The sequence below is a fragment of the Alnus glutinosa genome, chromosome 2, assembly GCF_958979055.1.
Source record: "Alnus glutinosa chromosome 2, dhAlnGlut1.1, whole genome shotgun sequence".
Lineage (NCBI taxonomy): Eukaryota > Viridiplantae > Streptophyta > Magnoliopsida > Fagales > Betulaceae > Alnus > Alnus glutinosa.
In genome coordinates this window covers 35,890,558-36,034,736 of record NC_084887.1, presented here as the reverse complement: position 1 = coordinate 36,034,736, position 144,179 = coordinate 35,890,558, and the positions used below count along the sequence as shown (strand labels likewise).

The 144,179-nt window shown below is 35.8% G+C and overlaps 10 protein-coding genes across 12 annotated transcripts; 7 read left to right on the top strand and 3 right to left on the bottom strand.

Moving 5' to 3' along the window:
• The first annotated feature begins 3,590 nt into the window (after positions 1–3,590).
• On the top strand, positions 3,591–10,077 carry LOC133859824 (serine/threonine-protein kinase STY13). The gene is made up of 6 exons (XM_062295371.1): positions 3,591–4,214; positions 5,555–5,676; positions 7,969–8,165; positions 8,309–8,483; positions 9,017–9,151; positions 9,663–10,077. The coding sequence occupies exons 1-6, from the start codon at positions 3,947–3,949 to the stop codon at positions 9,867–9,869; spliced, it is 1,104 nt and encodes a 367-aa protein (XP_062151355.1). The 5' UTR covers positions 3,591–3,946; the 3' UTR covers positions 9,870–10,077.
• A 3,110-nt stretch (positions 10,078–13,187) lies between these two features.
• Positions 13,188–17,258, bottom strand: LOC133859823 (peptidyl-prolyl cis-trans isomerase, chloroplastic). Its single transcript, XM_062295370.1, has 7 exons — positions 16,919–17,258; positions 16,358–16,651; positions 16,038–16,237; positions 15,210–15,445; positions 14,624–14,766; positions 13,689–13,760; positions 13,188–13,582 (listed from the first exon to the last, which is right to left on the bottom strand). Exons 1-7 carry the CDS (start codon positions 17,060–17,062, stop codon positions 13,355–13,357), a joined length of 1,317 nt encoding a protein of 438 aa, XP_062151354.1. The 5' UTR covers positions 17,063–17,258; the 3' UTR covers positions 13,188–13,354.
• A 7,776-nt stretch (positions 17,259–25,034) lies between these two features.
• LOC133860582 (bidirectional sugar transporter SWEET6b-like) lies at positions 25,035–26,888 on the bottom strand. The gene is made up of 6 exons (XM_062296161.1): positions 26,846–26,888; positions 26,383–26,419; positions 25,830–26,052; positions 25,505–25,666; positions 25,289–25,408; positions 25,035–25,193 (listed from the first exon to the last, which is right to left on the bottom strand). The coding sequence occupies exons 1-6, from the start codon at positions 26,886–26,888 to the stop codon at positions 25,035–25,037; spliced, it is 744 nt and encodes a 247-aa protein (XP_062152145.1).
• A 10,476-nt stretch (positions 26,889–37,364) lies between these two features.
• On the top strand, positions 37,365–40,781 carry LOC133859822 (homeobox-leucine zipper protein HAT5). The gene is made up of 4 exons (XM_062295369.1): positions 37,365–37,920; positions 38,455–38,588; positions 39,291–39,530; positions 40,152–40,781. The coding sequence occupies exons 1-4, from the start codon at positions 37,833–37,835 to the stop codon at positions 40,524–40,526; spliced, it is 837 nt and encodes a 278-aa protein (XP_062151353.1). The 5' UTR covers positions 37,365–37,832; the 3' UTR covers positions 40,527–40,781.
• Positions 40,782–42,613: 1,832 nt separating this feature from the next.
• On the bottom strand, positions 42,614–62,651 carry LOC133859821 (methyl-CpG-binding domain-containing protein 9). Its single transcript, XM_062295368.1, has 10 exons — positions 61,922–62,651; positions 59,280–60,000; positions 58,000–59,130; positions 57,189–57,881; positions 54,994–55,305; positions 53,213–53,548; positions 52,757–52,855; positions 51,425–51,859; positions 43,763–46,072; positions 42,614–43,512 (listed from the first exon to the last, which is right to left on the bottom strand). The coding sequence occupies exons 1-10, from the start codon at positions 62,422–62,424 to the stop codon at positions 43,213–43,215; spliced, it is 6,840 nt and encodes a 2,279-aa protein (XP_062151352.1). The 5' UTR covers positions 62,425–62,651; the 3' UTR covers positions 42,614–43,212.
• An 8,847-nt stretch (positions 62,652–71,498) lies between these two features.
• Positions 71,499–76,690, top strand: LOC133859820 (uncharacterized). 3 transcript variants are annotated; one of them, XM_062295365.1, is made up of 6 exons: positions 71,499–71,899; positions 73,382–73,672; positions 73,857–73,963; positions 74,109–74,241; positions 74,366–74,560; positions 76,175–76,690. In XM_062295365.1, exons 2-6 carry the CDS (start codon positions 73,400–73,402, stop codon positions 76,457–76,459), a joined length of 993 nt encoding a protein of 330 aa, XP_062151349.1. In that variant the 5' UTR covers positions 71,499–71,899; positions 73,382–73,399; the 3' UTR covers positions 76,460–76,690. The 3 variants fall into 3 exon arrangements, with proteins under 3 accessions (XP_062151349.1, XP_062151351.1, XP_062151350.1); XM_062295367.1 differs by lacking the exon at positions 71,499–71,899 and adding an exon at positions 72,237–72,273; XM_062295366.1 differs by lacking the exon at positions 71,499–71,899 and adding an exon at positions 72,272–72,292.
• Positions 76,691–79,296: 2,606 nt separating this feature from the next.
• LOC133861155 (RING-H2 finger protein ATL56-like) lies at positions 79,297–80,561 on the top strand. The gene has a single exon (XM_062296874.1). The coding sequence runs from the start codon at positions 79,552–79,554 to the stop codon at positions 80,263–80,265; it is 714 nt and encodes a 237-aa protein (XP_062152858.1). The 5' UTR covers positions 79,297–79,551; the 3' UTR covers positions 80,266–80,561.
• A 7,391-nt stretch (positions 80,562–87,952) lies between these two features.
• LOC133861546 (UDP-glycosyltransferase 90A1-like) lies at positions 87,953–89,503 on the top strand. Its single transcript, XM_062297330.1, has one exon. The coding sequence runs from the start codon at positions 87,964–87,966 to the stop codon at positions 89,365–89,367; it is 1,404 nt and encodes a 467-aa protein (XP_062153314.1). The 5' UTR covers positions 87,953–87,963; the 3' UTR covers positions 89,368–89,503.
• Positions 89,504–98,265: 8,762 nt separating this feature from the next.
• On the top strand, positions 98,266–99,970 carry LOC133860162 (UDP-glycosyltransferase 90A1-like). Its single transcript, XM_062295824.1, has one exon. The coding sequence runs from the start codon at positions 98,338–98,340 to the stop codon at positions 99,739–99,741; it is 1,404 nt and encodes a 467-aa protein (XP_062151808.1). The 5' UTR covers positions 98,266–98,337; the 3' UTR covers positions 99,742–99,970.
• Positions 99,971–135,841: 35,871 nt separating this feature from the next.
• On the top strand, positions 135,842–137,487 carry LOC133860581 (UDP-glycosyltransferase 90A1-like). Its single transcript, XM_062296160.1, has 3 exons — positions 135,842–136,016; positions 136,921–137,041; positions 137,127–137,487. The coding sequence occupies exons 1-3, from the start codon at positions 135,842–135,844 to the stop codon at positions 137,485–137,487; spliced, it is 657 nt and encodes a 218-aa protein (XP_062152144.1).
• Positions 137,488–144,179: the final 6,692 nt, after the last annotated feature.

Genomic DNA, 144,179 nt, shown 5'->3' with positions numbered 1-144,179 from the left:
TTATACACAACTTTTTAAACTTCCAATCATTTCTTACTATTAAAATATAATATTTTTCAATCTCAAAATTCAACACCCAAACACAATTTTTTACCTCAATATTTGTAAATAGAATTAGAATTCAATTTTAATTCTAAAAATTCAATACCCAAACGCACCAAAACATTCTCAATATAGAGTTCATGATGGTATTTTTTTTTCTTCTTCTTCTTCTTCTAAGCATTAGAGAGAATTTGACCCCATGAATGAAGTATCTTAATTATTATAGTTTTGCCAAGTGAAAAAAAAGAAAAGAAAAAAAAGAGAAAGGGAAAATACGAAGGAAGCCACATGGAATGGTGGAAAGCATCAAAGATCAGAATCTGTCTTCTGCTTTATTTTGAGGGGTTTCTTGTCTTCCTCAACAATGACATCAAAACTATAAATTAGTCTCCAAGACTTGAGAGGTCGCATGTCGCCTTTATTGCTGATGGAAAATCATTTGGAGCATAAGAAAAGAAAGTGGCAAAAAAGTTTCTTATTTGATTACTTACTTGAAGTACCTGTACATCTGATCCAACCTTCCCCATATCAACAAGTTTGCCTAAAGCTTAGAAAAAAAAAAAAAAAAGGTTTATCTAAGGAGTGTTTTCAGAGCTACTTGCCATTATATATATATATATATATATAAGCTATGATTTTCTTTATTAGGTGGGAGGAACACTCATTTGGAGCCATGGAAGTGGCTAAAGTTGTTAATTGCTTTGTTGGGGGTTCATTAATAATCATTTGAAGCATAAGAGAGTGGCACAATTTCTTATTTAATTCCTTATTTGAAGTATCTTTGCCTCCAATCCAACCGGCTGCATATCAACAAGTTTCATTAAATAGTGTTTCAGGGCTAAATGTCATTCATTTAGGGACGGAACCATATATAGACCATAGGGTCATCTCCCCTAGTTTTCAAATTTCTTTATTAAGTTAAATATATGTGTATTTTTAGGCTTTAAAATTAGGCTTGATTTCTCATTCATACTTTAGCCTCCTCAAATAAAAAATTTTGATTCCGTCCCTACATTCAGCGCTTCAAAAGCTATGGTTTTCATAGCCCTAAAAGTAGGCTAAAGACCTAGTTTGCACTTTGCATTGCTTATTAGTTGGTTTAAAGCATCTCAAAAATCCAACCTTCCCCAAATCAACCGCCTGCTTCCCTTTATCGTAGAGATCTCCTTTAGTGCCTGCCTGTATATCTTTGTATTATAGCATGCAATCATGGAGCTGAACTCCTCCACTCCAGTATGAAGACATGGAGAATCCTTGACCACACACTCCAACTTCTCTTTCTTTCTTCCCAGCCAGTCAGCTGCCACAAATTACTTTTTTTCCACAAATCTTGGCCACCCATTTGCCATGTGTGAAGTATTGTCTTTGTATTAATGTGTGATTCCAAACTTAGCATTTATTCACTCAAGGAACAAAAAGAAAGAAGAAGAAAAAAATAACAATTATATGCAATGATATGATTAGCAAATAGGAAATCGCCGGTGGATTAGTCAATTTGAAATCTCCCTATAATCATTTATAAAGTCCAATCTTGTAATTCACTTACTCTATGTGAACTATTCATTTTCTCAATATGAAACGTAAGTAAATCATATTAAATAAGGGACCAACCATGGTTCCAAGCATGAACTAAGCTAAGTGCTGTCCGGTGTGTCATGGCTTCGGCCCCTTTGTTTTCAAAAATTTCCTTAAATATTATTTTATCATTCAAGTTTATATATATTATTAAGCTTAAAAATTAGATTTGACCCTTATTAAAATTAGGCTTGGCCCATCATTCATACTTTGCCCCCCACCAAATAAAAACTCTCGATTCTGTCCATGACGCCAAGTTTGCAATTGACCCAATCATGATGCAAAACTTGCCATCCATATATATCCCATGGAGTCACGGTATGTTTTTTGATTGGATCAGTGGACAAGTTTGAAAGAAATAATGGCAACAAGCATATCAGCAAACAGCAAAGGCAATTGTTTTTATATATATATATATATAAATATTTAAGGATATACTTGGAGTAGGTTATGAAGGGAGATTTTTGGAGTTAGTAGGAAAATGTTGAACATAAATTGAATTGAAAAGAAATGGTACACATTGATTGTTTTTGTCGAAGAGGTGCTTTTAATTGACCAATACTTGTATTATTAATTTTGGTATAATTACAAATTGAATTCCATCCCAACCCACCCTCTTGAGTGCCTCCTACTTTCAAAACTCACCGGCTGTATGTGTTTCTTGCTCTCTCTATTCTCTTCTCTTCTGATAAAAAGACAAGAAATGTTATTTGGTCAAATGGGTAATCGACTGCCAGTTTTTCTTTTAAAAGAATTCAAATTATGATTTTAATTTATATTTTGAAATGATAGTGTAAATATGGCTAGTGTTTTCCCAAATCGTGACAAATAATATCAAAAAAATCAACTTAATAACACCAAAAAAGAGCACATCCAGCTCTTCTTGGGTTTGTGACATAACCCACACATTCTAATTCATTTTAATTATTCACTTTCACTATTCTATTTAAATATTATTTCTCAATGATTTCCTTGTTTTTGTTTTATGAGAAGCGAAAATGTTAGAAATTAAAAAATGCTTTGTTTTTACATTTGTGAGTGAATTGTGCTCACCAAATTTTTGGTAAGCAGTGTAGCAACTCACCAAATGTTTCTTTAAATTGTGAAGTAGCAGGGGCGGAGCCAGACATTTGGTTGGGAGGGGGCCAAACAAAAAATAAATTAAAATATGTGATCAAAGTATAAATATAAAATATACTAGGTGGGTTTGATATCTCATCATCTTCAAGTTTTCAATGCCTTCTTGAGTCTCTTATGTGCTTGGAAAAAAAAAAAAAAACACATCTTTTCTACAATACAATTTTTATTTACTCTTTTGCTTTCGGCCTGCACCCATACTTTAATTCATTTATATTTCTCAACAAATTATAGATCGTTTCACAAAGAACCAATCGACACAGATAGGCTCTAAAATGTTTATTTCTCCACACTTTAACAGCAAAAATGGGCCAAAATTTATAACGGGTAGGGCCAAAAAATTTAATGAGTAGGGACCAAATAGACTGATAATCAAACTATTCTTGTTAAATTTTATTTTTCAAATAAACTGGGGGTCATGGCTCCTACCGGCCACCCCAGCTCCGTCCCAGCAAAGTCGGATCCGGGTCATTTTGCTCCAATTTGCATGTTGAAAAGAGTGGTGTAATGAGTTAGGTAATTTAGCTTTGTTGCCAAATTTGAATTTATGTTTAGAAATTATATAGAAGGCTTGAAACTATCAAATATGTGAACCAATAGATTTTGCGTGGATTTTCATACTAAATGATGTTGAAGAATAGTAAGATAACGCTGTTTGTTGACCATCTGAGATTCTGAAATTGGAATTACCCAATCCAAGTAACGAACCTCTACCCCTCTTTGCAACTTCCATTTCCCCTGTTCCAAGTACCAACTGCTCTAGAGTGAAGATAATAGCTATTTGGGGCTGTGGCAGTCTTTATAGAAAAGGTACATTGACCGTGAATGCCATGAATAACAACAACAGAGAGAGAGAGAGAGGTGGGTCAGAAACACACGTCGTGATCAGGCAAAATCCATGTGCCCACATGGACGATTGGGGGGGAGAGAGAGAGAGAGAGATACTATAATAACTCTCATAGTGATACTAGTTCTACTAATGGACAGACATCATTATAATCCACAGCAGTCAGCACCACAACAAAGAAGAAGAAGCAGCAGTAGTTAAGTGAAACACCCAGGAGCCAAACCATCAATCAGAACAGCCCGTTGTTGGTGTCTGCCTCAACGGTTGCGCTTTGACACAATCAACAGAGTCTGGGAATCTGGGAAAGAAAGAGAGAGAGAGAGAGAGAGAGAGAGAGAGAGGGAGATGAAAGAGAAGAGTGAAAGTGGTGGTGGGTATGTGAGGGCGGATCAGATAGATCTGAAGAGCTTGGACGAGCAGCTTCAGAGGCATCTGAGCAGGGCATGGACTATGGAGAAGAACAAGAACAGAGAACAAGAACAAGAAGCAACGCCCACTGTCACCAGGCACGAGTGGGAGATTGACCCCTCCAAGCTCATCATCAAGGGCGTCATAGCCCGTGGCACTTTCGGCACCGTTCACCGTGGCATTTATGATGGCCAAGACGTTGCTGGTATTGGATTTTTTTTCTTGTTTTTGTTTTTGTTTTGTTCTGTAAATTTCCATTTGGGAAAATAAACAAACCCATTTCTCAACAATTTTCTTTCTTGAGAATACCAATTCATTTCTATGTGTACTTTCGTCTCTTTTGTTCACTTTAAGCTGCTCATTTTGGTTGATATTGTGGCACATCATTTAGGGATTTTCTGTATTCAGCCAAATTTTATGTGGATTTATACTTTTGTTTTGTTAGAAAGTATGATTTTGGGTCTTTTTGACTGAAAGGGCTTGGTTTTTTAAGTGATTTCGTACATATCGTTTAATTAACTTGGTTGAAATTACTTCTCTTGCTTTTAGAGCCAAGCAAATATCGCATATTCCTACAAGTGGCAAGCAAACAGTAGCTCAAAATGTTGGTCATTAGGGAACTCTTTTCTCCTCTTCATTTGGAAGTGGCCGAGGCTGAGTGTTATTTGCGGGGTTTTACTTTAAAGTTTGGCCTTTGTCTGGCTTAGCTGGCGAGGGTATCTACTGGATTTGCTGTTGCTAGTTCCTTCATTGTTGATTTATTGATGAGGAAATGCAGGAAAATGTATTCAACTTTATACTTTGGGAGGAAACAACAATTTTCACTTTACTATGCCTTCTGTTGGTATGCTTAGTTAAGCTTCATTCTTGAAGGCAAGCAGCATGAAACATAAGATTGCAACTAACTTTCTTTCCTATCCCCGAGTTTTCTCAGCAACTAACTAGAGGGATAGTGTAGTGCTTTTTTCATTAAATGGCTACCTGGTTTATTTTATTTTATTATTTTATTATTTATTTTTGGATAGATAATCATGAGTGGTTTGTGATTGACCCTTGTAGAGCTAGACTTACAAAATCCGTGATTCACGGGGCTGAGTTGAGTTTGCAGTTACCTGCATTAAATTCAAAAAAGTTGCTCTTTTCTTGAACTTTCATGTGTCCTTATTTATTACCGATCTGCAATCATTTCTTAACTCTGTTTGTGGAGGTATAGAGCTGGGAATTAAAAGTGATTAACTTGATATTGGTGACTTGTGTTTACTGGCAAGATGCGATGCTGCCTGATGGATGCTCATCTTTTCAACTCACAAAAGTCTCATACCGACAATTTTGGGTTGGCTGGACAAATCAAACCAAATCTTTATTTTAATCCATAACTAATCTGGATATGCTATGTAGTTTTTATTTGATCATCATCACATAATGTTTGATAAGACTTATCTTTCATTGATAATTGCTGTTGTTTTAGTTATTAATTTAAGAGTTCTTCTAGAATTATATTGTGAGTCAAATTCAAAGTGGAATCATTCCTTTTCTCATTCTCAGTTAAACTTCTTGATTGGGGGGAGGAGGGCCACAGGTCAGAGGCTGAAGTAGCTTCTCTTAGAGCAGCTTTTACACAAGAGGTTGCTGTTTGGCACAAGCTTGACCATCCCAATGTAACAAAGGTAATATTTCATGTCTTCAGTATTCTCTTTTCTTTCCATTTTTTCCTCACTTCCACAGAGTTGTACAAGAACTTAAGTAGCATTATGATGATAATGGATACTTCTTAATACATGCTATCAGATTATTGTTTTGAAGCAAAGTTTAATATAAATAGGTAAAAAATTACAAATGTGGCCAATCAATAGAAATTTTTGGAAACAGGCCTTGCCTGAACCTAAGGCTATCTTATTCTCAAGATGATTCTGTTAAAGTATTGATTAAATAATTAATACTCTTTCATATCCTCTTAACCTTTTGGGATAAAGGTTATTTAAGATGGTATCAGAGCAAAGGTCATGAGTTTGAACTTTGTCTTCGTCATTCAGCTCCCATTTCAATTAAATATTCAACGTGTTGGGTCTCACTAATTAAGGGGGAGTTTAAACCCATGCGTAAGGGGAATTGTTAGAATATAAATAAAGATTAAATTAACCATTTCTTATCAAGTTAAGCTTTTGGGATAAGTGGTGTTTAATATGGTATTAGAGCCAGATGTCATGAGTTTGAACCATGACTCCACAATTCACTCCCAATTTCAGTTAAATATTCCACGTGTTGGACTTCACTTATTAAGATGGAGTTTGAATCCACACATGAGGGAGAGTGTTAAAATATAAATTTAATGATTAAATCCATCCCCTCCTATCAGCTTAAGCTTTTGGGATAAATGGTAATTTAACATGGTATCAGAGCTAGAGGTCCTGAGTTTGAATAATAACTCATAGTTTACCTATTATTTCAATTAAATATTTTACGTGTGGGGAGTTTGAACTCAAACATGATGGGAGTATTAAAGTATTGATTAAATAATTAAATTTACTCTTTTTTATCGGCTTAAGCCTTTGGGTTAAGTGGTGATTTAACAGATTCATGTTATCTCTCATCCCTCTTCGTTGCAATTGAAATTGGTAAAATCTTTCTATTTAACCAAACTGGTAGGATGGGGGGGGGGGGGGGGGGGGGGGGGGTGAGTTTTTGGAACTTTTTCCATATTTAGTTCTGAAAAATAAATCTCATATCTAGCTAAACAACTAAAAATTTCAAGCTTTTTAATGCTCCCCCTGTTTAGATATCTACCTAGTTTCTGCTAAGAGCTTCAAATTCTTAGATGCAGATCACCTTAAGTTCTGCTTTTAGTTGTCCTTTTGCATTGTCTTGCATAACTATGAAAAGTTTTTCATTTTTAGTTGTGAAAATTAAATCTTTTATCTAGCTAAACAACTATAACTTATCGTTCTTTTTAATCTTCAGCTGTTTAGATTTCTAGTTCTAAGATGCTTTGGCATGTTCAAAATATCTTTTTTGAGTAATTCTATGTAGTAGACTTTTGTACAACTACCATACAACTGAATGATGTAGCAGTAAAAATCAGCATTTTTTTACAAGTACTTATCAAAAGGCTGATTTTTATTACCATATCATTCAGTTGTATGACAGTTGTACATGAGTCTACTAAATAGTATTACTCATCTCTTTTTTATTAAATTATTGAAATACTTGGTGAAGTACTTTCAGTTTCCTTCAGTTTATTTTATTTTTTTAAAAAAAAGTTTTAGTTTCCTTCATTTTGAGGGTGAAACAGTAAAGTTCAAATAAGGCATGGGACTGTGTTGTCAATGGTCATGTAAGATTTCCATAAAACAAAAATGGTTCATGTAGCATATATATATATATATATATATATATCATGTATTTCTTTTGCGTTCTCAGTTTCTTAAATAGTGAGTAGTTTATTTTAGTTTTTAAGCGGAATGTTCATTATGATGATAAGTAGGCGCGGCACACAAAGGAGGTAAGATTGAGTGCGCATAATGGTACAATATTTCCTCATGTATTCACTTATAATATATATACATATATATATATATATATATATATATATATATATATATATATATATATATATATATATATATATATATATCTCGTGTATTTCTTTTGCATTCTCAGTTTCTTAAATGTGCTTGTTTTAGTTTTATACAACAAGTACATCTATTACCTCACCAGTCAAAAATGGATAGGATATGTCTGATACTGCATTAAGACAAGATGGACTCTAACGTGAGTGTGAGCACAGAAATGGTGTCTTATTCTAGGGCTTGCATGACATGCTGTTAAGCATCCCCAGTATATGCTAAAATAGAGGGTTGTACCTACATTTTTTTTCTTTTGTCCAAGTCCTTAAATAGGTCTAGACATTTCCATGAAAATTATCTTTACTGATTCATGCAAAATCCAAATCCTGTTTGCAGTTTATAGGGGCGACAATGGGTACTTCGGAGCTAAACCTACAAACAGATAATGGACACATTGGCATGCCGAGTAATGTTTGTTGTGTTGTTGTGGAATATTGCCCTGGGGGTGCACTAAAAACTCACCTCATAAAAAACCGAAGAAGGAAGCTGGCTTTCAAAGTAGTTGTCCAACTTGCCCTGGATCTTGCAAGAGGGTCAAACTCTACACTCCTTTATTTTGCTTGTATTCTCCAAATCTGTTGAATGTATTGAAGGTTTCACATTTCAAGATTAAATTCAAGTCGTTATATATCGAAAGTTCTAATGTCAGGTTCATTATTATCCTCCATTTTTATAGGATGAGCTATCTTCATTCGCAGAAGATCGTCCACAGAGATGTTAAAACAGAGAATATGCTCCTGGACAAGACACGTACTGTTAAAATAGCTGATTTTGGAGTTGCTCGTGTTGAGGCTTCAAATCCTAATGACATGACTGGTGAGACTGGAACCCTTGGTTACATGGCACCAGAGGTATACACTTTTATTTGCTTTAAATTGAACTCTGTGACAAACCACAATCTCTCTCTGTCTCTCTCTCTTGTGTGCATGCTTGCTATACCATTGGGGTGTGTTTCATCAATTAAATCATCATAGTGGCCTCTGCTTCTGTGGATCCTTGAAGCTGAGGTGACCTGTTAATTAAGCCCTAGAAGGGTGTAAATGCTGCTTACCTTGCTAGGTTTCTATTACTATTCTAATTGGTTCCACAAAGCATGGACCATCTTCTGTTATTTAGCAGCTGCTACCTATGAAATTCTTGGCTGCTCATAAGAGCCTAGTTTATGAGTTTTAGCATTTTTTGCTGTATTGCAAGGAAACAAAAGGCGAATAGATTCTACTTGCACTTTTGGGTGGGTCTGGACATGATGCTTAGCTTTGGTATCGATTAGTGTTTCCCTTTTTCAGTTCTTTGTTTGGCTTTGCTTAGGAAATGGTTCAGATATCATTTCAGATCTTAAGCATTGAGCATCTAAACTTATCACTAATTTCTTTGCATGGGGCAGGTTCTCAATGGCAACCCATATAATAGGAAATGTGATGTGTACAGTTTTGGTATCTGCTTGTGGGAGATATACTGTTGTGACATGCCGTACCCGGACCTCAGTTTCTCAGAAGTAACATCAGCTGTTGTTCGCCAGGTAGACAAAATATGTCAGATGTTTCTGCTTGCATATAACTAACATTAACAGAGATTAGAAAAAAAAAAAATTATAAAGAGATGTGCTATACATCCTTCTCCTGTCCTTCTCTTATCCTCCCACTTTTGAAAATCACCATTAGATTTGTAAGGCCCATATAAGGGACCCACATGGACTCCACAAATTGAATGGTGATTTTCACAAATGGGAGGAAGGGAAAAGGACAGGAAGAAGGAATGAATCATTTCTCTTTTTTATAAACAAAAAAAAAAAAAATTAAAAATTAAAAAAAAAATGTATTGCATACAAAATATGCCAATGTATTAGAGGAAAAGAAAAGAAATTGTATTATATCTCAACAATAGCAACGGATAAATAGCTGTTACTTATATTGTTCTGTATTTCTTTAAACTAATGGCTGTGATGAAAACAACAATTTTGTCGGCCATCATTAGAGTTGTAAGCTAAAAAAGGAAGTTAAACTTCCATATGCTTCTATATCAAACTGCAGAATCTGAGGCCAGAGATTCCCCGGTGTTGCCCAAGCTCTCTTGCAAATGTAATGAAGCGATGCTGGGATGCTAACCCTGACAAGCGGCCGGAGATGGATGAGGTAGTGGCCATGTTGGAGGCCATTGACACGTCAAAGGGTGGAGGTATGATCCCTCATGATCAGCCTCAGGGTTGTTTGTGTTTCCGCAGGTATCGAGGGCCTTGAAATATTTAAACTCCTCCAAGCAAAAAGGGATTCTGCTGATATGCAACACAGTTCTGGAAATTCAATTTGTATCTTATTCAATTTAAACAGATTGAAACTAGAGGGAAAACGAAACTGTGGAGGCTATAGGCTAAAGGCTAAGAGAGGCTCTCCAATATCTGTTACCTTATTGGACTATAGATTTTGTAAAGCAGTTCTTTCTTTCTCATTCTTTGGCCTCTACTTGGAGAAAACCCTAGTAGTAGTAGTAGTTCATATATAATGGTAGTTCAGTGGATATAATCATGGAGATGTTCTGTTCTAACAAGTGGGCGTGTGCCCATGCACACACACACAATCTTGAGAACTTTATGGTGACTATACTCAGGTGGAGGCTGGGAACTGCTATGTTTTATCATATTTGTTTCCTATGTCCTTTTTTAAGTCATCTATATGTTAAGGATTATACCTTGTCCTAGGGTTATTTTTGCTCGGATCGCCTTCTCTTCCACTTTCTCCTGCCCTCGTTTAGTAACGACTCTGAAAACATTTTTCTGTTCTTAAAATAAATAAATAAATAATATAATTTTCTAAAATTCTTTGACGAACACTTTTAAGTAAGACACAAAAACACTTTTTAAACGTCAATTTCACTAAAAAAAAACACTTTTCGTTTTTACGTCGCATCAAAATATTTTTTTCAAATCAAAACCCAAAAACACTTTCCTAAAAAAAAAGGGGGGGTTAACATGAAACGTAATGTTGGCCGGTGTGAAATGTGTGTGAAGAGTGACATTATTCTTATTATATATAACTTATGCGGAGATAGTTTGTTGTCATTTTCTTACAATGGGTCACCTTGAGGTCATTATCAATGGTTCCAGCTGTTGCTGGCCTTTTAATCTTTTTTTTTTTTTTTTTTTTTTTTTTTTTTTTTTTGTGTCCAATCACCTGCCACTCGATTTTGTTTTCAACAACTCATATAGCATATTGAGACTCTATACAATATCTAGGGTATCATGGTGCAATAGCTTTAATCTGAATCGTCATTTGATCCAAAATCAATCATGTCATCTATTATTGAAGAAAAAGCTTTGCATCTCATTTTCAAGAACCTCTTTGTCCATCACCATTCACCACCCCTCTCGTTGCTCTTTCGCCACCTCCCACCACTGTCGAGCTCTTATCCCGTTACCTCTTTTATTGTGATCCTGTTACACAGGGTAGCCGAGCCACCCCTTTGGCCATTGAGAGTGGTTTGGCCACCCCCCAACTAGCATTCCCTTGTCAAAAAGGGGTAGTTGAACCATCCTTGTGGTTAAAAGCTAAAACTTTTCAACCATTACCTTGTTGAAAGTGTCTATGTTGGTGGAAAGAGAAAGACAACCAATAAAGACGATGTAATAAAGGTCTTTAATGACCTTGGGATCTTCAAGAGGTTTATTTGCATAAGGAGATTTCATAATCCTTTGGTGAGAAGTTAAGAGAGAGATGGGTTAGCGAAGGAGCACAGTTGGACTTAATAAACTGTGTTGTTTTGAAAGGGAGGGGAGAGAACCACCTCCTTGGGCTAGTCTGGGGTGGTCGAACGACTCCTAAAGTAGCCAAAGGAGTGGCCGGTCATCCCCAGTAGTAGTGAAAGTGAGAGACTGGTAGTGGTGGTGCAATAGGGAGGGTGGCGATAGCTATTGGAAAGAGAGAAATTTTTTGGTTTTTAACATGCAATATGACATGCCAAAATTTGGTCTGTTCATTTAAAATAAGCGTCTCAAATTAGAATTTTTTTTTTTTTTTAAAAAATTTTATTTATGTGCAATATCCTATGTATCATACGTGATCTCAATTAACTATCAGCCATTTAAGCTTATGACAACTAACAACCAGTAATTTTTTTTTATTTTTTATTTTTTAAGTAAACATTTCCACCTAGCAATCAATGCGATATTTAGATTAAATAAATTATACGGAATAAAATATTTATCAAATAAAATTTTACTAATTATGGTTCTTTAAAAAAAAGAATAAGAATAGTAACATAATTAAGAACAGTATTCTAATTCCTCATGTATCTTGATTATGCGACCAAATGCACCTTAATCGTTACAAATAATATTGTGTAATATTTGCAACGAAACATATTAGCAGGAGCACTAGCCATATCGACCACTTTTTTTTCAATCTTTTTTCTTCCCTCTTATGAAAAAGGTATTATAAATATTGTTAACATCAAAGTTGCAGGCAAGGCATGATGATCAATGGAGGATACGAAAAGCAATCAGATGATAGAGATCAAGGAATCAGATGATATCAATATTCCCATTTCCCATCATAGAAAAAGCAATTTGAATTCTATGCCCTATTGACAAAAGGTGGTATAAAGCTGGCCAAACCCACAAAACTATTCCCGTCATAAGAAGCTCCCCCACTAGTGAACTTTGTGTGCCTCCATATTGGAATCAATTCCCAAGTGCATAAAAAGTAAATATAGAGTTCTTGTTGAATGTATGGTCTAATTGTGTCACTGCAACAACATGGCCATAAGTACTAGTCCAACAGAGCCCTCTTCAGTGGGACACAAGCTGCTTCATAGATTAATGAATCCAATTGCCAATCCAACGGGAGATACAGATTAAGAAATAAGAAACAACTTGAGAATCACCCTCAGCAATAATTAACCTTGTAAAATACTTGAGCATCGCGTGCGCCAGCTACGTATATTGCACTAATAGAGCTAGCCAAACCAAGTTCAACAATGCCCCAGATAGCTCCCTCATTTCATCAAATTTATCAAGGTACATTTTTCTAGAATACATGACCTTTCATCTATCACTTATTTTGGAAAATTAGTGTGTCACAAGGTACCATTATCATTTTCTAGCACTGCAGTCATGCAGAGTCGATTATAGAACCACCTACCACCTAGAGTTTTCTTAAGTAGAAAATTGTATGACTAATGTTATTGAGGTATCTTTTTTTTTTTTTTTTTTTTTTCTTTTCTCCTAAAAAAAGGGGGAAAGGGGAAAGGAGTTTTTGAGGTATCTTTGATGATATTACATCCCATCAATAAACAAGTGAATATAAGAATGCGAGTAATATGAAATGAATCTGATCTTGGCATCAGTAGTCTTACATGAACGGAAAATGATTTTTGGAGGACGAAAAACCGTCTCCCAACAGGCTCTTTTTAATAAAAAAAAGCAAATATAATAAAAAAGTGTCATTTGATGTAATATCAAATGACACTTTATGATTATATTTGCTTTTTTTATAAAAAAGGGCTTGCAAGAGAACAGTTTCCTATCCCCTGCATATCACCTCTCTACATGAACACCTTGTCAATTTAGATGCTAAAAATTCTCCCAAACTATCCATTACCGAATCCTCGAAGGAAAAATACAAACTTAAAAATGGAACCCCACAAATTATTAACTCCACCAACAAATTTAGTGGGAGTGAGCAATAAAGTCTCATATGCAGTATTTAACACTAATAATATGGAAAGGTAACTACCCAGCAATCTTGTAGCTTGGATTGACTAGATTATCCAAGCCAGCGACAACTTGAATGGACTCTATGACATCACCAACCTTGAGATCTGCCAAATAATCCTCATTTTCTGTCACATAACCAAACACTGCATACCGACCATCCAATATGTTTGCATTACTGGGAGTTAATTCACTTTCTTTCAGTAGCCAAAATACCTGGCTGGACCCAGAATTGTTCTCAAACTCCTGTAATGAAAACATAAATAAACATAATCTGGTTAGCCTTCGTGTCAGATAACCAAAAGCACTGCATCTCTGTAGAGAACAGCAATGTTGAAGTTCAAATGCTCACATCTCTGGCCATGGCCATCGTTCCAAACGCATTAAATGGAAGCTTTGTTTGAGCCTTGTATAGACCAATATCCTGTCCAAACACACAAATGTTACAACAGGGACCAACAAACAGTAGCAAACACAGATTTTAACAGTGATTAGAAAAACTTTTAACATCTGGTAGATATAAACATGATTTTAGATAACTGATCACAAGGAGGGAATGACTAAGAATAAGATTCCAATTTGATATTGTTTATTTATATAGCCACCCAGCCATGGTGGATGAGATGCCGCTTTTACCCAAGGATGGCAGTCATGCTGTCAAGGTGGACAAACCAACAGCCGCCGCATTCAACCTGAGTTAATCACCACTTTAATGCACCCTTGTTTAGAAGCTCATGTGCTGAGCTTAGAAAAACCGGTTTACAAAAGGAGGGACATAATCAAGGTTGAATGAATACATGGATATTTGTACTGTAATCTTTTTGATAAGTAATATTTGTACTGTAATCTATGACATGAATTTCACAAAATTCAAAGAATACTAAAGTAATCAAGTAATTTGAATTGTGGCAAACAAAGGAAGACAAGTTAATCGTTTCTCAATATCTAAAAAATGCAGGACAAGGTTGTCTCTCATTTAAAAGAGTTTATTAAAATTTCTTCAATATCTTTTTCTGTAATACACACTATAACAGACAAGTTAATCAAGTTTCTCAATATCTAAAAAATGCAGGACAAGGTTGTCTCTCATTTAAAAGAGTTTATTAAAATTTTTTCAATATCTTTTTCTGTGATACACACTATAGCAGAGATGGCAAATATTGAGGCGTTGTCTTCTGATTCGATGATTCTTATTAGTTTTAAATTCATTATTCCCTATGATTTCGTGTTTCATCTCATATGTGTAACTATATACAGAATGACAACTGGACAGTTTGAAAAACTTACTTCCAAAGTTGCTCCATAAACAGGTGCGTTCTCCCCCTCCACCATGATTTCTAATGGTATTGTCCTGGTTTTCTCTGTACTAGGATCAATGAAACCCTCTGCAGGACCTTCAGGGTCACCAGTTTGAACAACAAAGCCATCGGCTGCACCAAATCCAAGGTAACTTCTAAGCTTTGTTAAGGCATGAATAAATCTAAATTTGTATGTATAATGTGATTAACAGTTAGAAGTATTTGACTACACTATAGGCTGCAGTATAAATAGCAAAAGACGGCAGAAAAGGAGCATGAGTGAATCTTGAACATATGCTTTGGTTTAATATGTGATGTTACAGTAAGATCTTTTGCTAGCTCTCAGAATATAATATTAGTCAATCAATGCTTGTCCCAAGGTAAAAATATGTAGGACTTATTGTGTCATTGATTGTGGTTTTGCAATGACAAACAGGATATAAAAAAATTAAGTTGATGATGGTGGTCATGGCAGTTGAACCGCTAAACTTCCAGTCCCAAGGTAGCAGGAAGACTTGATGTATTCTTTTATGAACAAGCAATAATCATACGCATTTAATTTGAGATGGCATTACCTCTCTGGATTTCCATGCCATCATAGAAGTGTCTTTCCACCAAGTCTACAAAATTCCCAGCAGTTACAGGCGCATTATAACCATCTAGAACTACACGGAAGACACACTCATCTAGGGTAGGGTTGTCCTTAACCTTGACCTTCATCTCTACAGTTGCTCTCCCCTTCAGTAGAGGCATACTTTGGTATTCTTCAGGCACTTCATATGGGAAGCCATCCACCATATCCTCTTCAACACTGCAGAAACCCAATGCCCCAGGAAGATCTCAGCTGCAGTCAATGACAAGGGTATATATGAGAAGGAGTTTATCTAAAAGGATTAACTTATACAAGTCCTTCCCAATTTTTATGCAAAATATTAGGATGCAAGTCTTGTAGATGTATAAAGTCGTAATCATTCCTTAACAGGATTAGGTAACGGTCTTCATAACAGGGGCATTGTCACCAATTGCATTTTCAATCTTGGATATTGTTTTGGAACCTACACCCTTCATGCACTTTAGCATCCTCTAAGGTTGCTGAAATAAGCAAATTATACCTAACTTAACTCACACAGATTGAAAATTTCAAGTAATGCTAAAAACAATAACTGATTCAACTGCCACTTTCTTGTGTCTACCAGCTTGACACAGCTTCACATTCAAAAGTACTACTGAAAACACAAGGCTATCCAATGCTCATTCTGAGTTCTTCATTTGAGTTACAGTGTGACATATGGATCTTTGTGTGGTTTTTTTTTTAAAAAAAAAAACCCAATTGTCAGCATGTCATAAGTAATATTTCTACACTTACCATAGAAGAAAATTAGTGTTTCTACAACAATACTCACCCTCCAACATATTGAAGAAGCTCCTTCTGTTTCGGTGCTACTGCATCTCTATTCCTATCCTCCACAATTCGTTGGAGCTCATCCATTCCCGCTTCCAGCTTGTCTAGCAGTTCTACTCCATGGTCCTTCTTTGATTCAGCTAACCCTGATATAATTAAAGTTTTCCCCTGCTTGAGGTTCCGAGACGCCTGCCTCACATTCTGCATTTTTTCATTGAAATTTAAGTGTCAATTTATTTCTTCTCATGCTTTTCTCAAACCAAAAATGGATACCGCAGAAAAAAAAATATTAATAAATAAAAAGAGGATTTTAAACATTACCCTCTCAACCGAATCGAGTGCCTTAACTCCAGCAACCTTGAGACTTTCAGTGATGTCTTCGAGTGGTTTTTGTACTTCCCTGATAGCTCTATTGTTAATAGGCAGCGCATATCTCAACAACGCTCCCGGGTCCTTGATTGGCGGTCCAGATATCAACACAGACAGATCAGGCAAAGCTGGACTAGTTGCTGCATTGGCATTTGCAGACCAATCCAATGCAGGAACTCCAGTTACTAACCCCACAGCCAAAGCTATTGAAATCGCACACTCCTTCAAGGAAAACGACCTCCCTTTCTGCGAAGTGAAATGCTTAAAATAAGTCCTTTTAATCACCAATCTCAAGAACAGGTTCTTCAATTTTGTACAAAGTTTTGATCTTTGTCAAACATTCAGTACGGCATAATCTTAATAAATTGACCCACTGAGGAGTTCCAATAACACAAGGAATTTGACTGAACTAAATCTCAAATACATCCAACAGAGATAATTCAACATAATGTGGTACAAAAAAATTCACCAACAACACGAATAGACGAATAAAACAAGATCCAAAAACTATACCTGTCTCGTTTGGAGGTGAGGCTGGTGACGATTTTGATCATAACATCGGGGTCCAAATCGGCGAGGCAAAAAGTTGGTTTGGGAAAATGGGAAGCGAATATGGTTGGTGGTAGGTATCTTTGGAGCGAAGATAATGGCGGCCATGGAAAGTTGGGCTCGTGTTTTCACAAAAAGACAAAAAACATCAGAGTCTTGGGGAAGAAAAAGAACTGATGAGTGTTAGTGTTTTTGAGAGAGAGGATAGCAGTAGATAAGGTTTTTGGTGACTCGGGGATTTTATATTGTAAGAGATGGCTGTGAAAGGGCCGCCGTCCTCACGCTTTGGATAAGATATAGCCCTTCTTAGATCTTCTGGTTTTGGTTGTTCGAGAGGCGTCTTGGTTTTGACTTTTCTTGTTCTACAGTGAACGGCAAAAATGATCTAGGGTCCTTAATTTACATCAAATTGTTCTCCTTAATTTTCAAACTGTTATCAAATAATTCTTTTTGTTTTCTTTTCTATAAATTTTTAATCATGTTGAGCGAAACATGGCTATCACGTCACGAGAAATGATATTATTTTATATTTTCTATACAATTTTTTTTTTTTAATATCTTATTTTTAAATTTATGAAATCTACATTAGGTCTCGTAAATTCAATTGTGAATTTTAAGCTTTGTTGTATGTAAATGTATAATAAATATATAAAAGATATAAGTGTATTATTTCTTATTAAGCCACATTATGTTCAATTAAAAAAAGACACGTGTAGCTTACATCAGATATACACCACATACTCCACATTGTACTGCTACATCGTTAACACGTCTGGCACCAACTTTAAAAACTAGACAAGTTAGTAAAAACAAAAACAAAAACAAAAAATAAAAAATCATGTTATGATACATGTATGACCATCCCTCTACTGTTTACTGTGAGAAAGGGTAGCTGCACAACTGCCTTTCTCTTTTGGGAGGGGATGGCTGTATAAACACTCCCATATGTAGTGGATGGGATTGGCCTTGTGGACTTTCCTATGTATTGTAGCAATTGGCAAGGATAATATTATGTTATGAGGGTGGCCTCGCAACCACCCCATTTGTTGTGGTGGGAGCAGTTGTGCGGGCACCCATGTATTATGGAAATGGTGGTCACACAGCCATCTTTCTCACAACAAGATCTTTATTTTAATTCCTCTTTTTCTTATTGATGTGGTAATTCAATGTGATGTGTGTTTGATGTAAGCTAGTTGATTAGATAATCTTGAATATATATTTTATTTTTATTAGACATCAGGTGGTCTAATGGTCATGTATACTTTAAAAAATTTAACGAAAGGGGAACGAATAGAGTTCCTTGATAACGGTTCGAACTTTAAAGAGTAATTTAATAACTCTTGAACCTTAGAAAACGATTTGATAAAAAGTGAAATGTCACTACTGCCATAGCATATTTTCCACCTATTTACACTTAATTGGTTTTTTATCTTCACTGAAAATGAGATTGAGAAGCAAATAGATAGGATATTGCAACTCTTTGTTTTTAAATTATTTAATGATTCAAAAATAATTATCAATTTATACAGGTGTAATATATGACAGAGAGTCCATCAAGAACCAAGGTTAGTGGCATGGTCTCATCCTTTTTAATTAACACATAATAATGTCCTTATCTAGGGGCAAGATTTTGACCGTTTTCAATTTATTATTATTATTATTATTATTTTTCAATTTTGATACCAGAGATTTTGATGTCTTTCATTCAAGTGAAGAATCAATAGATACCCAATCAGATTGGGATAAGGATCCTCTCGTTCATTTGAATTGGAGAGGAGCTAGTTGGTATAAAAATAGAGACAAAATTATTATTTCATATTTTTTTGAATAATTTTACACTTTCACTTAAATTAACCGACTCCTCTCCTATTCGATCCAAATGGATCGGATTGAGTCTGAAGTCGTGGGCATTTTAGTCCAGGCAACAATAATGCAGAGGACTTGAGAGAAAGGCTAATTAGCAACTGTCTGTATTGTATTGAGATGTTTGTATACCTTTAGGGTGTCTGTTTTATGCTTCACCCTTGTGGTGTCTGCTGTTGTAACACTATTTGATCTCAATGAAATGTTTCTTTCCCTCAAAAAAAAAAAAGAAAAAAAAAAAGAGTGGTATGCCATATACAAGGGAGTGGAGGTTTAGGTTTATGCTTGCCGCAACTCAGACCACAACCCACTTTAGATTTATTATTGCCCACATGAGATGATCCAATGGAAAAAATGTCAAAGCTTTCGGACGAAGGCAAGCTGGAATGTCCATAAAGACTACAAGCCAACAGTACATCGAATTTGGAGGGAAAAGGCTTTAGTTGGAGATAAGTGGACCAACATTAAGAGAAAACTCTATCGCTGTCAACAATCTTTGAAAACATGGGTGAGAAAGACTGAGCATAATATTGAGCTCCTGATACGAAAAAAGACAAGCGAGCTAGCAGTTGTACAAACGGACTCTGCAAGGCAGAATATGGAAGCTGAAGTGAAACTAAAAGACGAGTTGTGGCTGCTCTTGGAAGAAGAAGATATGAAGTGTAAACAAGGTCTAGGAAAAAAAACTGGCTCAAATATGGGGATCGTAACACCAAGTATTTTTCATGCCTGTGCCAATGTTTGTAGTAAAAGGAATTTGATCTCTCAGATTACAGATGAAAATGGGGTTATGTGTTCAACTCCAAGAGATATTGAGCAAGCATTCATTCTCTACTACCAGGACTTATTTACTGCCACCCTAGCCCATGATGTAGGGCCGTGTGTGCAAGCTATTACCACCAAGGACTGGACTTATGAATCGACAGATTCTTTCTGAGTTTACGATGGAAAAAGTCAGTCAAGCTCTCACCCAAATGGCCGGCCCCCAACAAAGCTCCAGGACCATATGGATTCTCAGCAAATTTCTATTAGCAAAATTGGGAAACTGTCTAGCCTGAGGTATGCATTGCGGTGCTTCATTTTTTTAATACTGGTCAGTTGGATACCTCTATCAATTCCACCAATATTGCACTCATTACAAAAATTAAAACTCCCATTAGTGTCTTTGATTATAGGCCCATTAATCTCTGGAATGTTTTGTATAAGATGATATATAAGGTCTTGGCTAACAGACTCAATCCCTTCTATCATTGCTCCATATCAAAGTGCTTTTATTTCAGGCCGACTCATTACGGACAATGTACTGGTAGCGTATGAGACCTTGCATACAATGCATACAAATAAGTGGAGTAAATTTGGTTTTATGAAAATTGAACTCGACATAAGTAAAGCGTATGATAGGGTGAAGTGGTATTTTTTGGAAGCTGTTATACGAAAGTTAGGATTTGCCGAGAGGTTGATTACTTTGATTATGTCTTGTGTTCAGTCAGTATCGTATGCCATCCTGATTAACAGACAAGCGGTAGGGAATATCCAGCCTACTAGAGGCCTCCGTCGAGGGGATCCTCTTTCCCCCTACTGATTTTTATTTTGTGCCAAGGCCCTAAGCTCTCTCCTCCAACAAGCGGAAACAAAGGAAAGTGTTACTGGGGTTCCTACTTCCAAACATGGCCCTAGGTTGAGTCATCTTTTCTTTGAGGATGACAATCTCCTTTTTTGCAAAGCCAATTCAGTGGAATGACGTAGGCTTTTGAAGATTCCGACAGATATGAAGCAGCTTCAAGGCAAAAAATGAACATGTCTAAAACATCCATCTTCTTCAGTCGAAATACTAGTATTGCTAAGAGACAAGAAATCATCCGCTTGTCAGGGCTTCAAGCTACCCAACGAAATGATGAATATCTTGGATTACCTGTCCTTGTGGGTTGATCACAGGCTACAGTTTTTTAGAGTATAAAGGATAGAGTATGAAATAGGCTGAACAATTGGAAGACCAGGTTTTTATCTCAGGTAAGCAAATAAATACTATTGAAGGTAGTCGTACAAGCAATTTCCACCTATAGCATGAGTGTTTTCCTCCTCCCTTCCAAGTTGTGCAAAGAACTAAATGAGATGATGCAGAATTTCTAGTGGGGGAATCAAGCCAACACGTCTAAGATTCATTGGACAAGTTGGGGGAAGATGGGTTTTCCAAAAATCAGGGAGGTATGTGTAACGACTAGCACTTTTATAAAAAGACGTAAGTGAAAATTTTGATTTTCACGTATTGTTATGACATCATTAATGACGTCATCAGAGTATAAATTGGCAGCAGAAACCATTTTTCTTTTTTACAATAACACATCAGAGCTGACTAAATAACCCCAACATATAAAATAATAATCATTTGTTCTGATAATAAAGTACATCCAAATAACAACATACGTACCACAGGCGGCACAAACATTGCATAACCATTGTATATAACATCTACATATTAAAGGTCTTGTCTATAACCTAGTAGCTCCTGTCTCAAATCTTGCAAAATTTGCATGTGATTGTGGTGTGTGGTCAAGTGAGTCAACGATCCTCAACCACAATCTCACAAACGAAGATAGATCTCTAATATACTAACAGATATACTCTATCATGACTAACATCCACCATTATAGTTGAATGCGCCCACACGTCAACCATGCACACCTACCATGAACAGTGTCCACCATTATAGTTGACCGCGCCCACACGCCAACCATGCACACCTATCATGAACAACGCCCACCATCCATACTTACCACAGATAGCGTCCACCGTCCTAATACTGTTGATAACGCCTACTATCCAACAAACTTAACAATCAACTTACTAACCTGTTACATAAGCTTAGTATAAACATATACTTACCTACCTGTAATCATACAACCATCATACATGTAATTCCAATCAAAACATGTTAACCATATGTCAAACAACTTGCATACAATCAAATAAAGCAGCAATTACCATATTGCTAAAGAATAAATCACACGTATCACCCCTAGTGAGTAAGAAATACTCACCGTAGTTCTTTTGGCTTCAGAAATGCGCTCAGAGATAAAACCATTGCAATATACATATATAATCCAAACAAATAGTGAATCAGTACAATTCACTAAACATAGATTTAACCCTATACTCATTTCTGATTTCTTAATCATATTATTGTTTCGACATAGTAACGGCATATAAAACTCTTCAATTATAATGCCACATATTTCATGTGGGCATTATAACTGTATTTATTATTAAATTACCAAAATACCCTTAACCATAACAATTATCAAAATACCATTTTAATAATAATTATTAAAAATGATTATTTTTACGCGAGCATCACAACATGATTTATACTTCAATTACTCAACTTTGAAAAACCCTATTTTAAAACACAACTTTAATTATTAAAGGATAAAAATCTTATCCAAAATATCTAAAATATATTTTTAGGATATTTTGTAAAATATCTCAAAATATCTTCTGATTTTGTGACATATATAATCTTAAAACATGTTATTCTTTTATTTTCTTAATCCGTTCTACATCTAATCTTTTAAAACCTTCTTCTTCTTTTCTTATCTGCCATTTGAGAGATAAAGTTAGAGAAGATCTTAAAGATTCTTACCTCAAACAAAACCCAAGAGAGAGATCATTCCTTCATCTTTGTTGCAAGACACCCGAGAGGAGAGAAAAAGAGAAATGGAGATAACTTCTCCTAGTGTTGGCCAAGTGAGATTAATATTAGAGGATCTTCGATTTTCCTTTGATGCAATCCGAAAACATGATCAAAGGAAGTTAATGAGAAACGTTTATATATATATATGAATATGAGAAAGAAGAGAGAAGAAGAGTTCTTCTTTCCTTGCTTGAACCATGAAGTAGTGAAGGAGATAGGATCAAATATCACTTACCAAAATGGAGAGGATGAAACCTACTGATGCACCTCCAAACTAGGGACAAGAGGTTCTGATTTCAATGCATGCAACTCAAGAAAAACGTGCTAGACAGAAGAGAAAGAGAGAGCTTTGTAGAGAGATCCAACAAAAGAGAGCTCACTTTGCTTGAACCGAAAGAGAGAGAAGAGTAATTCTTTTCTGCCTCTTTTCAGGAATAATGGAAGAGAGTTTATCTTCCTTTTGATGCAATTGAAAGAGAAGAAAGCGAAGAGAATTTGCAAAGAATTTCTGCAATGGAAAATCAAGAGAGAAAACCAAGAGAGTTTTGGGAGAATTTCAAGAATTATTAAAGAAGAATGAAAGAAGAGGTGATACTCTATTTATACTGATTTTGACGACCCAGATCAATCAATTTTGATATGATCTAATGGCTTAGAAACTAACTTGGAGGACATTTTTATGAGTTATCAAGCAATCATCACATTTTTCAAATATCTCTTATCTTATTTTAATCATATCTTATCTAATTAAGATGATAAGGTTTAGATGGCTAAGATTGATCACAAACTAATCAATGGCCATTGAAGGTGTCGAGTTGTACCATGACTCATCAAAAGAAATGATGAGAAATTGATAAAAATCAAAGGACAGCTGATTCGGACGAGATTATGCATTTTTGCAGAAAGTTGATCGATCGCATTTTTACACTGTAGAACAATTGATCAATCGCATTTCGATCAATCCATTTTCATACTAAAAAAAATCGATCGATAGATTATACTTAGTTAGATTTTTATCCGTTTCAGCACTAATGTAACTAAATCGTTTGATCGATTATTTAATCGATCGATCAATTTCTATATCAATTGGTCGATTCTAAGTTAATATATAATCGCTCGATCGATTACACTCGACTAAAATTTTAATTTATTTTAAACTCCAATATATTGTCACTAAGTATTTGATTCCTTTAAACTTAAATTGATGAATATTTATAAATAAATATTCACAATTAGTTTATTAGGCCTTAAATTTCATTTTAAGATATTTTATTTAATATCTTAAAATACGAAGTATTACATTAGGTTTAGAAACTTGGGGTTTTTAACAAAGCTCTCGTAGCAAAACAAATACGGTGATTATTATAACACCCTAACTCTTTGGTGGCATGGATATACAAGGCCAAATATTACGCTAGGATTCATGTTATGGAGGCTACTACAAGGCGCATGCCATCCTTAATTCGCATGGAGAAGTATGCAGTCAGCCAAACATGTGGTGCATCATGGGATGATATGGTGAGTAGGTGATGGGAAAGATGTCAAGATTTGGGGAGGTAGGTGGCTGCCCACCCCCTCCTCATTTACAGTTCAATCACTTTGGCTCTCTTTATATGAGGATGCCCTCGTCAGCGAACTAATTGACCAAACCACGAAGAATTGGAATATGACTATGCTTTCAGAGGTTTTTCAGGAAGATGAAGTGAAGATCATACACAGCATTCCTTTAAGCCCCCTCCAACCAAAGGACTGAATGATTTGGAGATGTACCCCCAAGGAGCAGTTTTCAGTCAAAAGTGCATACCACCAGAGGCAAACTAAAGAGGACAGATCGATCTCTCAAACACGACACTTCCAGTTTTTGGAAGACAATATGGAAGCTCAAGGTAGCCAACGTTGGCAAGATGTTTTTATGGAAAGCCTGCAACAACCTTCTCCCCACAAAAAAGCAAATATGTTCCGTCGAAAAGCAGTTTATTCGGCCACTCCAACTTGGAGCAGGTATGGACACTTCGATGGCATTAGGAATTAGAACCGGTTGGTACGAAGAGAGGCCAACTTAACAGTTCACACCTAAATAGCAAAAGCGGCCGGCTATAACACAAGTCATAGATTCAAATATGGTTGGAAAAAAATTCCACCTCTTATTTATGAGGTTGTTTGTAGTTGTTCCTCTTTTTTGATCTTCTCTTAGGAGATCTTTAATAAGATGAGTATTTTGTTAAAAAAAAAAAAAAAAATGTCGCTAGCTAGCGAGCTTATTCTTTGAATCCATCCAAATAAAAACTGTGAATAATTAATTGCATGGCTCATTGGAATTTCTGGCAAATAATAATCCAAGAGAAGAGCATCTAATAGTAATTAATACTCTATTAATTTACAAGATCCAGGACTTCAAAATTATATCCAGAATTTGGCATCAAAATGTTTAAATCTGCATTGCAAAATTGTTGAACTAGAGAGGGACAAAAAAAATAGAAATTCAAATTAAGATAAGCAACCCGGCACAGGTAGGTGTGTGTTATATCAGACTCTATTAGTAGCTGCATGATTTGTGCTTGACAGCTGCACCTCAGATGCCTTCGCCGGCGAAGCATCATCGTCGCCTTTTGGAGTTGTACGGTAGTAAATTGCATATAGTAAGAGTTGTATTAGACCAGAGACTGCACCAATGCTGTTGCTCACCTGCAAGAATATATACCAGAAAGGTTAAATTCCTTGTATAATAAACAAGACAATAACGAAATATTTCGAACACCCACGATTGAAATTGAAATTACCAGGACGTAGATGTCAAATTTGATGAGCGCATAAGCAGTCCAGACGGAGCCATTAAGGAAGTTGGTCAATGAGAGATAAAATGGCATGTATTTCACACTCTTGGTTGTGATGACTTTTTTCTGTCAAAATCAACACAAGAGAAATTATATGAAGTGGGTCATTCACAAAAACAGATCGAATTGGATGAATTAATGGGGTTCAAAAGAGAGACATACCATGATTGTAAGAGGAGAACAGTACATCATAATGTTGCAGATATCACAGATGACTCCAACCATCAAAGATCTTTTAGTGTGAGTGTGTAGCGTCAACATAGTTATGGCAACAATGATGGCCACGAAAACCACTTCCCCGGAGAGCCCAATGAGTACCTTCTTCTGTGAATAGACGAAGATATTAACAAAAACACAATCACAACAACTTCCTTGATCTATTGCAGCCTTAAGAGACGTATAATTTGAAAACTAAAAGTGTTTGATAAACAGTTTCATCTTTAAAATTGTTACAAACACAATTAAACAAGAAGGACAATTAACGTACCCGTCCATTCTTATGTTTGCCAGCATAGGTATAGAATATGGCTAAATAGATCAGCTCCAACACTAGCCCAACACTGTTGATGGTCACGACAAGAATGCTGTCTGGGTGAACAAAAGGCATGCCATAGAATATCCAAAACATGCAGTTCAGTACCGTTGCAATATAGGGATCCGGCGAGAAATCCTCCACTCCCTTGTTCTTATAGATTCTATAAAATGTTGGCCTGACACAAAATTTTCAATTTTTCAATGTCTATAGAATTCATTTCATGAGAAAATATCAAGATAAATATATCAACTCTAGCTACCATCCCATCAATCTGTACCGCTTAATCTCTATTTCATGACCAATTTTTTTTTTTTTTCAATAACATAAACTATTAATTAAGTCCTCTTAGCTAGTTTGAGTTTAAATATCATTGATATAATCATCTAAAATTATATCACTATATAAATAGTTAAAATAAATAATTAGTAGCTTCTATAGCTGTAAAAGGCAACCACTTGCTTGATATATATATAGGTATTCAAATAGAGAGAGAAAGAGAGGTTACACTGGCGAGAGGAAAAGCCCAAAGGAGATCACATTCCCTGCAAGGAGATTAAGAACAAAACGACACTTAATTAGCACACAATACTCTCTAAATAAATCTCCATAAATGAATCCAAAAAACAAAAAAGGAATCGAATTATATTTGAAGTACTAAAGTACCAGTACTATACAATATCAGTCTCCCTTATATATGAGAATTACAGCAGATTTGTGCAAAAATATCACGACAGAAGATTAATGAGATTACTTTAAGAAAAATTCACCTCGATGAATAAATAAATAAATAAATCAAAACACACACACTCCCTAGACTGGTCTGAGAAAAAGCAAAAGAAGAAGAAAACTTAAGCACATGCAGTACGTGTTCTTCTCAGCGAATTAAGTTTCCAGTCAAAACGGAGTACTATAACACAACCAAAACGACAAGCCGTAATAAAAGCTAGCTAGGGTTTCGGAGCACACACCGATGATCCCAACCACGTTTCTAGCAGCTTCAGCGCTCACCATCTTTGAAGCCTTAAAATTCACAGAGCAACGAGTCTCAGAGAGAGAGAGAGAGCAACTAGTCTCAGAGAGAGAGAGAGAAGATCTAGAGAGAGTAAGGTGTGACCGTGTGAGCTTTGGATCACGAAGAGACGGTTTATATACGCGCTTAAACGCAAAAAAGAAGAGTTTGAATTGGACTAAAATTATCCAACGTACCCAGATAAGTTTATCCCTAGCTCTCAATCTCAATCTCAATCTCTCTCTCTCTCTTTCCTTCTTTTTTTTTTTTTTGGTTTTTCTTTTTCGCCAAGAAAATTAATTCTCTCTCGCGGGTTGGATTTTCGAAATTTCTGTAGTTTTGGTAGATAAAGATTTATTTCCTTTAATAAATCGGACACATTAATTATCTGGATAAGATTTGGATAAAAATCGAATTACATTCGCTCGCCGAGTTTTAATGAAGCGGATTTCGTCTCCTACCGGGTCTCCGATACTTGACTCCCGAGAATCTCTCCCTCTCTCCGGTAACAGACTCAAACGCTGCATGCATGGGATGCGGAGACCCGTGCGTGCGGCACCGTTGCGGGTAGTTACGTAGCCTTAGCTTCTGAAATTGGTGTTGTATTTCGTCTTAATTACGAAAAGTACCCCTCGGTGCAAAAGACGTCAAAGACTGTGCTAAGTCTCAATGGTCACTGCCCTCTTTTATTCCAGTTCTGTTCGTTAAGTAACGTGGGATATTGTAATTGCATAAAAGAAAGAAAGGAAGAAATTAATTATAGGATAAGCAGACTTTTTTTTTTTTTTTTTTGATAGATGGATAAAATTTTATTTGGTATATCCTTATTGGGCTTGGATTGTTCAAGGACAATTTTTTTAGAATAAAATTTTATTTCAAACTGGATTTGAGGGAATTTTTCCAACCTAATCTATTTAATTAACATATATTTTTCCTAAAAAAAAAAACATATATTTTATAATTTTATTAAAAATGCATGTGAAATCGCATAGTAGACTGGATTGGAAGAATACGACTCAATTTGGAAGATTTTTTTTTTTTTTTTGGATCATTTCTCATTAATATGATAGATAAGTAAATTAAACCTCAATGGGCCAACAAGGCAACAACCATCATTAGTTTAAAAAATAAAAAATAAAATAAAAAGGAGAAAGAAAAAAAAATGGAAATTATTAGGGTATTGTTTTTCGCTTAGAATTTCTTAACAATCATAATTATTGACAGAATTGACATCATTCATAACTGATTTTATAATTATGATTGAGCTAATTTTTCCTTTAATTTTGTACACGATCCTTCTTGAATTTTAATTTTAGAGGTTGTAGAATATGTAGAATCTGAAAAAATACACTCAAGGTGTTGAGTTTTGGCCATGGCCAATAGGATTTTCTTTTTGGGCACATCTAGTTTTTAAAAATGATAAAAAAAAAAAAAAAAAAAAAAAAAAAAAAAAAAATCTCCACACCCGATTAAATTGTTTTTCTCTAACCCAGCAGTGACATGTTCAAAATTTCAAATGCATTTTTTTTAATGCTCTATTAAAAATTAAGAATGCATGTGAGAATTATTTTTATTTTGAATACACTTAAATTAATAAATTATATGTAAATCAAAAACTTAAAGTTTCCGTGGAGCCGAAGTATATGAATTATATACCACCTGAAAAAGCCAGGTAAATGGCCCATCAAGCTTTAAATGATTTCCATTTTATGGATTCTGGCCCATATGTAGTCTTCAATTTAGAGTAGGTTGCAAACTTGCAATTTCTCTTTGTTTTGCTATCCGGACATCCCCTAAAACCCTTGTTTTTCTTTTTTCTGCCCTTTTTTAAAAAAATAAAATAAAATAAAATTATATTTTAAGTCCTTTAAGTTTTAATATATTTTTTTTTATTAAGAGTGACATATGGCGCGTTTTTATTGGGACTGATGTGGCAACCTAATTGTCTCTGTTAAGTTTGTGAACCGAAAACGATTTTAGAGAGTAATTTATAATTTTTTCCTACCGCAAGGACTTTAAAATTATTTTTTATACCACATGGAGTGATTTGTAATTTAGGTTAATTACATAAACTAATAATATAATTTTCCCTTTAAAAAATTGAAAAACTTACTATTAATATCCGTTGAATTTTGCGGGCAAAGACTATGGAGAAGTTCAACATTTAGTTCATCCACTTTTTGGGCTACCAAAATGGGTTGTTTTTTTTTTTTTTTTTCTTCAATCAGCTCATAATGGTCAGTGTAATTATTTAATTGATGCATGATAAGACAACAGGCCAGAGCAAAGAACAAGGATGCACAAGCCAAAACAGAAGAAACAACAAAACAAAAGTAGAGAGACGACAACAAAAATACCGCATGCATGCTGCGGTGGAAAACGGTATACAGCATGTACTCTTAATAATAAAAAATTTATTAAAACTTTAAAATTATAAACAAATAATTATTAAAAAGCAAAAAAATATTAAAAAATTAAAAGAAAAAAAAAAGTGGTGGCTGGCCACCCCATATTATTATTATTTTTTTAATATTTTTTGCTTTTAAATAATTTTAAAGTTTTAATAAAAAACAATTATTTAGTTTTTAAAGCAACATTTTTTAAGTGAGAAAGGTTACCGTTTAGTGGAAAACGGTATCACTATAGCATGTATGCGATAGTTTTCTTCTACTAGTCGTGTATGCTAAAGATTTCTTTTGATAGCAAAAGTTTGAATGTTTATTTCAAAAATCATGAAATTATATATTGCATTGCTTACCCTCACACCCATCAGCAAAATGGGTCGGTTGAGCGTTGTCATCGTCCCATAAATAGAAATGGGTCTTTGCCCTCCAAGCCCAATCTCACATGCCTCACACTTATTGGGAAGAGGCATTTTCAACTACTACATATTTAATCAATCGTCTACCAACTCCAATCTTACAACATTTCAATCCTTTTGAAATGCTTTATCATACAAAGTCTGATTATACTTTTTTAAGGATCTTTGGTTATGCATGTTGGTCATGTCTGCATCCAGATAATCGTCACAAACTTGATTTCCGTTCAAAAACATGCCTTTTCTTGGGATACAGTCCCATCACCGGGGCTATAAGTGTCTTGATGAATTCTCCATATCTACATATCTTGGGATGTTTTTAAAGAACAATTATTTCCCTTCTCAAACTTACTCTGATCTAAAGTATCTTGGTCGGTGGAAGATGAGGTAGACTTCTTGTCTATCACCGAGTCTTCAATACGGCTGCACTCCATTCTAGGTGTGCACTTTTCAAAAGCGCCGCCAAACCAGCAACAAGCAAAGGAGGTTCCAGAGCTTAAAATGTAGGCGTCATTTACGGGCATATTTGATATTGCTATGTGGGCTGTTGTACTAGTTCTTGGACTTGACGCTGCCAAAACTAGACTTCTAATTATATCTAGCTTAATTCAAAATGTTTTGAAAATATCGTGACGGACCTCTTGACGCATAGGAAGCCATAATTGGAGCAGGCTTCACCCCTATAGTGGTCTGCTTGAACTGCATGCATGCTGGCAAATGGCTTGTTAACAAATTTTCTGGAGAGACTTGGAATCCCGGATGTCACCGTGTACCAAAGCTCCCAAGGTTGACGAAATTCAAATGAGTGTTCTTCAAGTTGTCTGCAAAACAAAAGGGATCGTCGGGGTGTCCCGGCAACGCCTCCTCCGATGATCAAGTTAGAATTGGTGGAAAAAACCTCTTTAGCAAGAAGAAATTCGTGTGTGTTTTTTAGAAGAAGATCCCTCTCTTTTTTATCAGCCCAAACCTTTTATATGTCTGCTCCCCTTAAATGTCCTTCACGTCAACATTTATTACTCGAATATGCTTTTCTTTTCCTTCATTAATTTGAGCTCATGAACCCAGGCGCTTATACCGAATCGTCCCTACTTTCTCTGATCAGCGGCGGGCAATCATCGATTAATAAGACAAAAATATTAATTAGGGAAAATCTCCCACTTCATTTCAAACAGCTCCTCTCTTAGCTGCAGACACCAGCTCATCTCTCTATCATTTTAATCAATGGCGGGAAATTCCTTAACATGGCTTATCAACATTTTGTTGCATAGGTGATCACAGACGGTCCATCCTCTGGTCTATTCACAATATAAGGATGTATAAGACAACACTACTAAAAAATTTAATATATCGGGGTCCTGAATTTCCTGCTGAAATTGAAACCACAATTCCCTTGATCGATCTCCATAGCAGCAAATGAAGCTGCTGCCATGGGGTTGTCATAAAGTTTGATTCTTTTGAAGAACACCAGAGAGATATATACAAATCACATCGACACCACCTGCAATTGCTTGGTCTATACCAGCAATAACATCAGAGGCAAGCGTCCCCTCTTTCCATCTTGTTCTCTCACAACCCTTACTGAAGGGCTTGGGCCTAGTTTATGCTCAAGTGTGGACCCGAGCAACAGATTTGCAGGCTTCAATTAACTCCAAGTCCATGCAGCAAGCACTATCAAACCCAAGCAAACTTCTTCCTTTGAAAGGCTTGGGCTTATCATTTCCCGAGCTTTGATTCCAATAGCTAGCTTATCATCGGCTATTTTTAAATTTGGGTAAAGTCAACATACCCTCTCAAATTATATTTCAATCGACAATGTTTCCTTCTAAACTATAAAAAATTTTCAATGTTCCTTCTAATAACGAAAATACTCTTAATAAAACAAAACAAAATACTATTTTTTAAAAATAAAAAATAAATACATAAAAACTAGAGGTTGATAAATTTAAAAATTAAAACAAAATTTGTTTTTTTCTTTTCAAAGAAATTAAAAAAAAAAATCGCTTTCTTTTTCTTTTTTGAATTTATAGTGGTATTTTTGTCTTATTGAAAAAGTTGTAAGTTCGTTTTTATCTTTTTGTTGGCCTTGGGGTAATATTATTGACAACTTTCTAGTAGTTTGGGAGGACATTGTCAATTGGGTGGTGGTTTGAAGGAGAGTATATATAGACTTTTCCCTTTAAATTTTTAATTAAACGATTAAATTTACTTTTTTCTATCCGCTTAAGTTTTTATTACAATTTGTGATTTAATATGATATTAGAGCAAAGATTTTGAGTTTGAATTATAACTCCACAATTATCTCCTATTTTCAGGTAAATATTTTACGTCACCGCGTGAGAAGTTTATTTATTTATCATCAGCAATCAGCATGGTCATTTGTTTCACCTAAATCTAATGGTTGATCTCATACATAATGAAGATGGGTTGATGGGGGTAAGAAAATATATATATATATATATATATATATATAGTAGTACTCCACTGGATTCCCTGGACAAAGAACATAGTGTATTTTAGAAGAATGAAATAGTGGGTATAGTAGACCCATATATAATGGGCTAGAATTTGATATATAAACGCAGGCACGCATGATGGGTAATAGCTGTTGTATGTTAGTGGATGGTCAGGTCCCCAAGCAAGCAAGAGATAGAGAGAGGGAGTAGTTTTGAAGACATAGACAGTTGCAATAGGTAGCTTAATAGATGAGGCCCAACACGTAGAATATTTAACTGAAATGGGAGGTAAAATTGGTAAATGAATTGAAAGAGATAGGGTTCAAACTTAGGACCTCTGCTTTAATACCATGTTAAATCACTACTTATCATAAAAGCTTAAACCGATAGGAAGAAGTAGATTTAATAATTTAATCAATACTTTAACATTATAAACATTTAATCACGCCAATTTGTCGCATTTGTTCAAAATTGAGAAAGAAAGAAAGAAAGAAGCATGCACTACCTTATGCTTCTTCCACTTTATGATCATGGCTCTTTATCTTCAATACACACAAAATACACGCTCGATCAATGAAAAAAGCGTACCTCAAAAGCATGGTTCCTTCTCAGGTGCCCTGTTCCTTTTGAGTGCCTTTTCTCTCCCTTCTCTCCTGCTCACTACTTCTCTAACTTCACCATTCCCTCTCATGGATCCCACCTTTTCCTAAAGCTAAACTAAGGACAAAAGAAAAGAGAAAATCTCCAATCCATTTCCAGTCAAAAGATACCCCACCATTTAGTCTCTTACCTTGCTAGTGAAGGAATTAAAATAGCTAAAAAGCAAAGAGAGAGGGATCGATCAATTCAGTGTATCCACGTACACAATCAACTTAAACCTCTTGCCTACCACATCCTTCTCTATATGCATATAAATTATATACTGTTCTTAGCCACTAAGTTTTTGTTAATATTTTCTATGATTTCTCCAAAAGCTCATGTCATCTCAAGCATTCCCTATATATATCCTTCCTTGTATTGCATTCATTTAGAATAATAATGTCACTAAAGCTGTTAAAAGTGGAGATTATTTTTAATATAATTAACTTGCCCAATTATCTTTGACATTTATAAAATAAGTGCTGTCATCATGAATTCATGATCAATGGAGTTACCACAGTAGAAGAAGTCGGCCAGTATCAGGCTTCAAAGTTCAGAAAAAAAAAAAAAAAAATTAAATGATGGTGGTATATATATATTCCATGCAATCCTAAAACTAGCTAGTTAATTATGATGATAATATTCTCTATCTATGCAGTACAAGGGAGAAAGGGGAACTACAGAAGGAGAAGGAAGAGATAATTAAGGGTAAGTTGATTTGGTTTAAGGTTTTGAGATTTTGAATAATATTGCCCATCGATCCCAATAATATCACATGAAAGAAAGTATTGTCAGGTCGTGGAGGATCTGCTTATATATGATCAATCTTGAAATAAATCTTTAATTATCTGACACAATGCACACTCAAACAAGACAAATTCTTAGACAACACATGTACAATGCTCATTGGTAGGGAGCTAAACGCGTCAAAGAGAGAAAGGTTGTTTCCTTGATTCCATTAATTGAGTGAGAAATGATGCTTAGAAGATGAGAATAAAAGATTGATAAAGTGTGATTAAATTGTTACCATCTTGCCTAGAAAAGATTCTTAGTTTGTTATCTTTTGGGGGGAAGTGAAACCCATTCCTTCTAAGGATGGGAAGCCTTTATTTTTAGTGTTTGTTCCTTATTATATTCAGATGTTCATAAATTGCCATTGCCAGACAACTGGCCTACACATGTACAGTGCATTATGCATATATATATATATATATATATATATATATATATATATATATATATATATATAGCTATTTTATTTTTCCTTCAACCAAGGCTTTAGAGTTTTCTATGGAACTTCCTAAATCTTTAACTTCCCACTAGGATCTAAACATGTGCAAGTCTCGTACAATAAAGGTTCTAACACATGTCCTTTAACTAGACCCTCTAAGTCAAAATGGTAATTAGCTTGTTTTTATTGAGAAAACGATTATAAAATAGTTTGCGTGAAAGTTGAAGTGACGTGTAACGTTCAGACTCTTTTTTTTATAAATAGAGTCTCGTATACAATCAAATTATCAAGAAAATATGTAGCCAGAAAGAGACTTTTACGTGTGTCTCTCTTTCTTGCTCTCTAATTTTGACTGTACCATCTCACATTAGCTATCCGTATTGCATACGGTACAAGCAACTAATTGCATCTGAACTAAATCCAAGGAAATATCTTGGAATTTGATCATGTATTATACTTTGGTATTGACATTGAATGTGCATATCTCTTTGAGGTATATACATGCTGATCACTCTTTCTATGAAACAGTTGACTCAAATTTTAAAACAGTTTGATCTATAGCTAAAAAATATATCCTTTGTTTACTTTTAATGGTCCTTTCTCTCCCACTACAGGAAGAAAACTTTGATTCCCTGGGTCCCATCACTACATGGTTCTCCTGCTAGTGCCTTTGCCAATGGGGGTGAAGACCACATATACAATTATCACCCTGCTTCCTCTGTCATTGCAATCTCTAATCATCTAATTCTTTTGGGAGGGGGGTTTCTCTGTTTCTCTCATACTTCACAAACAGACAGTTCTACACGTAAGCATGTAGACCAAATCATAGCTCCAATTGATTAATAACATTAAGTCATTACATCTGTAAATTGTACTAAATGCTTAATTAATTTATGTGCCCACACATGATTTTGTCGGCTATGGTATGTTTTGGAGTAAAAAATCTATAAACAGACAAATAAAGATATAGAATAAGAGTAGGGCTAGGCTGAGTTTTCTTTGTGCAGGTTTGATGGTGGACTAAATTCATTGATTTTTAGTTGGTGTTACTTGTGCTACTAAATTTATTGCTGATGTAACCCTACATACAACTAAAACTTTCTTTTCAAAGCATTTGCTGCAATTAAATTATTATTATTATTATTATATAGATATTCATTGGTGATGTAAGCTCTGTGATCATCATGGACAGGTCCAAAGGTTTAAAACACAAAAAAAAAAAAAAAAAAAAAAAAAAAAAAAAAACAGCAAAATAGAACCTGGGTATATATTTGTTCCCTAAATAAACATACCAGTTTGGCTATCCATTTTATAAATAATTGAGCATTTGTTTTTTACATCAAACACTTGGAGTTAAAACTTACACGTGCATGAAAGATAGTCAAAAGTTGCAAGCAAGACAATCTTTGTGATAAAATGAAACATGGTACTTATTTGATTTTAGTAAAAAGGATCAATAGGAACTCTTGAGTGCATGATGCAGCTAATGGGAAAAGCAAACGATCCAATGTTTCCCAAGTGTCTGCCACTAGGGTTCCCCAGCAAATGTGTGTGACTGCATCATATTAGCAAGACAATAGTAGTGAGATCGAGAATGGTTCATGATTTAGACAAGTTATGTCATAACTGGTCATGCCCCACCATGCATGTGAAATTTCATCCACACCACCCATTTCCAAGATGCTGTCTTTGTTTGCTTCTTTTGTTTGTTCTTTAGTTTTCCAGTCCCTCTTTTCCCCCATTTGATTCTGTGGGGGAATGCTGTGCACCAATAAACTTTAGGTCAAAAGTTAAAACAAAGTGGAGAGTAAACTTATTTGATGTAGCCAATTACTCTGCCACGTGCACTGACTCAATTGGAAAGTTTTTCTTCGTGTAGACAAAAAAGCTGATTCCTTCTGCAAGGAAAGCTAGGACAACATTGCTTGTCATTAGATAAATATGCAGTGACGAAGGGACTTAATAATAATATTATTATAGAGGATGACTCTCATATTATCGTTTTTGCCTTCCTCAACAAGATCTTCTGCTTGATTAGCAATCGGATCCGTTCATCTTTAAAGCTTACTAGTTTTTGAAGCTAGTTCCTAGCTATCTGGTTCTTTCTTAAAATTCATCGCAACGCTAAGCGGCCTATGCGGCCAATCTTGCTAGATTGATTGCTTCGATCTACAAGCAGATGCATTTCCATTTATTCCATTTTTCCTTTCCGATTAGTGACGTCAAGTTATCTACTATTTGGCCTGTATTTCTCCCCTTTTTCCTATATTGTTAGTTTTTTTTGGTCTTATTTGCTTAAAAAAAAAAAAGAAAGAAGAAGAAGAAGAGGATATCCTTTCATTTTTTATTTTTTATTTTTTATTTTGGTATCAAAATTAGGTGTTTTTTCCTATTGGGGGCAAAGGATAAAAAGGGAATGTGTTAAAATTGGGATTTGATTCTTGTACTACACCATTACAATAACTGTACAACAATCCCTCACATGAGGGTGGGCCTGAGTGTGTGAAATCTACCTTCATGTAAGGGGTTGTTGTATTGATGTTGTAAATCTAATATTTTCCGCCAAAATTAGGTTGAATTGAAGAGCAAGTTAAATATATGGTGCAGTAAAAACAATAAGATAGATAAAGCAGAGAGGATCAAAACCATTAACGTACCGCGCGGAACAAAGTTGACTCATCTGGATCCGACAAATCTCAGACAACAAAGCATGGGACCTTTTTAACACCCTGGCACGACATTAACAAATCAAACAAAATAATCCCAAATTTTAACGTCCCAGATCCATCCATCTAATGCGGACCGTCACCCACGGCGCAAGTTAGTCCCGACTCCACCTCCCACAAGGCCACAAATCACACGTAATTACCCAAAAATCTTTTAGAAAAATCACAGGGTCAAAAGTGTAAAAGTAATAAAACCCCTTATCTTGTGGAAACCATTCGATTTTTATCATTCCGGAATATGCTCTTTTTCTTCTTTCTTTTTTTTTTTCTTTTTCTTTTTATTGTTATCATCCACAACAAAGTTATCTCATTGTTTTTAAATTAAATAGTTCAGATTTTATCATTTCAGTATTTACCACATATATTATATAAAAAAAAAAATGCTTAAAATATTAATATTAATAAATCAGATGTAATTAATTTACTACTGAAGTGAGAAAATTAGAATTATTTAATCTAAAAACAACAAGAAGATCTCATATCTTATGTCTATTACAACCAACCAACATTATGAGGACGATTTCGTCATTTTCAGTCATGACAAGATTATGAGGACGATTTCGTCATTTTGCAACCAGCGAACCTGTATAAAATGCCGCTAGAGTCACTTCTGTCAACTTTAGTTGCAAAAAACGCCTAGAAGAGACACTCAGAGTGCGGTACACAGGGACCGATTCTCGCCGGAGCTTCAATCTCCGGCAATCGACGTTTCCTTCAACCTTCAGGTCAAAAAACCTCTCTCTTAAGTTTGCAAACCCATTTTCTGGGCCAAAATCTTCGGCCTCTTTGTCTCCATAAATAACTCTCTTTTTCCTCTCGGAGTGCAATCCAAGTCAAACACAAGTGGCTTGCACAATCGGCCGGAGCTGGGGGAGAACGGAGGTCGTTTTATGATGGGATCTTGTATATGCCCGTTAGAGACGCCGGCGAGGTTGCTCTGGACGACTAGTTTCTTCCGTCACAAGCTTATGATCTTCTAACTCGTACCATATCACGCAAACCACCAAGTTCCTATACTACTTCTACAGCCATCACCACCAGGGACGTAGCTTTGCTTTCGCGTCTCGCTGGATTGGACCATGGACTCGGGCCGCCTTTTCTTCGACCCTTCGGCTTGCCACGGCGGCAACATGTTGTTCCTAGGGAATGCTGAAAACGTTTTCCGAGGTGATTTTTTGTCTGTTGTATCTTTTCTTCCAATGTTCTCTCTGTTGTCTGTTGTTTATTACTTGGAATAGTCATGGTTTTTTGTTTCTTACCCTCCGTTTGGTTGATAGGAAAGGTTAGGAAATTAGAAGGAAATGAATTCTAGACCTTAAGGTTTAACAAAAAAATAAAAAAAATTGTATGTTTTAATGTTGTTTTGGATTCTAAAACGTGGATTAGCTAGTTCCTTTGTCTGATTTTCAAGTTTCACGTGTGATGGATTCCGATAATTGAGTAGAAACAATAATCCTAACCTCAGATTTCTGTAAGCCAAAATTCATGGGATTAATTTTCTGTTCATGTTTCTTATGTTTTATGAACAAAATCAGCATCCAAAGAATTCAACTTTTTTGTTAAATATGATCCAGGATGTGTATATATATATATATATATATATATATATTCTTATTGATTTCTTAACTGTGATTTTTTTGGTTTTTTGGTTCTATACTAATATATCCGGGTACGTTTCTCTATTGGGTGGTGTTGAATTAGGAGGAGCAACAATGATGAGCATGGAGGAAAGCACTAAGAGGCGACCGTTTTTCAGCTCGCCAGACGAACTGTTCGACGAGGAATATTACGATGAACAGCTGCCGGAGAAGAAGCGCCGGCTCACGCCTGAGCAGGTTTGTGCCACCGGTCACAAAAATATGCTTGTGATCTTATACGTATCTACTTTTTTACCCCCCCAAAAAAAAGCCTTTATATTCCTTTATGATATGGCATATTCACATTTTTTATATTTCTTTTATTCTTAAATCTTATCAGCACCAAATTCACTTTGTATTCAATTGATTTGTTTTGTTCTTTCACTAGAGGGACAGGTCTAAGATTGAAAACTTTTGAGCAGAGATTTGTAGGATTAAGGATTATTCTGTCTGTTGGTATTTGAAAGTCATTTCAAGGACATCGGATACACGTAGAACAATATGTTAGAGTAGAAGCTATATCAGTAAAGAAGAGTATTAATAAAGCTACATGAATTTAAGAACCATCTCTTTGGAATTGATGCTCCATTTAGTTGCTAAGGATCGGAGGTAGGTAAATGAAGGTAATCAAAATTGTCTTGAATTTTTCATTAGGGAATAAGAAAGTACTAAGTAAGGATCCTCCATCTATGTGTGAAGAATTTATACACAACTAATCAGCTTATTAACCACTAGAGCTATGAAACATAAGAGTAGGATTGTTTTGTTCTGTTTTCCTTGTGTTTTTGAGCAATCAAATCCGAAAGTATGAGAGGATATGTCAATTCAATGAGCTGATCAGTGATTTGGTGAGTATTGTTGACATATTCTTTGTTAACTTTATGAGGGTAATGTTATAAGGTGCATCTGCTGGAGAAGAGCTTTGAGACTGAGAACAAACTGGAGCCGGAGCGAAAATCCCAGCTGGCCAAGAAGCTGGGCCTGCAGCCGAGACAGGTGGCTGTATGGTTTCAGAACCGCCGGGCTCGGTGGAAGACTAAGCAGCTCGAGAGGGACTATGATCTCCTCAAATCCTCCCGTGACTCACTTCTCTCTAGTTATGAGTCTCTTGTCAAAGAGAATGAGAAGCTGAAATCTGAGGTATGCTTACCTCAAAGCCAACATTTTTTAACATTAACTTCTTAAATATTCATATTTGCGTACAAGAAGAAGTGTAACAGTATCTAAAATTACATTTAGTATGGTGGTTAAATGGATGATTGGACTTGGGTTTCTCTAGTTCTCAATTTGAAGAGATACCAGATGGAAAAAAGTACATCCTATTCGAATATGTTTCTCAAAACTACCTGCAATTTTTTATCTTCAAGCTTAGATCTGCTAGTTAATGAAAAACTACAGGGGTAGAACGTGGACAATTATATTTATTGGATAAATTTAGTGCCTTCCTAATCAAAACTCCATGATATGATATTGACATCCCTGACATGGAAGACGATTGGACCCTGTTTCCTACCAATTGAGATTCGAGCAATAAACAAACATGTGTTTTCCAATATGGCATCTGTCCTAAACCCCACCTTGATTTGAAAACACAATTTTAAAGTCACTATAGGAATATACTTTGGTAGCTTTCTCAAACTAATGCTTTAAAGACACTTGTTTGTAAACAGTGACAAGTTGTTTAAGAAGGTTACATCAGTAATTTCGATTGCTAGACTGCTCAATTTAGTTGTCATAACATGAATGATAATTGGACTGCAGGTGGTTTCCTTAACTGAAAAGCTTCAAGCTAAAGAGGTGGCTGGAACAGCCATTTCAGTTCAAAAGTCCGACCCACTTCTGGGGGATATCACCCATGTTTCGGCCCTCCAATTCAGCGTGAAGGTTGAGGATCGCCTGAGCTCGGGGAGCGGAGGGAGTGCAGTGGTGGACGAGGACGGTCCACAGCTTGTGGACAGTGGTGATTCATACTTTCCAAGTGACAACTACCCCGGCTGTGTTGCCGCAGTGGATGGGGTCCAATCAGAGGAGGATGACAGGCGTGATGACGCCCGTAGTTACTTCTCGGGTGTGTTTGCAGCTGCAGAACAGCAGCAGCAGGAGGAAGAGTCTTTGGGTTGGTGGGTGTGGGCTTAAAATGTGCTCAAAACGAATGGTTGGGTGTGTTTTACTCTCTTTGTAACGTGTCATATATTTCCAATAGTTGCTGAAGAAGAAAACCATCTTGGAAACTATTTGGACTGTTAAAAGAAAGCGAAGCAAAGTTTAGTTTAGTGGCTGAGATCCTTAGGATGGATATCTATGAGCTTAGTCAATGAATAAATTAATAAATTTAGTCAATGGTGTCTTGTACGTACTTCCATGTTGATATGAAGAAAATGACTTGTTCAAGGCTCTCTCTCTCTCTCTCTCTCTCTCTCTCTCCTTTTTGGCCTGATTTCTTGTGAAGACATATCAATTGTCAAGTATCAGGAAGGCGTTTATATTTTCTGCCATTGACCCTTCTACTCTTATGGTTGCAACTCGCACGCTTCAGCTTTATCGGCTTATGGGTTGTATAAATATATATATATATATATAGCAATTTCCAAGGTTGGAACTATAAGATATAAATAAATAAACCTAGAGGGATGTTGCAATACAAGCCATTAGTAAGAACTTTTTTTTTTTTTTTTTTGTCAAGGGATCAAGTCCTTTTCATTTTACTTGAAACGGAGGAAAATCATTTTATGGTTCGATTGTTTTATTTAACGGTGTACATGATGCAATAGCATTTAAAAATATGGGGAATATTTTTTTGTCTTGACATAACGTAAAGGTGAAAACTGTCTGAGTTGTTTATTAATGTCTTGAACTTGAAAACAAAAAAAACAAAAGAAGTCTGACATGACCTTGCAATTTGACAATATACTCATCAACAAAGAACTCAGCAGTAGTATTTACTTGTAAATCAATCATAATTACCATATAGTAACAATAAAATACATGAACCTTAACGTTGTAAAAAAAAAAAAATGCAAAGATATGGGGGTGGGTGGGGAAGCAATATAATCCATAGTGACAAAGACAGTCTAGGTGGGTGCTGAATCCTCTCACCAAGCAACACCGGATCGGAGCCACTATCCAGGGTCATTCAAAGTCATCCAAACATTAATAAATATGGTGAAAGTTAAAAATGTATGGACGATGTAATATCCAGAGTGACCAAGTATGCACTTGAAATATAGGCACCGAAAAGTAGTTTCTTCTTTGATTCCATCCGCATATATGGTCATATAGATGCTTACGCAAACAAAAATAACAAGTGTGAGGGCAACAGATGAGCCACCTAACATTGGATGGTCGCATTCAACGAAATGGCAGCTCATAGGGAACAAACTACAAAGGCCATGGACTAGTTATCCACTCATTAAGGACACTTTCATGTGAAGGATTCAACCCCACGTCAGAATCCGTCTCCCAACTTGCTATTTTACTTTTCTAGAATCGGTTCTTCCTTACCCCCACGCCCCCACCTTTTTTCCAATCTTTGTTTTCTACTTCTTCCATATCTCTTCATAAATATACCTGCTTTTAACTATATTCTGATATTTTTTATAGATCTTTTACAAACTGATGTAACAGTCCATGTGACACTTATCACATCAACCACTAAAATGTAAATTGTCATGTGACAGTCCACATGAATTGTCACTTACCACATCAACCATTAAAATGTGGATTGTCACATGACAGTCCACATGACACTTACCACGTCATCCACTAAAATGTGAATTGTCACGTTACAATCCACGCATCACTGAGCTCCATAAAATATGAATCGCCACTTGAGTTTGTAGTAAAAGCCATGGTATGAGGTGTATATACACATAATGTAGTGTCGTCATGTCAACTATTACAAAAAAACCATGCCCAAAGATTGGTATTAGAGCATTTCTGAAACAAGTATGCCCAACTGTTCATCCCATCAATACAAGAGTCGATGACAAAACTAGTGCATTATAGAAAAACGATGCCTTGATGATAGCTGTCATAGCTGCCTTTGTTCTGGCATTATGCATCCTCGCCTTCTAGTCAGGCTGTTAGATTTTTGCTAATTGTCGATTAAAATTAGAGATTTCTTTTTTCTTTTTTCTTTTTTTGCTTTTGGTTTTTGGTTGAGAGTTTAGAACTTTTTGTGATATGCTGAAATCTGGGCACATTGGTGACTTGTTATACGCAGCTTCTCCATCATACCCTCATTTAATTCAAAAACTATAAAAAGCCAAATTACACAGGCAAGGTGGGACAGAGAGATGAATAAAGAATGAATGTCTACACCTGCTCGACTTAAGACTGTTTCTAATTTTTTTTTTTTTCCTTTTTTCTTTTCTTTTTTACATGAATTGCCTCTGTATATGTATATGGGTCTTGCTCTTCGTGAGAAAAATTTCCTTCCAAATCTCCTCTTCCCAAGCAACAAAAAGCTGCAGCAGAAACGCAGAATGGATCCAGAATTGGATGCATTGCTCATACATTACGGCTCCTGGTGCTTCCTGTCCTCCGAGCAAATGCTTCTACAAACTCTGCTTCCCAACCAAGCATCCGAGTTAGCAAGTCAGTGTTACCTCTTATGTACATGCACACGGTTTTGGCAGCAGCAGCACCAACCTTAGTCGCCTTACAAACATGCAGCCACATCTTATAAAGACCCAATACAACCCACAATATGGTTCTCTGATCATCTTCTATGCATTATAACACGTGCCCACTGCCGCTTTGCCCCCGATCAACTTTGTCCGGAATGAAATCCTCAGGAAATGAAAAATCATGTACCCCAAGATTAACCCTCTGGTTCCTTCCTTTTCTTGTTGGACTTCCTGGTGACCTTGGATTTCTCGGCTAAATCCACGCATGGAAGCGGCCTTGCATCTGGTATGCTGCTGGGTTCCAAATTGTCAGATTGATCTAAACTGGATGAGACCTCGTAAATGATAGCGGCATCAAGGGAATATATACGTAAGGCAAGGGCAGAGAGAGTAGAAGTTTTTGCAGCAGCTGAGAGTGATGACCAATACCACCACTCATTCCTTAAGTATTCTGTCTTAATCATGTCCTCCAATATAATTGTTGCTTGAACCATCTGAAACAACCAGGGTAATTTTACTTTGTAAAATATGTAGAAAAGCAACGCATTGTAAATTGTAAATTGTGGATCGCAACTACAGCTTCATTTAAAATTTTCAAATTCTATTTCATTGCATGATACTTCAACATTTCAATCCCCATAAAGGAAATAAAAAATATAAAAGGAAAGAAAAAGAAAAAGGGCCTCGATAGTGACTTGTCAATGTACAAATTTACGCTAGTTAGAACCAAGCGATGAGACTGACCTCGTATATTGTCCCAGCAGATTTAACAAATGCGCGCCAGGCCCATCTCCTTTCCACATGTGCCTTTGACAGTCTCAGAGCTTCTTCAGGGAGAGCAGCATCCATATCAAGTAAGTTGATCTTGAATCGCCTTGAAATCTGTGAAATGTTACCTACTAAGGGTCTCAATGAAGACATGGGAACCACACAGCAGCGGCCATCACCCATTTCCAAAGAATGGCCATCTATAGATGATCTTTTCCCTCTTTTATCCAAACATCCTAAAGCTGGCTTGTTGGTATTTAGTGCTTGACTGACTTCATTTGCAGCAGATCTTCTTTGAGAATTGTCACATATACTTTCATGGCCTGCATTTGTTATACTAGTATTTCCTAGTGAAACAGGCCTTTCAACAGCCTTGGGCTCATCACCTGGACCACCTACATCTTTCTGAGGAATTAACATTAGTGTAGTAGAATCACCAAGGTACGGTGCCGCGAATGGGATAAAAGATGGGATCCCATTTGAACCAATAAGTCCTATCTCCTGTACCAATTCCTTAATTGAATCATTTATCACAAACTTGGAGCAGATCTCATCAAGGTCATACGGGCATACCAATCCTTCATTCTGATATTTAATCAACCTTGAGCTGAGCTGAGAACCTCCACCTTTTGAAGTTTCTAAAGCATCCATGTCCCCTTTGCACTCTTCCCGAACGACCTCGCATTTTGAACTCCTTTTACCTTTCTTTATATCACTTATTTCCTTGCTCTTCTCAAAGGTGGTTAGTGCACCTGAACTGCACCTACCATCATTGTGCCCCTCAAGTTCGACATCGGTGGAAAAGGTTCTGTGGCACGAGTGGCAATGGTGTCTAGAAGGCCAAATGGGTTCTAAGCAATCACACCTGTACATCTTCTCATCATTGGCTACTCTTGCCTTTTTACCCCGCTTCTTCAAGATTTCAATGGTTTCCAACTCAAAGCAGGGACCATACTTCTTCTCAAGCAACGAGGCTGCCTTGGTAACAAGAGAATTAGAAGATCCAGCTATATCACTACTTCTGGTCAATGACAAAACCGATTGGTGCTCATCCTGAACTTGGTTTTCATCTTGGAATCTCAGCTTATGCCACTGGAAAATGGACTCTTTCAGTTCTCTCTCCTTTGGGTCACTATCCTTCAACCAACCAATCAGTTCATCAACTTCTGCCTCAGTTTCATAACATACCCATGATGAACAAAGGGTCGTAGCATCATTCAGTTCATATAAGAATGGACAGCAAGCTTTTGACCCCTCCAAATTTAAATGAGTATCTATGCCAGATGAAGTGGAATTCTGTGGAACAGATATCTTGTCCACTGTGCCTCCATGATAAATCTTTTTCCTTTCATGCTGTAGAGCACTCCCACAAACAATAACCCGTGGATGTCCGCTTGGTGTGGCTGAAGCCCAATACAATCGACCCACAGAATCACTTCCCAAGAACTCCCTCCTCACAGATAGCCTCAAAAGCTGCGACTCTACAGTAGAAATTGAGTCTTGCAGAAGTGCAATGTCATTCCTGACGGAGTTCAACTCAAGGTGATAGGTTTGTGACTCATTCACAGATACAGAAGCATGCTGAACTGCATGAATGCTCACCATGTTAGAACTACAATGTCCTTGCCGATCTGAAGGTGGCAAAGAAATGCCCCTTCCCTTATATTCTTGCAGGTTATTCTGGGAATGTATTTCTCTAACAGAGCCATTATATTCTTGGGACAAAGGATTTGATATAGGCAAGCCATTTGGTCCAATGGACTTGTCAGTCTCTTGAGAAGCCACATGGGAGAGAAGATTATCATGTACCATTCTGTCATCCACAGAATCGTGGGCATCTTTTAATTGAACTTCAGTATCTATGGGATTCATAGTTGGGATGTTATTCTCTGAACTAGTGACAGATGGCTGTTTATCAAAACCATTAAGTCCAGATCCCTCTCTACCACCCTCCAGATGTGGCAGTTCACTAGAGAGGACTCCAAAGTAGTTAGGACTATCAGTCAAAATATGCCGCCGACCCAGACAATTACCCAGGTTTGCAGGTGTGTTAGCAACACCATCCTTTACACTAACTTCCCCAACAACATTAAGCATACTTGTATCAACCTTTGCGGCTCGTGCAGCCAGATTTTCTTCCTTGGCCTTAAGATTCTTCAATTCTACAGAAAAAGAACGCAATCTCTGCTGCAATTCAGCTGATGACTCGGCACACTGCTCAATATGTTGACGAATAAGAACTGAGTTAAGCAGTTCATCGCATAAAAATTTGAGCAGGAAGGTTCTCTGCAATCACAATAAAGGCACATTTAAAAAAACATGATAAGCAGGAGAGAACGAAAGCAACACAGATTCTAAAACATATCTTGAAAATTTATCCAGGCACATGATGCAAGTTTGCCCTCATTTTGTCATCAATGCCATTTAATATTTCAGTCATCTCGGTTTCATTTTTTATTTCCTGGAAAAGCAAAAATTGATGACATATATCATACATGTAAGGTATTGTACAAGGTAATCGCACTCTCATAGTAAGAACAAAAGTTAGAAAAGACACTAAAAAGGTCAACAAACACAAAAACAACAGATAAGAACTAAAGAAATAGGCCATAATGGAAATACAAGTTTTTAATCTAGCTACAATAGATGGTGTCCAGATTTTTTATTTATTTATTATTATTGATAAATAATTCCTATCAAAAGTACAAAATGACGCAACCCTAGTACATAGGATGTATACAAAAAGACCCCCCATTAATGGCTAAAAGAACAAAAATCCACAAATTCAGAGAAGTAAGATACATGAGAAATATTATACGCCCGTCCAATTAAAAAGCGATTTGACCAAGATGTTCTTGGGCTTTTCCATCGACCTCTCATGATCTTCAAAACATCTTGCATTCCACTCTCTCCATATGGTTTACATTAAGCTCAACGGGGATATCTTCCAAGCAGCTAGAACTGAACAACTTCCTACCTGACCTCGCCAACAATCTAACTCTATCACCCTTTTAGGTATAACCCATTTTACTCCAAAGAGACTAAAAATCGCACTTCATAATTCTCTTGCCACTTCACAATGGAGAAGAAGATGATTTATAGATTCCCCACTCCTCTCACACATGCATCATCATTCCACCACTATTACTCCTCTTTCTCAAATTATCCAAAGTCGGAATCTTACCAAGAGCCATCATCCACACAAAAAAACTCTCTCAAAGGAACATTGACTTTCTAAATACTCCTCCAAGGAAAAGAAGAACCCCTCGAACTAGATAACTCGTGATAAAATGACGTCACTTCAAATTTCTTCCTCTTTGAAGGAATCCACCGAATACGATCCGCACCACCTTGTCTCCATTTGAGGGAATCCAACACCAAAAATCGCAATCACTAAATCTACCTCCCAATCCTGTACATATCTTATAAAACTAAAAAGATACATTCCACTGAATAACACCATTGGAAAACTACATATTATCCGAGACTCATGCCTCCTTACAACGAGCAATAATAAACAACTCCGGGAAAGCTTCCTTCAATGGTTAATCTCCACAACATACATCATGCCAAAACCAAATCTTAATGTCATCTCCCACTTCATATCTGACAAATCTTGAAAAAACTCATCACCCATTCCTAATATGTTTCCACGCTCCAACTCCAAAAGGCCCCTCTACCTCCTTAAAACACCAACCTCCGCTCATACTATCATATTTTGCTTCCACCACCAAATGACATAAAGCCTCCCTCTCCGTAGCAAACTGCCATAACCATTTACTCAATAGTGCTTGATTAAACTTAATCAAGTTTCTAACCCCCAAACCATCATATTGATTAGGAGAACAAATCTTTGACCATTTAACTAGCTGGAATTTAAAAATCCTCATTGATACCTCCTCATAAAAATACTCTTTGAAGTTTCTCAATCCTATTAGTAGCCACGCACGCCCATTGAAATAGGAAACAAAGACAAATAGTATGTGGGTAAATTGGACAAAGTACTTTTGATCAAAGTCAACCTACCTCCCTTTGATAAATATAGCATCTTCCAACCCGCCAACCACCTCTTCATTTTTTTGACAATACAATTCCATATAGAAGTAGACATGTCTGGGGCCCCCAAAGGAAGACCCAAATATTTCAATGGTAACAGAGCCACCTACACCCAATTATTTTGGCCAAACTTTCTACATCATCCACCTTACCAATTGGAATGATCTCTGACTTTGAGAAATTAATCTTTAACCCCAATACCGCTTCAAAACATAAAAATAGACATCTCAGATTACGAAGATGTTCACAATTGGCCTTGCAAAATATCAAAGTATCTTTCACAAACAATAGATGCAACACAACCATTCTAGCATTATTTCTCGACTCCACTGAAAAGCCATCTAAAAGACCCTAGTCCACTGTTGCCAACATCATCCTACTCAGAGCCTCCATAACAACTATAAAAAGTAGAGATAACGGATCCCCCTGTCTTAAATCTCAAGTGCTACTAAAGAAACCAGAGGGGGCTCTATTTATTAATATTAAAACAAGATAGCATATCGTAGAAATACAAAAGGCTATCCATGCTTCCCATTTCTCCCCAAAACCATTTCTCTTCAACAAATACAAGAAGAACTCCTAATTCACATGATCATATGTCTTTTCTAGATCCAATTTGCACAATAAGCCTAGTACCCTTGATCTGAGTCTGCTATCAATACACTCATTTGCAATTAAAACTGAACCCATGCTATGTTTCCCCTTAATAAATGCATTCTGCGAATTCGATATGATCTTCTCGAACACCTGTTTCAATCTATTTGCTAGAACCTTAGATATTATTTTGTACACAGCACACACTAGACTGATGGGACGGAAATCCTTAATATCCACCGCACTGGCTTTCTTGAGATGTGAAAGTTGCATTGATACTTTTCTCAAAACTCCCTCTACCATGAAATTCCTTAAATACTGCCATTATATCCTCTTTAAGAATCTCCCAACATGTTTGAAAAAACCCCCCAAAAAAAACCCATCAAGACCTGGAGCCATATCCCATTCAGTGTTTTAACCACCCCAAAAACCTCACTCTCCTCAAAGTCTCTTTCCAACCAAGAACCCTCCTCTTCATCAATAGAGTGAAAAGAAAGTCCATCTAGCTTTGACCTCCAACTGTACTATTCTGAATACAGTTGCATATAAAACTGCACTATATGCTCCCTTATTTCTGTAGAATTTGAAGATAAGGACCTAATAACAATTAAAGAATCGACAGTATTATTTCTTCAATTTGACTTTGCTAACCTATGAAAAAAATGTTCTTATCTACCTCTCTCAACCAAAGAGCCCTAGATTTATGTCTTCAGCTCACTTCTTCACAAAGAATCAACCTCTCCAACTCCCTAGAAAAATCCTCCTTTCTCACCCTTTCTCCCTCAATCAACGCTCTCCCTTCCACAATGCATCAAGCTCTCGAATACCATCCAATAATCCTTTCTTTTGCTTCCCTACATCCCCAAAAGTCTCTTCATTCCATTTTTTTCAAATCAACTTTCAATGCTTTCAGTTTGCATGCCAACACATAACTAGGACAGCCCTGAAACTGATAAGTCTTCCACCATAATTTCACTTGCTCCACGAAACCCTCAAATTTCAGCCACTATTTTCAAACTTGAAATACTCAGTTCTCCTACTCGGCACCCCACAATCTAGCATTAAAGGGAATTGATCCGACAATAGTCAAGGTAGTCTCCTCTGCACTACATCAGGAAACTGTTCTTCCCAATCTGGAGAGAATAAAAATCTATCAAACTTCACCAACATTGATCAATCCCGATTATGGGACCAAGTTAACTTGCCACCCAAAAGGGGAATGTCCATGAGCCCCCTTATCAAAGATGAAATCTGAAAATTCCCTCATAGCTAAAGAGAAACGGGCATCTCCTGATCTCTCACTCGAATATCGAATGGAATTATAATCTCCTCCAATGCACCATGGCTTTTCCCACCAACTCATAATTCCAACCAATTCATCCCAAAGCAATTTCCTGTCGTGGTCATTATTAGGACCATACACAACCGCAAATGCCCATTCAAAGTTGTCACTCACACACCAAAAGGCTCAAGCAATGATAAATGTCCCCACACAATCCTCCAATTTTTCTACCACCCTTCTATCCCACATTGGCAAAATTCCTTCAGAAGCCCCTCTAGATCCTAAGAAACACCAATCCACATGAGCACACTGGATTTCTTAAATCAGGTTAAAATGCTGAATCATGAATGTCTAACACTTTTAGAGCTAACGCTGAAAGTGACCATACTTGAGCATAAGGCACACAAGACTTGATGCCTGGAGGCACACCATTCAGGCCAATTCAGGAGTCAGAAGATTAGCAAGCTAAAAAAGGGACATGAAATATCACCAAAAAGAGTATGCCACACTTTTCCTTGTCAAGCCTCTTCAAGACTTTGCAGTCCCAAACAAAAAGTTTCATATAACCTGTTGATTTGCCACTATACAAAAACAGCTAGTATATACATCCCTTAAATTTACAGGGCAACATGCCCACGTGCATAAAAGTGGCCCAAAGCTGAAGAAGTATTCAGACTACCTGAAGAAGTAAGCCCATGCATAACCCCAAAGAAACGCATAAAACAAAGAGGCAGTTTTCATACTAAAGAATAAAAGGATCCACCCTTCCAACTTCGTTAGCTGCCAAAAAGAGATTCTCTTTCGAATGGAATTTGCAAGCCACTGAACATGGTGGAAGCAACATGATAACACCATTGGCCAGTCGAGTGGATGCTTCTGGCAGACTTTGCCAGTCACTGATTGCGTACACAGTAACACAATGACATAACACCAAGCTGATCAACAAACTGACTAGGATCCACAATTTAATGTAATCTATATGCACCAAAGCCTCAACATTTCAGTTGATAACATATCAATCGAGTCCACATTATTTTTACATCCAAGTATGGCTACTACAAAATTCCTAAATTTAAAAGCAATTTCTGGTTCGCCATTCTCAGTCTCTCCACTTGGACATCTCAACAAATAGATCTCCACTACACTCCATAATAGCATCCTGTCTAATTATTGCCAAGAGGAATACTTCAATTCACCCTTGTTTTTGTCAAAGTTAGTTTTATTTTTTTGAAAGAAAAAAAAAATTGTATATATAAAGCTATTAAACAGAAGATTAAGGAAAAATTGTAACATATGAGCTATTAAAAGGAAGATATCTTTATGTCCAACTCCAAATAGAAATGTATTGCCAGACATCACCATGCCTGAATAAAGACATGATATTAAGTTCTCATTTTACATACATTGGCAAGACAAGCTTTGCACTTTAGTTTTATAAGAAAAACTTCAAAATGTCATATTGTTGGAAACCTCAAATATAACAGAGATTCTTATTTTATGCCTTGCATGAAAGCATACAACAAGATATCAGGATATTGGCAATATGCAGAGAAGCAAATATTATGCATATCCAACACAAACAAAAGAAGAACAATATAAAGAAACAGAGAGAGAGAGAGAGAGAGAGAGAGAGATCAATATAACCACATATAAAGGAAAATGACGCAGAATTGAAGGCAATATTTAAGTAGTATCCACAGACAAACCTCGCCTACACTTAAGTCCCAGTACTCTTTCTCTTCCATTACAGATGATAAGTGTGCAAGTGCTTCCAAGTAAACACAGGTAACCTCTCCCTGATACTTTTTACTCCGTCGTTGGCCAATGACCTGAATGCGCTCCGACGCATCTTGAATGATGCGTTTACCGACAATACAAGAAGGGCAATACCAGTTTCCTTCAGGGATCCTTGCAAGTGGAGGATTCAAGCAATAAGTATGATACTCGTGATCGCAAGTATCACATAATAGGACACTGTCATCATCTCTATCAATGCCACAAACTTTGCAAACTCCCTCATCCCAAGGGGCTTTGGGAATCTCATTAGTGGAAGCAAGAAACTCATCCATTTCCTTCCTTGTTTCAGCACTAAAGCTATCCAATTTAGAGTACTCCCCAAATTTCAGGACAACGATAGCAACCTGCATCAAAGGGACTACAAAACCTCAAGACAGGTGCTAAACAAATATGGAGAAGATCGGCTAATAAGCACATGAGAGAGAGAGAACCATAAACCATTTGCTATTCCTAATAAGAACACCCTTCAAATCATAATGCATATGTACAGCGCCATACCACATGCATGGTAAATTCCATATTATCATACTACTGGGTTTATTTCTAACTATTGCCAGACGTCACAATGCCGATTTCAAAACTTAATGCATATCTACAAGGTGAAATTCTCCCATGATTCTTAGAAGTGCATTGCCATACATCACCATGCCTGTTTCAGAACTTATATTCACTGGGTAAACATATTTTTGGCTCTAAAATATCATCCAGAGTGGATCACAAGTTACTGCATTTTCCAGTGAATCTGAAGTGTTTCATCAACAAAATTGGAGTTTAAACACTAGTTTTTCTGTACATTAACACATAATTAATTATAAATTCAGGCAAAGTTAGGACTTTTTTTTTTTTTGTCTTACCATTGCTTCAATCTGTCCACTACATTTATATTTTCCTACATTTTGCAACATCTCTTCACTTGCTAAAAAAAATGGTGGTAGTTTTAGAGTATAAAATCTTCATAGTCAAGTTTCCTACACCCTAAGTTTTTATAATTCTAAACCAATAGTATAAATCAATCCAGATAATCCACCATGAGTGTCAGCAACAAAGATAGAGGAAAATATTGAAATCAATACCAGGTTAACTGCTTAGCTAAACTTTGTTCTACAGAATCTAGACAAACTCATCTATTTTTCAATCTTCTACACAATTAAAAAGCTTCATTCATGTAAATAACTGGCCAATAAAGTTCTGATGCATATAGGGACATAAGGAAAGAGAGAGAGTAGAGAGAGCTAACGAACCTCCTTTTCATACAATGATTCAAATTTCTGAGATAATGTCTCTGCCAATTCAACTAAATCAGGCTGATCTCCAAATGCAGTGCGAACATTATTCCATAACTGCAAAGTGGGAGTTTCATTAATTAGATCAACAAATGAAACTATGATAGATAGTGAAAGCTGGAACCTGAATAAACACAATGTGAGAAATCAGATATTCCACTCTTACATTAAAAACATGTGAACCCTAATCTATAGAACATATATTTCATAACCATTGTAGCGTGATACCAGATACTTACTCATATTCCCATTTGTTAAGCCCACTCACATATTCTCTTAAAATAAGTATATGTTATAGGTAATCAACATCCAACATTCATAGATGCAAGGAACTTAATGGAATAAAACTTTGCAAGGAAAAACTAGAGGCATAAAGGTTTGGCCGCCCAAACCAGATTGTGGAAGAAAACAGACCTCCCTAACATCCTCAAGAAAAGCTTCCTGGGATCCACCATAAGCCCCAGTTGCCAATCTCAAATCAATGGTCCTGAAGTCCAAAGGACGAGATACCATGGCTTGAGATCCAAGAAATCCCTCATCATCATTATCACTTGAATTTATTGGTTTTCTCCCAAGCAGATTGCAGAAAACTTTTGCATCATCTGCAGCAGCAGCACGACGTAATACAATACGACAACGTTTCATAACAATGTCAGATATAGAGATAACAGTCTTCCGTTTTATTCCCTTAACAGATTTTGGCTGCACTTTGTCACCGCATACATCCCCTAGAACTGAAAGAACTGCTTTCTGTGTTCAATCAACAAGATAGAGCATTCAATTCAGTATCATTCTTGAACAATGTATGTGATAAAGAAAAGCCACCAAGTGCATCTAGTTACACGGTAAAAACAGAGGAAGAGAAAGACTCAAAGAGGTCATTTCAGACATTTAGCTAAAAGATTCAACCTTTGCAGTGCAATATGGTTGGACTTTCTTCTCATATTTATTTTCTAGTAAGGTCTTAGATCAGATCAAAATAATTACCTTGCAAGTTTATGAGACATATAATAAGAAAAATAAGAAAGAAAACTCACATACTTAAGAAGTACCAAAAATAAAAAATAAAAAACTCTGCTGACATGTTCGCCAGAATTTTCAAGTTTCCTTGTTCACCACAGGGTAAATCATATGACTATTGTACCCAGCCTCCAACCCCAAGCCAATCTATTTATACATGAGTTGCATAACTTCAACCAATAAGTTATATAAGAGTAGAGAAAAAGAACTCAACCTGGGCCAGATTTGAAGATTAGCTCAGGTTTTGACACCACTATTTACAAGGAATATTCAATTGAACACACGCACACAAAAACCGGGGTGGGGGGGGCATTAAGATCATTACATTGACATATGGGAGATTCAGGATGACAAATTACTACAAATGAAACCTATATTTCAAGAAATAATAATAATAATATCAACAAATAGGACTTTCTCGCTCGCTTTTCTCTTTCTAATTAGGTGTTTCCTTGTATACTCCTAGTGTACCAAGGGGAGCCTTATGTTTTTTAATGAGATTGGCTTCTTACTTATCGAAAAAAAAATCAACCAATATTTTAAAATCGAACTCATGATATAAACTGAAAAAGTGATAACTATGACTAAAAGCTCTTATAATCCATCAGATCATCGTAAAGAGGGAGAAAGTGGCAGTTAAAATAACAGGTTAAAGCAGATCCAGATTTTGTGGGGATTTTTTTCAAAAAACAAATCTTAAGATATAAGGATGGCATGCTCTCTAAAGTATTCCATCCCCTAACGGAGTGTTGAATGCTCAAGATGTTACAATCTAACATCTGCTTTAAAAGATTTACTACTTCAGGGTTTTATCATTTAAAGAAAAGGATAATTAGATTTTCACACACCTGAACTTTAAACTCGACTGATTAAAAGATTAAGTTCTTCTGTTTAATCATCTAAAGAAAAGATTAGATTTTTGCTGATGTGAACTTGTTAACTTATATTCGAGTAAGACCAATGGCCTCACTTAGCCGAGATCGCTACCTAATACTAATATAATAGACAGATCCAGCCTGTTTTACTAGCCAAAATGACTGCAATAAGTAAAAAGAAGCCAAAGCTCAAGAACTATAAAATGCAAACTGAAACATATACTTTATTTGAGGTTTTAACACCTACATAGATTGCACTAAAGAAGTACAGGACAAAAAAAGTGTTACTGTAAATAGCACCTTCGTAGGTCCTGAGGCATTGCCCTTATAGACTTCCTTACTGATCGAATGCTCCAATATTTTCTTTGCCCACTCCGGTGGCCCTTTATCCAAAGCATCATAAACACACTTTCTAATTCTTGTTCCCACATTTGTGGGTAGTTTTCTAACAGGTTCCAGCATCTTTGCCCACTCTGGGATATTTCCATCGTCCACAAAATTCTTTTGGGAAGCACCAGTTGCAGTTGCATCAGACCCTTCATCTTCTATGGTAAGAACATCATTTTCTCTGTTGAAAGAACCAAAAAGTTTCTTTGTAGCCTCTGCAAGCAACTGAAGGTCAAAGAAGAAAAGCATTAGTATGCATCATGATCCTTTTTTTTTTCTCTTTTCAACCATACCAAGAGTTATAGCAACAACCACAGACACTGAAACAAAATGCAAGTATAAATCAGAAATCTGAACCAAGATACTCTTGCATAAGAATGTTAAACACATATAAGGAAGTATTGACATATCTAATCCACCTAAATTACAAGGGAAAAAATCTCATAGCAAGGAAGCCACCACAGTATACCAGGATGGTCAAGGAACTTAAAGGCACTTAAATCATATTTCTTTAATGCACTTGCTGGAAAGAAATAGCAAGACCAAGAATCATAGGAACATATCTCACAAAATGCAGGATAGAAAACACTTGACAAAGATAACAAAAAAAATGGTAATCATAAAACCAAGAAACATCCACATGAAATTTTAGAGATTCAAAAAAAAAAAAAAGAAAGAAAGAAAGAAAGAAGTGGCAGATTAAAAAATCTACAAGTCAAACAAGTAACATGGGATGCATTTAGCTAGATATGCAAAGAATTTTAAAGACGACCACAACTCTGAAAAAAGAAACTGACATGTAGTGTCACAGCACAGATCATATTAGAAGAGTTACGAACAACAATTTCCTCTATGACGAGCAAGTTCCCTATCAATTATACAATCAAAAGTCCACAAAAAGTTCCACATGCTCTCTAATAATCTCTTTCATTCCTTTAGTGGCCATAGCAGCACCGTTGGAAGTTCAGTATGACAACAAGAACAAATCTAAACCCCATATAGAGAAGAAACACCAATTATTTAAAACCATGCTGATCCCAATCAAGGGCATATTCTTCTCCGTCTTTTTTTCCGATAAGTAAATGAAATATCATTAAAAACACAAAAGGCGCAACTCAAGTAAATAGTATAAAGTTCCGTCACCGTCCTCTCAATCATTTCTTATCCCCAGAAGACACCACAAAAGGCAAGACAAAACAATTTTCCACACAACTGCGCTTTGAGGACTACCTCCCAACCTTCTTCAACAAGCAAAAAGGTCTACTACTCTCTTAGGCATGACCCAAGCTAACCCAACACGATTAAAAATAGCACACCACAAGGCACTAGCTATCTTAAAATGGAAAAGATAATCCACAAACTCCCCACTCCTCTTATACATACAACACCAGTCAACCATAATAACATGTCATTTCCTGAGGTTATCCACGATGAGGATCTTCCCTAGGGTGGTTGTCCAAGCAAAAAACATCGTTCTCAAAGGTTCTTATTCCGCCAAATACTCTTCCAATGGAACGGGATGCTATCATGAGGTACAAGGATGCTATAGAAAGATCTAACGTCAAACTTCCATCTCTTGGAGGGATCCCAACGAAGTTTGTCTTCACCTCCCTGTCTCAATATAAAAGAGTACAAGTTGAAAAACAAAGCAAAGACATCCACTTCCCAATCATGAGTATCTATGATAAAGCTTACAATCCACTGATGGGAATCAACTAGATAACTCCAAGTAATCTACCACGGAAGCATCCCTCACACAAGCAACACTATACAAATCCAAGAAAATATCTTTTAGGACCTGATCCTCCTACCACTTGTCATACTAGAATCTAATTTTGGAGCCATTTCCCACCTCAAAACTGGTATGACTAGAAAACTCCCCCCAACCCGTCCTGATACTCTTCCTAGTAAGAGCAAATTTGACTTCTCCAAGCAACTTTTACTCTTAAGGATGTGTACCAATCAACGTTAGTGTTACTGTGTTACATTGGAGACATGCAAATTATAACTTCTAGAAAGTGCTCTTTCAATGATGTTGAAGTACATCTGTATCTTTGAATTAGAAAAGGTGAGTAAAATAATAGACCATAAAAGACTAAGAGACTTACAAGAGCATCAGCTTCCATCCCAGCCACTCCAGTAAGTGAGCCACATAGCACCCCACCATCACCTTGCAAGCAACGAAAGACTTTACCACTTTCACGAGCAGTAATCTCAGCAGAGTCAAGATTACCATCCATGGCTAAGACAGCCAAGATGTATCTTCGAGCTAATTCTGGCCAAGTTAGTTCATTAATAGGGAGCATATTGATCTTAGTTCTTTTTGCAGGAATACCACCATCCACATCTTTTTTCCTTCCCCGTTTTGATTTTGACTCTCCAGAATCAAAATTCGGATCTACAAGAGCAGCAACCTTTGATTGCAGCTCACCTACCAGCCCTCTTAGCAGCGACTTATGAGCCTTTGTCAAAGCTACACCACAGCATCTACTGTAAGTTAAAGATGCAAGTTTAGCTTGAGCTGCCTCCTTCGTTGCTCCTGTTTCCATTTGTATAAATGCATGTGGATTTTCCCTATCTGCAGCTGGACCAGCTTCACGGCTACGGAATAAGATTGATCCACCTGTATAGCCAATTCTATGAGAATGTACACCTTGACTCCCCTGGGTATTTTTTTCATTTTTTTCTAAAAGACTAGCACCATCTGACCACGGGTTGATGAGTTCTTCTTCAAGTTCCTCCAGTGACAAAGGCTCCTTCAAACTCAAAATATCATGAAATCTCCATAGTAATTCCCATGCCTAGAAAGATAACAGAAAACCAATAAGGCCTCACATAGTAGCTAGTGAATCATGTGTAGCAAAGCAAAATTATGATATTTAAAATCAACTGTTACACACGCAAGTTGCAGGGACATACCTGATAAACATCACCAACATGTTCAGGAGGAACCCTCAAGCACAAAGGCTTACCAGGAGGAGGAGGTTCATAGATGACATGGTTTTTAATCAACTTGCCTTTTTTGGATCTCCTCAATAAACCATGCAATGCTGCTTCTTCAATACAATCTACTCCAGCATTTAATTTAACCATTAGAAGCCCATTTCCAACTGTTAGTGATGTAGAATAATTACCTCTACTAACCAGAAATTTATAGCGCGAACAGGCTTGTACCCCAGGAAGCTGTTCTATGATTTCCTGCACAAATTCCACATCTAATCCAAATCTGTCCTGCTCCAACCACTTCTCCAGTACCTCAAATGAAGATTCAAGCTCATTGTCAGCCTGAAATACAGATGTGCTGGCGACAGAACCTGGTGAACTGCAAAATTTATCTAACGAAGCTAAACTCACTTTGCTTTTGTCAGTTGTTAGATGACAATTAGGTATGTCTATTTCATTTTCAACATGCCTGCAGAAAAACTTTAGACTCCCTTTCTGTTTACAGATTTCAGAGCAAGCAGTAATGAATTTTTTACACACCATTCTCCATGCAGAAGATGGCGAGTGATCTTCCGCTGAAATCTCGCCAATTTCATCTCTCAATCTCAAATCACCCAATAAAAGAGATTGAGATTTGTCATTACTTGAACTAGCTTCAACCTGCAATCTGTTTGACATCTGAACATCACAAGCTCCATTCGAGGAACCCGTAAGACAAGATAAAAGATCATTTTCCACAGGTGGGCAAGGGTCTGAGAGAATCATCTGAATACTGCCATCATTATCACAATACATATCATGAGAAGTAAAGTCATCACTTTTTTCATTTGTCTGTCCACCAAAATGTCCAAGGTTTGGCCTGAAGAGGACAGTTATCCCATTTGGAATGGGCAACACAGAGCATGGACACCTTCTGACCTTAAAGATAGGTCCAGAATCACCACCATCCGATACTTCACACATAAAAAGAGAACCAGTAGTTTTATCATGCCAACAGGATCTATAACCTACAGGCCAAATCTGACTAACATCATGATATGAAGGCCTGGCATCAACTTCTCCCAGAGAAAGAACAAAAAAATCTTCAAACTGCACAGGAAGCCCATTCTGAAATGCAAAACATACACAAGAATAAGGCAAGAAGAGCTAGCTGAAAGTAATTACATCACTTACAACAGTCAGTTAAATTGATAGTGATGTTGCACCACCACCCAAGCACGGAAAAGAAAAACAAGTTCAGTAACTAGTAAACTTACATTAGATTGCTGAGACCCAGAGCGAGAATTCTCCTCTCTCTCAGCTTCTGTAACCTTTACATTATTACCAACTGTACTTGCCCAGCCTTCCACAGTTGGGCCATTGGACAACAGCTCTTTACGATTATCACTGATCAAAATTTCCTTATTCTCAGCAAAACCATTAGCAGTTGAAAATTTTGCCAACTTCCTTTTCCTAGATAGATAAGACCTTCCTGACATTGACTGAGACCCCTCACTTCTTGCTTCGGATTCAATAGAATTGAAGTTAGACATCAACCCAAGATAACAAGCAACTTCATACACAGAATCAAATATCTTCCCATCTGGAGCACAGTAAACTGCATACAGTTCACAATTGCCCATTGATCGTCTAAATTCCACACGCCAACCTTCCTCCAGTACACCATGCCTTTCGGAGACGAAATCTCTAAGAGCCTGCAAAAAAATCTCGCTTGGATTCCGAGATGGTAATCTAATGGCTGTATTATTACTAATTTTACACCTTCCTAGTGGGAAACTCAAATCTACTTCTTCAAATCTTCTAGTTATAGCCTGTGAATGATGCAATATATCTTCCAAACCCAATTTGACAGTGTGTGTCAAAATCCCAGAAGCTTTTTGATAGCCAAAGCCATTTCCCGCGTACAAAATGTCAGAGAATGTCACTGGAGCACCAAATGGATTGCCACCAAAAGAATTATCACCCGGAGTGTGTTTTCTAAAACAAAATAAATGTAACCAGTAACTACTTATGACAAGTTGCATTGCAAGATATTTACTCAAAATTTAACAAATAGGTAGGCACAAAATTTGTGAAAGGAAATTCATTAAGTTATTAAATAAGATAAACTCACTTAGGAAAAAACAGAGTAGCAGCTAAACCCTACCAGCTATCAAATACTTCACAATCACAATAACGACCTATAAGCAACAAGGAAAACAAGACCTTTAGGCCACTTCTTGAAAGGCCTTTGGTGAGCGAAGTTAGAAATATATGTACGATAACATTTACTGGCTGGAAAGATCAATTTTAGCCAGAAAGTCAGGATCTTGAAGGGTTTAAGTTATTGGAAGACAAGAACTCTGATTGTAGGATTTTATTTGGCAGTAAGGGTTCGTAGGGTTTTGGGTTAGCTGGGGTTATGGTTTTATGGTGGGAAAAAGCTGGAAAACATCAGGGAATACGGGATTTCTAAGGGTGTATAGGAAGGGTATGATTTGGAGATTAAACAAAGAACATAGGGTTTAAGTGGCTGTTCATGGGCAGTGAGCAGTAGCCTGGGATTAATATTTGGACTATCTTAGGTTACTTGGGAATTGTTTTATGGATAGGTGGTTTGGGTTTTAAATATTCAGATTTTAGGAAAAAGTGCAAATTTAGATCTGGTCTTGGCTGGAATTTAATGGAAAATTGCAAGAAAATTCAAAGGAAAAATAGAAAGCAAAAATTGGAAGATAAACCTAAGCATCAAAACTTGAATTCCTCGGGAGTAGTCTTTGCTGAAAATTCTCACAAATGAATTTTCAGTTTCAGGGGTGGCTAGTGACATAATACGTATTCAACTACCACCAAGTCTTTGTATAGAAACCAAAAAAGTAAAAAATGGTGAGTTCAAAATGGCCACAAGACAAGGACCATAACGGAACAATGCCATGGCAAGACCACAGACCAACACATATAGCCCAAGCACTAATTTAAAAGACGGCATTACCACAACTTGGATTCCAAGCATGATAGCATGTGGTTCCAGCACAAGCTGTAGTTCACTAATACAGCAAACCTCAGTCTTAGCCCTAATAATGTAAGACATCATTTGTGGTACTTACTTATCTAACTCAAACAAAATATAGGCAGCTTGCAGAGGGTTGCTATGTCAGGACAGCCAGTTTCAATGAATTAACTGTATATGGTAATAGGAATGCATGCAAGTTAAAGGACACCTGCCTTCACACTGGTCCAGTATCCTGGACTGCTGTAGACATACAATAGCCATAGCCATGCAACTTTTTAGGACATCAACTGCTAAGATAATAACATCGCTTCAGCTCTGCAACCCGAATAAATTCTCTCTCTCTCTATCTATCCATCTCCCTCTCATACACACACACTTAAAATCCCTAACCGCATTGCTATAACAACAACAACAAACATTTACCCCCAAGACGAAGTGGTTAATCAAAGCTTGAAACTCAATTATTACTATTGCAAGAAAAATTACACCAGTTAAACCTCATTCAGCCAAAAAAAAATTAAAATTTTAAATTTCAACTTTCAACTACTTATCAAAGAAAATTTAACTTCCAACTATTAGCAACCATAAGCTGCAAACTTTCACCCCTACTTTCACCTCTCTTCCCGTGTGCCTAGGAATGCTCAGTGGCAACCTTGCTCTTGCAAAAGTACCAACTTGCTAATACGAAGCATTACTTACTAGGTGATACAACAACTAACTATTACCCTCTAAACACAATCAAACAAAGCTTAAAACTAAATTTTTACTATTTCCCAGCAAAACCTACAATTATAAAACATTTCCATTTCTAAACTTTAAACACGAATAAAGTTTAAACTTTCAACTGCTAGCAAGCATACTCGTATTCTTACTAAGGATTAGAGTTTATTTTCGTCAATGCTGTACCTCAAATCCAGCACCTCCGAGCTGCCCTCGCCATCGCAATCACCGTCGACGTCGCTAGGCGGTGAGGCGTTCATATCAAGAATCCGCTTAGACTTGACCCCGAGGGGCCAGCGCTTGCTCTTCACCCCACCGCACTCGCAGTCCGCACAGACCCACTCGTCCTGGCTGAGAAGCGCCTGGCGGCCACGTACGCCGGCGCAGCCCAGATGGAAGCCGCGCTCACAACCGTCGCAGACCACCACGTGGCTGACCCCGACCTCGGGCCGCCCGCACGCGCCGCACGACCCTGAGCCCCGAGCATCGTCCTCTCCCGGGACCCCTGCTGGGCCCCCCGGCGGGCACGGCGGGTTCACATGGTAGGTCCGGACCACGTCCATCGAATCCGGCAGGGTTTCCGCGAGCGGCGGCGAGGGGATCTCATTGAGATCGATTCCGAGCCCCACAGGCTTCGGGTTCGAGTTCGGGTTGTCTCTGAGTTCTTCGCTTGAATCGGTGAGTTCCATTATCCGAGTCTCCGCTCCGAGTTTTTCCACGTCGGTAAGTCCCTATGTGAAGCCCGTACCATTGCTCGCTGGAGTGGAGATTCAGATACCAGAAATAAAAATGTAAGGATCGGACGGCTGAGATTTAATCCACACAGAGAGAGAAAGAGGGGTTTTGGTTTTCGGTTTGGGTTTCGAGGGAAAGAAGGAAAGAGAGGAATGGGGCCGAGGGAGGACTCGTATCGAACGAAAACCTGACTTCTTTTCATGAATTAATTAAATTGGATAGAGGAGTAAAAAGGGAAAGCGTGGGCTACGCGCTTGGGGTTTGTATGTGTACTCGCACTCTGGGAGCGACAGCTGGCCAAATGTGGACCCGTTCGGCACAGGCTTTGGCTTTCTGGGTTCATTTAACTTCCCCCTCTTCTTTACTTGTGACTCCGACTCCAAAGTACAGTCTTTTGTTGAGCCTGAACTGTGTCCTCTATTTCTCAGCTACAAATCTCACCGTTTAAATCTTACAATTTTTAATTTATTCAAAGAATTAAAATGTTATAAGGGGAAATTGAATTTTTTTTTTTCAGATAAATTCTTTTTCCTAAATTGAGTTTGATAATTTTTTTCAATCTTAACTGAAGTGCATTCAAAATATAAATGAGAATCACTTATTCTATTAAAAGTGCGTGTGAGAATTACGTATATTTTAAATACACATTAGTTTAATAAAGAGTAATACTATATACCACATTAATATTTTAAAATTATTTCACAATATTGATATAATAGTCCCAACCAATCTTTTAATTTATTTTTTTTAACAAAAATTGATTCAAGAATTAATTTGTATCGAAACATTATTATTGTAGGATAAAAATATAGTTCTTTTACTTTCTAGTATTACTCTTTAATAAATTACTCTTTAATAATTGGGAATGCAACTAGAGTTGAATCCAGTCGCGATCCTGTTTGTCACATAATGAGCACAGAAGTTTGCATTTCGATTAACATAACTAGCAATCCAGCTAGTTGATGAAGGGACGATGGAAAGAATTTGAGAGATAATAGAAGAGATTCTCCCGTCTTGCGTAATTGTTGAATTTTTGAGAGCTAGAGTAATTATAAGAGAATTTCTTTCCAATATAAAAGAATGAAGCTTTAAGTAAAGAGCTAAACGGACCGTCAATAAAGCTGCAGTAGCTTCACCATAAGCATTCTAAATCCGTAGTTAGATATTCAATATTGAGGCATTATTATAAATACAAGAAGTTGTAATAAAATAATTAACTTTATTCATTTTTAGTGACAACACAAGAAATTAAGAATGATCACAAATTTTTACTGGGACTGAATCAAATTTCTTAAAATACCCTAACTCAAAAAGTTATTTTCCCAACTTTTATTATTATTTTTTTTAATCTTTTCCAACTACCCCCTTGGATGGGTTTTTTTTTTTTTGAAAATTGTTATTTCCCTATAAACCATTTTTTCCCAACTTTATGAGTTTTTTTTCTTTCCTTTTAAAAAAATACAAAATTAGTTCATATGGTTTTACCGGTTTACAATTAGCTCCACAGGGTATAAAAATTGGCTGAGTGGTAAGTGAAAATAACAAATATGTCATTTCACTCAACTTCCATCCAAATAGTTTACGGAAACCATCAAAATGTCACATCAACACCAATTTTATTACAACATATGTCACTTACAATTAAAAAATAAATAAAAAAATAAACTTGAGGGATGGTGGAGCCACCCATTTGATTAAATAGAGATAGCGGATATGGTTCGGTCCCCCTATTTGGCAAAATGAGAATTGTCAAAATTACACGTAATTATTTAGGGTACCAAAAAGGCGGGATGATATAATAGGACATTTATTTCTTATTATCTCTAAAAATAATATGATTTTTAAAATCATTATTAAATTTTAAATAAATAACAATTTTAAAAGTTATATCATATTTAGAATATAATAATAAAATAAAAATCCTACTCTTTTTTTTTATATATAAATAAAAATCCTACTTATATCATTACTTTAGCATTTATCTAAATCAAAGGACCTTGGTGATGGGTTTAGATTCGCGGTGGTCAAACTGTGCGGACGTACCAAGAGAGGTGTCAGACGAACAAAGCATGCGCTTTGTAACGGTCCAACTTTAACCATTTGGTTCAGTTCACAAAAAACACGAGACGCTTCTTCTCCTCTACACCGACTACACGGCAAAGAAAAGTGCAACGTCATTGGTGAACGGCGAGGATGAGTAATTCTAATAGGAGGTTAAACGTTTATTAAATGTTTATTAAAAAATAAGGTGACTTTTAAAATTATTATTTGGTCAATTACATGCTCAATAATAATTTTAAAAGTCACATCATTTTTTAATAGACACTTAATGAACTTGTAGAATTACTCGATCAAAATATATATAACCATAAGAAAAATGATTTTTGCACATTACTTGTATATTTTTTGTACATCACTTTTTTAAATCAACCATTAGATTTATAGGACTCACAAGAATTCACATGTAAATCCTACAAATTTAATAATTAATTTAAAAAAAAAAAATTGTACAAAAAATATACAAGTCCCTAACCATAATTGGACATGCTGTAAAACGTCGGAGTTGGATTTCTCATGATTATGCACAGCCATCATCACCGACTTGGTGCCCAATAGAGGAAAAGTCATAAAGATGGTTTAGAAGCTGGCCCATAGGCCTGTTTACATAAAATTTTGCTGTAAGCAGGCCTAATGAAGATAAAATGATTGGCTTATATGGCAATTCTATTTAGTAGATTTTCGTATGAAATTAATATTTAATTTGTGTTAATTTAATATTAATTTTTATTATTATATTATTTAATTGTATGACACCCATGGGATGATGGTGGTGGCACGCTCTTAAATTTCTATAACCCCCCAAAAAAAAAGTCACGCTGGTTCATTTGACAAAAAAAAACTTTTAGAATTGAAAAAGAAAAAAGAAAAAAAGAAGAATCATGATAACAGGGTGATAAACCATTTGTAATGTATAATTTTTTCTTTATTCATAAACAAAAAAATAGTAGGAAAAAAAATAAGAGAAAAGCGTGACATATTGAATCAATTATGAGAAGGACAAGCTATAGCTTAAAAGTAATACTATAAATTATATTTTTATTTATAATTATTCTATAATGTTAATATGACAGTTTTAATCTATTCTTTTTTTTTTAACAAAAACAAATTTAAGGGTTGGTTATAACTATCACATCTGTATTGTGTGATAAAAATGTTGTTTATAACATTATTTTAAAATTTAAATATAAAAAAAAAAATTTATTTGACAAGATAATTTAAAAGACATATTATGAGTACAGTTCCTTGTCACAAATTTTCACTTCCAAACGAGAGAAGGGAAAAAATATATATCCTACAAAAACAAGCATACTAAGTACTAACCTCTAGATTGTATTCTATCCTTTGTTCATCCAAAGCATCCTTCCTATTCCTCTTTAGTTAAATAACGGAAAACTCTTAGGGGTGGCAAAACCGGGTTGCACCTAAACCTGAATACTACATGTTTATGATTATGAGGTGGGTAACCCAATACAACACGATTGACCAATTTAGCTAACGATTTTGAAGGGTTGACATAACCTTTTTGACCCAATTTGAGTTATACATATTATAATTTTTCACTAGTACAAAGACCAATTTGCTACAAAATGAATAAAGAACCTAAAGGGATGCAGCAAGGTTGTTCATGGCTACAACCTTGGCTTTGAAAGTATATTCATAAGAGAATCAAGTTATGGCCAACCAGTCCATAGCTTTTAATTTGCTTACCGAAAAATCAATCCATGGGTTTTAAATTGCTTTCATGGCTTTTAAAAATATATTCACGTCTCTTGTTTAACACGTTCATAAACGTGTCATAAACTGGTTGATCCGTGTATGACTTGGACTCGTTTAACTTACACCCAAGCCCTATAACTTCGTGTCGGATTTACGGGTCGTGTCAAAAAACTGCCAAACTTAAGAAAACGACACTTATTCTTTTAAATTTACATTCAAATTATAATGTTTTCCAAACTTTACAAAGCTTTAATTTACCTCATAAACTAGTTATTCCTTTCATTTGGCCCCCCTCTCCTAGAAACTTATATTAAATCCGACATAAAATAGATAAATGTCCACTCTACTCCTATTATTTATATGAAAATACAATTATGCTGTTAGATTAACAAAAAAAAAAAAAACCACTGCCCATGGGTCTCCTCCTATGGTGGTTTTTTTTTTTTTTATAAAAAAAAAAAAAAAAAAAAAAAAAAGAAGGAAAAGAAAAAGAAAAAAGAAAAATGTTATACAGGGGTATTATTGTCATTTAAAAAAAATTAAATTTAACAGAAAATTTTAATGGATATGGCTAAATGAAAGAGCTACTTAGTTTAGAAGGGGTCAATTGCAACATTTTAAAGTATTGAGAGACATTACAATATTTTTTTTTTTTTTTTTTTTTGACATGTTCACACAAGAGGAAGGAGATTCGAACTAACGACCTCCGCTTCATAAAGCGTGATTCTCTGCTAATTGAGTTACTCCTCGGAGACAAAGAGACATTACAATTTGGGTAAAAGTTTGAGTGGGGATAAATATAATTTCCCTTAAATCATTTAGAGGACAATATTTGTTTGGGAGTTTTTCCTTAATATTTTTACCCAAATTAAAGGCATAGATAGGCACATATATCACTCTCTTCCTTTCCAATCCAATCACCTATTATTTATTTATTGTTTGTCTCACGTAATTAAACAAATTCGGATCTTTTTCATTTAAAGTGAAATATAAATAGAAATGAATCCTATATTAAATTTTTCATATCTAATAATGTATATATTATAACATAATGAATATATTATCATATTATTTTAAAAAAATAATAATAATTTAACAATTTTTAAATGACGTGGCCATAATGATTGATTGAGCAAGTCATAATTGATAAAATTTCCATGAATGAATAATATTATTGTCCGACTGTCCGAGTTGTTATTGCCTTTTTTAATCAATATTCAAATGGTAATTAACATGTGCATATGGACAGCAGCAGTTGCTCCTGTATCCTAGTGACAAGATTGACGGTGCCTATAAAGAAAGAAAAAACAAGCTATGTGCTTTAAGAGCATTCCCCATATGATGATGCAAATTTTTATCTGTTTTAGATAATTAAAACTCACTTTTTGTTTGTTTAGGTAACTACTTTCAAAACTATCATCGATTATCTAGATTTTTATCTATTTTATTAAAATAATCATTTTTAATTTTTTCTTTTCTTTTCTTCTCTTTTTTTCTTCTGATGGTTCCATCTCCACGCATCTTCTGCACTCATAAAAAATAATTTTTTTCTTCTTCTGGATGGTTCCATTTCCACGCTACCACTCATCATCTGCATTCATAAAAGGAATATATATATTTTTTTTTTCCTTCTGGATGATTCCGCCCAAACCATCTTCTCCCTCCTCTCCCCTTGGGCGTCCTCCTCCACAGCATCTCCACCGCCGATCGCCTCTCCCTTGTCAAATACCCAAATCAAGCCCTTCTCTCATCAACTCCAACCCATCATCTCCTTTTCCCACAAACATACAAAGAGAAACTCACACCCAAACGCATCGTCGTCTTCCGTTTGAGCAAGAGCTCAGTTTTGTGCCGAAGTTTGATTCCCTCGAACAAGGACGTGTAGCAGCCCGACAATCCGGTAGTTGTCACTGTCGAGATCTCCAACCCCCGAGCTCGCCTGTACTTCCTGGAGAGACTGAAGGGGCAAGCGGAAGAAAGTGAAAGAAATTGACGAGAAAGATGAAGAAAGTGAGAGAAACAACAATAAAATATTGAGTAGATCTGTGAACAATTGCACTGTTCACAAATCTCCACCGACGCCATAATAGATTTGGTATAGAGAAGCCGATGGAGGAGGCTTTTTGTGGTTTTGTTATGTATTTTAGATTTATAGTGGCTTTTACATAAGCCACTGTGAATGCTCTAAGAGAAATGACACGGCTTCTTCTAGTGTTATTTAGAGGTTTTTCTATGCTGATATGATATATTATTTTTAATAAATAAAAAATTGAGCTTAATTTATAGACACTATAAGAAGTTATAAGTTATAACATTTCTCGTGGTTTAATTATATGTTTGTCTCGTTTGAATTAGCATATACTATGTTAAATGCTTTTAATTCTAGTTGATATTGTTAAAGTATTAATTAAGTTAATAAATTTATTTTTTTTCTATCAGTTTAAGCTTTTAGGATAAGTGGTGATTTAACATGGTATCAGAGCCAAATATCTTATGTTTGAACATTTACTCCATCATTTACCCAATTTTAATTAAATATTTCATACATTGGGCCTCATCTATTAAAATGTAGTTTGAGCCCCCATGTAAAAGGATGTGTGAAAGTATTAATTAAATTTACATATTCCTATTAGCTTTTAAGCTTTTAGAATAAATGATGATTTAATACATATACTTGTTTCACATGAATTGATTTAGGGTTTGTTTAGGTTTGTGATTTTAAAAAATGTTATTTAAAAATATACGATTTGAAAACGTGATTTTTAAAAAACAGCTAAGCGTTTGACAAAATTACAGTTTTACCTTTAAAATTATTGCGTTCTCAATAAAGTATCTGCTTGCTTGCGATTTAAAAACATTAATTTTTTTTATGTTTTTAAATCACAATTTTTTTTTTTTAAAAAAAACGGGAGCTGAAACTTCCATTGAAAACAAGCCCAAAGGCGAACAAGTAGCCCGAAAGCTACAAATACACGCTCGTAGGCCCATGATAGTGAATAGAGATACAGAATCCCTAATCACTAAGCTAAGAACAAATCTAACTTAAAGCAGCTACTTAAGCAACAAACTAAAATTACATGAACATACAATTGGGTCATCTCTTTACACTGAAGTACAACCCAACTAAAATGAGAGGACCTAGTCTAGCTTACAAGCCACCTAAAATGCCAAAGTAATTTACAGCCTATTACAAAGGTAAGCTATGAACAGAGACAATAACGTGCAAAAGAAAAATACAAGAAGCTGCCAGAAAACCACAAAACAACTAGTGTCGGGAATCGTTGTCATCGGAACCGGCACGTGCTTGCCGAAGCAGGCCCGTGCCGTCTGCAGAAGCCCTCTAGCAGCAGACGACATCCAGAACCACTGATCTCCACCAACCACCACCGGAAACGACAAGCTGTGGCCCTCATGCGCTAGTTGCGGGAGAAAACTCCATGTTGCGTGCTGGCCACGTGCCGAGAAGGAGGCACCACCACTATTGTGGCTTGACACAACCAGACTGGAAGAAGCTGGCGACCACCATGGAAGAGCACGTGTGAAGAGAAAACCAGTCAAATGCCACAAATCTAGCTTCAAAGATATCCCCAAATTTTGCACGACCAGACAAAACCTTCGCCGGAGACACACCATGAACGACCACTCCTTTCAACCAACTGCTAGTGTAGCTTCTACCAGAAATCCCCAAAAAGGAAAGAAAAAATTCCACAGCTCTAAAAGTTAGGAGAAATAACAACTACCACCGGTACAAGTCAGGGAAAATAAAACTCCACAGTCCTAAAAGGTAAGAGACATCTAGCCTCCACTAGTTTACACTAGGGAGGGCCAAAAAACCACCATAGCCTTAGAAAGGTTAGGAGGAGAGGAGGGTGGCTCCCTCTGGCACAAAGATGCTTAAAACTCTAGCGCTCTATTTTTCTCAAATCACAATTTTTTAGAAACGCAATTCTAAACTATCTATTTTTTATGATTTCATTTAAATTGTATTTTTTATCTACAAAATCGTAATATCAAACTTACCCTTAGATTTATAAATAATTTATTTTCAAGTCTACATAGTTTCGACATGTCTTGGAGCTCACACATACCTTGTGTAGCCAATGGCATGGAATTAATTAATTTTAATAATTAAGAAACGTAGGGACAAACTAGTAAAAAGATATCATCCATCAGACTCTACCCCAGTAGTAATCAAACAAACCGAGATGTGGTTGAACGCGCGCATGTTCGTATATATGGTTGTACGTACCCATACATGTGGTTTCCCACTTCCCTCGCCCACTTTTCACTGCATTTGGATTCTCCAGAGTTTGAGGGGTAAAATTATCCATATAAATATCAAAGGTCAATTTTATTTCTCAAATAAAATGAATTGGATCATCTCCCGTTCATTTCTTCGTCCCTTCTCACTTGTATGTCTTAAAAATTACTTTTGAATTTTAAATAAATTATTACTAAATTTTGAATCTAATCGAGCACTTAATAGACATGGATCCATGTATGCATTTAACGATATTTCGAACATTTGAGGACATACACCATTTTCATAAGTAATGTTAGAAATTATTTTGTTTTATCACACAATTCTAATGTAGTAGTCTTAACTAACCTTTAAATCAGACATTTAAAAAAAAAAATTAAAAAATAATGAAGACCGTCAAATAAAAAAATTCACACAACAAGTTTTGCATATTCCGCTGAATGAAACAACAGCGAAGTTGAAGTTGAAACCAAATATATCAATGCAATTTGAAAAAGAGATGCTTTTGATCATTTGATGGTCCAATCCAAGATATACCCAAAGCAATGGTACTTGTTGCTAGAAAATTTGATGTTGGATGTAAATCACGTGCCTTTCAAGAGTCAAAACAACAACAATCAATATGTCCCCCCCGCTGGCCGCTACCATTGGCACTCCATGTGGTGCCCTTAGAGCATACTTATATGCCATATTTAATATTTAATAGCGCTACAAAACAAAGAAAAAAAGAAAAAAAAACAAAAGAAAAGAAAGCTCTAATCACAAACAAACGTCAAATCGCCAACCTGTATCTTAGACCCAGTCTTTGGATTAATCAACCGTTAACGCACAATTACATAATAATCCGACGGCTACGATCGATTTGATGGGTGAGGTAATCATAATAAACCCTTTCCTTCCCCAACTTAATTAATCCAGTAATCCTTGTCAAATGATAAGGCATCATTTCAAAACCTTCATTTCATTGTCTCGTGTTGGAGCGTCAGTTCAAAATCTGAAAAATCTTTTCAAAAATCAAATACATTTATTTACACCTAAAAAATGCTAAAAAGGAAACACAATCACAAAAACCTTTAACCAGATTGAAACGACGATGATCAAGCAGTGGCACTTCCGATAATTCACAAGCAAACCGCGGGCATTTCGCCAGCCCGGCCCCCTCCCCTACCCCATCACATGCAGCAAATATCCCGTCCCTGCCGGCCCAGGTCGGGTTCTTTTACCATAAGCGGCGTCGTCTCGTGTTGACTCGCCGGTTAGAAATCCCCCCCCCCCCCTCTCTCTCTCCCTCTCTTATAAGTCCGCCAATTTCACAGAGTGGGACTGTGAAATAGACTGAGAGGCGACGCATTTTCTTCGCTGTTTGGCCGATCATTCTTCTCCGCTCTCTGGTACTCTCTCTCTACACACACTCATATATTACGTATATTTTGTTTTGAACGTCGAATCAATTTGGAAAAATGGTGGAACTGGATTGAAATGTCTAGTGTTAATGAGAAAATTCGCGATCCTGATGTAGTGCGGGGTGAGATCTTTGTTGTGTACTTTTTGTTGTTTGCAATTTGCTTATTGGAGCGTCAGATCTTCGTTAGCTTTGGTTTTATTCACTCTGTTTGTGTTTGGGTCTACTAAATGTGATTGCTGTGTGAAATTTGTGATTATCTGTATCTGTTTCTTTTAATTTGAACTGTTTTTTGTCAGGGGATTGGGGATTTGTTTGGGAGTGAGTGTTGCAAGGAAGAGAATCTTGCATTGCAGTTTTTAGGTTGGTTGATTTAGTTCTGGTATGTATATTTAGGGATTAGCGAATGCTTGTGAACTCGTTCGGTTACTTTGGTTACTCATATATTCATTTAGTTGAGCATTATGCTCCTAGAATTGAAATGCGATTCTGAGGTTTTCAATATGTTATTGTTGACACTTACATAAGTAAAGGGAATATGTTTCTCTAAGAGTTTTTTGAATCAATGAAAGATAAATTTGATTATGGAGGAGCTCTCAGATTATTCCCTCGGTGATTAATTTGCTATTCTATAGTAATGCTAGAGGGGATGGCTTTTAGCATGTGCTTTAAGATATGGTGGTGAAGTTTGAAATGAATGCTGTAGTGCTAAAGATATTAGGTTTGAAGTCGCATGAAAAAGATGGATGATCTAAGACTATATCTTTAAAGGAAGTGAAGTCAAGAAGACCTAGGAAATTCTGAAGTTTGCTCAGAGGAGTGTAAAGTTATAAGTGGAGCCAAATGGCAAGGATACGAGGTAGCTAGATAGCAACACAAACTATGAGGTTATTAGATGCATAATGTTTGCAATTTCTTACTGAAAAATGCATGTGCTGCTTGTTGAGATCCTTATAGGAATCAAATTGTTTGTATTGTTTGATGTCCGTAGCTAAAGTAATTACTGGCACCGATGCAGGCAGGAAAGGCTCTACGCTCATATTGTGATTAAGTTGAGTTGCAAAGTGGATCCAAGACATGGCTAAATAATCTGTTGGCAATATGTTTATGCCTGGGAATATTTTAGACCCTTAGAAAGGCACTGCTATAATCTTTACATGTAAAGTTGACATGAAAAAAATGCTTCAGCAATTATCAAAGCCCCTGGATTTTGTTTATGCTGTGTGATTGTTGGAAATTATGATGGGACAATGCTTGGAAAACTTACTTCTCAGTAAATGGGTTTATCTTTTAGGATATGAAACGAGGGCGAATGTATGAATCTTCTCATATGCTCAAATCTGGTTTTAATTATATTATTATGTTTCTCCATTCCAATATGATCATAATGAGCATATTGACAAATTATGCTGTCTTGTTATTGTCTTAGGATTGCTTATGATGAAAGGATTTTTTTTTTACTTTTTCCCAGACTTCTAGCCAGAAAGTGATGTCAGAGACAGCTCTTCGAGATCTCAATACAATACCTGGATCTGAGAAGAAGAATGAGAGCTCCAGTAAAGGGAATATTACTAAACCTTACGTTGGAAATGCTAATGAAAATCTTGAAGAATGCCAAAAGAAAGACTCTGCCTCCTTGGTTTCACCTCAAATTAATGGTAATGAGACCGCTAAATCTGGAGTAGAGACTGGAAATTCAGAAGTAGAATACATTGAATCTGAGAACTTGAATGATTTAGAAGATGTTGATACAAGTCTTAAGGTATTATTTTTCTTCTTCTTTTTCCACTTGTTAAGGGTAGTGACATTGCTTATATTTTCCTCATATGGTGTTTGGTTTAAACTTTTCTTCTTGGATGATCATGCATGGCCATTCTAATATTTGGAGGTCAACTCTTTCTATGATGTGCATATAATGCTTTTTTTTAAATTTTTTTTTTTTTCAGACACTCTTAGCTGGACTTGAATCTAAAGATTGGATTCTGGTGTGTGACGCACTCAATAACGTACGCCGACTATCAATATTTCACAAGGAAGCAATGCTTGATATGCTGTAAGTCCGAAATTCTTATTGGATTATCTGATTGAAAGAAATATAGCATTATAGCTTGTCCAATAGAGATATTGTTAATTAATGCGTTTCAAGATACTGTTTGTTTGACAATTTTATTTATGTCCGTCATAATATTGGTGAATAGGGGAGATGTGATTTCGCTGGTGGTGAAGTCCCTGAAGAATCCTAGAAGTGCTGTTTGCAAAACTGCAATTATGACATCTGCAGACATTTTCAGTGCATATAATGATCACATAATTGATTCATTGGACCCTCTGGTAACTTATGTTTCTTATATGCTATTGCCATGACTGGTTGCTTTGTAGGAAATTCTCGTAGCATTTACATGCAAATTTATTTCTTACTTGTTTTTTCCATTGTGATCAAATGTGATGGGTGCAGCTAGTACAGCTTCTTCTCAAGTCTTCACAAGACAAAAGATTTGTGTGCGAGGCAGCTGAGAGAGCTTTAGTAGCAATGACTAATTGGGTTTCCCCTGTTCTGTTATTACCAAAATTGCAACCATATCTTAAGAACAAGAATCCTCGAATTCGAGCGAAGGCATCGATGTTCTTTTGTCGAAGTGTTCCACGACTGGTAAGAAAAAGATAATAGGCATCCTTATTTGCTTATCTGTGTTTTTAGGAATATTTCTTCTCTATTTTCTAATAGTAGTTTCCCATTTTATGTTTCCTTAGCTATAAAAATCATTCCAATTTAGGTTTCTTGTTTATATAGTCATTTACTTTGTTTCATATCTTTTGTAATATTTCTCTGGTTCTTGAGAATCTGAGAAAAGAAAGAGAATGCGATATGCTTAGGAAGGAAGTTTTCTTGAGCCTTTTTCCCTTTTTGAGGGGGAAAAGTGGGATTTACAAAAACACTGTAAAAAATTTGTATTTGCCAGTGTTGTTATTACCCCTAAAGTTGCTAATATCGTTTTTCAGACATCTGATTGAACTGTAGATGATTTTCTTATGTGGTTTATGCAAATAGTTATCTCTTTGTTGTGATTTCAGAAATACAAATTAATGTGAAAATCCTATGAAGATCCTTTGAGTACTCCATGTTGAGATATAGATTCACTATTTACTTTGTAACAGCTCTTACTTATCCAAAAAAAAAAACTATTTACTTTGTAACAGCTGCTGCTTGTTTCCTGCTATGCTTTTGATGTAATAACCTTATTTTGTGTGCCCGGCATTATGGATGTCTTTAAGAACCATTTCGTGCTTTGGTTTTGAGTCTAGTCTTGTCGTGTCGCCTTTCTGCTATGTTGACTCCATAAACCTTCCACTGGCCTTTGAAAAACCAGTCCTAGGGTTTGAAATATTAATCCGTATGGCTGTCACAATTAGATCCGTCTCCCCTTCCCCTCTGATTATCCATGTACATGTATACATTTGTTTGCATGTTTACGAACATTTATTTTCCTGCCAAGCATTTCTGGATTTTGACTCTCTCTCTCTCTCTCTCTCTCTGGTGACTTCCTATTTGCCCCAATTACCCTATGTTTACCTGTTTTATCTATACATACGAGTGCAATTCTAATTCTACATGCCTTTTTTTTTTTTTAATCTCCCCATTTCTTTAAATCAAATTTTTTCTGAGTTAAGGAAAAAAGAAAATTGTATGTCACATCCGTCTAACACCTTTATTCATTTTAGTTGCTTGGTTTTTGAAATTTACTTTTGAAGAATTATTATAAGCTGTATTTCTAAGGCATCTATCTCTTTCTTGGTGACTAATAGTGTCATCAAACTCTCAGTATACTTTTTATTCCCTTGATGTTGTTTTGATCATTCTTTTTGGTAAGAGATCTCTGATTGTCTTTTTTCCAGCATATAGAAGGACTGTTATATGGCTGTCTTCTGTTATTTTGTAAATTTGATGAGGCCTAATATGAAACAATCCAGAAAAGGGAGGAAAAAAATTGTGGAAAATACTATTGGCTACAATGTATCTTGCTCTAGGTATTAGTGCTTTGACTGCATGGTGCGTTCTGGCTTGGGTTTTCTTGGACAGGAAAGGTTTTACTTACATTAGGTTTGAGGTGGTGTTCTTATTCTGATTATGCATATCTTTTGAACTTTTAAAGAATTATATTGCAGAATAAATCATCAGTGGACGTGGTGTATCCTATTCTCACTTGATGCCAACTATATGTGTATTTATACTTTCCTAATATGCTTGTCTTTCTTATGTCAACAGGGTGTTGAGGGCATAAAAGCGTATGGTATTGACAAATTGATCCAAACAGCTGCACCCCAGCTCAGCGACCAACTTCCAGAGTCCCGGGAGGCTGCTCGAACCCTTCTTCTGGAGCTGCAAACTGTATACGAGAAATTTCATGACCTCATACCAGAAGCTGTGTCAGATCATCCAGACACGGGCTCTTGGGAGAACTTTTGTCAGTCAAAACTCTCTCCTTTAAGTGCACAAGCTGTCCTTCGTGTGACTAATATTGCTCGGGAGGGTCTCGTATTGGGTTCCTGATACAGGTTAATATAGAACACATATGATGAGATTTAGTGAGTACTATCCTCATTTACCAACATATATGAGCTTCGGGAAACCTACCCCACAATTGCAGTTTCCTTGCTTTGATTTGCTTTACTGTCCTCTTTTGTAAATGCTGTGAACCATTGAGATGTTTGGAATTGCGGTTGAAGCTTTTGTAGTTGAGCAGGAACTTTTATGATAATTCCCGTATACGGTTTACTGCTAGCCACCATTTCCTCAATTCTGGATGTGTGCTAGGCACTAGAAAGTTACACTGCATTTTTTATGCTTTTGCAAGCCTAATTTAGAAGCATATTTCCACGTTCATGATTGATATAATTTTTTGTTTTTGGTTTTTCTCTGGATGTAACATCGAGAAGTGGATAGGTTTTCCGTGTCCTTTTCCTTTTTATTTTTTATTTTTTTTGGTGGTGGTGGGGTATTGGGGTTGCTAAAGTAATTTTGGGGGTGAGAAATACTACATATACTCGTAAGTGCTTACTTTCTGACGTAAAAATTATATGTACTTTCATTTATTATTTCTTTAAACGGTGATTTTACTTCCATGTCAAAGTGCGAGTATTTGGGAGTATGTGTAGACATGAGCTGGATTCCTTGACCTCTAAACTTCAACTCTTTATATACGTAATCTTTGAGATGGCATAGACTTCTACAAGAAAGAAAATAAATCATGCAATGGGGTTACCTATTAAGAGTGTTCGATACTGTAAGTAATATACTCCGTTTGGTTGCAGGATATGTAAGAGCTGAAAATACTATGGGGGAGGCTTATTATGTTTCTGAGATTACTTTTTTGATTGGTTGAATGCTTTGAACAGACTCGGACAAAAAGAATGAAGAATAATGCTTTGAGCAGATTTCATTTCTTCTTTTTGGACTTGTTTGGACCTTAATTTCAAATTTTAAGATCATAGTTTATGGGGTTTCCTTTTACATGCTCCCTATGTATTTAAGATGTAACCTTTTTCTTTTTATGAGAAAAAGAAGAAGATTATTCTGAGAAAACTTGTTGCTTTATTAGACTCTTCCAACCAAAATAACATCACAACTACTAACATAATGCTCCAACCACCACTCCCATAATATATTATCTATTACAGAAGGGTCAATATGGGGATTGTAAACTTTCTTTTTATGGATAACTTCACAAAAATGTATTGAATTATACGCTGTTTTGAGATAAGAGTATTGAACTAGCAAATGTCTCAAATTGGGGTATTTAAGTTTTCAAACGTCTCACTTAAGGTACTCTGTTAGGATTTGCTGTTAAATCTTAATGGAATACCCAAAATACCCTTATTTTTTTAGAATAAAGAAAAAGAAAAAAAAAATGCTAGAATCTAGGTGTTTGTTAGAATTTAGCGGAATTTGAAAAAATAACCATGCTTGAATCTTTGAAAAATTTTATAATTTTTTTTTAAAAAATAAACACAAGGGTGTTTTGAAAATATTTGCAAGATTTAACAGTAAATTCTAACGGAGTATCTTTAAGTGAGATGTTTAGAAACTTGAATATCCAAATTTAAAACGTTTGCTAGTTTAGTACCTTTATCTCAAAACAACGTATAATTCGATACATTTTTATAAAGTTATCATTCTTTTTAATTTCATTTTAGATTAAGGGTGTGTTTGGAATTGCGATTTCGTAGAGAAAAAATGCGATTTTAAACCAAATTGCAGAAAATAAACCGTTTGGAAACGCAGAAAAGTGCTTATTCAAATCGCAAGTAATATAGTGTTTTTTTGAAAACGCAGTATTTTAAAAGGCTAACCTGCGATTTTAAAGGTCAAACTGCGATTTGTCAAATGCTTAATTGCGTTTTTAAAAATTATTTTTTTCAAATCGCACATTTCAAATCTCACTTTTTAAAATTACAAATTCAAACGGACCTAATCCTTAAACTCATATATTTTATACTATTGCTTTGAATAATATTTTCAATATTGGCAGCTGAGCAAAGAGTTACTTGAATCGAGGAAAAGAAAAAGTGAAGACGAAAAACGTGTAACTTCTCGTGATTTAGAAAGCTTTCGTGTTGTGTTGATGCCTGATTGAGGATCGTGAATATCTGGAAGGTTATCTACCACATATATATATATATATATATATATATATAAGATGAATAAAGTAAAGATCAGAGTTGTCTTTTGAGTTTTGACGAGTGTTTATGGCTGTCTTATTTGTTAATATGCCAAAACCGTATAAAGTAAACACAAGAAAGCGGGTGAAACCATACATACACATTTATTTCTTCTGCCAAGAACATAAAGAGAAAAGGTCTTCAACTTTTGCAGAGCAATGGTACTTCCTATCTTTCAAAGGTCCGTTTGGGTTTGCTTCAATTCATTATTGTTGGAGATCAGTGATCACACTTTTTCAAAATTATTATATGATGGTGAGTTTAAAAAATTTAAAAAATAATAATAATAAAAAAAATAAAAGAGAAAATAAATTATTTCTCTTATAGTTGTGGGGGTAGTGTTGATTGTTGGGTTAACAGTTCCCGCGCCCCAAAAAATCAAAAGAATAATTAAAGAAAATGCAACGTGTGTTTTGGAGAGTATTTTTTTGTTTTTTATGCTAAATTTCTTTTGATATAATGTAAAGATAAAGACAAAAAGGGTTTTTATATTTTATAGTGTTTTGTATTTGAGATGTTTGTTGATACATTTGTAAAAGAAAACAAAAGACAAATAGTAAAGACAGTTTCGTGTGATGTTTTTGCCTCAACTTGCAAACGTTGGTTCTTTTCCTACCCACTCCATGGTAGAGATTAAGACCAAGACCTACTAGAGCATTAAATATCTTTCATACCCAACACATTTTAGGCATGAATGAATGAACCACTCCACCTGCTTCTAATTGCTATCTTATAATTTTCTCCTCCATGCATCCTTCAAGTTAACATTTCTTATCATTTAATTTTCAGCTTGAATTCTGAGTTTTAAGGAAACTAAGAAACATAGAGGTTGGCAATGGTTTCTGCTTTTGAAGGAAGCTCGGTGGCAAAAGATACTGGGATTTTCTTCAATAGGTTTTAAGAGAAGTCTTCAGAAAGATTGTGATGAGTGATAAAGTTTTGGCTGCGGCAACAAAGGTTATGTTAATGACAATTATCCTATCTGTGATACTGTTGTTTGGGGGAATTGTTGTCCTGGTCCTAATACATATTTGTATTGTTGGAAGGGTCTTTAGAAGAGGATTCTCTAATGGAACTATGGTTGAGAGGGGCCGAACTGGAGGCACAAGCATGTCTAGGGATGACTTAGACAAGCTTCCTTGCTATGACTACATAGCCAAAGAAGAGAGAAGCAGCCCAGTGGATTGCGCAGTTTGCTTGGAGAACTTCAAGATGGGTGATAAGTGTAGATTGTTGCCCATATGCAGGCACAGTTTTCATGCCCAGTGTGTGGATGAATGGCTTTTGAAGACACCCATCTGCCCAATTTGTCGAACCAGTGCTGAATCTTGGAAGCGCGGTTCGGTTTCAGGGGAAGGGAGCAGCAATTTCAGTGATCTCAGCGTTGAGTTGAGAGGGAGCCAAACAACAGGAAGCAGCTACCTCAGTGATATTAGGATTGAGTTGACAGAGAGCCCGATAATAGAAAGTAGCTGTGAGAGTGATATTGGGATAGAGCTCAGAGAAAACCAGATAGTGGGAAGCACCCATTTGAATGATTCTGGAGTTGAATCGGGAGAGAGCCAAGCAAATACAGATGGGAATCAGCCGAGTTCTGACCCCTCTCCTTTGCATCAGTATGCTTCGCAGCCTGATTGATGTATAATATTTTATTATTATTATTATTCAAATATGGGAAAGGGGTTATCGGGAATCAAACAACCATAAAAGGGCAAGCATCTCAACAATATATAGCCCAAATGGAAAAGGCAGCATAGACACAAGCACAAACAATAGACAATGAGTTCATGTATGATTGCTTGTATACTTTGACGGATTCATTTATGAGTTATGATCAAGATGTGTTACTTTCCCTTTTTGTTTTTAGAAAATTTTTTTTTTTTGTTTGTAAATATGTTTTTAGAATTTGAGTACACCTCTTTGCTTGTTTGGTAGATTTTTTAGTTGATGGGTGCTTGTTTCCTTTTATTCAGCTGTGATTGCAGCATTTGATTGGTTCGTTTCAGCTTATGTGGGTGACAACCTGTTTGCAAAATGGAAGATTTTGACGTGTGTACCCGATACGAGCTTAACACAAAATTAGCGAATTAAGGTTGGAACACCTGACGTGTGTAATAAAATTGATTGGATTAAGGTTAACCTATTATACTCAAGCCTCGACACAACCTAAGCTTTACATAAGACATTTATGTTTTATATTTTTGACACAACCTGTAAACTCGTCACAAAATTAGTGTGTAAAGGTTGAGGGATCTGATTTGTTTAATTAGATGAGTTAAGTTAGAATTTACCTATATAATCTTATACATACACAACTCTGAACCCGATATGCAAATACAAATTACCACCCTTACTTGAAGCAAGTTTTATTTTAGAGTAATTTTATATACCACATTATTGTCCTGCTATATTAACGTGGTATTGTTAATTTATTTTTAACACGAACAAATCTATATATATATTGACGTGGCACTGTCAAAAGAGTGATACTGGTTGGGTACAAAATGATGATCGAAGGCCCACATTTGAGCAGGAAAACATCTTTTCATGTGTAAATGGAGAAGGCCAAGTTAGACTCGGACCTTAAAGAAAGTCCATCAATAACAAAAAGAAGGAACATCTCAGGATCGACTTTTTCAGATTCAAGGAAAATTCTAGACACAAACCCTTCCACAACTTGTTTTGGCACGTGTTAATATATGTGATTGAAGCTACGTCGTTCATTAAGAAAAAATGTTAACACCCTCTAATTATATACTGACACATGTCAATGACATATCATTACTCTTATCAAATTATGGCTAATTCAGTGAATGGGCCTCAATCTAGCCCATTTATTGGACCTCTAATTGCAATATATGCAATGGGCTTCCAATAAAAAAAAATGTGAAACATTTGATCAGGTGTATGGGCCTGTACTGCATATTTGGATTGGGCTTTGAGATTAAAATAAAATAAAGAGGAACAATGTTTCAATATGAAACGTGGTCAAAGACTCAAAGCATGAGTAATTTTAAATGTCTTTTTTTTTTTTTTTTTTGTGTTCTTTCTGTCTCATTTTAAAAATGAAATAACTTTTAAAATTATAATTAGATTAAAATTTAATAGTAATTTAACACAAATCAAATAGTAATTTAAAAGCTAATTACATTATTTTTAGAGGGATACAAGAAAAACTTTTAGCATTACTCGAGTAGAAGACGTGAGAATTCCTTGGTTCCAAATACTAGAAATAGTCATAGCAGAAGACATACAAATCACGGACATAATGGATTGGAAAATGCTTGAGGTGCTTTTATTACAATTTTTCTTACAAACTGGTGTGACTGCATGCAGTTGTGAAATGATTAAGAATGTATGATTGATAAGTCAATTATTAATTAATTAATTAATTAAATTGATAAATAATTTTTTTTAGTTAGTTATTTCTCTAATTATATACTACCACATCATTTTGTAAGGGAACTTATATTAAAAGTTAAAGTGAATGGATTTTTATGTCTAAAATTAGGGAGACAAAGATGATATGATAGGCTCTTGAAATTTCAATTGGACCATTTGGGAAGAAAAATGTTTTGTTGCCAAGAAATGTGAATTGAAATGGTTAATAATCTAGCACTCTTCTAAGGACCAAGGTTAGCTGCCAATAACCTTCTAGTTCTTGGCCCATAAAAATAGGCAACGATAAATAATGATAAAGTTTTCCTTTAAATTGGGTTGGAATAAATTTATTTAATTTAATTTATTAAACTGACATGTATTTTTTGAGCATGCAATTCTCAATGCATGTCAAAATCACATGTTTTCTTAAAAATGTATGTAAGAGTTACGTGTCAGTTTAATATATATACTAAGAACACTAGTATCAGCTTCTCTTAAATATTCTTTAATTTTAGGAAACCACTTTACATTTTACTTTCACATTCAAATAAACTTTAATTCACATAAGCTTAATTTATCTTTTTCCTATAGTCTATACCATTTAAATATTATGTCAATACAATGTTAGGAGAAAGAGAGAAAGAGAAAAGAAAGAAAAGTTAAAACTTTTGTTTTAAAAATAAAAATAAATAAAATTAGGATAAGGGAAGCTAAAGTCCTATACCCAAGATCCTTTGGCTTTTCCTTGGTTTAGGAAACACCAAGAGAGTTTGCTCTACAACATATAAATTTTTATAAAATTTTCTCACATTTAAAGAAAATCATGAAATTTAAAGAGTCTTTGAGAGAGAAAAGTTAAAACCATTATACAACATAATTTCATGAAGAAATTTGTCCCATAAAAATTATGGGCAGGAAAAAAAATGCAAAAAAATGCAAAAAAAAAAAGAAGGTGAATCACAAAGAATGCCCTGCTTGTCGTCTGTCGATACGTTTTCATGGAGGCGCAGCCATGCAGGACCAAAATAAAAAGTAAAACAATAATTGAACACAAAAGGCCAAACTTGGAGACTACTTTCTCAAGTACTTTCTGAAAGTTTCCAAACTATATCCCACGTTGGCATTAAGGTGATCCGTACGTATCAGGCGCCTTTGGTTCGGGATGACATATATATATATATATATATATATATATATATATATATATATATATATATACACGGAAAATGATAATTTTACAACACCACCACGACAATTGTACAATACTCCCTCACATGGGGGTAGGTCCTACACATGGGGGTAGGTCCTACACACTGGGCCTCAATTCTCTATATATACACCGTGTAGGATTCAAACAAGGATAAATATATTTTAGCCTCTAAACTACTATTTTTTCTTTGGATGACCCTCCAACTACCAATGTTTAGATTCTGGCTTCCCAAACTATCACTTTCTGGTTTTTTAGCCCCATCCGTCCATTTATACCTTCAATTCTAAACAGAAATTCGAAAATACCCATCCTACACTTTAAAATTTCCACGGTTAAAGGATAGGTATTTTCGAGTTTTTAGCCAATTTCTATTAGAATTGACGGCATAAATAGACGGATGGGATCAAAAAATCAAAAAGTGGTAGTTTGGAGGGCCAAAATCTAAGCATTGGTAGTTTGGAGGGCCATCCAGAAAAAGAGTGGTAGTTTAGGAGGCTAAAATATATTTAACCTTTCAAATAAATACATACCTAATATAGTGACCTCTAAGCCCCAGTGGCCACCAAGTTTTGATATTTGTTGTTGAATTTGCTTGAGTTTGATTCTAATCGAAACTGAACTCGTTAAGATTTTAGATTTATACCATTCGTATGTGTGGCTTATACTTAATGAGTGGGATGGCCATTATAATTTTAACCTTTTGGCATGGAGTCATCATGGATGCATGTAACTTGTTATCTGGAATCTATATGGATGGTACCAAGTGGACATCGAGCAACTACATACTAAGTGAGATCATGCTTGCACATGATCATACACCTTTTTAAAATATTAATTGATAATTAAATTCACATATTTTTTTTTATTATTATTTTAAACAGTTTTTTAGATCGAATATATTTTATATAGTATCAGAATAAAAGTTTTAGGTTCGAACCTTATATTTGTAAATTTACAATTTCTTATCAACTTAAATTTTTGAAATATTTAGTGATTTAATATACCTTATTTAAGCGGGCGTATTTTTTTTTTTAGTTAAACATAATGGAATGAAATTTGGACCATCAACTTTTATTACTAGAGATATCCTGTTGAAAAAATAACTGGACATAAGCCGGATCCAACCATAAAAACTTGTGTTCCTAAAAAAGAAAAATGGCCATACCCCATGTCTTTTGATTTTTCTAAACATTCAATTCAAATAAAACGTTGGAGAAAAATTATGCACGTTGGACTAATTTTATGAATGTAAAAATTAGGCTTTTAAAAATAGTAAATAAGTGAGACCTTTCAAGAATTTATATATGTTCTTTTTAAATGTAAATAATGAGACTTTCAATTTGTAATTACTTTTACTATAATTGAGGGCCTTAGTTAGAAACATTTATTAAAATTTTACCATATCAAAGTTAAAATTTGTTTAGGAAATAACGTCTATTGTACAATTATTAAGTGGTGACTTTAATTAAAGAATATTTTATTAACTTTTTATTATATTAAATTCTTAAAATGCTTTTTTGAACCTTAATATATATATATATATATATCCTTTATTTATTGTATAGTATTCATTAGTTGGGACCTAGGCGACCGCCTAAGTCACTTAAAGCTCGAGCCGTCCATGATGTTAATGCCTGTCTGAATTGGACCACTTCTATTGAAATTAAGCTTAGTGACTTTGGTAAGTGGCCTCGATCCTTTTCTTGGAAGCAATTAATGTTAGAGACAATGTCCTATATCTATGCATCTCATTTGACTAAAATCAAAGGAAGGTTATGATAAACTCATTGAATATATATATATATTTAGTAATTATCTCTAATTATTCTAATTTCCTTGTGGAGTGTGGGGATCGAAATGGCATTAGAGCAATGCGATATTTCAATATTTTCACTCTTCAAGGTTAGCTAGATGTCTGTTTTCACGTCTAGCCCATGTCTTTTGATTTGAGCTCCTCTCTAGGCAACTACCTTCGACCGGATCGGTGCAATAGGGCAACAAGCCCTATTTGTTTGGGGAAATGATATTTCGAGAACGTTTTACCGTCCTCCAGCAACCTCTTTTAATAAATTTTTATTTTTATTTTATTTTATTTTTTTTAAAAAAAAGCAATTTTTGATGTGACATCAAAAGTTGCTTTTTTATTAAAAAATTTATTTTTAATGAAAAAGGACGGGCAGGGACCGGCTGGTTTGCCCCTGCCTATCACTGCTCATTTGTTTGTTCAAGCGGTTCAAATAGATGCGGTCTAAGTACTTGCTCAGGTGAATAAGGTCTAAACAAACTCTCATTTGAACTGTCATATTACAATGCAATAGGACAAAATTATTGTAATGTTCTAAATCCGTACATTAAAGCTTTGCAAAAAGGCTCCATATAATAATTAGGGATGGATTTAGGGGGGCTCGGTATAGGCTATGCCCCACCTCAATTCCAAAAAAGAAAAAAATTATGTAATATATATATATATATATATATATATATATATATATATATATATATATATATATATATATATATATATATATATATATATATATATATATAAATAAAGTAAAAAATAAAAATTTAGCCTATTGACCATTACCAACAAATGTTTTTAGTGCTTAACCCTTGTCCATAAGAGCTTTTAGCTCCGTCCCTGATAATAATAATAATAAATGGAGAATTGATATGTTTGAGAACCGAAGATTTTGAAAATATTGCTAGAAAATACACGGGCATTGCCCTTTATATAGAAGTTATTGGTGCTCGAACATTGTATTTTGAACAATTTAGTTTCACATGTTATGGTGTCCCATAGGCTTTGGAGGGATGAGAGTGGCGTATAGTATCACTATTTTTAAAATCTTAAGATATGGAGTATAATTTAGTTTACCTACTAAACTATACATACTTAAAAGATCCAATATAATTATGGATGATATTATATTTAATATTTAATATATTTATTTTTTGCTAAGCAATATTTCTTAATTATGTATGTATGTTTGCTTGTGTTTCTTTTTCAATTTTAATTTGTTATGTTATATAAATCCGTCAAAGTCAATTCAAGTTTGATAAAACGTCCATGGTGGAAGGTGCGAGCCTGATTTTCATGGACCAACTGAATTAAAATATATAATAAAAAACATAATTATTCTAATTCTTATATATTCGTCTTTTTATTTATTATTATTATTATTATTTTGCTGACTATTCGTCTGTTTTTTTTGCTACCCATAAGATTCTTGTATTTATTAATTACATTGTTGGTGCTATTTATTATTTATATTGTCCCAACATTATTCACGAGGATTCGGGAACCGTCTTCGCTTAGCACTCCACCCACGTCACGTGAGATGGCTTGGTCAAAGTCAACTCACTCATTAATTTTTTTTTTTTTTAAAAAAAGCAGTCGAGTCACTTACGTCACAATATCAAATTTGATCAATATTTTTATTCTTTCTCCCTCTAAATAGCGTAACATTGATTAAACTTGGACGAGACTCGTATATAAATATAAAGCTAGAATAACTCTCTTTTACTACTAGGATTGTGATACACTAAAAATTATTTATTAATTTTTTTTTTTTTTTATATATATGTTAATCTAAAAATTAATTTTTACTATTACACTTTTAAATAAATTGTACGACAATTATATAACCGTTACTAAATATCATTTCTAATAAAACAAGAATAGAGAACATTGGACCATAAGTGCCCAAAATCAAACATGACACATCATTCAAGTACCTTTATCTTTTCCAGTAGCTGTTTAGTTTGACCAAATGTTTTCAAGGTAACATATGTAGCAAAATGTTTGAAACACTATCTTTTTTGTTATAATTTCATATAAATATAAGTGAGTTTATAATAAGCGAAATAATTAAGAGTATGTGCTTGATAAGTTAATATACTAATTAATTAAATTGACAAGTTCAAAAAGATTTTTTTGGAAAAACTATAGCACTACTCGTATATATACGCCGCAACTAGATCAGCTAAACTTACGACGCGTATAAAGAGCCCAACAATCCACATTATCCACTTATTGATATTCAAAAATTTGATGGTTCTAATGAAAGAGAATCAATAAGTTTTTTTTTTTTTTTTTTTTTCTTTTTAATACAAAGAGCTCCAAAGAATAGAATATTATATTGTTGCGAATTAAGAGCCATACATCAGAAGAAGGTGAGATAAGATTTTATAATTAACAATGGTGGCATCCCTCAAAAGATTTTGATACGTACAAAAAAAATTTGAGACATTCAAATTAAAATACTATTATGCGGAATGATTCAACCCTAGGTGATCCAAGTTTTCCAACTGCCCCTCTTTTTTTTTTTTAATTATTTTTTTCGGTTTTACTTTTATTTTTTTCAAATATATTCAATTTAATCATCTTTCCAAATAGAGAAATGCTAGAGCTCATTCTAGTGTCATTTTTAAGTTCTTATATGTTGACATGACACCCTACTTTTAATAAAAAAAAAAATTCAATTCGATTTCTCTCTTTTCTATTTTTATTAAAAATAAAAAGATCATATCAACGTAAAAAGACTCAAAAATAGTAAAAGAAATTTTAGCATTCTTCCAAATATATATTTCCAACTTTGAAGACGAAGCAGACTCCAACATGGATGGCCCGGCCCATATATACGGGCGTTTGCCAATCCAGGAAATTTTTATTCTATTTAATTACCAAACAACACTCTTTAAGTCTTATTCACTCGTCGCGAGAGAAAGAAGAAGAAAGAAAAATGAGTTCCAACTCTGTTACACAAGCTCACCATGTGGTTCTCTTTCCCTTCATGTCCAAAGGCCATACCATCCCAATCCTCCACCTAGCCCACCTCCTCCTCCGCCGCCGCCAAGCCGTCACTGTCTTCACCACCCCGGCAAACCGTCCGTTCATCGCTCAGTCCCTTGCTGACACTTCTGCCTCCATTGTCGACCTTCCCTTCCCTCAAAACGTAGCTGACAGTGACGTCCCAGCTGGCATCGAGAGCACCGACAAACTGCCCTCAATGTCCCTGTTCCATTCATTCGCAATCGCCACCAGGCTCATGCAGCCCGATTTCGAACGAGAGCTGGAGGCTCTTCCACGGGTCAGCTTCGTGGTCTCCGATTGGTTCCTTTGGTGGACTCTAGAGTCTGCCTCCACGTTCAACATCCCGCGGTTTGCATTCCATGGGATGAGCTATTACTCCAGGGCTTTGTCCTGGGATGTGGTTCGGAATCGGCTTCTCTTTGGACCCGAGTCAGACGATGAGTTGATAACAGTGCCCACTTTTCCATGGATCAAACTCACTAAAAATGACTTTGAACCGCAATTTAGGGAGCCGGAGCCAAAGGGTCAGGATTTTGAGTTCATTATGAATGCTGTAATATCAGAGACCAATAGCTACGGTATTATATTCAACAGTTTCCATGAGCTCGAGCCCTTGTTTGTTGATCATTGGAACCGTGAGGGTTTACCCAAGGCCTGGTCCGTGGGGCCTCTTTGCCTGGCTGACCCACCACAGGAACCCCACAGTAAGCCCGCATGGGTGCAGTGGCTGGACCAGAAGCTGGAGCAGCGGAACTCTGTTCTTTACGTAGCCTTTGGATCTCAGGCGGAGATTTCCCCTGCACAACTCAAAGAAATAGCAACTGGGTTGGAAGAATCCAATGTCAATTTCTTGTGGGTGATAAGAAAGAGCGAGTCGGAGATTTCGGAGGGGTTTGAAGAGAGAGTGAAAGACACAGGAATTGTAGTGAGAGAGTGGGTTGACCAAAGGGCGATTTTGATGCATGAGTGCGTGCAGGGGTTTCTAAGCCACTGTGGGTGGAATTCTGTTTTGGAGAGCATATGTGCCGGAGTGCCAATCCTGGCGTGGCCCATGCTGGCAGAGCAACCTTTGAATGCGAGAATGGTGGCGGAGGAGATAAAGGTGGGGCTGAGGGTTGAGACCGTTGATGGTTCAGTGAGAGGGTTTGTGAAGTGGGAGGGGTTAGAGAAAATGGTGAAGGAGTTGATGGAGGGAGAGATGGGGAAGGAGGTGAGGAAGAAGGTGAAGGAGTTTGCCATGATGGCCAAGAAGGCTGTGGACGACGGTGGATCGTCCTCCCGCACGATGGACTTACTCATTGATGAGCTACACATTAAGACAGGCCTTGTGTAACTCTCTCCGCCGGCCACCGCGGTGGGCTATAGAAGACAACTTTTTTGTTTTCTTTACATTTTTTTTTTTTTTTTTAATAATTAAGCTTAATCAGTGTGTAATCACAATTCAAAATATCAAAGTTGTGATTTGTCGTTGACAGGCCAAGCTCGAATGGAAGAATATCAAAGCAAGCCTATCAGCTTGGTCTGCTCGAATCAAAGCGGACCAAAGGGCTTTTTTTTTTTTTTTTTAAACGGTTTATGACGTCTCACGTCGCTTGCGAATGAGGATGTGTTTATATGTATAAATGCATTATTTATGACATAACGCGTTTTAAAGCCGTGATGGTCATGAACCTATCAGAACTCCGCAGTTAAGCGTGCTTCTACGAGAGCAATCTCAAGAGGGTGACCTCCTGAAAAATCTGGTTTTGAGAGCCAAAAGCGAATAATATTGTGTTGTCGGGGGTGAGTCGTTACAGTTTGGGAGCAAAATTTAAAGAAAATTTTTGGAGGGGCAAAAAAATAATTGTGGGAGAATTGTTGGAGGATAAAATGAGCTAGAAGACTACCTAAAAGTTATAAGAGTTACATTAATAACGAGGAGTTACGTGATATATAAATCATTTAAAATTCAAGAGTTTGTCTCGTGTAGTAAAAGATTGCTAAAAGTGTAGAGTCTTAACGAATGTACTTGTAACGTGTAATAACTTGCGAATTGCATGTGTTTTATTATAAATATAAGACAAATCCTCTTAATTCATTCATAGAAGCTACGCATAACAATATTTTTCATTCTTACATTAATGCTACAATAAAATTACAAGCAAGGCTAAGTGTGTGGCTATCATAAAGAGTGCAAAGTCTGAAATCACTTGCGGGTACTTTGATTTATGGGCAAATTTTTTCTTTTAAATTTGGTTAAAAATAATTAATCTAATTAATTATATTTTTTGTAGAGCATATAAAAAAATATACGTGAAAATAACTTACATTTTAAACCTATGTTAGTTTAGTAGATTAAATGAGAGCAAAAATAGTGGGTTGATGTTTGATAAAGGTTTTTGAGGTGAATATTTTGTTTTTAATAATAAAAAGAAGTGATTGATATGATATAAAGTAGAAATAAGTTTCGATTTTTTTTAAAAGAAAAGGAAAAAATGTTGTTAAAAAATAATTAATGTGATATAAAAAGTAAAAAGTAAAAAATAAAAAATAAAAAATTATTGATGTGATACAAAAAGTTTAATATTTTGAAGTTGATTTTTTTAATAATAAAGTGAAAGTGTTTGCCAAACAAACCCAATATTACAGCTCTGTATTGTGACTCCAGTTAGTAGTACGGGGCCATGAGAAATGCTATACTTCTCAAAATTTGTTCCCCAAATGAAATGTCACAATCTTATGGGATTGTGACAGATTTTTTTAAAATAATAAATTGCATAAGATTGTGACACATCATTTATAGAGCAATTTTTTTTAAAAAAAAAAATTTAAAAAATGTATCATTTATCGGGGCCGTATATCTTTTAACTAACCAAACGAGCTAGAGCAGTTAAAGCATTCCTAGTAACCTCACCAAAATAATTTGTTAGTTATTTTGGTAAGGCAATTTGGTGAAAACACGCAAAAATCATTTCCAACCTCACTACTCACCAACAATAGCGAGTACTATTCATTCACCAAATCATTAAAAAATATAAAAATTTGGTCATTTCTCTCTCTTTGTTTTTTTTTTTTTTTTTTCATTTTTTTTTCTTTCTTTCTCTTGTTTTGTTATGCAATGTTTTAGGCTGAAACTGTATTTTTATTTTCTCTTAGGCTACAATATTTTCACACTTTAGACATCTAACACCGTACAAATTACTTGTTCACATATTCCAACAAGATTTGTGGAATTGAAATGACATATTTGGGTAGCATTTTATTTTTGATTATTTTTTAAAAACATGTTTGGGTCGGTTTTTTAAATTCAAATTCTACTCAAGTTATATCAAACTTTTTTCATTTTTATCTCAGGTTCTCCAAACCATCAAAATATAATTTCAAAAAACAAAATTTTCTCAATATTCACAATTTTAAATATAGTAAAGAATAATATAATATAATACAATTTTTTTAAAACACGACCATTAGAATAAGACAAATATTCTAAAAATTTGATTGTTAAGAAAATACAAACATTCAAAAAAGATTAAATTGAAAAAAGAAAGAACGAAAAAATGAAAAAATCTTATTTAAATGGAATAATGATAGTAAATAGTTAAAATAATGAGGTTGCTGGGTGATCATTAAAAAACTGACTCACCATAGTAAAAACGAGTAATTTTTAACTATTTTGACTAAAAAAATTTAGTGTTCAGATCCTTCCCAATTTAAATGAACAGAAGAGGATCTTGTTACAGGACGTTGACTATATCTAAAATAATAATGCGTGCATGTTTATTATTAGAGACATGTTACATGCATATTATTTATATATTTTTGTATATTACTTTTTTAAATCAACTATTGGATTGATCCTACAAATCCAATGGTTAATTTAAAAAAGTGACGTAAAAAGGCTTGTTCAAAAATCATATATCATATTATTAACTCCTCATTAATAAACAACAGAGACAGAGAGGGAGATTTGTAATGACGTGAGTGAGTTGAATTCCTCGAGTCCGGCACATGTGGGCCCAAGCCGCCCAACTATATATATATTATTTTATTTTTTATTTTTATTCGATAAGAATATTTTTAAATTATTTATTTAAATTTTAAAAAATTCGAATAAGTAATTGTGAAAGACTAATGATATTTACTTGACCGGATAAATAATTGGACAGCCTAATTTGAAATTCTTAAGAAGTAACTAAGCCACTAATATTATTTTTCCTTCAAGAAAGCTAAGGCGGAACCACGTTGGAACATTTGTGGGGCCTTGAATTAGTCCCACAACTTTTTTTTAAAAAAAAATTAATACAAATTCTTTCAAAATTAACTTTTTACTCCAATTTTTTTTTTTTTTTTTTTTGAGTTAAAGACATATTTGGTACCTATAGTTTAAAAACTTTATATTTTGGTACATCAGTTTCATTTCGCTTTAAAGATGGTACATATGGTTTAAAAACTTTATTTTTTGGTACAATAGTTTCATTTCGCTTTAAAGATGGTACCTGGATTTTGGAAAAAGATTGACTTGGTACTTCTGTCTATTTTTCCATCCAAATTTTTACGGACTGCCACGTGTTAACAAATAAAGGTTGACACATGGCACAATAAAAAAATAAAAATAAAAATCTTTAAAAATTAATTAAAAAATTGAAATTAATAAAACTTAAAAAAAAATAAAAAAATTATTATTTTTTTTTTTAAAAATAAAAATTGTCGCTTTGGGCAAAATTGGGGTGATTAGCCTTCCCCATTTTGGGCAAGGGGACACTCTGACTCTGCCACCTCTGTGGCCTTTGTAGAAAGAAAGAATATATATATACCACCCCCATTTTGCCCAAAAACCATCATTTTTTTAAAAAAGTTTTTAATATATTTATTTTTTTAAGATACGTAACAGTCCGTTAAAATTTGGACTAAAAAATAGACGTTGATATTAAGTCAGTATTTTTTCAAAACTCAGATATTATTTGTGAAGCAAAATGAAACTGAAGTACCAAAAAAATAAAATTTTTAAACCATAAGTCCTAAATATGTCTTTAATTTAATTTAATTTAATTTTTTTTTGCAAAGTTGGTCCACCAAATGCCCCCATTTTTTTCGCAAGTACTGATTTTAATTTTTTTTTCGCTAGTTTCCTGCTCTAGCACCTCGAGAAAAGCATTAAGTAGTTCAAAGATTTGATACACGTGATAATAGTAGTATATGGGTCGTTGTTTTATAGCCAACAAACATTGTTCTGGGGACAAACTTTGAAGCCAAGCTCTCAGACTTTTCCCTGATTTTTCTGATATATATTTGATGATAATGGTTGATTTGTAATTGTGATAATGGTGATTGGTGATTTGAATGGTTAAACCGAATGGTAATTAAAATGATGGAATGTATTGTGTAAAGAGATAAACTTTAGCCATTTTCATGGCAGACGTGTAAGATGAATTGAATTTAAACAGTGAAGAGGCTGACCTGGATTATCAAAACTTGTCACATAACATACAAGCTGTAGGCAAAGTATGCTCTTTGCTCATGCATAGATAATTCTATAATTCTTCACACTTATATCTAGAAATTACACTCATATCATTACTCAATTTACTCTTATCAAATTATGGCTAATTCAGTTAATGGGCCTCTATCTAGCCCAGTTAGTGGAACTCTAATTGCATATATTCCTTGGGCTTCCATAAAAAAAAAAAAATGCAAAACATTTGATTAGGTGTATGGGCCTGTACTGCATATATGGATTGGGCTTTGAGATTTAAATAAAATAAAGATGGACAATGTTTCAATATGAAACGTGGTCAAAGACTCAAAGCACGACTAATTTTTTAAATGTTTTCTTTGTGTTCTTCTTGTCTCATTTTAAAAATAATGTAGGTTTTAAAATCACAATCGGATCAAAATTTAATAGTGATATAACACAAATCAAATAGTAATTTAAAAGATACATTATTTTTGAAGAAACGCAAGGAAAACTTTTAGAATTATTCGAGCAGAAGACGTAAGAATTCTTTGGTTCCAAATACTTGAAATAGTTATAGTAGAAGACATACAAATCACGGACATAATGTATTGGAAAATGCTTGAGGTGCTTTTGTTAATTACAATTTTTCTTACAAACTGGTGTGACTGCATGTAGTTGTAAAATGATTAAGAATATATGATTGATAAATCAACTAATAATTAGTTAATTTGATAAATAAAATTATTTAGTTCGGCATTTCACTAATTATATACTACTGACATCATTTTTCACTTTGTAAGGGAACTTATATTAAAAGTTAAAGTGAATGAATTTTGATATGTCTAAAATTAGGGAGACAAAGATGATATATATGATTGGCTCTTGAAATTTCAATTGGACCATTTGGGAAGAAAAATGTCAGCCTGTGGCTTCCACTTTTGCCCATGACCTTCTAGTTATTGGCCCATAAAAATAGGCAACCATAAATAATGGTAAAATTTTCCTTTAAATTAGGTTGGAATAAATTTATTCAACCTAATTTATTAAATTGAGCATGCGGTTCTCAAATGCATGTAATTAAGAATCACATGTTTTCTTAAAAATGTATGTGACAATCATATGTCAGTTTAATATATATATTAAAAATACTAGTAACAGCTTCTCTTAGATATTCTTTAATTTTAGGAAACCACGCTACATTTTGGTTTCATATTCAAATAAACTTCAAAATAGCTTCTTTTATCTTTTTTCTATGGTCTATAAATTTAAATATTATTTCAATTCAATGCCATGAGAAAGAGAGAGAGAGAGAGAGAGAAAAGTTAAAACTTTTTAAAAATTAAAAATTAAATAATAATAATAATAATAATAATAATAAAGATAAGGGAAGTTTAGTCTTACCCAAGATCCTTTGGCTTTCCCTTGGTCTAGTAAACACCAAAAGAGTTTGCTCTCTACTGCATATAAATTTTTTAGGAATTTTTCTTACATTCAAAGAAAATCATGAAATTTAAAGAGTCTTCAGATGACCATTATACAACATAATTTACAGGATAATTTTCAAGATTTTGGCCAAGAGGTTCAAATGATCAGTCGTTTTCTTTGTAGACAAAAAAGAAGAAGAAGAAAAAAAAAATTTGGAGGTGCATGCGCATGCAGCCATGCAGGACCAAAATAAAAGTAATTGGAGACAATTTTTTCTCACGTGCTTTTTGAAAGCTTCCAACTTTCTCAAGTGCTTCGGTTCGGGGATCGATGACACATAAATTCTTATAGCGTGTACGATTCATATGGATACATACATAGACATATATTCTTATAGCGTGTACGATTCATATGGATACATTCATAGTATAGTGACCTCTAAGCCCTTGTGGCCACCAGGTTTTGATGTATTTGCTGTTGGATTTGCTTGAGTCATATTGATTCTAATTGAAATTGAGCCCGTTAAGATTTGTAGCCATTCGTATGTATCATGTATGTGTGGCTTATACTTCATGAGGGCCGGGGGATGGCCAATTGGCCACTATAATTTTAACCTTTTGGCATGGAGTCATGCAACTTGTAATATGGAATCTATATGGATGTGGTACCAAATGGATATGGAGAACAACTACGTACCAAGTGAGTTCATGTTTGCACATGATATATCTTTTAAAATATTAATTGATAATTAAGTCACAATTTTTCTTTTAGTTTAAACACTTTTTAGAAAATATTTTATATGGTATCATAACAAAAGTTTTAGGTTCGAACTTTCTATTTTATAATTTCTTATCAAGTTAAAATTTTGAAATATTTAGTGATTTAATACACCTTATTTAAGCGGTTGTATTTTTTTTTTTTAGTGGAAGTATGAAATCTGGACTGCCAACTTTTATTACCAGAGATATCTTGTTAAAAAAACAACTGAAAGTTCATATGCATAGGTCCCACCAATGTGTCTTGTTGTACACCTTTATATTGTACAACTAACACATCATCAAAGGCCAAATAAAATGTAGCCCGCTCCACCAATGTGAGATGACTTGGTCAAAGTCAACTCAATCGTTATTAAAAAAAAAACAGTCAAGTCACTCAAGTCACAATATCAAATTTGATCAATATTTTTATTCTTTCTCCTTCCAAATTAAGAGTGTAACATTGACGAAACTCGGATGAGACTCGTATATAAAGTAGAAATAATTGTGTTTATTATTACGATTGACATACAATTAGGAGATGATTTGATAATGAAAATTTTTTATTACTATTATTTTTTTATAAATGTTAATCTAAAAATTAATTTTTATTACTACACCATCAAATCATATGACAATTATATAACAGTTACTACAATTACTAAATATCATTGCTAATAAAACAATAGCAGAGAACATTGGACCTTAAGTGCCCAAAATCAAACATGGCACCTCATTCAAGTACCTTCATCTTTTCGAATTCCTGTTTAGTTTGACCAAATGCTTTCAAGGTAATATATGTAGCAAAATGTTTGAAATACTATCATTTTTATTATAATTTTCATATAAATATAAGCGAGAGTTTATAATAAGCGAAATAATTAAGAGTATATGCTTGATAAGTTAATATACTAATTAATTAAATTGACAAGTTAAAACCGATTTTATTTTATTTTATTTATTATTATTTTTTTTTTAAAAAAAAAACACTAGGTTACTCCTAGCATCACTTGTATATGTATACCGCAACTAGATCGGCTAAACATACCACGTATCAAGTGCCCAACAATCCACCTATTGATATTAAAAATTTTGATGGGTCCAATGAAATTCAGAGAATCAATAGGTTCTCTTTTTGGATCGATTTTTTTTTTTTATTTTTTTTTTATTTTTTATTTTTTATTTTTTTTTTTATTTTTTATTTTTCCTTGGAATAACTTCACAAAAAGTGTATCTTTTTACGCCGTTTTGAGATAAGGGTACTAAACTAGCAAACGTCTTAAATTAAGGTATCCCTGTACCTATTTATTTGATAATTTTTATAATTTTTTTCAAACAAAATAAATACAGGGATATTTTGCGATTTTTTGCAAGATTTAACAGCAAATCCTAATTGAGTACCTTTAAGTGAGACGTTTGGAAACTTTGATATTCCAGTTTGAGACGTTTGTTAGTTTAGTACTCTTATCTCAAAACGGCATATAATTCAATACCATTTTGTGAACTTATCCAATTTTTTCTTTTTAATGCAAATAGCTCCAAAGAATAGAGTATTATATTGTGGGATAATTGCACCGTTGGTCCATGTGGTATACCATAATTATTTTTCACTCCCTATAGTTAAAAAAGTTCATGGAGGTCCTTGTGGTTTCGATAATTACAAATCGATCCCTACAGTCAAATTCCGTTAAAAATTTTAACAGATTCCGTCAAATGCCACGTGTCACCAATAAGATGGCGACACGTATCCATCTTAATAAAAAAAAAAACAAAGAAAAAGAAGAAAAAAAAAAGGGCAGCAAACGGGTGACTAGGGGTGGCCCGATGGCCACCCCCGGCCACTCAAGTGACCGCGCGCCACCCCAGGCGGCCTTTGGGGGTGGCGTGCGTCCACCCCTAGTGGCCGGGGTGGCCATCGGGCCACCCCTAATAGATCTAGGGGTGGCCGTGTGCCACCCCCGGCCACTGGGGTGGCCTCGCGCCACCCTAGGCGGCCTCTGGGTGTGGCCATCGAGCCACCCTTAGAAGATCTAGGGGTAGCCCGAAGGCCACCCCCAATGGCCTGGGGGTGGCAGCGCGCTACCCCCTTGCCACATTTTTTCTTTTAAAAAAAATAAGTATTTTTTAATAAATTTATATTATTTTATTAAGATGAACACGTCAGCGCCACGTGTTGCCAATAAGATGGTGACACGTGGCTCTAATGTGGCATTTGACGGAATCTGTTAAAATTTTTAACGAAATTTAACTGTAGAGATCGATTTGTAATTATTGCTAACCACAAGGACCTCTCATGAACTTTTTAAACCATAGAGAGTGAAAAATAATTATGACATACTATAGAGACCAACGGTACAATTATCCCTTATATATATTATTGCGAATTAAGAGCCATACACCAGAAGGTGAGATAAGATTTTATAATTAACAATGGTGTCATCCCTCAAAAGATTTTGAACCGTCTTTTTTTTTTTTAATTATTATTTTCAGTTTTACTTTTATTTTTCTCAAATATATTCAATTTAATCACCTTTCCAAATATATATTTCCAACTTCCAGTAGGAAGCAGACGCCGACATGGGTGGCCCGGCCCATATATAAGGGCGTTTACTAAGCCAGAAAATTTACCAAACAACACTCTCTAAGTCTTATTCACTCGTCGCGAGAGAAAGAAGAAGAAGAAAGAGAAATGAGTTCCAACTCTGATTCACAAGGTCACCATGTGGTTCTCTTTCCCTTCATGTCCAAAGGCCATACCGTCCCAATCCTCCACCTAGCCCACCTCCTCCTCCGCCGCCGCCACGCCGTCACTGTCTTCACCACCCCGGCAAACCGTCCGTTCATCGCTCAGTCCCTTGCTGACACTTCTGCCTCCATTGTCGACCTTCCCTTCCCTCAAAACGTGGCTGACAGTGACGTCCCAGCAGGCATCGAGAGCACCGACAAACTGCCCTCAATGTCCCTGTTCTATTCATTTGCAATCGCCACCAAGCTCATGCAGCCCGATTTCGAACGGGCGCTGGAGGCTCTTCCACGTGTCAGCTTCGTGGTCTCCGATTGGTTCCTCTGGTGGACCCTAGAGTCTGCCTCCACGTTCAACATCCCGCGGTTTGTATTCGATGGTATGAGCTATTACTCCAAGGCTGTGTCCAGGGATGTGGGTCGGAATCGGCTTCTCTTTGGACCCGAGTCAGACGATGAGTTGATAACAGTGCCCGCTTTTCCATGGATCAAACTCACTAAAAATGACTTCGAACCGAAATGGAGGGAGCCGGAGCCAAAGGGTCAGGATTTTGAGTTCATTATGAATGTTGTAATATCAGAGACCAATAGCTACGGTATTATATTCAACAGTTTCCATGAGCTCGAGCCCTTGTTTGTTGATCATTGGAACCGTGAGGGTTTACCCAAGGCCTGGTCCGTGGGGCCTCTTTGCCTGGCTGACCCACCAAATGAACCCCACAGTAAGCCCGCATGGGTGCAGTGGCTGGACCAGAAGCTGGAGCAGGGGAACTCTGTTCTTTACGTAGCCTTTGGATCTCAGGCGGAGATTTCCCCTGCACAACTCAAAGAAATAGCAACTGGGTTGGAAGAATCCAAAGTCAATTTCTTGTGGGTGATAAGAAAGAGCGAGTCGGAGATTTCGGAGGGGTTTGAAGAGAGAGTGAAAGACAGAGGAATTGTGGTGAGAGAGTGGGTTGACCAAAGGGGGATTTTGATGCATGAGTGCGTGCAGGGGTTTCTAAGCCACTGTGGGTGGAATTCTGTTTTGGAGAGCATATGTGCCGGAGTGCCAATCCTGGCGTGGCCCATGCTGGCAGAGCAACCTTTGAATGCGAGAATGGTGGCGGAGGAGATAAAGGTGGGGCTGAGGGTTGAGACCGTTGATGGTTCAGTGAGAGGGTTTGTGAAGTGGGAGGGGTTAGAGAAAATGGTGAAGGAGTTGATGGAGGGAGAGATGGGGAAGGAGGTGAGGAAGAAGGTGAAGGAGTTTGCCGTGATGGCCAAGAAGGCTGTGGACGACGGTGGATCGTCCTCCCGCACGATGGACTTACTCATTGATGAGCTACACATTAAGGCAGGCCTTGTGTAACTCTCTCTGCCAGCGCGGTGGGCTATCGAAGACAACTTTTTTGTTTTCTTTAATGGATCCGGCTTCCATGCTGTTGAGATAAGTACCGGATATCTGCTGTAAAATAAATAAACGGTCAAGATTCATCTCCAACATATTTTAACTCAAACGACGTCCCAGAGAAACATTTAATGAAACACACCTTAACGCCGTTTCAAAGGGAAGGAAAAAATACATCGACGTTGTTCTACACAACCCAAACATAGCCACGGATGAAGCTGCAACTTCATGCTTCACGTCCTTCGTCAACAGAGCTTTTCACGGAATTTTCTTCCTTATTTACAGAAGCATTCACTTACTTACACCCACCAAAAAGCCCTTAATACTTGTTTTCGTTTTGAACAACGGATCAATGACTAACTCAAACATGTCTACCTCTTTAATACTTGTAAGCAATTCATTGACACTGAAAAACTTTGCTTTACCAAGCCCAAAAATTATACTCTCTGTTTTTCGTTTTTCACTTTAATAAGTATTTAACACAAGCCCATCACAAAGAAAAAGGAAACGAAGGAGATAATGATAAAAATTAAAATATAACAAACTTCAATTTGACGGAATCTACATAAACGGAAGTGTCGCCATTTTATTGGCGACACGTGTCGCAAACGTGGAATTTGACGGAATCTGTTAAAAATTTTAACAGAATTTGATGCCAGGGATCGATTTGTAATTATTGCATACCACGAGGACCTCCTATGAACTTTTTAAACCATATGGAGTAATAAATAATTATGGCATACCACAGGGACCAACGGTGCAATTATTCCTTTTTTTTAAGTGCACAGTATTCCTATAATGCATCAAGTTGGACGTTCGATTCTTGGTGCCTTTTGTTTTTTTTTGTTTTTTTTTTTCTTCTTTCGCTTCTTCCTCAACATTCATTCACCAAAATAGGGAGGAGCTCGCTTCTTCCTTTCGCCATTACTCTCCATCTGCACTCATACTACCCCATCTTCACCTCCACCTCCGCCACTGCATACCACGCGTCCACCATTACTGCATCGTCGGTGCCCTGGGACGGAGCCGACAGATCTCTCTCTTAGCTCAAATTACCCACAACAAGGCACTTTCGTTTGTCTTTTCCATCTTCATTTTCGTGATTTACATAATCTGCTTTTATGATATTGGTGCCATGAATCATGCCGCCTATGCTCGTTCTTAATCTACATAAACGCAATCTCACGTCGATTTTCTAGGTCTTTCGAGAACATAAAGACCCCATTTCTCCAACCCTTCTCTTTTCTCCCTAAACTACGCGAAACCCTCTAGTCGTGACCTGAATCGGCGTCGTTGAATGCCAAATTGGGCAACAAAGCCGAAGAAGCCTTATCCTGACAGTGAACAATAATGCTCATGTTTGCTGTATATTTCTTTGTTGTTGGGTTCTGATTTTTCCTTAGCAATTTGCTTTTGCTTGTTTTTATTTGGGTAAAAATTGTCCAATGGAGTTTTAGTGATGAAGATGTCTTTGGTCCAAGGGATTGCTCCTAGAAGGAATTCAACGACAATTAATATAGGAGTGTTGATGGAACCTATTGGTCATGAATGTGTAAATAATGTGACATACACAGTTGGTTTTCTTGTTCAAAGGGCTTAGAGTTGGATTAGCCAGATACTATAACTATTACATTTTTTTTAGGATCGTGGTTATTGTCATTACTCTTATTATTTCTATCTTTAGTATTGCTATTATCTACATTATTCTTATGATGTAGTTTAGACTAGTTAAAACAACTTGTATAATGATGGGCTATTTACTTGGTTAATTGTTTTAAGTTGTAATTGATTGTACTGTGACACTAGAGGAGTAGGCAGTTTAGTGTGTACTGTTTCTATACATGGATTCAATGTATATATTGTCTTATGAGGTACTGAAGCATCAGAGTTAGTTTTCTTGATATGATAAGCATTTATATGACTGCATATTGTGGTTTTCTTGTTCTCTTTCTAGGGTGAGTGGGTCTTGCCATGAGATATATATATAACTGGTTCTCTATATTGGAGAAGGCATATGCCAAATTGCATGGTTCTTTTGAGGCATTAGAAGGCGGGCTTGTTCAGGATGCTCTTGTGGACCTCATTTTTTTTTTAGATGAATACTTGCGGACCTCATTGGTGGTGCTGACGAGGAAATTGACATGAGAAGTGCCCAAGCCCAGATTGATCTTGCAAGTGGTAGACCACTACCTCTGGCACAAGATGGGGGGGTATGTGCATGTTCATGCATTTATGTGTCATTTTGGTATAATAGCAATATATATATATTTTAATGAATAAGTTTTTTTATTCATATCTACTTAGAGAAAGGTTTTAGTTGATGGGTGGAATGACTGTCTATGACGTATGTTAAGGAGGAAGCATAGTCAGCAGCCACATCAGCAAATCCGTCTGAGATATCTTCATCAGCAACATTTGTACCACGGAAAATGATCAAAATACTCACAATGCACAACACCAAGGCACATTGGGGTAGGGCCTACACATTGGGTCCCACCCCAATGTGCCTTAGTGTTGTGCCATTGTTATGCACAAAGAGTGTAAGGATCACTCCCTTTGTACCACATCAGCTTGGTTCAAATATTGTAGCAAAGGTGCCAATTTGATAATATTATGCAGAAGAATTTTCCACAACAACTACACATTTGGCTTGTGTGCGTCATCGCATTAATTCAAACTCTTTAAGAGTTATCTCCGGCCTCAAGACTTATCAACACAAGCACTGAAGATAGAGATAAAGAGGAAGATAGCATAAGATGGCATTTTATCTTTGCAATTGCAGTAACTATATATATCAAAGCTTTCTTGATTGTATTGTTAACACTTATCACATACTCTGTAATTATCTATTTATACTAAATAAGAATGGCAGAATGCAATAGAAAATTCATTTTGCCAAAATCTAATTCAATTTATTAATTACTACTATCTCAATTTGTGTACTAATGTATGTTGGGGTAATGCTAAAAATCTTTTTTTTTTTTTTTGTCAAAATTTAATAGTGATCCATTACAAAGCCAATGATAATTTTGAAAGCAACATCAACTTTAAGGGGATAAAAAGAAGACAAAAAATTGGTTCTTAGCATTGCTCCTATAAAAAGAAGACAAATCTAATGACATAAATTTGACAAAATTTTGTTTGCAAATCACCCAATAAATGGAAAAAAACCAAAAACAAAAAATTGAAAACAAAAAGTATATTGAAACACCAAACAGTTTTTGTAACGACCCACTCCCAATGACACAATACTGTCCGCTTTTGGCTCCCCATATCAGACTTCCCAGGAGGTCACCCATCCTGGGATTGCTCTCGCAGCAGCACGCTTAACTGCGGAGTTCTGATCGGTTCATGGCCATCACGGCTTTAAAACGCGTTGTGTCATATAGGGTGCATTTATACATATAAGCACATCCTCATTCCCAGGCGATATGGGACGTCACAATCACCCCCCCTTGGGACCCAGCGTCCTCGCTGGCGACCCTCATGGGATCACTCCATTCTTGGCATCCCAGCGAGTGCCCGCCGGCAACCCTCTCGGGCTTGTGCACGCTCCCACCATCTCAGGCTGGGCAATGGCTCTGATACCATTTGTAACGACCCACTCCCAATGACACAATACTGTCCGCTTTTGGCTCCCCATATCAGACTTCCCAGGAGGTCACCCATCCTGGGATTGCTCTCGCAGCAGCACGCTTAACTGCGGAGTTCTGATCGGTTCATGGCCATCACGGCTTTAAAACGCGTTGTGTCATATAGGGTGCATTTATACATATAAGCACATCCTCATTCCCAGGCGATATGGGACGTCACAGTTTTCTATTTTCTTCTTAAGTGAAAACTGTTTTAAAAACAATTGTCCAAACGCCTTAGATGCTGTTTTTGGTTTTCAAAAACTATTTTCGAAAACAATTTGCCAAACACTTTTTTAACGAAAAAACAACAAAAAACGATTTTTTGTTTTTGTTCTCGAAAACAATTCTCAAAAACAAAAACAAAAACCGGTTTGTGTACTCAATTTTCGTCTAATTTTTAGTGAAAAGTGTCAAATGCCACATCAGTATCAAATGCCACATCGGTATCAATTAGATTATGATGTGTTACCCATAATAAAAATTTATAAATATATAAAATCAAAATTACAAGAAAAAAGTGGTCTAAGCTACTCCATTTGGCCAAATGGTTTGTGATGACCCTTTTTTTTTTTTTTTTTTTTAAAACATATATAAATGGATCTTCATAGTGGCATGACTACTTGTCGCTCAGCCAACATAACGTACACGTTCCATAACATGTACCTGATATTCAGAGTTACATCTAACACAGCGGAATATAAATATCAATGTGTAGCGGAACACATATCAAAAGCGGAAATACATCTAATACATAACTGTTATCAACAACAAGAGCCATTTACATGTCTAATTGATTAAGCTTATAAAACCTTTTTACTATAATTACATACCAAAATACAGGCTCAACAAATACGTTTACCACGTAGGACACGAGCCATAAATAAAATACAAAAAATACAGACTACCCATGAGTCCGTGATTTATGACTGTCGCGATGAGCTCCAATCATAGCATCCCATACGCTAGGTGGACGAGTCAATATCTATATCCGCAGAACCTGCAACCAAAGCATTAATGTATGTACGGTTACGGGGGTTGCCGCATCCGTATAGGTGGAATTATGAGCCCACCGCCTTAACATAAATAATTACACTAAGACCTCAGAGGTATACTATTCACTGAGTTTTCGAGACTATAACAGCTACCAATTTTATAAACTTTTATTTGAAAAGCCCCATAGCTGATATAACACACACCGACTAATAGAAAACATTTAAAGCATATTATGTAGCTGCGAATATATATAGAAGTTCCAGTCATCCCACCTTGGAAACAACTACATATCTTCTCATCTACTATAAAACTATGGTATTTTGTGGCTCAAATGTACAAAGAAACAATATTGCCAGATGTGATAACTTCATATCAAAAGACACTTACATTACCCAATCCAGTAGCGTACAGTTTAGGTACATCAAGCATAAAATAATGGTGGCTCAAATGTACAAAGAAACAACATTGCTAGATGTGATAAATTCATGTCAAAAGACACTTACATTACCCAATCCAGTAGCGTACAGTCTAGGTACATCAAGCATAAAACAATGATGGCTCAAATGTACAAAGAAACAGCATTGCCAGATGTGATAACTTCATGTCAAAAGACACTTACATTACCCAATCCTGTAGCGTACAGTCTAGGTACATCAAGCATAAAACAATGGCATCTTACTCAGCAATACAAAGAAACAGCATTGCTAGATATAGGTAACTTCATGTCAAGAGACACTTACATTACTCAATCCAGTAGCGTACAATCTCGGTATACTAAAGCTCGATGCCTTTAAATCATGCAAATAGAAATATACATATAATAAAAACAGTACTCACTGACACACTATACTATATGTATGCACATGCTTGTATCATGAGCCGAGGCTCGAGTAACATAGAGTCGAAACTCACATTAACATTGAATCATCACTTCCTTTAACATAGGGTCGTCACCCACATTATCATAGAATCTTCATCTCATTAACATAGAGTCGTAACTCAAGACTGTGCAATTAAGCACGCAATGCATCATGTCCCCCCCTTTATAACTCACACTAAAAACTCAATCATTTACAATGCAATCCTAGTCTACGAAAATCCCCATCCATATCCTAGAGTCACACCATTTATTCAAACTCCATATATCATATACATACTTCAACATCATCATAATTTCAAGATATTCAAAAGTACTCAAATCATCTAAAACAGTTATATTCAACATACAGTTAGTTCATTTTTATAAAACAACATATATATTTTGCAAATCCCTAATACATAAAAATAATAGTTTCTCAGTGAGTAGAATACTCACCTTGGCTGCGCGGATATTAAGCACTAGGTCTCCTAGACATCACCATGCAATGCATTACTGTAAAAACAATACATTGCACATTATTGACAACTTCTAATATTGGACTCACATTTAGCTCTTAAATTGCTCAAGATCAAACCCATTGAAAACCCATAATATTTTTAGGGTTCTCAAATATTTACCAATAATCCTAGACACTAGCTAAACTCAATTAACACTAACTCAAAATATTCACTACGAGTTAGATATTAAAATCATCATTTAATTATTTACCTATAATATTAATTATTAACCCGTAATTAATTTCACTAACCCGTGAATTATTTTCACTAACACTTTTAATAATAATATTAGCCCTAAAATTATATTCACTAATCTCTAAATATTTTCTCACTAACATTTTCTCAATATCATTAACTCTAATATTATGTTCATAAATCTTTTTACATCAATTACTAACATTTTAACATAATTTAACTATCTAAATTTTAATCACTTAAAAACCTCCAAATTAATTTAACCTATCAAATTAGGGTTGCTAAACTTTAAATCATAATTTATAAAACACTACCCTAAACACAATATTATTAACCCAATAGCTTCTATTAAGGGTTTATAACATAAAAACTCAATTAAAATTAAATACCCAAAAGTTAGGATTTGAAGAAACTCACCAAAAATTCTACCAAATGTAAATCCAACACTTGGAGAGTGTTTAGCCAGCTCCTTATAACAAATCCTAAGAACACATAAAATTAAACTCATATATCTTTAGATTTAATCTAAAATCTCAAAGACCAAGAATTTGTGAAAATACCTCAAACCAATCTGTAGAAACGTAGATCGGGCTTCGTAGATCACGTTACCGAAGTCGGATTTGAGTTTGGACGATTGGATCTTCGTAGATCAAAGATTTTCTAGGAAAAATCCTCCCCCACCCTTTTCCTTCCTATCTCTCAGGTCTAAACTCTGAAGGCCCTTTCCTTTTTTTTTTTTTTTTTTTCTTTGTTGCTTTTATTCTTTTGTGAAGGGCCACTTGGCCCTTCATTTTTTCTTTTCGCCCCACATGTTGCATATATATACACCATAAAGGGGCGGAAGAGCACGGAATAAAGGAGGTCAACTGAGACCTAAGAAAGTTGCTGTGTGTGTGTGTGTGTGTATGAGGGAGAAGGGGAAGGCGGTATGAACTTGCCAACAGGGGATGCAAGTAATGATAGTAAAATGATAAAATAAATTTTATCAAAATTAACAGAATTATCAAACTGTAATTTATTTCAAAATGAAATACTTACAGAAATAACAGAGGATAATACAAAGGAGGAGATCGGAAGATCACAATAGGAGAATGAGAGAGCAGGAGATAGCAGATCAGGAAAAAAAAAATTTCTTGTCTAAAAGCTTCTGCCTTACCCCGAAGCCTTTGGTCCTTTAAATAGGCCAATTACAAGGGTGATAAGCGTTGAATGTTTACATTCAAAGCCCCTTAATTTACATATGTTAAACCCTAGTTTGTGTTGTTAAATAATGTGTTATTATGTTTTAGTGTTTCATCTCTTTTTTAGGTCTTAATTGAAAACAAGAAAAAAATCAACAAGTTAAGCCTAATGAAGACATGTGAAGTTCAAGTGCTCCTGCCTAGAAGAGAAAAATCGATCAAGTATATTCGATCGATCGAAATTTCCTTGAGAAAATAAATCGATCGATCTACATTCGATCGATCGAAATCTCCAAGGCAAAATAAATCGATCGATCAACTTCGGATATTTCAGAAAGATCTTCAGATGTCGGCAGCTTTTTGTGTGGCTCAAATTCATCCTCAAGTTGTGCGGTTCTAATCAGAATTTGTCACCATCATTTTGTGCGGCTGAGAGTGATTGTTTGAGCTTGGTTTTTCGTACCAAATCCTCCATAAATAGAGGATGGATGTGAGAGTGAAAGTGTAGAGAGTTTTAGTTATTTTCTTTCCTTTTAGTCCTTTTTGTGCTTCATGTGATGCACCCTTTCCTTCACGTTTTCCAGAGAGCTTAGCTTCAAGGTATGTTAATGTTGTAACCTATTCTAAATTCGTTTTTAGTAAAGTAAACTTGAAATTTAGTTAATGCAAATATTCTTTACATTTTCCAGCATTTCTTTCTTTCTTCTTTCTCTTGTTTGTGTTATTTTATGTTGAATATAACTCTGGAATCCTTAGATTCCAGAGCTCATAGCTTGTTCTTTAGTGTTCTTCGTAGATTTTCTTTCCTTTAAAGTTTGTTTTTGAGTATTATTATGTGTTAAGTTAGATTCCTTTATTAAAGTTAGTTGTTGTACCTCTTGTTAGTGGTGGTTATAGTTTTTATATCTCTTAGAGGAATGGGTTCTTCTTCTTCTATAAGAGAATCCCATAACTTCATGAGTAGCTAATTTAATTATAGGGTGTTGATGAACTCTTTCTAAGTGCCATGGGTTGATTATGTTGTTCTTGGATTTCCATACAAGTGTAATGATTACATAGCCTAAGATGGGTGTGTAATGGTATTTATGACACAATTTATGTGAATTTGATAACTCATGTTAGGAAACACATATTACTCCACACTCTTTTTAGTTTAATTTTTGCTTAAATGTTTTTTCCATTCTAGTATAAGCTTATGTGGAGATTATGTGTTAAACTAAGATGGTTTATGCTTTTTCCATAAGATGTGTATGCTTATTAATAGGCCTTATAATCCATACTAGGGAGCATGAATCATTCAACCCTAGTTATTAGTTGAATGACTTTTGTATAAATAGATGGATTATCATTGTCTTTAACTAAAGTAAATTCATGTTGAGGTCGTCGTGTGATTGACAATCATTACGCGCTCGTATTACACTTGTGAAGGAAATCCGGGAGGAATATAGTATGCCATGTGTATGAGGATTGAGTGAAATCAATGCCCTATATTTTCCTTGTTCTTAAACTCTCCATTTTTACTTGTTTATCTTAGTGATAAAACAAAACAATTCATCTTTTTTCTAATTAAATTAGGCAATGTCTTAAGTATTTCATAACTTAAAACAACCCTCTCAATCCTTGTGGTACGATACCCTCCTTAGTACTATACTACAAAGTCCCATACTATTGCGAGTGGTTAAATATATTAAAATCCACGTAGTTGTGAAAAACGATAAAGTGTAAAACCAAATTCTTATTTTTAAACATCGGTTGGAATAGCTACCAAAGGGGTATAATAGTAAATAAACAAGACTGTAGATCAGCATGTGACGGAACTGTAGCAGTCAATAAAGTTGTCGGCCACGAATGTCGGCCAGCTGCAGATGTAACCAATAATTCCGCAAAAGACAAATGAACTTTCGGTGGAGCTCAATAATGCTGTCTGAAGCGTGAATTAACAGTAGGGGACCCACAAGGGTTAATAATTGAGTTCTGGAATATCTTCAATGCCTGGAATTTCGTCTAAGGCATTAAGAGCATCCTGAGTAGTAATAGGGTCATGCCCGAATAGGTGGCGGTTTTCTCCGCACAAGCCAGTAGTATCCAGGGAGAATTATGAAGAGTTATCATTTTCTTCATCTCTGCTGTCTTCACTGTCTTCAAAATTATTTTCTTCCTTGTATGATTTGAGAAATTACTGGAACATTCTCATATCATTCCTGGAAGGGCCTTTCTTTTTCTTCTTTTTAGATGAAGAGGATGAGTTAGCAGCAGACTTGTCATCTGGAACCTTATCAGCAACAACCTTATTTTCTTCTGGAGGAGGAAGGAATTGTGAAGGTGTAACAAGTCCAGTAGTAGTGATTAATGGGACCGTAATAGGGACTGTTGGAGAAGTGTTGTTTTCTGATGAGGACCTCTTAGCAAAATCCTTGTAAACAGTCTGAATAATAGCATCAGTTTGGGGGAATTTGTCCCACCATTTAACAAACCAATGGCGATCAATGGTATCACCATCTTTAATATAATTCCATTTTAAAATCCAAGAAATCTTGAATTTAATAGCAAAATGCATTATGGTGGGGAATTTCTTTCCATAAGCATCAGTGTTGTAATAGTCTCTGAAGATTCCAAAAGCTTTGGTGAGCTGCAGAGGGAAAATGTCTGGAATTGCTCTTAACTGTCCCCACCATTTTGAGAACCAGAGAGGAAGTATCCCAGTGAACTTTTTATCAAAATTAATAAACCATGAGTGGTTATTGGCAGAGTTCTGGTAAAGCATAAATCTGAACCAGGCATCAATATAATCATAATAAGATAAGGACAACTCAGAATTGGCAAGCATTCTGGGTTGGGAAGGATGTTCACCCCAATCTTTGAGAAGGAGGATCTTATCAAAGTAGACGCTCATGTAGAGAGTCTTACCAGTTTTTTGGTCAGGAATCGGTTTGAAATGGGCCGATTTTGTTTCAACCAAAATAGTAGTGTAATATGCAATATCTTTAAGGGGGTGTTCAGGAACCCAATGAAAACGAGGGGGAAAGTAAGCAAGAGCCAACTGGCTGGGATCTTTAATGGGAGCCATTCCTATCTCAACAAAAAATAGGTGTTGGAAATAGGGTAGGCGAATATAAGCTGAGGGCTTTTCAGCCTTAATGAATTGCGTTCTTGGTCTATGAGATGGCCCAAGGAATGGGTTGTATTCAGAGGCAAGAGCATTACTGTAAGTAATATTTGGTTCAGGGCTGAAGGTCATGAACCGGTTAGTAAATGCCGACGAAGTGGTAACAGGAGAGGCAGCTGGGGTGCCAATAGGGGAAGATTCTGACTTGATAGCCAGAGGCTTATTAATAGAGGGATTAATAACTTTTCCTTTTCCTCGATCCTTTTTACTTGCCATGGTGGCACTGCAAAAATTCACGAATGAGAAAATCAGGGATGGAATTGTTAATTCCTTTAATGTATTCAATATCAAAATAAAAAAAACTTAAAATTGCTTGCCATCTAGCAAATATTTGTTTTGAAGCAATATTTTCAACATTTTTTTTCAAAACATATTTTGCAGATTTGCAGTCGATTCCTAATAAAAATTTCTGATTTAATAAATCAGATTGAAACTTTGTAATGCAATGAACAACAGAGAAGATTTCTTTTTTAATAGTACTATAGTTCTTTTGTGCATTATTCCAGGATCCAGAATGGAATCGAACAATTTGTTCAGATGATCCTGGTGAAACAATCTGTTTCAGAATTCCTCCATAACCAATGTTGGAGGCATCAGTTTCAAAAATTTTGAAAGCAGTATCAATAGTTATTCCCAAACAGGGAAGAGATCTAACATGAGTTTTGATCTCTTTAACAAGAGAAGTATGAACTTCTGTCCAAGGAGGAGGATTGTTTTGCAACATATCAAACAAAGGTTTGCAATATTTTCTCAGATCTTTGTAGAAGTCAGCAATGTAATTTAAAGATCCAAGGAATCTTTGGAGCTGGTTTTTATCAGTGATAACATCAGGGAATTTGCTAGCAAATTCAATGGCTCGATCAATAGGACGGATTTTTCCTTCAGCGATGTCAAAACCAAGGAATCGAATCTTGGTTTGAAATAGTTTAATTTTCTTTGCAGAAACAACAAGTCCATTGGTTTTAATGATTTCTAGAAACGAATTCAAATGTTTCCAGTGCTCATCAATGGATTTAGAATAGATGAGGACATCATCAATGTAAACAATAGCAAAATGACTAAAGGGGTTAAGAATGTCATTCATAATCCTTTGGAATTCACTAAGGGCATTCTTAAGGCCAAAAGGCATAACATTCCATTTGTAATGTCCAAAGGGTGTGGTAAAGGCAGTCTTATACCTATCCCTATCATCAATCTGAATTTGCCAAAATCCAGATTTCATATCAAACTTAGAGAAGACAAGGGCTTCACTAATGCGGTTGACTAGGTCTTTCCTATTAGGAATAGGGTACCTAATCCATTCTAGTACATCATTCAAAGGTTTGTAATTAATTACCAACCTAGGAGAACCTCTTTCAAGTTCAGCATTTTTCATAACATAAAAGGCAGCACAAGACCAAGGGGACTTGCTCTTTCGGATAATATTCTTTGCAAGTAAATCAGCAATTTCTTTTTGGCAAAAATCTAAAGTTTCGGCATTCATTTGGATGGGCCTAGCTTTAGTGGGAATCTTCCTTTCGAAGAAATCCTTGGCATAAGGTAAAGCAACAATGTGCTTCTTCCGGTGCCAAAAAGCATTGGGTAGGTCAGAACAAACAGTATCAACTAGTTTGTTATTAAAAGCAACAATCTTTGATTGTAGCAATTTGTCAGAGAGTTGCTGGTCAATTCTCTTATACTTGAGTTCCTGTTTTAAGGAATTCAGGTGTCTGGTTTTAGCAGTGACTAGGTTGAGCCGGTCTAGCTCAATATCCAGTCTGGATGCAAAAGTGAATTTCACTTCTGTACCCATCTTAACAGTTGTTATCCCGGTTTCATCAATAGAAGAGATGGGGGAAAGTAAGTAGAGGAAAGGATTTCCTAAAATTACTTTATCACTCTTCATGTTTTTAACAAGCACAGAAGGAATGGGAAAACAAACATCATTCTGGCAAACATAAGCTTTATTAAGCTCATACTTAATATGAAGAGAATCTCCATTGGCAGAATTTAACCTTTCAATAGATTTCTCAAAATATTTACTAGGGACTAATCCCTTCTGGATACAGTTCATGTCAGATCCAAAATCAATCAAAGCAATAGCATTAAAAGAATAATCTTTTGCAACAATAACAGTATTTTTTGCATACCATTTGGGTGGTATGAAACTCTTGACGAGTTTAACAAATTTTAAATTACTACTGGAACAGACAGTTGCATTGTTGGATTCAGGATCATTAGGATGCTCATGTTGGTTGCCAGTAATGTCTTTAATTTTTAAATCTTCATTTTCGATTTGAAATTTTTTATGAAGATTGGCTATTATCAGTTGACTTTTTAAGTCTTGATTATCAGATTTAATATGATGCATATCATTTTTTAAATCAACAATATCTTTCTTGATATTACTTATCTCATGTTGTAAGTATGAGATAGTAATAGCTTTGGATTTTTGTTTTGAAAATCTTTCCAAAGTTTCATCAAGAGAGATTTTGGTTTTTACAGATTTTCCAAAATCATGCTTCATTGTTTTCTTGAGTTTTTTAAGATATTCATCTTTTAACTCATCATTTTCAATTTTTGAAATTAAAGTGATTAGTAAATTTTCTTGTTCTTCTTCTTTAGAGGTAATATTACAAAATTTACTTTCACAGCAGGATTTACTGCAGCCAATTTTGAAAATATCTTTACTGGATGATTCACTAGCATAATGATAGCAAGAATCATCAGAAGTAATGGCTTCATCAATGTAGGATGAGTCAGAGTCGGAGGAATCTTGGGATTGTAAAATCCTGAAAAGATCATTCCTGTCATCTTCATCAATTTTTAAAGAATTAATTTTATTTTTTAATTTATTAGGTGGGTTTGGACACTTATCAGCATAATGTCCCTTTTTACCACAATTGAAACATCTTCCCTTAGAAGACTTAACAGGTTTAGAACGCTTATGCTTTCTAAAGATTTTATTAGGCCTTTCGGGCTTAATAGTTCGTCTTTTAGTATGACGGTATTTTTTAGTGAACTTATCCGGTTTCTTCCTGTGTCTCCTGCTTGGAGCAATAGGAGGTAAACCAAATTGTTCACAGAAATTACCCATTTCATACTTAGCTTTCTTAGCATTTTTTAATTGTTGTCTTATCATCTTCTGATTGACACACATTTTAATGCCAAGTTTTTTAATAATTGAAAACAGATCACCATAGGTTAAGTTTTCATAATCAATGAATCCTGTAGTGGGATTAACAAATTCATCTTTTACTTTGTGAGCAAATAATGAAGGTAATCCATCAATGAACTTTTCTTTTCAATAAGGCTTAAAACTATCAGTTCTAAGCATAACACGAGAAATAAAAACATCTTGATACCATCTATAATCAGACATAGTAGGGCATCTAAGATTATTCAAATAATCAGAAATACGAGAAGTAATATTGGACGGAGTCCCAACAAAGTGTTTAACGATGGTGTATATTAAAGTATTGACACCATCAAGCAATTGCTTGCCATCATTAAGGACAAGAATCCCATCATCATTGGTCTTAACAACGGTTTTAATCCGGGTTTTAGCATCTTGGGAAAGATGCTTGTCCCACCAAGCATTGAGGGTGCCGGAAAAACCAGTGGTTAATAATTCAACAATATCAAAGTCAGAAATGTCATGGATAGTCATGTAAGCATTAGCAACCATAGACATATGATTCATCTTATTAAGGATTTCCTGTTCAGATAAACCATCAATATTCCACTCATATATTTTATCAGCAGAAACAGAAAACTGGTTTTGGAAAACCCTTTCTTCAAACTGCAAATCAGGAGGAGTGGGTTTATTATACCAATTCTTGGTAAGGTTAACAGGTTTGGATTTAAAAATTCTTTGGTTTTTTGGATAAATGTCAATTTTCCCAAAATTTTGTTCAAGAATTTTAATATCTTCATCAGTGGATGAGTTAGATTCATAAGATCTAGATTTCTCTGATTTTTCAGACTCAATATCAGAATGTTTGAAAACATTTAAAACATTTAAAACATTTTTGCCTTTGTCATGGTTAATGGCGGAGGCTTTGTTAATGCTTGAAGAAATATTTGAAGAACTGGCTTCAAGGACTGGGACAGTCTCTATGGTAGCCTTGCGAAGGCTTATCTCCAAAAGCATTTCTTCAATTTTTTCCAAATTCTTTTGGCTATTAGTTTTTAAACTAATTCCCCTTCTTTCTTTTGTTAAAGAAATCAAGGGTTTTTCAACATCTTTCTTAACAGCCAAAGGAATAGGTTTTTCAATAATTTTAACAGAAGAATCAACCTTTTCTTCAATACGATCAAGTTGTTGACCTATAATGTGAAGTGATTGATTAGCAAAATTATTTTGTTCAGTAATCTTCCGAGTCTCAGAATGAGTAGGATCATTCTTAGAAGTTTTATAAGGAGAAGCAATGACAATAGTGTCATCTTTTCCCTTTACTCGGAGGGTTTCAACAGGAGGATGAGAGGCTTTAACAACAGTGTTGTCTTCAGCCAAAACAAAAGGTTTTTTAACAACATTTAAAACACCATGTTTAACCTTTTGAAGAAAGTCGAAAAACAGAGTATGTCTCTGCTCTCCAAGCATCTTTTTCACCCACTGAAGTTTTAACAGATCTTGTTCCTTTTGATAAAAAGATTTAAAATAAATTATTCTCTTCTGGCGATTTTCTTCAGATTGAAAATCTTTCTCTAAAGAAGGCCAGTCGAGATCATTAAAACCCATTTTCTTAGGTTCAGTAAAAGTAATAGCGTTACAATGATGGAAAACAGGCTCTGGCATAGGAGCATTTAAATCAAAAGCAGAGGGGGAAATATCTCCTTCTTCAGCTTGTGAAGCTTGGGAAGGGACTGCCGATTGCTTGGCAGAATAGAAAGCTGAACAAACTTGGGAACTGGTGGCAACTCCCTTTAGTTTGTAATCATCAGAAACAGAATCAGCCAAAAAGTTTTCAATATCTTTATCACGTCTTTGAAAACCTTCAGTAGTAGTTGAATCAGCAAAAGAATTTCTTCTTTGGTTAGCAGAGAAGGAATTTCTTCTCTCATTAGGCAAGGGCCTTTCAGCTCTTGAAAGATTTAAATCAGCGAAGCTAATTTTGATAGATCCATCCATGTATTGTTGGATGTAATCAACATTAGCATCGTTTTGAGCAACTTTGGCTGGTTGAGTAACATTCTCAATTAGCCATTCATTTGGGAGTGTGATTTCACTCCATTTCATCATCCGAGGAATTCGGATATTAGCATCATGGGTGGAGCTCTGAATTAACAGAGTAGATTCTCCTAACTTTTTAATGACAGCTTGAGGATTCAAGTTGGTTTTTAACAATTTGTAATAAATGCGGTAGATAATAACTACGGGCTGACTACCAATCAACATGTCATAACCAGAAGTTAAAACATTTAAAGTTAATGCTTTAGAAATATTAACATCACTCAAGGAAAGAGTTATGTTAGGAAATGTATCAAAATAAACAGGACCATTGTATAGAGACGTATGGACCATGCCAAGAGTGCTAGTTTTGAAATCAATAAAACTAGCATCACGAAGGCACATTAATACAGAAGCATCAATTCCAATTCGTGTTAATGGTTTAACAGCAACTTGGACAGCTCCAATATGCAAAAACTTAAAACCTTTAGCAAGAGATTGGTTAACAAATCTCTTGTTAAATAGTTCAAAATCCTCATTCCTATTTGAAATTGGAATGGTTTGTTCAATAGTTTTAACAGCATATTCAGCTCTGAAAGAGCTCTTAAACCAAGAAGTTTTGTAAACTTCTTTATCAGGGAGTCTAGGAATACTCCAATTTTTGAAATCAAAAGAGGAATCACCCTCAACAGAGTAATGTTCAGAATTAACAACATTATCAGGGAGATTAACAGAGGACCTAGAGCTAACAGAAGAGTTAGACCTCCACATCTTGCAAATCACAATCAAACAAACATTAAAACAAACATAATCAACAAAGTCTCTAACCTTAGTTGGTTATTTCACAACACATATCCTGACTCTAGACCTTTTTTCGACCAATCCCTAAACGCCTACCTCGGCTTGGACGGGAACCAGGTCTGTGCTAAAGAGCGGCCTGTACGGGGGGGTGGTTATAATCCCTAACCTTAAGGAGGAAGTCTTCGAAAAACGAAAGTTTTAATAGATTGAGAGAGATGATATATATATATATATATATATATATATATATATATATTTTACCCATTTGACTTTTTGACTTTTCTTTTTATTTTATTTTATTATTTTAATGGCCGTATGTCCTTGATTTAATGGCCATCAGGCCCTCTTTTATATATATATATATATATATATATAATTTTCTTTTCTTTTCAATTTTCTTTCCTAATTTCTTTTATAATTTCATTTTTATTCTATTTTCTTTTATAATTTCTTTTTCTTTTCTATTTCTTTGGACCTAAAAATATTCCTTTATATTTTTAATGACACTGAATTAATTTTAATAAATTATTTACTCAAATTTTATACTCTAAATATTAAATAATGCCCCGGACATTACATGGTTAGTGGTCAAATGACTTCTAAATGCCCTCCCCCATCCCAAAAAAAAACCCCGAAATGGCCATGGGGTTGTTAGGTTTTTGATTGGCCTATTCAATGCTCCAAAACAAGTCATTTTGTAATTGTGGTTGGGTAGCTTTGTACTTAGGATTTTGAGTTTAAAAAAGTTTTAAAAAAATCAAGTACATGAAACTTTGTTTGCAGGCTCGTCCATTGATGTTTGGGTGAAATGACTTGATAGAAAGCCTCACCAGCTAGTTTGCCGGTTGATATCTCGACGGTTCACAATCAGAAGGTTTCATTTGCTAGCCTGGTTTCACATGTCCGAAAAACTTAAAGAAACAAAAGGTTTTGTCTAATGAGATGTTCGCACTTGTCCGAAGGGATTTGAGAAACAAAAGCTCTCATTTGCTAAGGCGTTTCGCTTGTGACTAAACAGCTCGCGGTATTAAGGCTTGTAACCCTAAGGATGTTTGGACGCCTCATTAACCTGTTCTTAGAGCTATGTAAAGCTGAGCTAGTTTGTTATTGAGTAATTTCATACACTGAAAGTTTGGCATATTCATTGCGTGCCAAGAGGCTACGAGATACTTTTGGTATAAGCTGATTACTTTCAATCTCTTGGAATGATCAAACCACAAGTTGTTCTATATTAACAACGACATGAAGTGTACCAATAGGTTGGTAAGGAGATTAAGAATGAAGATTGCCCGGTGAGGAGCTGGAGCTACCGTGGTATGGGGCAAGTGGCGGTGCTTGTTTGTGTACAAATGTCAAAGTCGATATAAGGCCAAAAAACAAAAACAAAAAAAACAACAAACAAACAAACAAACAAACTTGATTATTCACTCGATGTTTTGCTCGACCTTCACTTGAACAAAATTTTCAATAATAGGTTCACTCGACCTTCACTGGAGCGAATTTGCGATCTTTTAATAAAGTATATTTTCATAGTTTTTTTTTTCCAGGCGGAGTCACTAACTTCTATTTAAGCACCATAAGGCCGACTTGGCCAACTGGTTGTCTCTTATTATCAGCTTTATTAATAAAGAATACTTTAGGGAGAACTTTTCTTTAGTTTTCCAATAATTTTTAGGCTTTTTTAGGATTTTTAGAAGGGTTGTGAGTTTTGTATTTGCAAATTTTGCTTCCCACTACACCATGATGCATTATAGCCCATCCAACAATAAGAAAAGTATACCATAAAGTAGACTTTTATTTTTTATTTTTTTGTCTTCACATTCAACATCTAAATAACCCACTACCTCAAAATGGCCAGTGTGTATGTAGGTTAAATTGTGGTCCTACAATTAGTTCAATGTCAAGTATAGTGCAGACTTGTGCATACATTAGACTGCTTACGGTAGATGGATATGGAATACTTTTTATTTGCTGATCTTGTTTGAATGCATTTTGGGGACATTGATTTTTACTGAATTTAGCCTCTTTAACAATAGGTGCTAGGCACACAATCTTTCATTGTCAATCTCTCAATAACTTTTCCAATGTAGGTATTTTGAAACAATCTCTCAAAAATTCAAAAGGTGTCTTTGAGACGACCTTAGAGGAACCCTGTTTAATATAAAAAGCGGTTTTCAAGACTTCATTTCATAAGAATAATAGTAGATTAGAATTACTATAGGTACTCCTAATCATATCAATAAGTGTGAAATTCTTTCTTTCTGCTACATTATTTTGTTGTGGTGTGCAGTGTGTGCCATTCATTGTATGTATATTGAGCAACAATGCCTTCCTCTTCAAAGGATTTCGCAACTAGACCTATCATTTGCTCATTTTCAGTGCACTTATCATAATACTCAGTCTCTATCATATCTTTCCATCTTGATTCTCTATCTCTCTCTATTTTTGCAATATAAGTTTTGAAAGCATATTTAATGTCTGAAAGATAATATAATGCGGAATATAAAGCGGACTATAAAAATAGACACAAAGAATTACGTGGTTCAGTTTATGACCTACGTCCAAAGAATAACAATCAAATGGCACATTTTGCTCTTATTTCTTTGAGTGATGTTTGCAATGTAATAGGCTCTTATTAATAGGAGAATCAAATAATACAAATAGACTTTAACTACAATTAGGTAATAGTCTTCAACTGTGACTAAGTGATAGACTACAACTGTAGTTAGGTCATAGTCTTCAACTATTACTAGGTAATAGTCTCCAACTGTAGTTAATTCACAGCCTTCAATTGTGATAACCTTCAACGTAGCTTGGATTCTTGAACTCTCAACCTTATAATTCAAAGTTATTCTTACAAATCTTACAGACGTATGAGGGAATGAATCTCATTCCAATGTAAAACCCAAAAAAAGGAAACTATATATATATATATATATATATATATATATATATATATATATATATATATATATATATATATATATATATATATATTCAGATATGTTTAACGTACTTTAGCGAGCCGAGACCTGAGAGGTAGAGACGGTGGCATTAGATGTGGATGATGCGGTTGAAGTGGAGGTGTCTCCCTGCCGGACCTTCTTCTCAGAATCAACGTAGGCTGGCTTGCTTGGCAGCTGACGCTCCACCGAACCTTTGCTTTTGAGCAAAACGGCAACTTCGGACATTGCCGGCCTCAGACCAGCTGGTGACTGCATGCACGACAAAGCAATCTCTATAATTCTTTTCACTTCTTCCGTCATATACTCCTTTGGGTCCAACGTTTCGTCCACCAACTCCAGATGCATGTCATTCTCGTACAGTTTCCATGCCTATTATTTCGATCACCATAAAAGACAATTAATTTATGATCATCATGCAGTAGATATATATTTCCGTTTCTAATTAGAATTCAGGGAAAATCGATGTGTTTTACTTGATTTTCAATTAGTTTCATGTGGTATCAAAATAAACTCAAAGGTCATGAAAATTTATTTCCTACAGTCAAATTCCGTCAAGTACTGATTAACAGATTCCGATAGTGTGACACGTCGCATTATCGGAATCTGTTGATTCAGTGGACGAAATTTAACTATAGATAGTAAATTATTCTTTTGGCATACTTCAAGGACCTTCGAATGCATTTTTATACAACATTGTGCTAATTTCAAGTAAACCACTTTGACTAATTTTGAATTTTTTCCTATAATTTATTGGATATGGGAAATTACCCACCCGTTCAAGGAGGTAGTCACCGTGAGGATCGGCGACCTTCACCTCGCTGCTTTTTCGGCCACATATAATCTCAAGAACAACGACACCAAAACTGTAGATATCTACCTTCTCTGATAGCTGACCATGGATTGCATATTCAGGTGCCGTATACCCTCTAATGGATTAATTAGATAAAATTAGCTATCATTTAATGATGGTAAGAAACAAAAAAGAAAAAGGAAGTGGGGTGGTTCTTATTGAAAGAAAAGATAAACAAATAGAAAAATAAAAGCAATAGAGGAAATTAATAAAATAAAATCAAGATAAGAGATTTTACGTGATTCGATCTATGACTTACATCTACAAAATAAAATCCCAAGGGGCCATTGCTATATTGTGCACTTATTCAATTGATGCTTTTACAATATAGAAAGACTCCTAATTATAGAGAGAATTGAGATAGATAAATATGGTAATGATTACAATTAATCCTATAAAAGGTAATTAGTAACATACAATATCATTTTAATATTGATGAACCAAACTATGGAAATATATTCTCTAATAATATAAGTCTAAGCTTTTGAGACAAGTAGTGATCTAACATAGTATCAGAACCAAATGTCTTGAGTTCGAACTTTAACTTCGTCATTTACGTCCCATTTCAATTAAATATCTCATGTGTTGAACCTCACCTATTAAAAAAAAGTTTGAACCCATACGTGCAGGGGCGGAGCTACTTTCAGGCCCCCCCAAGCCAAAGGGTTTCCCCCCCAAAAAAATAAAAAATCTAAAAAAAGAAATTTAAAATTTAAAATTTTACCCCTTATTTTTTTTATTTTCTTAGTTTTGGCCCCCCCAATTTTTTTTTCTCAATTTGGCCCCCCCAAATTTTAAAACCGGGCTCCGCCCCTGCATACGTGAGTGTGAGTGTTAAAGTATTGATTAAATTATTAAATTTACATCTTCCTATCTGATGCAGGAGGATCCGAGTCTGATGACGCTGAGTTGTCAGATTGCACAATAATGACGCTGAAATACCTGGAGCAGGCGGATCAGCGCAAAATTGGCAAGAAATCGTAATTTGGCCTAATTGGGGCAATTTCCGAGTGCGCTGCAGTAATTTGGCCATAACTTTGGCTACGAGTATCCGTTTCTCGCATATGACCCCAATTCGGAAAGCTCTCTTCGGCGCGCACGTCGTGGCCACTAGCTTCACTCGGTGTGTCTCGTTTCGAGCCCCAAAATCCGCTGTTTTCCTTGTCAAAACCCTAATTTTAGATATTTTTTGCCATTTATGGTAACTTTTCGTTTATTGTTTCGGAGGTGATTCTAAGCCCGATTTGGGCCAGATTTTCGACAGAATAATTATTTTATTACGTATTTTATTTTATTAGGGTTTTCGGGATTTTGCTATTTTTGGCAAAAATTCTCCTAAACCTAATTTTCAGCTATTTAAGCCCGGCTTGTGGGCGTTTTTCGACAGTTCATTGTTATTGATTAATTATCATAATTCAGAGTTTTCTCTCTGTTTTGGGGTATTTTCTTGTTTCTTCCTTGCAAAATACTTATTGATTAGCCTACAGAATAATCGCTATTCTGTTCCGGCGTCACTATCAGCTTAAACTTTTAAGGGAATTAAGCAGTGATTTAACACCGATAACAATTCTAACTAGTTTGGCTTACAGTGTTCCTGCGAATCTGGTGCTGAGATGGCTTTGATCTTCGGGTAGAAGCCTTGCTAACCCAAAATCTGCAATCTTGGGTTGGAAATCATCATCCAGAAGAATGTTGGCGGTTTTTATATCTCTATGTATGATACATGCATGGAATTCCTCGTGTAGATAAGCAAGGCCCCTAGCTGTGCCCAAGATTATATCATATCTTTGTTTCCAGTTCAGAGACCCTCGTCTTTCACCTATAATTAATATCAATCCCATTAGAATGTCATGAGACAACTTAGCAATCTAGAAATTAAATCAAAGCCTTTTGGTCTCCCCAAAAGGATTGAATATTGAAGAATAAATTAAGAAAGAGATCGAATATTATTGCATTTATATATGTGAAAACATTGAGGAGTTGATGAGCTTTGTATATAAGAAGTTACCAAACAAGAATTTGTCGAGGCTGCTGTTTGCCATGTATTCGTAGACAAGAAGTAGTTCTGGCCCTTTGGTGCAACACCCAAGAAGACGGATCATGTTCCGATGATGAACATTACTTATAAGCTTCACTTCACTCTCGAAATCTGCCTTTGCCCTTGAGGATTGGCCTATTGCCAGCTTCTTGACAGCAACTATCTTCCCATTTTTCAGAGTACCCTAGTGATCAATAATGGAAGGATAAAGAGGGATGGAAAATTAATCAACCATAAAATTAACCAGAGGATTGTAATTGCATTAATAATGGTAAATCTAGATGAAGATCTGATAACAACTAGAGAAATGTTTGCCTTTTACTCGATCTGGTTTCTTCAATCAGTTTTACCTTGTATACATCACCAAAACCTCCTTCTCCGAGTTTGTTTTCTTCACTGAAGTTTTTGGTTGCAGATTTCAAATCTTTGTACTTGTAATTCACTGGGCCTCGCAGCTCAGTTGCCCCTAATATGTCACCTGCTATGGAGTAAAAACAAGTTATGGTCATCTAATGTATGCAGAAAACTTAAAAGAGTGAGATGTAGTTGACATATTTTAGAAATCGACCACTCGATAGTAATTGGAGTGAGGACCAATAAATGATAGTATGCAAGAAAATAATATATAGGAAGCTATTCTTTCTAAGTCTACATAGTCAAAATGTTTATTGAAGCTCGGCATTTTGTGAGAAACATTTGGCGTTCACATAATTACCTCTAATGACTGGGTTGCGCCTTCTTAGCATTGTAAACCAGACAAACAAAGCTATTATAAGGAGAATAGCACCAACGGCACCCCCAACTACTCCTCCAATAATGGCTTTCTTCTTGCTTGAACCTCCTGTAATTATATGGTCGAACAGTAAGAAAAGATAATTTGATGCTAATTATACAAAGCATGCATGAAGGAAAATTGTTAAACTCACCATTCCCTAAGAAGGGAGTGATATTAGTAGTTTGGTTATCAGCAAAGAAGGGCGTGTCTGAGTACCTCAGGAAACACCCGACATCAACTGCCCGAGCAACCCCACCAGGAAGACAAAAATTTGCATTTCTGACTGCTACTGTCAAGCAATCCTGACAACCTTTTTCAGTAACTGTTTCGACACACTGTGCCACAGCGTACACTGTCGCATTACCAACACCACCAACCACTTGCTTCTTGCTCGCAGCGAAGAAACCTTTAATCCTAGGCGTTGCAACTTGGAGATCTGCTAACACTTCTTTCACGGCAGCACTAAAAGCAATAGACTGCGATGTAGTCGTATTTCTACAAATCTCTTTATTACCAGGCATAGTGGTCTCCTCATAGAAGCCGCTGCTCTCGTACCTGAACAAATTTTATGTATCCAACAAGAAACTTCCGTTAAAGCAACAAGTGGTTTTTAGTAACTACTATATTGCAGGAGAGAATCAAACATTAGATTTAAGAACTAGCACGCTATTTTAGAGTTATTTCTCTCTTTATTTATTTGGGGCAATTAAGATCTTTTCTCTTTCAGATTTTTTATTTTATCTCTTTCTAAATTCCCTTTTTAATCTTCAATTATCATTTTCTACTGCTATCATATGCTAGTTGTTAAAACAATTTTAATTCTGCCCGACATCACCTACCAACATAAAATCTGAAAATTAAATGATTTAACTACCGTGCAAGAGGCCTAAGTTATATTTATCACTTATTATGTATAACATCTTATAGTATGGGGTTGAACTGAAAGTACAATATATATCAACTATGACGGTTGTGTGTGTTTGCTTTAGCTATATATATGGATATGAACATAAATTTTTTATAAATTAATTAAATTGTATTTGGTCTTTAAAAGTAATATGTATTTTTTAAGCACGTGAAATATATATATATATATATATATATATATATATTTTATTAATACTATTAAAACAATATGCAAGAAGCGTATACTAATAACAAGTTTTGCCGTTTTAAAGACGAATTCTATGACTTCGATCTACTAATCGAGTTTATAAAAGAGTTATGTCCATCATAAATTGCAGGGATTCTCGGTCAACAAGGTTGCTTTCTTTTGAGTCAACGCCGACAACAGCGGTGGAATTATCTGTATGGACCTTGCCACCTTGAACCCCACCTTAATAAATAATTCCAGTACCTAATCCCAAGCTTGACAACGAAAGTAATCAAGACCTTCCCACTGGTCGAATATATATATATATATATATATATAAAAGTACATAACACTAAAAAAAAAATACAATTAAAAATAACAAATTAGGACCGGACAATCAGAAGTACTAGAAAAAAAATAAAAATAAAAAGGAAATGATTAAATGAATGCCGTGGCCCTATTGAATCTTGAGACGAACGCCAAAAAACGTACGTGGCTACCAATTAAGGCAGTTAAGCAGGATGTGGATAGGGCCGGGACATGACCCTCGCGAGACCCTTTAACCCTATTCGAACTCTCCAAGAAAAGAATTTAGAGAGGGGTATAACCCTCGTAATACCCTTCAACCTTACGCAAACGGCTGAAAGGGAACAGAGACAACAAACACATACAATGAAAGGGAAAGACAGAAGTTTAAGAACAATAATACTACAAAAAAAAAAAAAGCGCGACATAGCAAAACTAGCACCAGGAACAAGCAGGAGGCCGCTGTCTTTGATCCCACACTCCGGCACATGGTGGTCATGCTCCGGCTCAAAATGGACGGAATAGAGAAGACCACCTTAGGAGATCCGTTGCAGAAGATATATAGCAGAGGAGGTGACAAGAGGTAGCATGCGCGGTAGAGGGTTGTCCATACGTTGGAGCGTGGCCCACACACGCTCGTGAGTAGATCTCACTCGCGGGCGCGTGGCGCGTGGCACGTGATGGTCAGATGGAGACGGGGCTGATGGCAGATGGAAGCGGTGAGGCACAGAAGCAAGGTGGAGTGACACGTATGAGAGTGGAGCTTCCTGAAATTGACAAATTTGAGTTTGAAAGACCTAAATCTAAAAACTGCAAAGAAGTGGCGGATTCGCGGATGGAAGCGGCTGTAGAAGGCAGAATCCGAACGGTTGACAATGAAAGAGGGACCGGCAGAGCTTATGTATAGAGATAAATCTCGAAAAGCGATGGATAAGACATTAAAAAGGCAGAAATAGAACCTCTAGAGAGGCAGTTTGAGCATAAGAAGAGGATAACCTGCATGATGGTCGGGTTAAAATATATAAAAAAGATAACATGCATGATGGTCGGGTTAAAATATAAATTTGGATTTGAGCTAGTTATAGTATATGAATAAGAAAGAAAGCGTAGAGGACAGTTGTATATACCTAAGGAAGCAGCCATCGTAGATGATGCGGCCACCGTTGGCAGCAGAGCAGTTGCGGATTATTTCAGACGTAGCGGCAGTGAAACAAGCAAGGCAGTCAGCGATAGAGAGGTAGTTCCTACACTGCACCATCGCATAGGCCGAACCCCTCACTTGCGGTGCGGTTGCGAATTTGCTGTCGCTGTTGCTGTTGTTGTTCAGCTGTGCTCTGAGGTTCGAGAACGTCGCGTTTAGATTAGCAAAGAAGGCCGACTCGTCGGACACGTTGTATGTGCTGCAACCGGTCTGTAACAGATTGATCTGTGGGTCTGCAACAACTACCGTCAACCACCACCATATTAAGCTCATTGAGAACACCACATGCATCTTTCTATGTGGGTTCATCTTCAGCTGAGCTAGCACAATAATTCAGGAATGCTCACAAGTACGTTGCAGGCTTGCAGCTGATATATATATGGAACTTTAGCAAGTTTGCCGTATATATATATACACGTACAGAATAAGCGTCTGTGGTTAAACTGACCAAACGTTAATGTGCCAGGGTTTCCAAACTTTCCAGGGTATATACGTTGTCCAACTGACGGCTTGAGGGTTTTTTTTTTTTAATTAAATAAGGAAAGTGTTACAGTATAGGATCATTTCGGTGTGATCCTTAAAAACAAAAATGGAAAATTCTATCTTTATTTGTAATAAATTAGAGGGGTGAGATTGGACAGAGCAAAATACCGATGAAAAGTCCATGTTCTGATGTTCTCATGAGATCAAATGTAAATTGTAATTCTCAACCATTCTCATTATGGGGGACGGCCAGTGGCGGACCCAGGCTTCTAAAAATGGAGGAGCCAAATTGAAAAAAAAAAAAAATTTTGAGGGGGCAAAACTAAAAAAATTAAAAAATTAGAGTAAAATTTTAATTTTAATTTTTTTTTTTGAAATTTTTTTTTTTAAGGGAAAAATTTTGGGGCTTGGGGGCCAGGGCCCCCCTATGTAGGACCGCCCTTGGGGACGGCTCGCTCCTACATTATATATATATATATTATATATTGAGGCCACGAATACGAATTGTTTTTTTTTTTAAAAAAAAAAATTTGTAGTTAGGAAAAAACAAATGGTATTTGGGGGTATTTATTTGTATAAATAAGGGCATTTTAAGAAATTTGGTAGAAATCTCATTCCATTCTGATTAGAAAATTTGGTTTTATTATTATTATTATTATTATTATTATTATTATTTTCTTTTTCTTTTTCTTTTTCTTTTTCTTTTTTTTAAAAAAAAGCCAAAAAATATCTCTTCGATGATCATTGAAAATAAGTTGGTTTCAAGAACGAAAATAGTTCTGGAGAAATCATTTGGTAAAGGGTTTCTAATAGGGGTGTACAAGCGGTACGGTTAATAACCGGTAACCGGCCATAACCAGCCATAACCGTTAATCGAGAAAACCGAAAAATCGAAAATAACTACAACCAGATTTCAGTTACCGGTTATTGCTCTTTGAAAAACCGGTTAATAACCGGGTAATCGCAACCGATTTTTATTTTATATATAATTATAATTTTATATATATATATTTATTATATAGATTATAATATTATATAGACACGCTCGGCACTTTCTAGGCTTTTGCTTTGATTTGTTTTTATGAGACTAAGGGCTCGTTGGTTTGCGGAATAGACCCCATGAATGGAATAGGAATAGTCATTCTTATGTTTGGTATGGGTCTATCCTTGGAATACCTATTCCTATTGGAATACCCATTCCCTTACGAAGAGAAATACCTATTCCTCTAAAAAATGAGAGGAATAGCTATTCCAATGAGAATATACTAGATTTTCCAAAAAAACACAATTAATTATTTTTTATTCTCTTTCAGTTTCTTTTTTTTTTTCAAAAAAATAAAATAAATAAAAGGGTGAAAAATCGAAACCCCACCCCCTTAACAGTGGCTGGCCGACCACCCCAATGGGTAGTCGGCCAGCTACAAATGGCTCCGGGGGTGGTCACACCACCCCCGGGGCGATTTGGGGGTGGCACAGGCCACCCTGGGCGACCACTCCGGCCACCCCCTATATATTTTGTGGGTGGCCGACCACCAATTATGGTGGTCGGCCACCCTATAGTTTTCAAATTTTTTTTATTTTATAATTTAAGTTTTTATTTTTTTATTTATTATTTTTAAAATTTATATAATGTGGGTTTTTTTTAGTAATTTTGATTGTATTCTAATTAATGTATATTAGTTGTTACCAAATTAAAGATTAAGAATAATCATTCCATTCCATCAGCTTCTATTCCTAGGAATAGCTATTCTTTTTCTTAATGGAATAGTCATTCCGCAAACCAAACGAGACCTAAATTTATATATCAATCTCTGAAGTTTGAAAAGAAAGCAACAAAAAAACAGAAAAAGAAGGAATATTTTTATGACCTTCATTATAATTTATACAAGTTGAACAGCGAAATTTGTGTCCTTATGAATATTGTCGCTCTTTGTTTGTGAATTGGAAAATATTAGGAAACTCCATGGTGCTTTCGTAGCCTCGATCCCATCTTTGTTGCGTCGTCCATCGCCCGCCAGCTTAATTGACTTCAACCAAAGTTTCTAACGTACAGATTCAATAGCCACGCCCGTACGTCACGTCTAGTACTCTCTCTGATACGAGAATTCAAACATGTAAAAGCTTAAGAGTCAAGTCCAAACTCCTACAAGACTGGAAAGCCTGCGTGAATGCAAAGTTAATAGTCATTATGTTTACTTTTTTATTAAGGGGAAGCCGAACCAACCGGAAATAGCCATAGGGTTAGCCCGGTTAGGTGTTTGATTGGCCTATATATTTGGTGCTCCAAAACAAGTAATTTTGTACTTGTGGTTGAGTAGCTTTGATATTTTGTACTTGAGATTTGAGTTGAAAAAGGTTCCAAAAAATCAAGCACATGAAACTCTGTTCACAGTTGTCTGTTGATGTTCGGACAAAATAGCTTGACGTATAGAAAGCCTCGTCTGATGATTTCTAGACGGTGCTCACTCAAAAGGTTTCGTTTGCTAACGTGTTTGCAAATGTCCGAACAACTTGAAGAAATAGAAGGTTTCGCCTGATGAGATGTTCACACCTATACGAAGGGATTTGAGAAATAAAAGCTCTCATTCGATGAGGCGTTCGCTGGTGATAGGACAGCTCGCAGTCTTAAGGCTTGTAACCCTAAGGCCAGGATGTTTGGACGCAGGGACGGAGCCAGACATTTTAATGGGAGGGGGCCAGGTCAAATAAATTTTTTTCTGAAGTATAGGTTAAAGTATATATATATATATATATATAAAGGCAAATTTTAAGTAAATTAAACATAACCCAATTTTGATATTTTATTATTCCCTTCAAATTGAAAATCAATAAGCAAAAGTGAAAAGAGTTTTTTGGAAAAAAAAAAAAAAAGTAAAGAAAACCGTTGTCCAAAGATTCAGAAAATAAAAAATAAAAAATGTCTCAATTTCTGTATTGAAATTGAGAAATTTCAGTTGGTTGAATTGTGTGCTTTTCGGCCTTCTCGCAAGGCTTTACCTGAATGACATGGCTCTTGAAGCTAATATTATCTTGCTCCTTTTGTTAGAACAATCCACTCTAACTAACGCAATAACCCACCAACTGTTATTTAAAACACATTTTGCTAAACACAACACAATACAAATGAAACGCATATCTTCTAGACTTTTCTAATGTCATCTTGCTATTTTTATCCATTTTACGTTATTGTTGCCACACATCCTTAGGAAATCGAGCTTTGTTAGGCGTGTGACTCCTCAAATCCACATATGTCTTCTTTCAATGCACTGCTTTACTAAACCCTTTTAATTTATTTTGAACAAAGCCTTTACAACTTTGTAAAGCTTATTCTATCGTTACCCTCTCAGACATGTCTTTTGCTACCGTTAAATATTAAAGGAAAAAAAATTTGATAATAAAGCTATCGTTCTCAATGAGATGAAATCAGTTGAAAAGATAATAAAAAGGAAAGGGCCAAGGGGCAAAAAAATTTCTTGTTAGGGGTCAATAGGCAAAAAAACTTCAATTTTTTTTTTTTTTTACCTTAATTATTATTTTTTTTCTTGAGAGTTGAGAGGGGGCCATGGCCCCCACCAGCCCCTCCCTCTCTCCGTCATTGTTTGGACGTCTCATTAAATTGTTTGGATGCCGCCACAAAAAACCTAAACCAACTTTGGTTTTAAGGCTGATTTTTCTAAGCCTAAAAAAGCACTTTGAAAGCACGATATTCTTATAGCTAAGTAGAGCTTAGTAAGGTTGTTATTGAGAGGTTTCATACACTGAATGTTTAGCATATTCATTGTGTGCCAAGAGCCTAAGAGATACCTTTGGTATAAGTTGATTAGTTTCAATCTCTTGGAATGATCAAACCACAAGTTGTCCTGCATTAACAACATGAAGTCTACCAGTGGGTCAGTAAGGAGATTAAGAAAAAAAATTGTTCAGTGAGGAGCTAGAGCTGCTATGGTAGGAGGCAAGTGACAGTGGTTGTCTATGTACAAATGTTTAAGTTGTTACAAGGCCTGAATGAAGAAAAAAATTACTCAGAGTTCACTCGATGTTTGGTTCAACCTTCACTTGAACGAGATTTTCGATAATATGTTCGCTCGACCTTTTGTTGGAGGGAATTTGCAATCTTTAATGAAGCCTATTTTTGTAATTTTTTCAAGGTTATGTCCCTAACTTCTATTTAAGCACCATAAGGCCGACTTGGCCAACCAATTGTCTCTTATTATTAGCTTCATCAATAAAGAACACTCTAGGAAAAACTTTTCTTCAATTTTTCTATAATTTTTAGGCTTTTCTAGGATTTATAAAAGGGTTGTAAGTTGTATGTTTGCAAATTTTGCTTCCCACTTTGCCATGATGCATCATAGCCCATCCAACAATAAGAAAAGTATACCCTAAAGTAGACTTTCTTTTGTCTACACATTTAGCAAATCTGAATCTGAATAACCAACTACCTAAAAATAGCCAGTGTGTCTGTAGGTTAAGTTGTAGTCCTACTGTCAATGTAATATCAAGTTTAGTGCAAACTTATGCATACATTCGACTGCCTACTGCAGATAGATATGAAATTCTTTTTATTTGCTTTTTTTTTTTTTTTTCCAATATTGCATTTTGAGGACATTGAACTTTACTTAATTTATCCATTTTAACAATATGTGCTACTAAAGGCGCACAATCTTTCATTCTAAATCTCTCACAAAAACTTCTCCATGTAGGTATTTTGAAACAATCTTAATATTTTTTTTTTCTTTTTCTTTTTACTATCTCTGTGAATCTCTATATTTGCTAATGACATAAGAAATTTCACCAAAATCCTTTATTTCAAAGTATTGAGAGAAATTGTTTAATTTTATGTAGCAAACCTAAATAACTGCTTACAAGAAAAATATCATTACGTATAGGACTAGAAAAATAACTTTGCTCTCATTGACTTTATGGTATATATAATGATCATAAAGGTTCTCATAAAACTGTATGAGGTTAACCTTGTGCAATTTTATGTACCACTGGTCGAATGCCTATTTTAGCCCATAGATGGAATAATTTGTTTTAAAAAATAAAAAATAAATAATTTTCAAGCCTTCTAAATGTTATCATCAAAACTTAAGGTTGTGTCATGTAAACCTCCTCTTCAAGATCTACATTCAAGAAAGTCACTTTCACATCTATTTGATGTAACACTAAATTAAAATGAACTACCAATGCCATAAGTTTCCTAGCCTATATGAATCATTCTTAAACATTGAAGATGAGGTTCCATTGTAGTCAATGATTTCCTCTTGAGTGAAACCATTGGCTACAAATAGAGCTTTATATCGTTAAACGTTACCAAAAACATCCATTTTAGTTTTGTAACCTGATTTGCAGCCTATGGCATTTGAACCAAAATGTGAAGTTATCTCTACTCATAGCTTGTGAAAACACACTTGGATTATCCTTAGCTTTAACATCAAAATCAAACTCTTTTTTGAGGTATACAATTAATATAATCACTAAAAATTGTTGGTTTCCTTATTCTTAAGTATCTTCTTAATTAACACTACAAAAAAAACTACAATTGGCCGCGTGTCTACAGTACCGGTTACTATAGATACGCGTCCAACTAGCCACGTGTCTTTCTGACAACGTGGCTAGTGGTATAAACAACTCAATTGGCCGTGTGTATAAAATACACGTGTCCAATTGGACACGTGTATTATTACACGTGTCTAAATAGACGCGTGTATTAATCCACGCATCTACCTGGACACGTGTATTAAATACATGTGTCCAATTGGACGCGTGTACCTGGACTGCAGGGTGACGTCTGTATCACTTTGTGCAAGTTAGAACATGTATTTCCTCCAGGGTTTTTTACCAGCATGGTCCACTTGGTCGTGCATCTTGTGCGCGAGTGTAGACTCAGCGAACCCGTGCAGTATAGGTGAATGTACCCGGCAGAGAGGTAAAATTTTGCATAATATATACATATATATTTTGATTTAATTGGTTCCCTAATTGACGACAATAAAAATGTCGTGTATGTGTGTACACCAGGAGTCTTGGGAGTTTCAAGTCTAATGTGCGCAATAACCTGAAGGGTGCATTGCAGAGGGGTACATAGCGACCGAGCTGGTAACGTTTTGTTCAAGGTATCTGGATAACGCACCAACATTCCACAACAGACCTCAGAGAAATCTTGATGGATCCAAGGGGGCGGGCACGCAAGTTACCCTGAACCGGTTGACAATGCACCAGATTCATCGTTATATTGTGTTCAACTCTGAAGAGTTTCACAATTTGCGGATGTAAGTAGTGTTTATATATTTAACAGAATTCGAATAAAATTATTAATAACAATTATTACATAATTGTATACGCTGAATGTAGGATGCACAAAAACGCGCTTAGGCGATCATGCACTAGGGGTCGCATTACGGAGGCTCTTATTTAAGCACAACATCATGAGCAGTTCTGCGAATGGTACCGTGCATATGTAAGGAAATAGTGGTAATTTTGAAATTGGCAAAATTTATGCGTGTTCAGTGTAATTAACCAATGTGATCTTTAATAATTGTAATTATAACATAGGTTGATGGCTTGGACGATCAACGTAGGGAGGAATTGGGACACAAATTGGTTATGCGTTGTAGAGGGCTAAAGGAGACAGCAGTCAAGTACAACAGGTACGTGGTAAATGGGAAATTGTTCTGCACTCTTGCCCATGATGTGGGAAGGAAGACTCAGAACAGCGGCGTATGTGTTCCAACTGTTAAAGGCGAAACGTACTACGGGCAGTTAACCGATATAGTTGAGGTCGAGTACTATGACAAGACTATGTACGTCCTATTTAAGTGCAATTGGGCCGACCCCACGATGGACAAAGGATTCAAAATAGACGAGTATGGCCTAGTGTTTGTCAACTTCAATCACCTCGTCCACATGGAAGAATTGATTAAGGACGAGCCGTACGTGCTTACATCTCAGGTAGATCAAGTATTCTACGTCGAAGATGGAAGGAACCCAAATTGGGTTTGTGCAGTTAGGACCAAACCGCAACGTGTACGACGTTGGGCAGGGGGAAGGGAGTAATGAGGCAGGTACAACCTATCATGAGTGCGTACCGCTCGTACTAGCCACTGATGACCTACTCGATACGAATGATGAATTCGAGTACCACAAGCCCGACATTGATCCGATTGAAGCTCCCGTGATACAATGATTGATATATTTATTGTTGGTACAATTCGCTTGAACTCAATACACTTTTTTTTATTTCCATAAATTCCATTGTATAATTTGCATATCCATTAATAATATATAAAATACAAATTTTAATTAATTTGTCTAAATTTGTTCGCAGGTATCGATGGACCAGAGACCCCCTCCTTGTGCATATCGGGCACCCTGCCCACCCGTGCCCCCCATGACCACGCCCATAGATTCGACGGCATTATATACTGCGGCGTGACCACACCACCTAGATGCCGCTAATTATAGACCATTGTTGCCGGGTACGGTGGCCGTGCCCACGTCAGATCATGAGCAGACCAGCACAACTGGATATTCCAGTGCTCCATATTCAGAGCCGCCGACATTATCTCAAATGGGGTTCACCCCACCAGGTAACGTGGCTCGATGGTGGGTGCGAGAGGGGATGGGGCCACATGGTTATGCGCCGTACTTTCCGTATACATATACTGGACCTATGCCATGTGGATCTGATAGTGAGACACAGGATGATAGGTTTCCTTTGCCCACGTCAGATCACGGGCAGACTAGCACAGCTGGATATTCCAGTTCTCCATATTCGGAGCCGCCGACATTATCTCAGATAGGGTTCAACCCACCAGGTAACGTGGCTCGATGGTGGGTGCGGAGGCGATGGGGCCACATGGTTATGCGCCGTACTTTCCGTATACATATACTGGACCTATGCCATGTGGATCTGATAGTGAGACACAGGATGATAGGTTTCCTCTGCCACAGACCAGAGAGATGCAGATGCCGGCTGTGGGGTTGGGACAGATGCCAGCACAGGCAGCGATGCAGGGCCAGATTATGGGGTTGAGACAGATGCTAGCATCGGCAGCGAGTCAGGGCCTGGGGCCTGGAGAGAGCTAGGTGCCTTTATCTGGAGAGAGCCAAGTGCCGATATCTGGAGAGAGCCAGGTACCACTTTTCGATGAGAGTCAGATGCCAGATCTGGGGGGGAGCTAGATTCTCCATGAGGGGGACGTTGCGATGTTGGGTACCGATCAGTTGGCCCCCGATAGTCCCCAGGATATGCTTTTAGATGATGATCAGCAGCCTCCACCAGCGGGAGGGGTTGGCGAGGAGGTCGCAAGTGACCCAGCACATACAGATTGACCAGATTTGGTTGATGGGTAAGTACATATTTAGACATCCTTAAAACTCATATTATGTTACCAAAAATAAATATTAAGTTTGAAAGAAAAATAAATTGAATTTACAATTTGTTGATATAATTATTTTTTTTAGTGTTAACCAATTAAATGTTGTATATTTTTTTCATTAGGATACAACCCAGACGGAAGCATATATTATGAGGTGATTAGGGACCCAGAGAGAAATTTGGTGCTCCCGAGGGGGAAGAAGGTTGTGTTGCAGTAAAATGTTGTTCTACAACCTGTCGGACGAGCCTGCAATCATTTTAGGCGGGCTGAGGGCATGCTTATCAGGAGCGGGTCCTACATACATATGCGGGACGAATGGGCGAAGGTAGATAAGCAGATTAAGCAGGCTATGTGGGACGCGCTGATGGTATGTTTTATGAATCTAATTTATTTATTTGAATTAAACTTAAGATTAAGTTTGTCTTGAAGTTTTTAAACTAATGATTAAATTGAATGTGCATGAGGAGTTCTATCTACCTGTATCAATAGACAAGCGCAAGGCACAACAGGAAGTGTGGAATGATATTGGTCGTAAGCACCGCTCGTGGAAGTCGAGGTTCAAAACCAAGCTAGATATTCGAGACGGTGACACGCCCGAGATTATACGTGCGACAGTGCCGGACAATGCTTTTGCGAAGTATGACGCAGAAGATGTAGAGTTCTTGCTGAGCGATTGGTGCACTGAGCAAAAAAGGGTATGTAGGTCTTTAATTGTATGACAAAAAAATGTTGTGGTTTTTTAATAACAGTTCATTTAATTTTATTACTATTTTAAGTGTGTCAATGCTTACATTTTTATCTTCATGTTCAATGCGTAGGCGACCTCTGAACAGATGAAGAGGCTGCGGGAGCAGAATGACCTTTCCCATTGTACAGGATCCAAAAGTTATGACAGATTTAATCACGAGGAGATATGAACAAATATATGTTTATGTTTTTCATATTTGTTGCTAATTGTTTTTCTTTTTCTTTACACTATTTTTTCGCTCTCTGTTTGTTATATATTTCAACTGGATGACGACAGACATGTACATCTGGCACGCCCCCCACTCGCGCCGCGACGTTCGTGAAGACCCACACAAGGAAGGACGTCACTTACTTGAATGAACGTACACGGGTCCTATGCGTATGCTACTGATCTATTTTACTAATATTTCTAAATTATATGTGTGATATGGCATTATTCAATATATGAGTATTTCATGTTGACGACGTACAAGAGAGGATGACGCAGAGTTTATCCAGTGATCCAGCCGCCACACAGAGCGTCTCAGCAGACACAGTGCGTTGGGCACCGAACGACGTGTACGAATAGGCGATTGGGAGGCTTGAGTACGCGGGGAGAGTTCGGCAGGTTGGGCCGAACGTTACTCCTATTCGAGGGACATGTTTCTCATACAGGCCTCGCTCACAGGGGGGACCATCTGAGGGCACGTCTCGGGATTGGGTCGAACACGCCCGAAAGATGGAAGAAATCCAAGCGGAGCTACGGGCTGAGCGAGAGAGGAATGACGCGTTGGAGCAGCACATGCGACAGTTCGACGCCATGGAGCAGCGCATGCGACAATTCGAGGTCTTCATGTCCTCAATGGAAGTATCACAACCATGTCTTGGTGCTCAATCTTCACCTGCAAACGTAGGTAGTACGTCGTCTGTTAGTAATGCATCTGCAGGTATGATTTATATTGTGTATAGGACAAAATTAATTTTAATTTGTTTTCATTACATCTTTAATTTTGCAAGTAATATTATATACTTTAATTGTCTATATTACTCGTAGGTAATGCGACAACGGTTGGTACGTTGTCGCCTATTGGACGACGGCTGAGCCAGCACTCCCCTGTCGCTACACCTTCGCCCGCTACACCATCCATTGCGCAGCAATCGCCGGTTGGCGAGAACACGCCTGGGACGGTACTTCGTGCTCCGCAGGGACTCCCTTCGAATTTGTAGATATTTTGTGTAATTATTTATTGTTATTAACGAATATATTTATTTTTTGTAATTATTTTTTGTTTGTACCGAATATTTTTATTTTTTGTAATTATTTTTTGTTTGTAAAGATTTGTGTAGTTAACAAATACGTTATTAATTATTGATTTGTGTAATTTGATTGTGTGATATTTTTGCGTAAAATAAATATTGCGATATTTGTGGTCGGAAATAAGAAAATTACCCAAAAAAAGAAGTAATTAACCCAAACAAATTTTTTTAAAAAAAGAACAAAACTAAATTAAGAAACAAATTTAAAAAAGATTTATATTAAATTAAAAATTTTAAAAAAATTAAATTAAAAAAAATTATTATTATTATGTTTTTTTTAAAAAAAAAAATTGACACGTATTTTTAATACACGTGTCTGATCTGACACATGTATTTTGATACACGTGTCAAAATGTGCGGTTAGTAACAATCAGTTCTAACACGAGTTGCACGCATGGCTAAGTACACGTGGCAAACTGTTCGACACGTGTACCGTGTCCGTACACGTGGCAAATTGCAAATGTCAAATTGTTAAAATTTTTGTAGTGGTTCTTTACGTAGCCTTTGGATCTCAGGCGGAGATTTCCCCTGCACAACTCAAAGAAATAGCAACTGGGTTGGAAGAATCCAATGTCAACTTCTTGTGGGTGATAAGAAAGAGCGAGTCGGAGATTTCGGAGGGGTTTGAAGAGAGAGTGAAAGATAGAGGAGTTGTAGTGAGAGAGTGGGTTGACCAAAGGGGGATTTTGATGCATAAGTGCGTGCAGGGGTTTCTTAGCCACTGCGGGTGGAATTCTGTTTTGGAGACCATATGCATGTGCCGGAGTGCCAATCCTGGCGTGGCCCATGCTGGCAGAGCAACCTTTGAATGCGAGAATGGTGGCGGAGGAGATAAAGGTGGGGCTGAGGGTTGAGACCGTTGATGGTTCAGTGAGAGGGTTTGTGAAGTGGGAGGGGTTAGAGAAAATGGTGAAGGAGTTGATGAAGGGAGAGATGGGGAAGGAGGTGAGGAAGAAGGTGAAGGAGTTTGCCGTGATGGCCAAGAAGGCTATGGACGACGGTGGATCGTCCTCCCTCACGATGGACTTACTCATTGATGAGCTACACATTAAGACAGGCCTTGTGTAACTCTCTCTGCCAGTGCGGTGGGCTATAGAAGACAAACTTTTTTTGTTTTCTTTAATAATTAAGCTTAATTAGTCTTGACTTTGTTCTTTCCCCGAACACAAATTCCTGTTCTTAAGCGCCGCGTACAAGGCCAAATTGTGGATTTTGCTGAACTGTCCAATGTTTCCCATATATGCGAGAGTGGGTCATGTGTATGGGGACATCTGATGTGTCACAAATATTGTGTATTTGGACCCCTCAATTTACATTAGTTAAACCTTTAGTTTTGCTATTTTCTAATGTCTTGTGCGAATTTTAGTGTTTAAGTGTTTTTTAGGTCATTGGAAGAAAATAACGGTATTTATAAAGGAATTGCAAAGAAATGGGATTAAGTCCCAATTACGGATGTGAACTTGGCAACCAAAAGTAGTGTATGTGGAGGTGAAATCCAGAATTTTCTTTGGGCTATAACAATTCGTGAAACCAAAAGGGACTTAATTGAAGCACAAGGAAATGCATGCTTGCACCTCCAAAACCCATGCACTGAATTGCACACTTGTCTAGCACTTATTTGAGTGCTACTGGAAAAGTCTCTCCTAGCTTCCAAAGCAATGCAGCACATACACGTGAAGGACTCCTTGGACAGCAGCTCACAAAAGCTGCTGGACAGCAGCTCACCTTCAATGAAGAAGCCAGCCAGCATGGGCAGCCCTCAAGAACACATGCAGAAAGACCTTCCAGGAACTGCTCTAGGTGATTCTCTCCAGCAAAAGCTGCTGGACAGCAGCTTGCACCTCTCCCTGGGCAGCACCTCTCCCTCTTGTCTCCCCTTGCGTGTCCCCTCTTTCAAAGCTAGCAGTAGGCCAGCAGCAACTCCCAAGCTGCTGGACAGCAGCATTGTACGCAGCACCCATCAATTCAGCCACCCTCTCCATGCAGCAACTCCTAAGAGGACAGAACCAAAAACCTGCATACACGTTATTCTCGCTGGCAGCAGTGATCCACGTGACTTTCCAACACCTGCTCATGCACGTGAAAGGCAGCACCAAGGACAGCAACATGGAATGGAAAAGCTGGAGCTGCTGGACAGCAGCAACCCTCTTCCACGCCAGCTCCTGCAGCTCCTGAAAGGGACAGCACCTGCTGGACAACACACCACCTGCAGCAGCTCCTGCGCTCCTGAAAGGGACAGCACCTGCTGGGCAACCCTCTTCCACGCCACCTGCAGCAGCTCCAAGCTCCTAGCACAGCAGTCCACGTCAGGGCAGCTGGCACCAAGGACAGCAAAGCAGCATGGGCTGCACGATTTTCCCCAAGCTGGCAGCAAAGACAAAAAGAAAGGGGAGAGCTTGCTCCATAAAAACCCGATCCGGGAGGAAACAAAAGGGGGGAGAAAAAAACTCAAAAAAATGTAGATTAGTTAGGAGTTTTAGTTTTTAGGTAGCTTCGTTTTAGGAAGCTCTTCACGTACAGTGAAGAGCTTCCCCTTTCTTTTTTTTAGTTTTCTTTCCTTTTCAATTTTTAGTTTTGTTTATAGATAGGTTTTGATAAACCCTATCCAAGTATCAATAGCTTAATCATGTTGTTCTTTGAGATATTTATTTTGGGCATTGATGATTGCATAGCTATGAGAATTACAAATTTCGTAATTGTTTTTAATGCTAAATACAATCATGATTAAATGCTTATCTTGTCTATGAGAAAGCTTATCATTTTGATTGTACTCAAATTATATTTGTCATCCAAAAAATGATAAGTGTAATGGTTATGCAATGGTATTCTTTGAACATGCAACAAGAGGTTTTGATAGTTCATGCCTAGGATAGACAAATGATGCTGCACCCTAGCTTAGGTAGATGATTTGTACTAATCTTAAGATGGGCTACACTTAATCATTGTTTGTTTGTAACTGAGTTAACAAGTTTGATAGTCCATGCCTTGGATAGACGGATGGTGCTGCACCCTAGCTTAGGTAGACGATCCGTACTAATCTTAGGATGGGTTATGCTTATTTTTAATGATGGTATTTTCTTGACACTTTGTTGTGTGATTGACAACCACACACGGGTAATATCATGACTAGAATGAACGTCCCATGTTAACATGATAGCCATTGGTACAAGGATAGCGGTAAAATCAAACCCCTATTTCTTATTTCATTAAGTTCAACTTTAGTTTACTTTCTATCATTTAATTTCTGTCATTAGTTTACAAATTGAAAATCACAAAAACATCATTTCTCAAAAGGGATAAATTATGACCGATTTTATTAAAGCTTGATGCATGCAACCAATACATTCCCTGTGGATCGACACCCTCAATATAGACATTATCCTACAACGATTCGTTCTATTGCGAGTGGTATTATTATTGAGTAGAAAAAAAACCACATCAACATCTATTATTATATGAGAATCCGCTTGTAAAATGATGCATTCAAATCCAAAAAGAGTTGTCTTCTAACATGGAAAAATATCAAAGTTGTGATTTGTCGTTGACAGGCCAATCTCGAATGGAAGATGTTAAGGAATTTCCCGCAATAGTTCGAAATAGTAAGGAGGTGAGCTAGAGTCTACGGCTACGAGCAAAATGAGTTGAATGAAGGGGGAGACTTCTCTCTAATTAATGTTTTTGTCTTATTAATCGATTATCATTCGCCGCCGTTCAGAGAAAGTGGAGACGAGTCCACCATAAACACTTGGGTTCGTGGGCTCAAATTAATTAACGAAAAGAAATGCATCTTCAGGTAATAAATGTTGACATGAAGGATGATTAAGGAAAAAAAAAGGTATCTTCTTAAATAAAAAGTGTGTGTCTTCTTTCTGACTACCCTACTTCACCAATTCTAATTTGATCGTCGGAGGAGGCGTTGTCGGGACACCCCGACGACCCCTTTTATTTTGCAGGAATCTTAAAGAACCCTTACTTGATTCTTGCCGACCTTGGGAGCTCTGGTACAACGTGTCAATCCGGAATTCCAAGTCATCAGCCCCAAAAAATTCATCAACAGAAGAACCTCGAAGCAAGCCTATCAGCTTGGTCTGCTCGAATCAAAGCAGACCAAAAGCTCTTTTTTTTCTTTTTTCTTTTTTCTTTTTAAACAGTTTGGAGGCAAAATTAAAAGAAAACTTTTGGAGGTGCAAAAAAGTAATTGTGGGAGAAAAATTGGAGGATAAGAAGAGTTGAGACTACACAAAAGTTACCGGAGTTACAGTAATTAATAATGAAGAGTTATGTGAAATATAAATCAGCAAGAGTTTGTAACGTGTAATAAAAGATTGCTAGAAGTGTAGTGTAGAGTCTTAATAAAATGTACTTGTAACGTGTAATAACCGGCAAATTGCATGTGATTTATTATTATTATTATTTTGACATGTTCACACAAGAAGTGGAGAGAGAATTCAAACTAATAATCTCTGCTTCATGAGGCATGGTTCTTAGCCAATTGACTTACCCCTTAAAGACATAATTTATTATAAATAGAAGACAAATCCTCTCGGTACATTCATAGAAGCTAAGCATAACGATATTTTTTCTTCTTACATTAATGCTACAATAAAATTATAAGCAAGGCTAAAGAGTGTGGCTATCATAAATTGTGCAAAGCCTGAAATCACCTACGGGTACTTTCAATTAAGGGCAAATTTTTTCTTTTAAATTTGGTTTTAAAAAAATTAATCTAATTTATTATATTGTCATATTTTTAGTAGAGCATATAAAAAATATACGTGAAAATAACTTACATTTTAAACCTATGTCAATTTAGTATATTAAATGAGAGCAAAAGTTATTATTGTCTGTTTGATAAAGGTTTTTCAGGTGAATATTTTGTTTTTAATAATAACAAAAAGTGATTAATATGATATAAAGTAGAAACAAGTTTTGAATTTTTTGAAAGGAAAACTAAAAAATGTCGTTAAAAAGTAATTGGTGTAATATAAAAAGTGAAAAAAAAATTTAAAAATTATTGATGTAATATAAAAAGTTGAATGTTTTGAACTTGACTTTTTTAATAATAAAATGAGAGTGGTTGCCAAAAAAACCCAATATTACAACTCCGAACAATGACTCCAGTTAGAAGTAAGGGGCATGAGAAATGCTAAACTTCTCAAAATTTGTTCCCCAAATAATGTTATATGAGATTGTATCAGATTTTTTAAAATAATAAGGGTTAATTACCTTTCCCCCCATGAACTACTATCCTCTGTCAACATGCCCACATGAATTGACAACTCGATCAAAATAGAGCATTCAACTACCATGTTTACAGGTTTTCCCCCCTTCCGTCAATCAGAAGGATTAAATCTGACGGTCAACGCCTCACGTGACCGTCACATGCCGTTTTACAAGTTTTTCTTCATATTTTGTCCTCATCTTCATTGTCAGTTCATGGTGGCATGTTGGAAGAGGGTAGTAGTTCATAGGGAGAACATGTAATTACCCCAAAAAATTAGAATCAATGCCAACATTTTTTTTTTTTTTAATAAGTAAATGCCAACAATTCTTTCTACAATTCAAATCAATTTCTTCTTATTTTTTTCTTAAAAAGTTTAAGTTTATGTAATTAAACTTTTATATTTAAATTGTTATTTTAAATATATATCTGAGCCACACACGCTTCACCGAAACCAATTCAATAAAATTTCAAAACACCTTCTTATTTATGGTAAAGACAAAGTAGGCTCATGTGTCCAAAAATCTGCCATAGTATTGGATGATAAAAGATGTGGTACCAGTTGTAAAGAGACTTCATGCTTCTTCTTTTTTTAGTAATGTTTCTTACACAAATTTTGTACAACTTTTGTAGGGGTCTTTACAACTGCACCACCTCTTTCTTTCTTTCTTTTTTTTTGGGGGGGGGGGGGGGGGTGATTTTTCTGATATATATTTGATGATAATGGTTGATTTGTAATTGCGATAATGGTGATTGGTGATTTGAAAGGTTAAACCGAATGGTAATTAAAATGATGGAATGAATTTGGATTGTATTGTGTAAAGAGAAAAACTTCAGCCATTTTCATGGCATATGTGTAAGATGAATTGAATTTTAACAATGAAGAGCCTGACCTGGATTATCAAAACTTGTCACATAACATACAAGCTATAGGCAAAGTATGCTCTTTGCTCATGCATAGATAATACTATAATTCTTCACTCATATCTAGAAATTACACTCATATCATTACTCAATTTACTCTTATCAAATTATGGCTAATTCAGTTAATGGGCCTCTATCTAGCCCAGTTAGTGGAACTCTAATTGCATATATTGCTTGGGCTTCCATAAAAAAAAATGCAAAACATTTGATTAGGTGTATGGGCCTGTACTGCATATATGGATTGGGCTTTGAGATTTAAATAAAATAAAGATGGACAATGTTTCAATATGAAACGTGGTCAAAGACTCAAAGCACAAGTAATTTTTTAAATTTTTTCTTTGTGTTCTTCTCGTCTCATTTTAAAAATGACGTGAGTTTTAAAATTATTATTAAATCAAAATTTAATTGTGATTTAACACAAATTAAATAATAATTTAAAAGCTACATTGTTTTTTGAGGGACACAATGAAAACTTTTAACATTAATCGAGCAGAAGACGTGAGAATTTATTGGTTTCAAATACTTGAAATAGTCATAGCAGAAGACAACTACTAAATAATTAAATTGATAAATAAATTTTTTTAGTTATTTTAAAAGTCAATGTGAATGGATTTTGATGTGTCTAAAATTAGGGAGACAAAGATGATATGATAGGCTCTTGAAATTTCAATTGAACCATTTGGGAAGAAAAATGTCTGACTGTGGCTTCCACTTTTGTTGCCAACAAATGTGAATTGAAATAGTTAATAATCTATCACTCTTCTAAGGTTAGCTGCCCATGACCTCCTAGTTCTTGGCCCATAAAAATAATGATAAAGTTTTCTTCTAAATTGAGTTGGAATAAATTTATTCAATCTAATTTATTAAACTGACGTGTATTTTTAGAGCATGCGGTTCTAAAATGCATGTAAGAATCACATGTTTTCTTATAAATGTATGTGGTCACATGTCAATTTAATATATATATATATATATATACTAAGAATACTAGTATCAGCTTCTCTTAGATATTCTTTAATTTTAGGGAACCACCCTACATTTTGGTTTCATATTTAAATAAACTTCAAAATAGTTTCTTTTATCTTTTTCCTATAGTTTATACCATTTAAATATTATTTCAATTCAATGCTAGGGAAAGAGAGGGAGAGAAAAGTTGAAACTTTTTTTTTTAAAAAAAAAAAAATAAGGATAAGGGAAGCTAAAGTCTTACCCAAGATCCTTTGGCTTTCCCTTGGTTTAGGAAACACCAAAAGTGTTGCTATCTACTGCATATAAATTTTTAGGAATTTTTCTTACATTTAAAGAAAATCATGAAATTTAAAAAGTCTTCAGAAAACCATTATACAACATAATTTCATCGAGAAATTTGTCCCATAAAAATTATGGACAGGAAAAAAGACCAATAAAAAAATGCAAAAATAAAATAAAAAATAAAAAAAGAAAGTGAATCACAAAGAATGCCCTGCTTGTCGATACTTTTTTTTTTTTTTTTTCTTTTTTAGATATTTGAAAAGGAATTACAAACTAAAGCCAAAGCTAAGCTGTTGGATTAAAGTAAAGGATTGAATCCCTTCTCGGTCAATCATTTTCGACCAATTAATCTATGCAAGAAACA

Bases quoted from the DNA above. Each gene is read 5' to 3' on its own strand.
- LOC133859824 (XM_062295371.1), top strand. From the start codon at position 3,947: ATGAAAGAGAAGAGTGAAAGTGGTGGTGGGTATGTGAGGGCGGATCAG. The intron at 8,166-8,308 runs GTCAAACTCTAC...CCATTTTTATAG, and splicing joins GCCCTGGATCTTGCAAGAGG to GATGAGCTATCTTCATTCGC. The intron at 9,152-9,662 runs GTAGACAAAATA...ATCAAACTGCAG, and splicing joins CATCAGCTGTTGTTCGCCAG to AATCTGAGGCCAGAGATTCC.
- LOC133859823 (XM_062295370.1), bottom strand. From the start codon at position 17,062: ATGGCCGCCATTATCTTCGCTCCAAAGATACCTACCACCAACCATATT. The intron at 14,767-15,209 runs GTAATGCCATCT...GATTTGGTGCAG, and splicing joins TGGCATGGAAATCCAGAGAG to CCGATGGCTTTGTTGTTCAA. The intron at 13,583-13,688 runs GTGAGCATTTGA...TTTTCATTACAG, and splicing joins CGATGGCCATGGCCAGAGAT to GAGTTTGAGAACAATTCTGG.
- LOC133860582 (XM_062296161.1), bottom strand. From the start codon at position 26,888: ATGGTGAGCGCTGAAGCTGCTAGAAACGTGGTTGGGATCATCG. The intron at 26,053-26,382 runs GTAACCTCTCTT...ATTTTGTGTCAG, and splicing joins GGGCTTTTCCTCTCGCCAGT to GCCAACATTTTATAGAATCT. The intron at 25,667-25,829 runs GTACGTTAATTG...GTCTATTCACAG, and splicing joins GCAAACATAAGAATGGACGG to AAGAAGGTACTCATTGGGCT.
- LOC133859822 (XM_062295369.1), top strand. From the start codon at position 37,833: ATGGACTCGGGCCGCCTTTTCTTCGACCCTTCGGCTTGCCACGGCGGC. The intron at 37,921-38,454 runs GTGATTTTTTGT...GTGTTGAATTAG, and splicing joins TGCTGAAAACGTTTTCCGAG to GAGGAGCAACAATGATGAGC. The intron at 38,589-39,290 runs GTTTGTGCCACC...TAATGTTATAAG, and splicing joins GCCGGCTCACGCCTGAGCAG to GTGCATCTGCTGGAGAAGAG.
- LOC133859821 (XM_062295368.1), bottom strand. From the start codon at position 62,424: ATGGAACTCACCGATTCAAGCGAAGAACTCAGAGACAACCCGAACTCG. The intron at 57,882-57,999 runs GTATGTCCCTGC...TTATCTTTCTAG, and splicing joins ATGTTGGTGATGTTTATCAG to GCATGGGAATTACTATGGAG. The intron at 53,549-54,993 runs GTGCTATTTACA...GATTGAACACAG, and splicing joins ATGCCTCAGGACCTACGAAG to AAAGCAGTTCTTTCAGTTCT.
- LOC133859820 (XM_062295365.1), top strand. From the start codon at position 73,400: ATGTCAGAGACAGCTCTTCGAGATCTCAATACAATACCTGGATCTGAG. The intron at 73,673-73,856 runs GTATTATTTTTC...TTTTTTTTTCAG, and splicing joins ATGTTGATACAAGTCTTAAG to ACACTCTTAGCTGGACTTGA. The intron at 74,561-76,174 runs GTAAGAAAAAGA...TTATGTCAACAG, and splicing joins GTCGAAGTGTTCCACGACTG to GGTGTTGAGGGCATAAAAGC.
- LOC133861155 (XM_062296874.1), top strand. From the start codon at position 79,552: ATGAGTGATAAAGTTTTGGCTGCGGCAACAAAGGTTATGTTAATGACA.
- LOC133861546 (XM_062297330.1), top strand. From the start codon at position 87,964: ATGAGTTCCAACTCTGTTACACAAGCTCACCATGTGGTTCTCTTTCCC.
- LOC133860162 (XM_062295824.1), top strand. From the start codon at position 98,338: ATGAGTTCCAACTCTGATTCACAAGGTCACCATGTGGTTCTCTTTCCC.
- LOC133860581 (XM_062296160.1), top strand. From the start codon at position 135,842: ATGGAAGAAATCCAAGCGGAGCTACGGGCTGAGCGAGAGAGGAATGAC. The intron at 136,017-136,920 runs GTAGTACGTCGT...TTCTTTACGTAG, and splicing joins ATCTTCACCTGCAAACGTAG to CCTTTGGATCTCAGGCGGAG. The intron at 137,042-137,126 runs GTTTGAAGAGAG...AAGTGCGTGCAG, and splicing joins GAGTCGGAGATTTCGGAGGG to GGGTTTCTTAGCCACTGCGG.